At 42.5% G+C, this 103,456-nt stretch overlaps 2 protein-coding genes and 1 long non-coding RNA gene across 7 annotated transcripts; 1 reads left to right on the top strand and 2 right to left on the bottom strand.

Annotated features, from left to right (window-relative positions):
* Positions 1–2,878: 2,878 nt before the first annotated feature.
* Positions 2,879–5,218, bottom strand: LOC105355790. The gene is made up of 2 exons (XR_910129.2): positions 5,107–5,218; positions 2,879–3,732 (listed from the first exon to the last, which is right to left on the bottom strand). It is a non-coding gene; the product is annotated as an uncharacterized LOC105355790 (long non-coding RNA).
* Positions 5,219–5,453: 235 nt separating this feature from the next.
* ebf3 (early B cell factor 3) lies at positions 5,454–71,949 on the top strand. Of its 4 annotated transcripts, none has more exons than XM_023963734.1 (16): positions 5,454–6,024; positions 6,324–6,480; positions 6,794–6,857; positions 6,993–7,048; positions 8,790–8,863; positions 10,484–10,552; positions 45,230–45,311; positions 47,300–47,417; positions 51,929–52,059; positions 52,156–52,282; positions 62,305–62,393; positions 67,701–67,766; positions 67,895–68,066; positions 68,298–68,483; positions 68,899–68,988; positions 70,287–71,949. In XM_023963734.1, the coding sequence occupies exons 1-16, from the start codon at positions 5,894–5,896 to the stop codon at positions 70,316–70,318; spliced, it is 1,644 nt and encodes a 547-aa protein (XP_023819502.1). In that variant the 5' UTR covers positions 5,454–5,893; the 3' UTR covers positions 70,319–71,949. The 4 variants fall into 4 exon arrangements, with proteins under 4 accessions (XP_023819502.1, XP_023819500.1, XP_023819501.1 ...); XM_023963732.1 differs by having other exon boundaries at positions 68,899–69,066; XM_023963733.1 differs by having other exon boundaries at positions 51,926–52,059.
* A 7,721-nt stretch (positions 71,950–79,670) lies between these two features.
* mgmt (O-6-methylguanine-DNA methyltransferase) lies at positions 79,671–99,646 on the bottom strand. Of its 2 annotated transcripts, none has more exons than XM_004077080.4 (5): positions 99,543–99,646; positions 97,287–97,435; positions 87,473–87,633; positions 82,990–83,129; positions 79,671–80,446 (listed from the first exon to the last, which is right to left on the bottom strand). In XM_004077080.4, exons 2-5 carry the CDS (start codon positions 97,421–97,423, stop codon positions 80,318–80,320), a joined length of 567 nt encoding a protein of 188 aa, XP_004077128.1. In that variant the 5' UTR covers positions 97,424–97,435; positions 99,543–99,646; the 3' UTR covers positions 79,671–80,317. The 2 variants fall into 2 exon arrangements, with proteins under 2 accessions (XP_004077128.1, XP_011482692.1); XM_011484390.3 differs by having other exon boundaries at positions 97,287–97,431; positions 99,543–99,599.
* Positions 99,647–103,456: the final 3,810 nt, after the last annotated feature.

Raw genomic sequence — 103,456 nt, 5'->3', positions numbered from 1 at the left:
GTTTACATCCAGGGGCACTGAACAGTCATGTGTGGAAGCACATTAGTGATGTGCCAAGGTTGCCCTTTGCCTTTATGTCACATATCAAGTGAAAATTTGACTTGGCATGTTTACATAGGATTTCTTCATCTCCCTTTTTAAACCCCTATGGGCAAGCTGAAGGTGAGGGGAACTAAGATTATTATCCCCCGTTTCTCAGAGGAGCTTTTCTTTATGCACACCCTCACAGATGTCGACATTTGGTTAGGCGGTGTACATAGAAGCCCCAGATTATCAAGCGCTTCAGGAAGTCTGTTTAGCAAAAAGTTTGGACTGGTTACTTTCCTGCACCTTTTCTAATTAAGTCCGGTGTTTGGTTACATATAAACCCCCGAGTATGACCTTATGTGTTAAGGAAAAAAAAAAGCTTTCTCTCCATTTTAAATTAGGTTTATATTGGACTGATGCTCACATTATTAGGCTCCTCTTGAAGAGATGTAGACGTACATTCACAGGAATCATAACAGATGGCGTACTATATGTCATAATGCTATAAAATCCAACAGGAATTGACAATTGAAATCCCACCCTGGAGTTTGCCTCTTCTCGCTTCGGCATAATCTTCTCTGGATTTCAATTGCAAAGTCAAAGAGAATAGTCTAGCACATGGGGACTAGTTATCTGGGGCAAATGCGGTCTAAGGTTGACAATGCAAGGGCTATGTTTATGTGCATCACATTTGCTATACTCCGTGTTTCCCAGAGTGCAAGAACATCCTCCCCTGAATTCTATTCCTCTTCCCACGTCCCTCCGCTGCTGTGGAAAGTAGGCCAAGTGAGCACCAGGGCGTTGCTTTTTAAAGATGATCAGTTTGTCAGTGTGTTTTTGTGTGCACTCAGGACGGCTATTCATGTGGCTTGACTTGGTAGAACAAAGAGCAGCATTATACAATTTGCAGCTCTTCTAGGCTCAAGGAAAGAGGGAGAGGTTGGGGGAAAAAAAACAGGGACAGGACAAGTGTGGATGAAACAAAAACAAAATCTGGCTTGTACTCTAATTCATTTACTTCCTCTTTTCCACCTCTTTGTTGCAGCAAAAAGGTCCCTAGCCAGTAACACTCCTCTGCAGGATCATACTGTACTCTGGCTTGCAGGAATTATTTTTAGCAATTGCTGCACCGTTTTCACCTTGACTCCTTCCATCTTGTCATCACAATTAACATTTCTGTTAATAGTAACAGTTCAATATTAAAAAAGAAAAATGATCAGAGTGCTGATAAATCTACAGCAATCCTGTTAATTTATTATCCTTGTAGAAATGAAGGAGCGGCAACATGTTGGAAATATACTTTCTGATTGGAGTAACTTGAGAATTATTGGATTCCTGAAGGAGGGGCAGCGTCGCTGTTAGTTGGCAGGCGCTCCATCATCACAGGGGTCAGTAGGTGAGTTCAGGTTCTCTTGAGTGCGCAGGAAAATTCATTTTTATTATAAGGACGCAACATGTGTGCGTGTTTTTTTTAACATTATTTTCCCTTCAAATGAGACTTTCAAGGTGAAATGTTTCCACTTGAATGTCACTGTATTTGCATTAAACGAAATTTAAAGCAGAATAATCACATTTGCCTGACTTCCATCAACGCAGGAACGTGAGAAAGTGCGATAACTTTTTTTCCCCCCTATTTTAAATAAAGAATTTAAGACAGGCCCGCTAAACAGTTGATGGACACAATCGAGACGGCGGGCTGCATGAGAGCGAAGGTACCCTGGGTATTTGGCCATGTGTATTTTGGTCGAAATTTCCTGGGGATATTTTAGATGTTAATAGCCCTGAAGTGGTCTCGGTTTCTTATTTAATTTCTCTCGCCTTCTTTAAATGTAATTCGCCCACAGACTGCGCCGCAAGGCTCTAAACCGCGCAGAAACTCTCTCATCATTTCCACGGCAGAATGGAAATGCAAATTTTGCGCACGGGCAATGCCCTTGACAGAACTCACCACTGCACACAATTAACATGAGCGCTCTGACAGAAGTTAGTGACGAAATGTGAAGTCACAAAACCAGAGGCTGTGCGTAAATGGTAACAATAAAATGCATTTAATAATAATAACTATTATAACAATATTAATAACATTCAAAGGTACTTATTGCCAATTAACTTTAAAACGTCCAGTATGTTTAGTTTGACAAACCACGATAAAAACATGAAAGAAAAAAAGGAGTAAATTCATAATAAATGTGTTTATTTCTATCGTTTAATTCGAAATTGGTTTTCATTTTCTTTCTATAGACCGTCGGTTTCGCTCGGGGGGGGGGGGGGGGGTGCGGAAGAACAGCAGCCTCACATCGACAAAATGATCTCAAGTGTAACCAATGAGGGGCGCTGTCCGTCTATCAGCTGCAACAACTTGACACGGACAGCCGGCGTGATTGATCTCGCCCCTCCTGCCCATTTGCGCGTTCCCACTATAATTAAAAATAACGCGCAAACTGGGTTTTGATTTGATTTGATTTGATTTTTTTGCGCATGTCAAATCAAGCCCGTGCCTTCAGCAGGCCTGCAAAGTGGCTTTTCTGATTTTTTTTAAATTTCTCAATCCGTTAGTTGGTGAGAAATTGTATTAATAAAATCACTTTCAATAAATTTTATTATTTGTGAAAACGTTAAAAAAATAGTTGTTAAAAAACGAAATAAAAATAGTTAAAAGTCTCATTTTTCCTTTTTCTTTTAGAATTTCCGGCGCTTTGATTCACATGTAAACACAAAAAAATTGGGCATAAATCAACTTATCCACATAAAAATTGAGACTCTCAACGAGCTTTTTTTTTTGTAAACAATAAGTGGGCTGACTGCCTGTTTGTTCCATCTAAAATTCAGAATGATGCGAAGAAACTGTTGGCAGATTTGATTAATATTTAATCGAAAAGAAGATCACTTTAAAGCAACCTCTGTGATGAAGCCGTGAGAGAGATCTTTCTGTGGGCGCTAATAAGATTTTCTTCCCCCCACACAAACACACACTTTAAACATTTTTTGCCAATCAATCCATTAGGAAACAATGCAGGTGAGCATAATGAAAGTGTTGTCCCAGTGAAGTGCATCGATGGACAGCTGGGCAGCGGCCGGCTGATTGACTTTGCTTTGACATCTGGGAGGCCCGCTGGCCCCTGGCACGCGCGGAGGCTGATGTCGCCATTTACATGCAAATTTAAGGAGATCATGAGGGCCTCGCCCCGTAAATTCACACACTCACACACACAGACTCACACACAAAAGGAAGAAGACGTCACCCCCTTTTTCAATACGGAGGTCCAGGGAAGTCGCCCTGAACATTTTTATTGGAAAGCACGCCTCCTGAGGAGTTTGATTTGGTATCAGACCCAAATCTTTGGGGGCTTCAGTCACTGTGGTCACTGAACAGAAGAGTGAGATATATGCAGGGGGCCCCCACGCGTGTCATCAGCTTCCCCTAACATATAATATCTGAGTTTGCCCTCCACTTGCGCCAAACTGGATTTTTGTTTTTAAATTTTGAGTTTTTTTTTTTAGTTTTTTTCTGCACCAATCAAACAAACAGGGGATCAACATTTCTTTTATTTCTATTCTAACATTTCACCTAATGATGGAGAGCGCATTTGCCACGGTGTGAGCCCACCACGCAGATGATCCCACAGAATGAGCTGAGACGGATTCAGGCTCCGCGCCTCGGTGTGTGCAGCAGCTGACTCCCCTCTCTCCACGTCCAGATGGCTCCTGCACACAGATTTGCATTCATTTTCCTTTAATATCTTCTGAAATAGCGGGACAGCTGCATTTGTTGTCAAATACGGTTTAAAACTCCCTTTCAGGACAGCATCGTTACCTACGTGACGGGTGTGGAGATCCATTTTCCCTCTCCAGTCAACAGTATCAGATCTAAGAGGATTTGTCTCAAAGTCTCCTAATTTGATAATCAGATTTAAATCGCTTCGGTGCGTGTAATCAGGGGTTAAGTTCTAATAAGCGACTTGAAACTGTGCACAAAAATGGGGGGAAATGTGCAATCTGTTTGGAACAGACAGAACATGAAAATGGTTTCAAATAAAAAAAAATATAACACTTGAAAATCCTAAATTTTATTTGAAAACTTTGTTTTGGCTCCAATAATAACAATAAAAACTTTTATTTTATTTATTTTTGTCAATTTTGCGACTGAGCAATTTGGCAATAGATTTCGTAGAGGTGAAAGCAACAGCTTATAATTCACTTATCTTTGGCAGCAGCTATTAACCCTCAGCACCAGCTAGATAGATTGCTCGGGATATAGCACACATCTCTCTTCCTCGCACCCTCCCTTCTCGCCCTTCATCCTCTCCCCCTTTTCACCGCTAATGAACCGAATTGCGCGCCTGTCCCTCTCGGACAGAGTCGGACATGAAGCCAGTTGGCTTTTAAAAGAAACGAATAAGATGTTTTGGACTATTGTTAATTTTGCAGGACGTGCGTAAAATAAGAAGAGTTACTTCCAAGTTTGTGCGTCAGATTCTGGTTTAAAAGATGAGGAGCCTCTTCTTTTATGTCTTTTAATAAACCAACTTGCTTCTGTTTAAATACTTTTTTTATTCTTCTCTTTTTATGTTAAAGCCAATATTAGGTGCTAATAACTTAAATGAATTGTTGTAAATTTAAAAACACGATCAATGTTAAGGGAATTAATAAATTTGCGTGTGACACTGCGAAATCTTTTTATGTATTAATTACACATTGATTACAACAGCCTACCACGGACGCGCATGCTTCAAGCGCACCGAAATAATAAGAATAAATCAATTACATGAGGAAATGTGATGTTCCGTTATTGAAATGTGATTTATGGCCTGCATTATCGCAGCTTTGAACACGTCAGTGAACGCACCACCTCATTGACTGTAATAATACAAGCAAATTTACCCCAAAATAAATGAATTAGACTCTTTTCATTTCAATGAAACCAATTAGAGAAGCGAGAAGCAATCAAACCCAATAGACTGTTATTATTAATATTAATATTATGATGCATTTTATTAATATTAATATTTTTTTTCATACTTATGTGTGATAGTTACACCAGGTTGAATTTTCCATATGGTTAAAAAAATTCAAACTCACCACATATAGGGCCTAAGCAAGAGGAAAAGTGGAGCGAGTGAGTGTTGTCAGGCTGCTGCACTATGGGGCTGTACCAGCGCCGTGCAGCGCCGCTGCATGACAGGAAGCGTCAGAGCGCCATATTTGGTCAAAACCCCGCCCCCTGCGCGTCATATTCTGACAGCGCCTCTCCCGTGGGTTTAGAGTTTTGGCTCCCGGGAAAGATTTCAGTCCTCGGGGAAAGAGGGCTTAGTTTTGCATGTTCCCATCCATCCTGCACGACGCGAAAGGGCCCCTTATCCACCTCTCCTGTGTACGAGGAACACCTCCACTGGTGATCAGCCTTCGCCTGTGTTTGTCTTGTGGAGAAGCAGCAGCACCTTTTTGCAGGAGTGGGGTTTTTTATTCAACAAGAAGTCCTGAAGGTTTTGGATGCGGTGCTTTAGGGATGTGGGCACTTTGAGAGCCGCATCACCCTCAAACACCAACAACTGCCATCGATTTTTCTGTGAATAGCCAAAAAAAGAGAAAGGAGAGAAAAAAAAGAAACAATAGCAACAACAAAAAAAATCTTATTGAACAATTCACTTTTCCAGTCTGTGGATACCGCTCTAACTAAGTACAGCACTTTGAGAATTGTTCACATCGGACGGACTGAAGAGGGAGGCAAGACCTGTGGACCGGGTTTTCCCTCGCAAGTCTGAGTCGCTGCTTATCCCGTGAAAGAAGAAGACCCTGAAGGATAACACGCGTGGACGCTTATCTGCCTAATTTCACAGGAGGCTCTTTTTCACGCAAATTCTCCTAAATGTTTGGGATTCAGGAAACTATACCGCGGGGTGGGACGACGATGAAGGAGGAACCGCTGGGTGGACTGAACTCGGTCCGCTCCTGGATGCACACAGCTGGGGTGGTGGACGCAAACACAGCCGCCCAAAGGTACGCATGCCAAAAACGCATCTGATTTTTCTCACGCATTTTCCCTCCTCATCATATCGACCTCTCAATCCCCTGAATACTCTGTATCAATTACGGTCTCCCAATAAATGCCCCCCCTTCGGCTTTCCCTTCTTTCATTACATCAGATTACCCATTATTGTGACAAATCAAGAAATCTCCCCCCCGCGTACCCAAAGCGCGCGTCTGCATCTCCAATGTTTCCATCAGCTTCTCCATCATCTCTAGCATCCCCGGTGTCCGGTGCTTAACCGAGCTGGTCTCTTGTTCTCTCCCCGCAGCGGTGTCGGCTTGGCACGGGCACATTATGAAAAGCAGCCCCCTTCCAACCTCAGAAAATCCAATTTTTTCCATTTCGTCCTGGCGCTGTATGACAGGCAGGGTCAGCCCGTGGAGATCGAAAGGACAGCTTTTGTGGACTTTGTGGAGAAAGAAAAAGTAAGCGCTGCATATATATATTTTTTTACCATTTGAAAGAAATAAATGCAAACCCTGCACATAATCAGCACACCTATCGAAATAATGTTCTCTGAAATGGCAAAGGGTTGCTGAGGGGAAGTCACGTGCAATATTGATTGTTTTAAAAAACTCAATTCCGGGGATGACAGCGGGTTGTTGGAACGAGCAAGACCGCTTCATGCCTTTTTTTATTAAAAAATAATAAATAATACATAAAATAAGAAATCACATTTTTATGAACGCACGTGACACAATCTTTTTATTTATGTTGATTAAAAATGTTTTCTTACAGGAACCAACCAGTGAAAAAACTAACAATGGGATACATTACAAACTACAGTTATTGTACAGCAACGGTGAGTTATCATGCGTACATTTGCACCATAAAAACAAACCAACAACAAATATGATTATACTGATAATAATATAAATGTTTTGTTCTCAAAAAATTCCTCGAAATTCCTAAGTGATGCTCTTCTCTCCATCTCCAGGTGTCAGAACAGAACAGGATCTTTACATACGGTTAATCGATTCCATGACGAAGCAGGTAAGCTGCTGCATTTGGCTTTTATGCATTTCTTTTACGCACATCCACATTTGCCAGACCTGGACCACCGTGCGCCCTTGAGGTCCACGCATGACTCTAAATTACAAAAAAAAAAAAAAAAAAAAAAAACTAAGTTAAAAAAATTAAAAGTAAATGCGCCTGTGGCCCGAAATAAAATCAAATTATCGTTGTAATAGGAAGAGACGGCTTCCATTTGGTCTGTTTATGTTTGACCTCATAACACCGCCACACTCTAATCTAAAGTCTTTTTTTTTACTCCGCCAGAGTTTGGCTTTGTTTGTAGACTCAGTTTGCACAGCATTAAAATTTAAACATAACCTCAGTGCCACATGGTCTGATTTGACTTTTCCTGCGATGCGTCAGAGGTCACACGCTCAACATTAAAAACAGACGCTAGATGTTTTAAATTTATATTTTAATGATAATAAAATTAGATATTTATTTTAGGAAATTTTGTTCTCCAAAAAAAGGGGAAAAAAGATCCATCGCGCGTAAAAAGCGGGAGATACCTGCGTTAAAATATTCCAAAAATATTTAAAAATCAAGGATGTAAATGAAACCCCGATTTTGCTCACAATCTCCATCCATCATGTTTTGTTATGAAACGGGGGGCTTAGGGGCAGAAGGTCCTGGATAGAGCCATGTAGCCTGGACCGCTGGTCACACAACATTCCTGCGCGAATGATCCGAGTCAATGACGCAGAACAAGCAATTTATGGATTTCTGTTTCTACAGCTGAAAACACCGACATAAATCAGGCCAATACAGATAATCGCCTAGTTCCCCGAAAAAATAAAATAAAAAATGAGAGGACACAAAAAATATCAGGTCAAATGGGACATTAAAATAAAAAAGAGACAGTGATGCGACCTGATTCAGATGTGTCACTTTTAGTTTTTTTTTTTTTAATTAACCGGCCTGAAAGTTAAATTCAATTTTACAAACGTGTAAGATGTCAAATAGTGACTGCGCGCAAAATATCCTAATTTATTATATTTATTTTGAAACATTTTTCTCAAGCTCTTTGCTCACATTTTGGTTCAGAACGAGGGAGTAAAGTGTCTCTCCTCAGAAATGGGAGAAGGAGGGAGGGATCGAGGGAGGGAGAGAAGAGCGGCAGAACTGATAGCTCCACGCCATCTGTTTCAGCCAATGCTCAAAAATTACTCAACCGTACCGCCAGACACCGCTTTTTATCCACAGAAAGATCATTGTTAGCGGCTCAAAATAAACAACAGATTGCCCATTAACACTTTCCCCCAAATATCCCCAGATTATAAGCATATTGATGACACTTCTATTGGATCTCTCCTTCTCAAAAATCTCCCTCTGTCTGTGGCACCATGATATTGTGGAGATTATTTAAAAAAATACTGTTTAATATCACTATTATTTGAATATTTGGTAATAATATTGTTTTATAATTTGTGTCAGAGAAATGTTTTTAAGGTTGTTGCTAAATGCATTTGAATTGTTATATTGGGTAATTGATGTTTAAATGAAGCTTCAGAATATATAAACACATTAGATTTCCTCTGATGTTTATTATGTATTTTTTTAGCATTGTGTCTTGTTTGTAACATTTTGGCAATTTAAAAAATATTTTAGAAATTGTAAAAAATAAAAACAAAAAAGGAAATAAAATAAAATTATACAAATTATTACATATTTGAATTATGACTGTAATGTTACTTTATCTCCATCTTGTGTTGGACCAAAGGCCATAGTTTATGAGGGTCAAGACAAGAATCCAGAAATGTGCAGAGTTCTTCTTACTCATGAAATAATGTGCAGGTAAGCAGTCATTTTATGTGTTTTAAAAAAAAACATTATTTATATATGTTTATTACATTTAACGTAATTAATTTAGGAGCAAATACGATTTGACGTGTTTGGTGTTGCAAACTGTCCTGTGGTCTTTCAGTAACCACACACACACATATATACACACACACACACAGCTGCTGTCATTTCCCACTTTGGTGTGACGTGCTTCAACTTTGATATGAGTGGCAGTGAGTTCCATTTTTCATAGGTGGGAAAATGATTGTATAATAAACAGTTAGTGACAAAGCACAGAAGTTCTTAATGCTCATCCTTTATTTTTTTTTACATTTTCAAAACCGCATGCCAGTTTTAAGCCTGTCAAAGTCAATGTGTTCTCCCTCATGCATAAACGCTCCATGCTATGTGTGATTTTTTTTTTCTTTTTAGCACAGAGTCATTTCTCGGTTGATCCCACCTGTCAACACTGATCAGCGAGCCTTTTAGTGTCATTTAACTGCATAAATCTCAACTACTCATATTGCGCTGCTATTCACCGGTGTCATTGATACTAAAAGGAAAAAACGCCTTTTGTTGTTATTGTCGAGCTCAGCATGAGCTTTGTGAACATTGAATTTGGATACTGTCGGTTAACCTCTCCTTTGTTGCACCAGTGCATTGTTCAACTTGCTGGTTGAGAGTAGGAGCAGCATGAGAGCTGAGAATGATTTGTCTTTTTTCATGCATAAACTCATCACTCACGCTCAATTTATACATGCATCCATCACTTATTTGTGACACGCTGAATATGCTGGTGTTGTAGAGGTAATTTTTTCCCGTAAGAAGGAAATGCATTTTGCTGCTGAATAAAATAACTATTAGAATTGCAGCCTTTTATCACATATACACATATTACAATTTCAATCTTGTGAATTATATCATGTTTTAGATCTATAATACATTAATTTAAAATGACATTTTTTCTTAGATATTTAAAGTATATATTTACATTATTACTCTCAGAAAATCAGGAATATTCATATGTGCTTGACTGAGCTGTGCACAAACTCTTTGTTTGTCTTCCTGCACCATATGGCATAAATCAATCTTATTCACATATGTCTCTCTGTTTTCATTTCAAATGGAAGCAGAAATGATGTATTTGTTTATTTTTGCAGTTTTTGATTCAAGTCCCAATCAAAGAAGTGAGCGGCAGCTAGCTATAGGCTCAGAGAGGAGATGCTTGAAACATGTGCTGGAAGATAGATTAGTGCTTTTGAGGCCATAATTGATAAATGCCCTGCAGAAATATTGGTTGAGGGTGGCACCTTGCATCTCCCTCAGAAATAGCAGCTTGGCAATTAGAGGTAAACAAAAGCTGAAGCTGTGAAAAGTGACTCCCCTGCCTCCTGGCTCAATCCCCACTCCCCTCCCCTCCAACACTAAGCCAAACAACACAACATGTTGTTTTCAACATTTTTTATCCGCCATCAGCATCAATGGAATTGGGGATATTGAGTGAAGGGAATCTCATGGCAGCACCCCCCCCTCCCTAAAATCAAAACCACTCAAGAAGCATTTAGTGAATGTATTTTATGCATTTATTTATTTAATAACCCGCCTTTAAAAACAATTTCTATGTTTCTTCAGCCGATGCTGTGACAAGAAAAGCTGTGGGAACAGGAACGAGACTCCGTCAGACCCAGTGATCATCGACAGGTAGGCTTGTGATCATCCGTGTGTGTGTGTGTGTGCGTGAACAGGTGAAAAGTAAAGTGAATGACTGAGTGTCATGCTGTCTGAACGTGTTGAGCGACTAAGTGAAGGCACACGGATGAGCTAGTGAACAAATTAGTTCCCTCCCGGTGTACAGGCGGCCCTGTTGGGCTGACTCGTCTCTTAGAACCCGCAGAGCGGGAACTGTGGGTGATCCTGTGTGAGCGGCTGAGGGGCGGCTTTCCCAGGTACCTGTGCACTTAGGGGCGGTCACCACCTGGATGGGGTTTGTTCGATCACAGGTGGTTCAATCGCAGGAGGATCATGCTGGGAATGCCCCTAATTAGCTCAGGCACCTCCGCATTCACTCATCTGTCTTCCCTCTTTTGTTTATGACACGGATGCTTTCAAGTTAGCTACGTGTCATTAAAATCCGACTTTAAAAGGGATAAACATTTTATGTCAGCTGTTTTGCTCTTATGGGAAGTCACATCTGCCACTTTTATCTCACCCTCACCTCTTTGTAAAAAGGAAGAATTTAAGGTACTCCTGTCAGGCGCAGTCGAGCTGCCGGCCCGGTCCTTGTGAACATGCTTAGGCGGCGGGATGAGCATGCGTGTTTATGTGTTGGATATAGAGGTGAAGCAGGGGGTGTCGTTTGAGCGTCCATCTCAATGTAACTCTCACCACGTAGAAGCAGGGAGAGCAATGCTAATGTTTGACTAGCCGGAATCACTGTTTGCTTAGCCGAGAATGCCTGGTATCTGACAGAAGGGACAACTCTCTTATTAGTAATCAAATAGGGCTGAGCAGTTGTTGCTGCCACTCCACTCCAGCGGCTTCTCATGCATCAGGAAGTAGGAGCTGGCTGCCCTGGGAGCCTGGATGGATTACCAGAGCTACTGCTGTCTGAACTTAAACTCACATAGACACACATGGAGATAAACGCAGATGCACAGTCAGATCAGGGCGCAAATGCAGACAAACGGACAGGCCCGCTGCATGCAGTCGTGCATGCATGCATGCACATCTCCCATGTTTTGATTTTCTCAAAGTCAGTGTACGGTTTTCCTAAAAATATCAAGTGGGGCTCTTGAAAACATAAATAAACATATAACTTTAGATGACTCTTGCACCGGATTTCCGCCGCTTTCAAGTGCGCTCTTGTGTCGCTCAGGGTTTTCACACACTATTGTACCTCAATCTACGGGACAAAACATGTAACTTAAGTACAATAAGCAAAATGAATGCACGCAGAATTAAAGACACGACGAAGGGGAGGGAAAAAAAAGAAGAGGAGAAGAAAGAAGCAAAGGGATATTGAAAGCTCAACTGGCTCAGGGAGGGCTCGGATTTTCATTGTGACCAGTCTGAATAGGAAAAGAGTATCCCTTTCCTTGCACAATGAGCAGCTCTGTTGAAACACAAAAGCATATGTTCCTCATTAGACCCTCCCATTGTCTCCATGTAGTAACTATGAGCCCATCAGCTCACCCTAACAGACCCACACAGGTTCAGAGGGAGGCGGAGCGGGGTGCTTGTGAAAACTTGCAGGGTTTAGCAAGAGTTATGGACGGGGCCAGAGAACGCGGTTGGGGTACGATGTAACATTATTCAAGTGACTCTTCCTGGAGTGCATATGGTTAAGCTTTTAGTTAAGGCGCCCATGTTTTACAGCCATTTCGATTACATCTGTCATTTTCTCATGCACATCATTAGAGGCACCTGTGCTGCGGTCGCTGCTGGCAGAGACTGATTATTTCCAATTGAGTAGAACAGAGCTGAGTGACATAAACCTAGAGGAGAGGTTTCGATTGTTGAATCAGACGCGTCTCATCTGTCTACAATTACAGCATGAAGACCAGCGAGCCCTGCCACATTTTCTTGAGAAACAGTAGCATGGCCGAACCTTAAGAAACAGATTTGGAGTGAATCATTGATGGCGCTCGTACTCGGTAACATTTTCCCAGATGGCAAGAAAGGGGAGGAGGGGAGGGGGAAGAGCGAGCACAGCTAGCTGGCATCTAGCAAGACATTAACTGGCGTTCCCATGGATTTGGCATATCCAACGGAGTTTGGGAAACTTATCATTCCAAATGTGTCCTATTTTCCTGCGGTCAAGCCAGACATCTGTTTACCCTATTTTCTCTCTGAGTTTTGATACAGATTTTCACTCAGATTTTTGAAGAGGAAGGATTCTCTTTAAAAAAAAAAAAAAAGGGGGGAAAAAAGGAGCTGGTTAGATATAGGCCCAACAGCTGTCACAAAGTTTCAGCTCTCCTTGGTCTCTAAATATTTCAGTACTTACATTTGATGCTTTTGCATAATTCATCCTCATTTTTGGATGAAGAAAGGTCCTATTTTTGTTGCGTTTGAGTGGGTTTCCTTTGAAAAAGTAAGTGCACATTTCATAGTCAGTTGTGCACACAGAAGGAAAGAAGCAGTGGGTTGATCAAGACCCTAATTATTGCTCTGTTGCTATGACCGCAGCACTTTGGATGAACACAGCATGTATCATGTCTGTGAGTAAAGGAGGTGTAGATTTGATCAGTCTGTAATTTGAATTATTAGAGTTGTAGTGATGAGATACCTCAAATTTGATCAGATGGCTTTTCCATTAACAGTACACATAGTGTATCTCCAAACATAACTTAATTTACAGCGACTCCACTGGTCTGGTTTCTGTCTTCACTCTTCTACATATTGACTTTGTCCCTTCCTGTGTGAAAGATTAGATACATTTCTCAGGCTAACACATGGATTTTGTAATGGGACTGCACATGCTGTTGAAAGGCGAGAGAAAATGACTCATTCTGCCTGTCAGGGGTCAGAGGTCGCATTTTAGTCCAGGAAGATTGTGCAATTTATGTAAGTAGAGCAGAGACAGACAGGACGTGATATCGGTGCGTTCGGATTTTAATTTCTCAGAGTTAAACATCCTGCCTCAATTTACACTGCCACTCACAAATAGTTTGTGGAGCAGACCTAAACATGTCAGCTCCATTTATTCCAGTGGCCATGGCAGAGCCTTTCACTTCCTGTCACACAGGTCAAAGAGCGCTGACCTTTGGAGAGAAGCCCAGCCACTGAATAATTCATGACATTGACTTGTTTTTTCTCTTATTTTTCCCCTCTTTTTGGTCGGCACACACGGTTGTGCTGTGGGAGGCTTTTATTCATTTAGCTCATTTATTAAGGCCTCCCTGCACCTGTTCGTGTGTTAATGCAATTAAATTTTGGCCTAATGTAAATTTTGCTTAGCTTTCTGTTATGTCCCCTCATTAGCGAGTCTGTATTTTCTAAATGACTTTGCGTTATCGTTCATTTGCGGAACACCTACGAGGTCATTTCCCAGAGTGCACGCGACTTGTTGTCAAGTTGTTTACCAGAAACAAAAGACCGCCGCCTTAGAACGCCTCGCACGCCTCGCACGCCGTTCCCCCAGCCTGCTAAGAAACAAATCGGAAAATTTGCGTGCTCCCATCTGGTTTTTGCAGAACTGTGATTACCTCCAAAAGCTGAACAAATGCCAGTATTTATAAGGTCAGCCCTTTATGTGGAAATGTGATGTAAATGAGAATCAGCGAAAGGGGACATTAAACAAAATTAAATTCATTGTCTCCTTTAATGTCATTTACATTTTTGGCTAAGTCATGGACTGTCAAAGAGGATTTCTAAAACCATTTTAATTGCACATCAGCATTGTAAAAAAGGGGGTGTGTTTTCACTGAGTGGCTGTCTCGATAACCTGCACAGAGAAGTCTGTTTATGAAGTACCTAAATGACATGTTTTCACTGCATCTGCAAAGGAGCAATTAAGATGGTACTCAGTAGGTAGTGCTAATCTCGCTCTAAGCTCCCACCATCCTTAATGAAAGAGATGCAGCAGATATTGCTGCTGTGATTCTGTTGACTGAGGCAGGTGTTTCTTTCTCTTTTGTTTGTGTGTGTGTGTGATTTTTTTAGGTCTATAACAGGTTGTAGGACCTACATTGCAGAGTTCCTCAGTGATTTACATTGCGTCATTTAAAGCTGTTGACTTCTACAGGAAATGCCTTCCTAAACCTCTTATGATATTTGCGCGTGCACGCAAACACCTGCGAACACCTCATTACTTGCAGCTTAATAACATCTTGAAGTTGGATTTACAGATGTGTTTCCCGAGGCAGATGTGAGTTTTTGACATCAGCTGAGAAATGGGAGAATAAGCTGGCCACCCCTGTTTAAGCCGACGTGATGTTTGAGTGAGGCCTGTCTACCTCCAGAGCCAGAGGAGGAAGAGCAGGAAGTGTTGAGAGCGAAAGCTGTACTTGGCAGCTCTCCTTTGGCTTGCACTTGCTGAAAAAATGAAACCCAGACCCTCTCTGTAGCCCCGGAGCCAGAACCTTCTTCCCAGTGCTCCAACATCCAGGATTGGGTAATACTGTTCACTAAGCAAAACATTACCTCAAATTATTCTCGCCCTGTTTTCTATTCCCTCCTCCCTCATGTTGGTTTTTATCGCAGTTTGTAAATGTCAAGACACGTACAAAGACGCAGAGTATAAATGATATTTTCCAAATTATGCTCACATGTTTGGGTTCACATGAGTGGCGGCTGAACGTAACGCGGTGCCTGATGTTCCCCGGGGACACCCACCTCACTAGGGTAGGATTCCCCAGTGGCATCAGCTAATGGCAAGACTTGACAACAGCAGAGAAGCCGGGGGTGTTGTGTTTTACTAGCGCTGAGCAGGGGTGATGACTTTAACATGTGTGCAGAGGGAAAGACGGGGATGTTTGTGCGTGTGTCTGCGTGTGTGCGCTGTGAGGTGTGCAGCACGAAAGAGTGGCGCGGGCCAACAGAGCGACGGATTCGGCTCCAGCTTGACGGCAGTGAAAGACGAAACATGGTTCCACATGTGTTGAGAAAGAGCAGTCCATCTGTCCATGGAGACAACCCTTCCCCCCCTTCTCTTTTCCTCTTTCCTTCTCTTCCTCTCCTTCATTGCCCCCCTCCTCCTCTTTCTTCCTTTCCCAACTACTCTTTACTCCCCTGGTTCACTGCTGACAGAAACAAGGCCAAAGCTGGGGTGATGGGATGAATGCTGGGCCAAAAGCAACACTGGACTTTGTGTACACACACACATGCTGAGGAGCAGGAAGAAAATGCTAACACAAAAAAAAAAATAATAACAAAAAAAAATATATATATATTTATATATTTACATATGGATATTTTGTTTGGTGTATGTTATTTTTCCATGTACATTTTTAAAGATCACCATCTAAGATTTCATTCATTGACTTGGCCTACTACGGTGATTTAAATCCAGCTGTGGAGCAATGTAAGTAATCTATTTTGATATTATGAAAGAAAACAAGCGATTAAAATTTATTCTTCTTTCCCCGACACAGTGTTGCAACGAGCCACCGCGGTGAAAACCTTACATTATTGAAATTAAATCTGGAGTAAATAAAACATGCCACTCGTTCTCAAATATTTAGCAGCTCTCTTTTATAATTAAACTTTGGAGTCGTTTTGAAGACGTCTCGTTCCTCAGAGTGATAATAAAATGACGCAAGAGCTTTGTCCAACAACTCCTGGTTCTGTTTCCTGCAAAACACTTAAAACTTTTTTTTTTTTTTCTGAAAAAGGGTCGCCTTTCTTTTTCTTGGCATGCTCTCACCCCTATTCAATCCTTATTACGTTTCCCCTAATTGTCAAACAAACTGTTGGGTCAACCTCAGTCGTATCTGGCCGTAAAACAGCACATTAGGCCTCGGTGAGGGATATATGTGGTATTTCATCGCAGACGCAGTAATGCTGGGGTTTTATGGTTAAGTACCAGTTCACGCCCACGCCATTTGTTTCGCATTAGAGCGGAGGTTTTGTAAATCAGATCAATATGTTCGCTGAGATGTGATTCCATGTTGGGATCTCCCGAGTCGTTCGTTCCTCAAGTATTTTTCTTAAGGGACTGGTTGTCGATGCACACTCCCCCTCCTTTCCCCGTCTTTTCCTTCCTCCCCTTTTTCTCCTACCTCTGTCAGTCCCTCCCTCCACCTCAATCTATTTCCATTTTCTGAATGTAGCAATTTGTCGTGTGACACGGGCGAGATTAGGATGGGAAGCAGTCTGAAGATTTCATCGGACATGGTCCTGCTCCCGCTGGTGAGAGGTCACAGGACAAAGATGGGGGAATTCAGGGATAGGGTCATCAGTTACCTCGGGGAAACGAGCTGGCCTGCTGGCTGCTCTGTTGGCCCCAGGGGTGCCTGGGATGTATCGCAGGAGAAGCCCCGGAGAAAGAGCCCTGAACCAGTGTCATTTATTAAAAGTGACAAGTTATTTCTAACTATAGCTGCGCTTTTATTGTTTTACAATGCTGTCACTTGGAACAGTGCCCCTCTGTTCAAGCCTCACAAACAAGTGATGAATGAACCAGGTGACCAGCTTTTCGCTGCACTTCAGCGACACATGCGTGCCGCTTAGTTTTAGTGTTTCTGCCACATCAAATTAAAAACACGCAACAATAGAAAAAAAAAGAAAAGGTTTAATGAAAACTAGCTGTGAGCAAAGCGTCAAAAAATCTTTCAGCGTTCATCCTTCTTCAGGACATTTGTTCAGTAAATTAATAACAGCTCACAGCATGAATCTTAAGCTGACCTCTGCATAATCAGAAGCAAAAGTTGTCTCTAGAACATAATCACAATGTGTGTACTTAAGGTGGCTCCTTAAGTGATCACTTGTTGCTTTTTCTGTCTAATAAACGCATGCTTAGAGTTTATTTAATGTGTGACCACAGCTAAACCTCGAGGGTCACTGAGGTAGTCCCCCACTTTTTTTTTTGTTTTACTGCCTGCCCCAACTGTGTTAATGATATATGACAGAAATTTCCTTGTGCTGGTTCAGTGGCAAGAAAGGTCCTGGCTAGTCTATATCAATCCATCTGACTTATGTTCCCATGTCTTGAATTACCGCTTGATGGAAACCTGCTGCGGGCTTCTCTTGCCAATTGAAATCAGATCTCCTCCACAGCCTGGTGTGATATTGATCCATATTCAACACCCAGGCTGCAGATCGATCAGTATTGATTTACAATAAAAAACACTCCTCTGCTTGTTCAGCACTGCGATCGATACTTTAAAGCAAAGGGTGTGTTGTGGTGGGGGGATTCAAAAAAGAAGAAAAACAGAACTGTGCCTTTTACTGCGCAGTGACCAGCTGGAATAGATAAAAATGTAAGATGTTTCATTCCATTGGAGAAGCATGGATTTAAGCGACCAAGCCCTCCAACGCTGACAGCGATGAACAACGATCCTCTCCCACCATGTGAGACAAGCCAATAAAAATGGTTTAACAGGATGTCGCTTCTATGAGGACTCATTTATGGAAAGAGGTGTTTCTGTCTCTGAATTAGTGGCACATCTGCACTGCAATAAGAAGTGCTAAAACTGTCGTATCAAATCTGATGGCCACAGCTCGGTTCCACAGCGTTAACACCACGTCATGATTTCCTGTTGGTTTTTATTAATTCATTTCCTGTTTTCTTTCCCACCATTCCAAATACACAGGGCTCCTGCTTCCAACACTGTTATTGTTAGAACCCGGTAAATTGACAAACAGACTGAAGCGGACCAGGATGACCCGTTGAGCTCCACCCAGGTCCACTTTCCTCTCTGTCACATCTTAGTCGTAATCTTTCGGACTTCCTCTCCTCTGCCAAATAACTGTTCCCATCCAGCAGGTCCCAGAATTGGCCCGAGCTGCCGACATCTGAAAGTTATTATCCCCAATCTTTGACATCCAGGAGTTTACAGTTATATAATGATGGGGAAAACCACATGCCCCCAGGGGCAAAGAACATTTTTGAGATGCCTCCCCATCTGTTTTTGGGGAGCTACCCATTTTGGGCCAAACTCACAATGGCAAGCAAGCACAATTTTCTTTTGTATTCTTTTATTTTTGGCCACTGAAACCGGCCGGTCTGGGAGCCATTATATGAGCTGATAAAGCAAATCCAATCAGGTCAGGTTCCCCTCTGCACAGCGCTGGTGGCACCAGCTCAGGCTGCCTCTGTGCTTGTCCCCGACTTTGTTAGTGGTGGTTGTTTGTTTGTCCTGGAGAGGCAGGGCTGGGGGACTAATGCAAGCCCGGGGGCCAGCCAGGTCGGAGGCGACGTTAAACCCGAGCTGCCTGGTGTAGCTGTGCTTCCTTGCTGTTGGCTTGGCCTTGTTTGGACTGCAGCTCCGGTTTGCTTTCTTAGAGGGAAGCTGAGCCTCTGTAATCACTGGGCCTTTCGCTCGGGTGGGGAGTACAGCTGAGGCCAGAGGGAGTGATGACATCGGTCCGCAGAGGCCTGGCCTGATCCACCCCTGCTGCTCTTAGCATATTTATTTTCTCTACTCATTGCATGGTTTAAGTCACACCATATTATGTTCGGACCTTATGCATACGTGCTCGGAGGTGCCTGGCGTAAGCTCTGGGCTTTGTTTTTACTAATAATGCAGAGGATTAGTGACTTGCTGACCTCAGTGTAATCTTTATTAGTCCGTTAACCGCATAGTCTAGTTATGAACCAGCCCAACCTGAAACAGGATCATTTAAACAGAAAAGCAGCAGTTGAGTTGGTGGAAAACCAACTCAACTGAATAAGATGATTAAAGTCCCTCTCCGATCACCTTTTGATCTATTGTAAAGGCGTTCCCAGTGGCCTCTTAATAATGATTATGCTGCTTTCAGCCAAAAATAATAATAATAAAAAACCTGTGTTTTTATCTAAGACATAGTTTCTGCAGAGCGGCAGTAGTTCATCAGAAATTTGCCTCTGACTTGTGGGCGGAACTGTTGGCGTGGAGTAAAACCGTTCCCATTTCCCATCATCCATTTGTGTACACGTTCTCCCACTAGCTTACAGTCCCTTATAACCCCAAACCCTAACAGCAGCCGTGCAACAAAAACGGCAAGCTTTCTTTAAATATGTCCTCCATCATGAGAAAAATGGCACAAGAACATGTTAAAAATACCAACAACACGATTTTCCTTGGAGTGGGTCTTTGAAAAACTTTACAGCTTATTTTATATTTTTGCTAGAAAAGTTAAAGCTAAAAGGTTCTAATATTTACAAAATTGGATCATTCAAAATGAACACCTCCTCCCCCCTCAGGGCACTCTTCAAAAATGTTTTATTCAGCATCACATCTCCGTTCTGTTTTGTTACTTTATTGAAATGGGTTGTCGATTCGAATAGAGTCAACCTGGTGGGCCAATCTTATTGTAGCCAGTGGAGAGTGAAAGCCATCTTTGCAGCATAGGCTCACCAGAACACACACTGAGATTGGACAAGGGGGGCAGTGAGAGCGAGGGTGCCTTTTCCAGATGGAGATCCCAGATACGGGGGGAAAATGTCCGGGCCATTTTCCAGGGTTTCCATAATGGGAATCTACCCCTTGCTTGCTTATTAAGTTGTGCACACAAGGCAGAGGGACAAGAGAGATGGAGAGGAGAGGAGATAAGGGCAGGTGAGACGAGAGATGGACAACTCGCGTGCCGTCACCTCTCCATTGCGAGTGTCAAACAGGGCCTGTCCAAGAAATCACAGGTCGTGTGGAGAGATGATTGTCAAAGCTGCGCACTGATAGAGAGCTTTTCTTTTTTTTTTCGGTGGGAGATAGATGATAAGATTTGTTTTTGGTTCTCCGTCGGAACAGGAGAAAGTATGACACTCCGGTCAGGGAGGTTGTCTTCAGGGGTCACGGTGCCACAGGCTTCTCGGTACCTGAGTGACCTCACATGCCTGAGCCATTTCTCAGCCGCCCTGAAATGACGGTGGGGTGGAAAGAGGAGGAAGGGGGGCAGTTTGAAGGGGTGGGCAGGACAGCGATCCATCAGCAGTGGTAGCAGACATGCGGACAGCATGGCAGCTACTGCAGCTAAACAGAGTGAGACAGATAGGCAGAAGTCTCTCATATGTAACACCGGCAGCTTTAAGAAGACAGTGCTGAGTGTTATTGATGCTTGACATTGACCTCTGATGCACAGATGCTGTATTTATTAGGGCGACGACGGTGTGTTTGTTTGTAAATTATTTAGTTCACTGGGTGAAATGTTACTTTCCTCACATAAAACTCGCCACTTCTGTTAGATAGGAACAATCTGTTTGCGTTCTCCCTTTTGTGCCCCTTTTCTGCAGCTCTTAGAATTTAGGTGATCATATTTCCAACACTGTCAGTTCTGTGAAGTCAAACCTACTTTAAAAAAGCAGAGGAGAAAAGCTCTGAAGCCGACATTTTTCTCGAAGAAGAATATTTGTGTACAGATAGGCTGTCATTCTGTGAAACAACATTCATGATTCTTTTATTGGTGATCTGCCATCAACCCCCCCCCCCCTCCTCTTCCTCTGTGGAAAAAAGGGCTAGTCTACAAAGTGGCTTTTTGTCGTTTGAGAGAAGTAAACTTCATCAGGTCGACGGCGAAGTGTTCTTCACATGTCACTCAGTCGAGCTCTCTCCTAATGAAATGCTGCATACAGATTTCTGCCTGCGGGCTCGGGGGGATAAGACCGTGGTAACAGAATGAAACAAACCCCTTCCCATTCCCTTCACTCACACACATGCAAAAACATGCACACACAAACACACTGTCACGCGCGCACACACAACCTCTCTTTCTGGAGAGCATCCATGTAAGGAGATCCAAATCTGCAATTTATTCAAATATTGATATTTCTACTTGTCAGGAGAAAGGTGCCTTGAAATTTCCTCTGAGTACTCCTGTCAAAAAAATAGCAGGAAATATGTCAGATAATTCATAAATGGAGTTCAGCGTTGCAAAGTCAGTTGGGAACAGGAAAAGAATATATATGCTTGTCAATGAAGAATAGGAGCAATATTACAGAGCCTGATGCTCATTCTTCCATTATGTCAAGCAAACAGCTTTTGCAGGCCCATAAGTGCATGTTTCACAGTTTGTGTGTATATTTGTGCATACGCACGTGTATTTGTACATGTTGCTGTGTATGTACATGTGTATGTATATTTATGTGTGTGAATGTGTGTGTGCTTTAGCTATGTTGTGACTCATACTTAGATCTGTTTGTTATCTTTTTCCTTCAAGACACCCCATTTCCCGTCCCGAAGCAGCCAATGGGAATTTGTGTCCCTCACATTTTTTTTAAATTTCTTTTTTTTTTTTTTTTTGGTGAAAGGTCCGTAACCGGACGCTGGCCTCCATGTGGTTTGAATTAGGGCCCCTAAAAACTGTGAAGGACGCCTTGAATGACGTGAGGCACTTGCAGACCAAATTCCATTCTGCTGAACGGCGGAGAAGAGAACTCGTAGGAATCCTTCGAGATTTTTTGGCCCGGGCCTGCCAGCGATTAAAACAGGGCGGAAACCAATAACTCAGTGAATCATGTGGCAACGTCCCATGAAATCTTTCAGTGCTCTGTCACACCCGGGTCCAAAAGCAGATCAACTTCACTGCTGCTGGTCTTTTTTTCTCCCAAAGTGGAAATAAAAGTATTTTAAAAAATCACCTAAAACTTTCAACGCTTTGAGCAGAAAAATCCTCCTTTTTTCTTGTTTCCTCTACTCACCTCCATTTTGACAAATCTTCCCGATGATGCATCCCTTGACCGTGTAGTGCCAAGGTAAGACAGAATAGGACCCCACACATCTTCGGCGGTCATGTGATGCCATAGTTCATAGCAGTTGATGAGATGCAGTTTGGCACAGCTTGGGACCCATCTGGGAGATGCAGATACGCAGACACGAGAAGTATTTTACAGCAATGCATCTGCGTGCTTGAAGAGCTAATTAGCATATGCTGCTATACAAGAGAATTTGCCTTGCTGTTGCCAGCTGCAGATTAGTCTCCATTCCTTGAAAACGGGACAGACCAGCTGATGCATAGTCAAGACGTGTTAAAGCGTTATTTTGTTTAATACTGTTTAGCTGCATCTGCGTTACATAGAATAATCTTGTTTCAAAATAATTAAAAAATAGTAATAAAAAACCCCAAAGTCTTCTTTCTGGTTGCTCATGTGTCAACACTAACAATATGGAGCAGAGCTGCTGCCAGCACTGGTCATTTTGTTTCTGTTAGCTCAAGCAGAAGTCAAAGCCCATGCTGCTGCTCTAACTCAAGTAGCTGATATGTTAGGCCATCTAGGGCATGGCAGGCGGTTGACAGTCCATGCAGCCTGTCTACCCACAGGACATCTCCACATAGTGTGTCCACAGCGGGGCCAGTGCTGTCATCTAGGCCCACTATGGACCACTGCTCTGCTGACAGTGAGAGGGTAAACGTTTACCACCTCAATCCCCCATTAACTCGGTGAAGGCACTTCGATCCTCTGTGAAAATAATGATATTGATTGGAGCTTGGCTCTACAAACGAAACGGTTGCAACTAAAAGAGGGATGGGGCCCCTTGCATTAGAATACAGGATTTTCAAGGATAAAAGAGTGTTTGGATCTTGTTATATTTCTCCTCTCCTCCGTCTCCCTCCAGCTTTCCTCCACCTCCTTGCCTCCTCTCTTTCTGCATTTTTATGTGTGCGCATGTAGTGTGAGAGCCGGCGTGTCTCCTAAGATTACCCTCTGCAATCCCCGCAATCAAACAACAAATGACAACATCATTGCTCAGGCCTTTTCAAAATGCGACACCAAAAAGTGTGTTGTAGCTACATTAACTTGCAACAACCCCCTAATAGACCCTTGTGGGTTTTGTATCTTTCCCCCTTCTTGCTTCTCTCTTCTGTCTGCATAGCTGTCACATATGTACCACCCCCCCATCCTCCTCACAGCGCGAGCCTCCGAGCCTCGGTGGAGATCAGGAGCTCCCTGTCGGAGGTGCTTTGTCACGTAGCCCAGGGAGCGTGGAACTCACCCAGAGCTGTTGAACAAACACAAGCACAGGGGCTGTCAATAGCAGCTCCGCAAACTAATTGCCTGTCAAATGAACCACCCTCGTTAAGCTGGCCTCACACACACACGCACACACCCTCACACACAGTGACATTCATACGCTTACACACACAGAGCTGATTTGATTCAAAGAGTAGTGATACCTTGTTAGAAGAGAAGACACACGAGTGGCACTTCTCTGTTTGCCGTCTTGTTTCTGCAATCGTTACCAGCGAGTGAGTGTAGTGCAGTCACCATGAGATTGCCTTTTTGTTATTATTAAGAGGAACGTAGCATGGTATAGCATTACTGATGTAACCCCACACACAATATACATCAGCTGGAGGAAAATTCCTGTTTAAAAAAATCTCTCATTAGATGGTAGCAGAGCTCCATACGCCAACTGTTATTGTTTTCTTGTTTGTTTTGCTTTTTTTTTTTTGTAATCATTAGGCGGTAGCAGTGGAGTGCCCAGCGCCTTGTCTGGGTGCCTGTAACAGTGCTGTCGGATTGACACAGCTGGGGAGAGCAGCTTGAGGCTGCACGCTCAGGAATACACAGGGGTGTTCAAAGCCCCTCTCTGAATCCTGATCAGAGCGCTGCCCCGGCCAACTGATGGCCTATTAAATATACATGCGCAGAGGTCAGAGCTGGAGGTCCCGGCTTCCTCCCAGCCATGTGCACTTAAGCGGAAGGGTTGGGCAACAATAAAACCTCCCCTCTCTCCAGCGAGCTCTCCCTTGACACCCTCACCTCCAGTGTGTACGTCAAGTACAGTGCTCACCTAGCGCTATATTACAACTGCCTTTGTGAAAAGGCCAAATGATGCATTTTTTACACTGTTATTATATATTTATATTCAATAACACCAGTACCACTCTTGAGTATGTCTGTCTCCGTTTTCCCCCCCATTGTCATTGACAAATAGCCTCCCTTGGAACAAGCCCGCGCCGAGTTTGAAGCAAGTCTTTGTAGTTTATCAAAGACGGAGACAAGGTGGTTAAAAGAAGAACCCCATAATGGCGGTCATGATTAACATATTTAGACTGACAATCGCTCTGTGTTCGTTCGTTAAGCCCAGTCTGTCTGACTAATGAAGTGAAGAGGCAGTTTATCAATTAATCCAGCTCTGAGCCATTTGTGTTGGGGATAACTCTCGTCCCGAGTGTCACGGTGATCCAGTTTGGTGCCCTTTAACCTCCTGAGTGTCCGAGGAGCAGGTGACAACGACAGAAAGCCGCACAGGTCTTCCGGAGATCCGCTAAATAGGATTGGCTTCAAAAAAAAAAAAGAGAGAGGGCGCCAGATTGATCAGTTAATAGGATTAAAAAAAAAAGATGACAACTAACATTGGGAATTTCAACATTCACAGACTTCGCATAGATCATAGCAAACAACTTAGTGCTGTCTCTATTAAAACAATGCCTGGCCTGCCATTATCTTTCCCCCCACTGTTTCCTCCTCCATTTCACATTGTTTGTGTTCATTAAGACATGGGCGACCTGCCTTATCCACACATCAGACCTAGCTCTCAAGAGTAATTGCGATGGTCTCGCAGAGGATAATGTGGTTTAAACTCAGTATAGCTTGTCTATTAGGAGAGACATGATGGCAACCACAAATAATAAAGAACTATTTATTCCCCTCTCTCTGACGCTAACTAGGTAACATATCAAAACAGCACTGCTAAGGGTCTCTCTTACTGTCAGAAATGGCACCCTTCATCCATTCCCAATGGCCCTTTGCCTCGACATCTCCGCTCCTCTTTTCCTCCATGAGCTTGGTCATAAATGCACACACACCTCATATATATTTGATAGTTAATATTTATCCTCACTAGGGAAGTGCACTTTACATGTGGTAACATACGATTACCTGCAATTCTTATAGCAAAGAAACAAAATCGATATGGATTTATAATTCATGATAGAGGGGCTATCAGTTTTTATGGCTCTCTATCCAGCCTCATTAAAGTTTTATCATAATTGACTGCAAGCAAGAGTTTTTAAGGCATGTTTCTCCCTCACTTTCCACCTTAAATAATTAAGCAAAGTTTAATTGGTTGTATTTTGAAGCACCTAGTGGATGATAGGAGTCTCCTGAATTCAGAGGCATGAATTATAAAATGGTAGGTTATACATTAACCTGTCAGTTTGCTCATTTGTTAAGGCAGAGCAGTCTGAATCACAGTCAGAAATCGCATAAGTGGTCGGCCCTTCAAAAAACTCCTTTTTTATGTCTTTCATTGCTCTGTTAATGTAGTGACATGATGCTGTCACTCAGAGGCCTCCCATCAGCCGCCAGCCCCCAATCGACTCCCCTGATTGGTGGTCAACTTGTTCTCTGGAAGGGAGATTGACAGACGGAAAATTGCACTCTCAGATTTCACCCTTCATTCGTTGCAGTTGTTCTTCCACTCGTCAACTCTCCGCCATGCCTGAGACAGACAGAGGCTTTATCCATTAGCTGTTGGCGTGGCGGGTGGGTGGGCAGATTGAGGCGGGATGGAGGAGGAGATGGGGGTAGGAAGACAATCCTACATTTGAGCACTCTGAGGGAAAATCAATCATGTCATCATAAGTGAGAAGTATGGATGAATTTCATCAGCTGGTTCCTGTCCTGTTCACGCCGCTGGCTTTCTGACTGGCTTGTCCCTCTGATTGGCTTTCTCAATGACCCTTAAATCCAAGAAGGGAGAAGATTTTGTAAAACACTAGAATAAGAGACATTTGGACAGCAATTTAAGGGTTACAGTTTCCCACTTTCCCTGCTGCAACACTGTGGGAAACCTCAAGTGGTTTCTCTTGACAAAGTGGTAATAGATTTACCATATGATTCTGGGCCAAACCAGCATCAGGCCGTTTTGTAAGAAAATGTTTCTCAACTATTTTCCGTCTGCAGCAGATATGATGAAGTGTTATAAAGGGCAGCCTCAGTCTGCCACTGAAAATTTATTTTATAATTTCCCCCCTATCATGTCACAAGGTCGCTGATGAGCACTAAAAGCATCATAGGTATAGGGTGTGAAGCAATCAAAATGGATGAAAATGAAGACACGGGAATCACAGATGAAGAATTGACAGCCGTTTACAGCCTCGTTGTCGATGTGAGTGACAGACTAAGGGGCGAAGTGAGAGGGAAGGAGTGAGACGGAGAAGGGGAAAAGGAGAGTTAAAGTGGTGATAAATTTAATGGAAAAATCAAATACAAAACAAATTCATTCCCCTAAACTTGATGCTTCAGTCGTTCTTTTCTTGGCCTGTGCTAAGCCTTAGAATAAACTGTCACTCCTTATCGATCGCATCTGAATTGTTACAGAGATTTCTGAAAAGTAGTCTTGACACACATCCCACGAATAGTAATCTTGAGAGATAAGAACATCCAGGCTGAATAGCTAACACCCCTGACTTAAAATAAAACATGCCTTTCCTTTTCTCCCCTTTCTAAATCCAGGCTAATACACACAGCTGAATTACAAATTCAGTGATAAATATGTTTGGATGAAAGATATGCTGGTTGGATAATTTTTTTTTTTTGCTAGTGTGAGGCTTAACATTGTGTCCTGGGAAATATTTTAAAATACCGACCAAGCTTGAAATGTTTTCACTCAATTCGTTTGCAATTTGTGATGGAGAAGGCGGCATTTTAAAAAAAACAAAACAAAGTTCACTCCACATTTGATTTCCAACAAGCGGTTAAACGACTGCTGTCGACAGCACCCACCGATATTCATGTATCATGGTATGGTTCATTATATTCCGATGGTGTATTAATTATGGCAGTGCGTACAGAGCTGTGCTGTGAGTGGTAGCCTAGCTGTTGCGTGCCAGGAGGAGCTCGCCTGAGGAGGAAAGCTCAGCTTGTATCCACTCATCCCTCAGCTGACAGGCCTGCTCCAAGAGAAAAGGATTTCTCCGGATTGAGTGCCATTTTCTCTTCTTTAACAAGGAAATTAGTGTGTAAAGGAGATCTGTCAGGATAAAGTGCAGCTTGACTGCCGCTGCCCTCCCCTCCTTTCTGCCTTTCTTTCCCGCCCCTCTTTCTCTTTCTCCTCCTGTAACCCCACTCTCCACCTCTTTCCCTCTTCCCACTCTTTCCCCTTCCTTTCACTTTCTTTTTTTTCCTTTCTCCCCCACTCAACAGCTCCCTCAGGGGATCTTCCTTGAGCATTAGCAGAACACATCCAATGTCCCAGCTACATGATTTCATGATATGATTTGTACCGGGGATTTGCAATAATCCGCAAATAAAGTTGAAAGTGAAAGACTCTCAATAAGAGACGCAGACAAGCAAAACCAAACCTTTTAAGATTTTCTTTATCTTTAATGGCATGAAAAATGAATTTGTTTTGCATTAGATCACAGCTATTTAGGAATGGATTGAGGGTGGTTGTTTTGTCTTTGGCTTTTCTGATCACAATTAATTTCTGCACACGGGCCTCTGTGATATACATAATGCATCGTTCGCTTATTTAAATGTTCAGTTCCTCTGCAGATGCGGAGACTTTTGGTAGCTCATTACACGCTACACAAGAGCGGCGAGCGGTTGGAGTGTGCCAGCATCTCTTGTGCGGTCAAACATTTGGTGTATGCAGCTTAAGATGTGATTAAAGTCAGGTGTCATCTGCACCTCACCACCTCAAGTTAGCCCCTTTATTTGCCAACCATTTGCCTTAGCTAGATAGACAGGGATGAGGCCCACTGGCACATTTGAATAAATCTGCTTCAAGCGTGTAAGGTGAAAGGTAAAAAAAAATAAAAAATATCAAAACATCCTGGGTTAATTTGAAATGTTCTCTGCATCTGTGATGGGAAATGGCCTCACAGGTAAGTAAGGGAGACAATTAGGGAGTATTCGTAAGTGCGGGAGCTGCATACTAAAAAACGCAAATCGCTCTTTCCCCATCTGGCCCCTACTGTGCCGAGAACTGCAGCTGAGGTCCGATTTCACCCGTCAATCACCGCCTCGCTGTGGGGTGTGTGTCCTGGTGAGAGAGCCTACCCCCAAGTCATTAGCACACACAGTCAAACTGTACTGAGAACTGCCCTGCACCGCTCTGCTCAGCACCACGGTTTAAATATCCTCAGTCTGTGACAGGATCAGTTTAGTGATCTGTAGGATTGATCTCCTCTTTAAAGTTTTGCCTGAGGCGACTCTAATTGGGAACGAGGCTGCCTCCCACTCCCCTCACTCCCTTAACTGTCAGTCTTGGCTTTGTTTACTGAGGACATGCCCAAACCTATTTACTCAATAATGAGGAGACGTGGTGGGGATGCTGCTGATCACATTGAGGCCCCCAGCGGGACTTCTTCATGCTGGGAAGGGCGGGAAGATCAGTTTGGACTTTTTTAGCTCATAAAAGTTAGCCTTTGCTGTCAGTATAATCTAGTGTGGTGGATGTGTTTCCTCCTCGTTTTTTCAACAGGCTCTCATGGCTTGAAATGCAAAGCACTTGTCTGCTTCTGGGAAGTTATTGTTTTTCTCTGTCAAGCTAAAATAGAACAAATTTTAATAGAAAGGGTTCATTTTTCCACGTCTGCTGTGCCTTCCTATTGGGGGTGTGCCGATGAATCGACTCAATCGATGAATCGATCTATATTCCTACGATCCAACCAGATCGATCCGTCTGTAGCAAGTTGTTAATCGAATTGACCTATACCATTATAAAATCATTTTCAAATGAAATAAATCGATTATATTGATCTTGAAAAATATTTGGATTGAGGTACAGAAGGTTTATTTTACTTTAACATAAAAACGACCAAGTGTCATCACACGTGATGGCAGCAAAAAATTATCAAACCATCTTTACAGTCCAATTTGTGGAAATTGAATTAGGCAAAAACATATGACCATACAGGGTGGTAGAATAATCTAAAAATGTTTCTGTTTGTATGATTCAATGCGGAAAACAACAGTGATGTGAACTTTAGGAAACTAAAATGTGAATGAATTTGCCATTCATTTTTCTTTACCTGTTCGTTTGTACACATATTTCATTTACACTTGAATAACATTGAATCTGGAAAACTTCATTTGCACCGTTTAGTGAGTCACACTGGTTGAAGTTTTGGCTAAAGATGTCCTGGATGGATTTTAGGTCAATGAATCAGATCAAATTGGGTCATTCAAAATGAACCAATAGACTATGAATCGGATCAGTAACCAGATATTGTGATATGAATTGAATCATTGTTAAATGAATTGTTACACCCCTACCTCCTATGTTTAGTGTTAAGAATAAAAAAAAATGTCCACTTCAAGCCTGAGAGGTGTCACAAACGCTTTGCTGAAGAGTGGACAATTCACAGCTCAAGTGGTTTGCCCTATTGGCCCATTTTCTGGTCTGATTCAATGGATTGCTTAGATTTTCACTCTCGTTTAGCTTGTTTTCATCTGCACTGAATGACAAAGCCTTTGGTGTTGCAAGGCTACATAGTCCATTGATGCCCATTGGGATTGTGAAAGATGAAGTGGAGAAGCTGCTGCTATCAGAGGGACACAACGCTGCTCTTAATAGAAAAGCATTTAAAAAGCCAGCGGGGAGGAGGCGGCGGTGCTGGGGGCTCTCTGACACTCCGCTGATAAGAGGCAGCTCTACAGAGGTGGAAGTGTGTACAATGAAACGCGCTGATGGGGGATACAATGACACACATGTTGCATCTGACAGTTGCGTGATTTAGATGTGGGAGGGTGAAAAGGAAAGAAGAAAAAAAATTTAAAAAAGGAGAAAAAACCTGGACCGTACGGCGCAGAGCATCATGACGCGATGCCCTCGGCCAAGATTTTGTCACAAGTCTATGTGTGTGTGTTGCTAGTTATTGGTTTGATTTGAGAGGAAACGCGTTGTCATTACTCATATCCAGCTTTCACAGATTGAAGAGGCAGAGGGGAAAGGAGAGAGAGGAGTTAGCTGTGTAGTGGCACGGGAGTGAAAGAGAGATATGCAGAAAGGAAGAGCTGTCAGTTTGAGGAATGAGCCTGATAAGAGGAAGGGACTCGGCAGATGGGCAGAAGAAACCGGCAGCACACTTCTCAATTAAACATGTAAATACCAAAAGCAGGCAGCAATCGAGAAGAGCAAGTTAAACAAACACAGCCCCGTGCTGAGATTACAAGCTCTCAACACCGCCACCTTTGCCACTTGTGTTAGTTCTTGCAATTCCAAGAAACTCTTTTAACTAAAGTCCCACTCCAATCATCCCTTGATCTATTATCTATTGTTCTCAGTGGTCTTTTATGAATTATTATACCATTTTTTGGAGAAAAAAAAAGAAAACCAGTGTCGTTTTCTAGAACATAGTTTCTGCAGAGCAGCAGGAGTTCATCAGAAATTTACTTCTGAGTTGTGGGTGGGACTGTTTGGATGGCGTAAGCCTTGCCATCATTCCTTCTTACACTCTCTCCCGTTAGCTTACAGCCCCTAACAATCCCAAGTTAACATTACCAGTGCAACAAAAATGTGGAGCAACATCAGAGCTATCCAGCCGTACGGTTTTGAGCTAGATATCAACTCAGACGAGGAAAGCAAAGACGTACATGGATCCATTTGTCTGTGGGCGATATTAGAAAGGAGTGGAGCAGGGAGCTTTTGCCCCGCTGACTAGCACCTTCGTCACAGCTACAGGCTTTTTCCAACAGAATATTTTCTGCTGCTCCTGATTCACAAAAATTTGAAAAAAGAAATGCACTGAAAGACATTTTTAAGCTTAATTTTACTACAACTATAATGAGAAAGAAGCCAAAAGAACATGTTTAACACACAGTTTTCATCAGAGTCTTGTATTTCTTTCTTTAGAAATTCAATATCTCTTTTTGTTTTCATCACCTCCTATGGCTTAATTGACTTACACACATTCTTGGGAAGGTCTACGCCCACCAGGAATTCCCGATAAATATCTAATTAGACTGTTTATCTATTCACTTTGTCCTTTGTGGTGATTTTCTATTTTAATATTTTCTTCAACAATCTTTTGTCCCTCATTTCTGCATACAAGCACCCCCCCCCAACCCCCCAGTTGCACGTCCTGCTGTGAACTACAGGGAGCATCTTAAATACTTCTGTAGGCAGTGTCCCTGACATTAATAACAATGAGCTTGGCATAACCACAGTGCGTTCTCGGGGTAGATTCACAGTTTGACATTCAGCCCAGATGCTATCATGGAGCCTCAGTGTGCAAGACCGCAGAGAAGACAGACATCTGTCACTTGTTACCTTTGAAGTGAATAAGAGAGGGATGCAGGAAAACACAGTGGACAAAAGGCCATTCTGACCACAGACCCTCAGTGTTTACAAACGGAAAGAGAGAGTGACAGGAGAAACTCAAGATGAATGGATCGCTGTTGTTGATCTCGCCTCCTCATTCCATGTGCTAAGTTATTCCATGGCTGCTACCCCAGTGGGGGGTGAAGGGAAACAGGAAGTGGAGAGAGGCAGGCAGAGTCAGACAGAATGCCTCAAGGACTGTGGAGGAGCAGATCTCTGCAGCCTGCATGGGAAAAAAAAACACCCCCTCAACAACTCACTGTAGTGTCTTTAACCCCAGGTATCAAACATTACAAATGTGAACATAATCCACATTTTAATGAGAGGATGATGCGATGTTAAGGTAATATTTGCAATGCTGTTGATCTGCCCTCCTCTGTTACATTAGCTGCCAAGTCGGTGCAAATGAAGAACTGAAGTGTAAAGAAATGCAGTTTTGTACAATTACTAGAACAATGGCCGAATTCATTTATCTTCTGTCATGTCTCCTTAGACCTGTTCTATTTCAGGTTGCACGTCAAGTGAGAGTAGCTATATCTGGCTGGCAATTAAGCTGGTCCTGCCTCCCCTTGATGCTTGATTAGTCCGATTGATGGAGGAGGCCATATGTGGCGGTGTCAAAACTTGGCAGCCAGTCTCCATCCTCTCAAATGAGAGGCAGGCAATAAAGAGGCAGGCTGCCCAGAGAGGGTGCGTGTATGTGAGGCCTGCAGAGCCATGATTTTGGCCCCCCTGGTATGCAACATTTTCTCTGGGGGGGGTCTTTGGGGCACTGACCGCTCCAGCCAAGTTCTTGTCTGGGCAGAGGTGGCCACCGGCTAGGCGTGTCACTGCACCAAGTCCTTTGGGGTGTGAGCTTCAGGCTAGGCGTGGAGGGGGGGTGGAGGGGTGGTACAATTGAAGAGGGGGGAGGGGGGGTCTTAAAAAGCTGAAAGATATGGCCCCCTTCCCAATCTCACTCGGAGACAACAAAAAGGGAATGCTTGAGAAGGGAAAGCAGCGGGAGGAGAGCACAAAGACAAAGGCGCGGGCAAGGTCAGTCTAGCTAATGGGCCTGAGCCGTAGGCTGCCTGGGGCTAGGCACACTTCTGTTCTGCCTCACACACTGGGTTTTCAAAGACCCTTCAGTCCACCCCTCTCTTTCTCCATCTCTTCCACCCCTCTTTTCCTCGTTTCCCCATTTCTGTTGGTGACACTCTCTTGCTTCGATTGGGCTTAAAATTTTCCCCAAAAACAGTTCCATATCCACTGGAGCAACAGTTGTAATGTGATTTTCCTCTAATGGAAACCACACAACATATCCAAGATGTTTGAAATGCCAATTTAAGAGGATCCAGGTTCCTCCACCAGCATCGTTAGCTCCAAGGTTGGTCTTCGGAGGTGCTAAGAGGAGCTGTTGGGAATGAGGAGAAGATGCGGCGTTGTTGTCAGGTTGGCTGGCGTTGCTTGGCTCCACTCGAGGACTCCTTTAATGTGCAGCAGAGTAGAATAAGTGAGAGGCTGCGGGCACCAGCTGAGCTCACTCTCGTCTTCGCCTGGTAGCTGAGGGGTGAGCCGCTGCCACCTGACACTGGGCACACGGCTCTTGGCAACGTGGCGTAGCACACATGTCCCCTCATTTGGATGGAGATTCAGACACAACACACAAAAGCACCCCCCCCCCCCCCCCAGAACTCCTCCTTCTCACCCTCCCCTCATTCACGCACCCTCTCTCTTCCTGTTTTTCTTTCTACTCTTGCTTTAGTTTTTGACAGCATCATAATAATCTGAGTATCTTCTTGATCATGCCCCATGTTTTTTCTTTTCTTTTTTCTCCCTCATCTTCTTGGAGACGAGTTTGAAATTGCCTGCGTCAGGACTTTGCTAATTAAAGTCATACTTTCAAAAATGCCATAATAACTGTTAATTAGCTTGATGCTATTTTCAGCATAATTTGCTAATTAGTGGAAAACCTGTACAGCGTTTCTCTCTAATTACAGTATGGCTCCGCACGGCGCATCTGTGCCTTGACTCCAAATGATACCATTACAAAGTCCCGTATTACACATTCTCTCAAAACAGTTAATTGCCTCCACAGATAGTGAGATACTTCAGTCAGCTGATTTTTATGGTAATAAATGGACAGGCACAGACACGAACCAGCCTGGTTCATATTTATGAAATATGAAAAAGGAAAACAACCTCCTTATGAGATGCAAAGAGTTAGTTTGGAATATAATCTGGTCAGTTCTGATGATTTTATGTGCTGGTGCTTTGAGCATTGTAGACTTTTAATGAAGTTTGATGCATTTTTCTGCTACTACTTTGCTGGCGAAGGAACCATAACGTTGTAATTAAAGCCAAAGACGCTGGCATTAGCCCTACGTAAAGTAAAGCTCAGATAGATTGCGATGTCAGGGTGGGTTGCCGTGTAAATACAAGTAGGAACATGATGTGACGGTGCCACAGCTTATTACCAAGAATGTAGCAGGAGTTGTGTGTCCCACCAGTTATTATCATGTAGCCTAGCATGGGGAGAGAATTATGGACATGACCACAGGTTGACCCCAATATCTGTGTTTACTAGACGCAAATTATGAGTCATTAAGTGTGGTGAGCGGAATGATTGGCATGACCTCCGACCTCAGGACGTCAGCTGTGCCCATCCTCTGCTTCGCCCTGCTTTTGACAGCCACCAGTCTGACAGGGGGAGCATCGGTGCTGGCTAATTAATGCAACACTTCAGAGACCCTTTCATTTATGGCTTCTGAAAGGCATTATTAAATTAATTAAACCACCAAGAGTTAGTCATTATGAAATCAGGAGGTTTACATGGATGACAGCGTTTATGAATTAAACATCCCCAAAGTTCCTCGCAGGAGATACCTCGAGCTGCATGCGGATACCTAGCACGACAGATGTTTGCCCCCCTCCTTCCTCGAGCTAACCTGTATTGCAAGCTATTTAGGTCTCATTTGGGGGTTGAAAACTAAAGGCAGGAGAGAAAGAGGTTCAGGGTAGCTAATGAGCAGAGAAAGAGAGGGGAAAAGGAGGTCACTAGCTCTGTTCATCTGTAGACACTACAGATGGTTCTGTTTTATACAATACAACAATGCCGTGCATCAATTTGTTGATCGCTAATAGATAGCTACTCTCAGAAGGATTGCAGACTGGGATCAGTTGTCTGTGGGTTTTAGCTGAGAACTCTGCATTTGTAGCCTGGAAACATTTAGAAAAGCTGCGTGCTGTTTTTAACTCGTCATGTGATGCGAAAACTACAAATGGTTCACAAGATAAATCCCATAAACTTGGGCTTAGCTAGAGAGCAGAGGGCAGAGATGAGCAGCTCACTCAGGAGCCTTGACGATAGACTCCTTTTCATCTGTGGACTGAGATTCACAGATTATCTCAAGAGGCTCTCTAGCTCTGTCCTCGTCTCTATTTCTCTTTTTCTGTTACACCCTCCCTTCTTCACCCCTCGATTTAGGAAGTTTGCCAGCTACTGTCTTTGTTTACAATGCCAAGGGAAAATGTCAGAGGCGTTGAGAAAAATATCCTTAGAATATTTTTTTTTTCATCTTCTTAATCTAACAGTTTACTGAACTTGATAAGTGTCCTATCAACATGCTAATCAAATTACTTCGGAACCAAAATTGACAGTTTTCATTAATTATACAAGATTATTCTAATTGCAATTCAAATTTATTCATTCCGAACAGAAGGTATTCAGTAATATTTTACAAAATTTGCATATTAAATGGAGGGAGTTGTGCATTATGCATGGTAATGTATGCACAGTTTCTTATTTTTAACTTCACGGCCATATGTGGTGTCGTTGTAGGAGCAGGTGAAAAGTCTAAGTGTGTTTAATTTGCTTGACAAACATTCGGCTGGAGCTTGTCAAGGAGAGTATTGTGAATGCCAATCTTTATTCCCTCTTTATTGATTACCCCAAACTCTGAACATCTGGAGGTAAATGGCACTGAGAGAGATGAACTGAATCGTGGGATTAGTACCCTCAATGACTGAATCACTATCAATTACTTCAATAGCATAATTCAAGTGTACTGCATAAAAGCTGCAGTACCTTGGTTTTAGCCGGGATTAATATTGCAATTTACCGTAACAATGGAGGCATGGGGAATGATATGGATGGAGTCCAACTTTTTTACATTGAAGTCAGAAAGCTAATGCTGTTATCTAAATACGGATGTTTTTAATTCCTAATTTAGGCTTTGTTTGTAGAATGAAAAGGCTCAACGCATTAGGCACATGCTTTAAAAGGTAATGGATTCTGTGAGTAAAACAACCTTATTTATTCACTGAGACGCAAAACCCCCAATTTGCTCTTTGTTTTTATTTCCTAAAGCGGGCAGTGAAGTGCAAACAGCTTACTGTGAAGCTGTTTACTACTGTATATGACAAAGGGTGTGTGTGCATGTGCGTGTTTGCATGTTCCTGTGTGTTTTACGGGGAAGGGGGTGGCTCTTCCACCTCCACAGGCAAGGTCTTGTGTTGCAATGTAAGCGTAATAATTATCAAACAGCATCAGGGGCTCTGGGTACGGGCTTTAACAGGGGGAGTGCATGTTTGATATGTAGAATCAGCCCATAGTGCATCCATAGAGGGTGACTAAATCGCACGGTTCATGGATCACATTAGTATTGCTCTGCATCCACCCTCGCAGTATAGGTGATTTCCATTTAGACACACATTTCCACATGAAGATAAATATGACTTGAATCGTAATTTCCCTGAAGTAAATATAATACAAATACAACATAATACAGTGTCAGGCCAGGCAGGCTAATAGATTACTAGTGTGTTTTCCATTTGTATGGTAAGTGGTGAACCTGGGTGGTGGTCTGGCGAGTAACAAATTGAATGTTTAATCCATCCCAGTGCAGATTGAGGGTATCAGAAAAAATCGGTAGTCTTTCCAGCTCTCTTGTGAATGATACTACACTATATAAATACATATATTTTTACTCTTAAGGGGTCTGAGGCATGTTGCTGGATTAACAAAACGTGCAAAGTGGTAGAAAAATTCAAATTTTCCTCTTTTTTTTCCTTAAGACATCAGTTTTTTTTTTACACATAGGTATTTGGATTTGACAGACAGCATTTCCACTCACTCACAAGTGTATTCTCTGATGTCGGATTAAAAACCAGAGCAGCTCTGTTTGAGCTAGATAGTTAAAATATTTCATGACTTTTAATTACTGAATTTTATATTGTAGCGTTAAATTATTAACAGGAATTTTGCTCGCCACTTATGAGTGGGGAAGTCATTATGCCTTAGCATTATTCTAATCTTTCAGAGGCTTCTTCTTTATATGTAAGAGAAACGGTTATGGAGAAACCGTGACAAATGTGCAAAAGATGTGCTTTCTTAATCTCAGTGAACATTCTCTAAATACATATTTAATTCTATAATAAATGTTTGCTCTGATATTTAGAGAAGCTAGATGAGCCTAAACCGCACTAGATCTTATATAAGTGTGACAAATTGATATTTTTATATGGCGTAATTTGTTTACTATGATGTTTTTGCGAGGACTTATTACAAACTAATTAAAGAAATCACTTTGATATAATTAGTCAGATTTCAGGAAGCTCATTAGTAGTAATTTGCATGAAAAATAAGCCCTGTAGTGGTGCTTAGACCCAGCTATCCGATCTGTGTTTTATCTGGCTACACATCATCCCCCCATTGTTTGTTGTTTTGAGGCTGCCTGAAGTGGCCCACAATATTTTCAGTCATTGCCCTGAGAAGCGGTGGGGTGTCTTTCAACAAATTCCTCCCCTAAAGCAAGTCAACCTGTATGTGGAAGCAGACACACGCCGCTGTGTACATAAGGCAGGAGGAGTGAGCGGCAAAACACTCTCTATTTATCTGTCAGGTTCCTGACAAAGAACTGAGCTGACAAGCGAGGGTTTCCCCTCAGCAGAGCAGGGGGGCTTTATTCAGCATACTTACATGCCCAGTCTATGCCCAGAGACTCATGTTATTTGCAAATCACATTCTTTGAAAATTCACAAACGGGGCGAGACACGCCACGCCATGGGTTTGTCAGCCGCCTTCACAACAGCTAGCTGTATCGCTAACAGTGTGCGGTTCGGTTAGGAAGCAGCTTTCTCTGAGCATTTGCCTCGCTGTCACTTTTTCCAACACATGCGTTCTGTGTCTTCATGCTTGGGGTCTTTCCTCCCTCAGAGGGTTGCCATCTTCCCTTTGGATTGACAAAACGCCCACACTCCCACTGATATAAAAAAAGAAGAAGAAGAAAAAAAAGAGACATTCCTGGAATTACATCATTGGGCTGCTGAGCCAGTTCTGCCCAGACGCTTACATTCATATACAGTTTCTCAATTAAACAAGAAATAGAGAAAGTTTTACGTTTTATTTTTTTTATTTTTAATTGTTTTCCCTGACTACATGATACCCTTGTCACAGGATGTTGGATTCAGAATGCTGGTACAAAAGCAGGATCTGTTTATTCTTTATTCCTTTTCCCACCACGGACGAAATCCTTCCCTAAACATCCGGACAGAGAGGTACTTGTGTGGTGCTGATGTCACAGACCTACCTGGCCTCCCTCTCACAAAAGCTAAGGTATCATTAGCTAGGCCCGCACAATGGCCATTCAACCAAGCCGCTGCGCTCCTCAGGACTTGGGAACAATGTTATTTTTTGTCTCAGATTTATAAAGACAGAGTTTGCAGGAAACGTGACAGACAAAACCTTATAGAGGTCAATGCTTCAGGCGGCTTTCGGGTTTAATCTTTTCCCATTAGCATTTTAACCCCCCCCCAACACGACTTTTTTGCTAACACACAAAGACCATATTTACAGAGTCAAAAGTAGAAGGTCTAAATCCCTAGTGAGTTCTTTAGGGAAGTAGATCCTTTCGACCGTATCAGAACTTTTTACATATTTTAAAACTTTTATTTATTTAGTATTTCAACCTGTGCCTCATGTTGTTTACTAAGCATTAAACTAAAAGTGTGAGCAGGAAAACAGGAAAACGCAACCACAGCATGACACCCCCAAACCGAACTGGAGAAATCACCTGTGCTGTCACCAAAAATAAAAATTATGAACCCTTAAAGTCAAGGGCTACGACAATGCAAATATTGTTAACGATACAACACTTATAGGTTTATGATGCTACCTTTGTGAGTGTGTGTGTGTTTGGTTGGTCACATTCACTTACACTTGTGTGTGCATATGTGTGTGTGTGTGACTCCATGTGTGTGATTCATTCCAGGGCAGTTTTAGTCCTTATAAAATATTCATTTTGGTTGTGCAGGGCCCTGTAATTGCCATCTCTCACCCTGAATTATTTATACCTCGCACAGACTGACAAAGCTTTGCCATACGGCCCCAGATGAATCAGAAAGCAGCCATCTCTGCTGCCAACAGCACTGGGCTTTCACACAAATATGGCAGCCACGTCTCTCTGCCTGGCCTCTCTTAATTTGACATTTTCTTTTTCTCTCTGCCTTTGTCCTAGGAGCACAGAAAGGTTACCTGTTAGCTTTAAGCACCGACCCACTCTTTGTCTTTCTGCCTCTATCCCCCTCACCTGCACGACAGTGTTGTTTTTATTGGTTTGAAGCCTTCAGAGAATGCGTTAATATGGTGGCAATGTCAGAGTGACTGCCTCATGTATTATCATGACTGACCAGGCCTGACAGCCACTTTAGATGTATGTATTATACATTAGCTATGATGTAGACATACATTCATAGGTTCCAGCATGCATGGACAAACAGTAAAACCACTCACTCACTGACCTAAACACACATGAAATCACACGCAAATCAGCGCTGGCATGCTGAGTCCAGCAAGACTGTGCAGTGAAATAGTCACCGCCCCCCTCCCGCTGGCCTTCGCTGTCTCGCTGTGTGCCTCAGTGTCTGGCCTAGGTCTGATCACTCCAAGGTGCCACAGGAGAGTGTCTGTGCTGTATGGCTCTCATTGTAAACCCACTCTTTGGCCTTCCACTACCCCACGTCCAACATCCTAAATACCACTATTCACCCTGACTAGTTCCTCCAACATATGCTTATCTTCCATCTCACTAGTGCGGGGAGGTGCTGACTGGTATTTCCTCAAGGCCCCGAGCTCCAGCTCCGACCACTAATCAAAGCACCATATTTCTCCTCATGCACAAAAATAACCTGAAGATACCGCTATGGTGTCCAGCTGGTGAGCAAAGTAAATGGTCCTGAGGGCTGTTTTGTTGATGTGCGTGATTATTTTTGTAACGGCAGCAACCTCTCCTCTAAGAAAGTTAATCTTGCCAAAGTCATTATCAGTAATAATCCTCACATAGTCTTTTATGAGGCACATGATGCAGATGATGTTTGTTCTTTAGTGGCAATCAGTGTCTTGCTTGTTTTTACAACAAGACTATGTGAAACAAAACAACGCAGAATTATTTATGTTTTGTGTCTTATTATATTGCGTTCAAAGTCACGGTAGAGTAAAGCCTCATTCGGGGTAAAACAAAGAGCAGCGTGCAACCGCACACAGCCTCGGCCGAATCTGGATGTGAGGGGATGGGAAAGGAAGGGAGGAAAGCTCACGGCTAAAAAGGCAACGTGCGCCAGGCTGGAGCTAAAAGCTGCATAAAGCACACAGCCTTAGTCCACTGTTAGCAAGTGATGGATAGTTAGCAGGAGCTCCAGGTCTTCGTCTAATCTGTTACAGTAAACCAGTTCCAAAGCCTGTAGGGAATCAGCGGAGGCTGGCTGGGAGTAGGCTTGACATGAAACCATTTGTGAAGACGGGCGATTCTCTTAAGTAAGAAAGTAACAGTGTGGAGGGAGATAGCTGGAAAGTAGTCAAGGCAGGAGGTGAGGAGGATGAGTGAGAGTGCGAGGGAGAGTGAAGGAGGAAGAGATACCATAATGAGTCCTGTAGCCATGGACTAAATGAAGAGGGATTGACAGAGTGAGGGATCCTCAAGTGAAATAATGTCAATGCCACTCTGCCCATTAGAGAGAAAGAAGGGGAGGGGGGGGGAGTGGGAGTGGAGAGGGCAAAGAGGGATGAATGGAGAGACACAGCCACATCTTATGTTGCAGAATAAGCACATAAATTATTTGTGACATCCCTGGAACACACACACCACAGACAAAAATAATATGAAACAACAAACTGTACAGACAATTGGTAAAAAAAATAAAAAATCCATGTTAAAGAAATAAATATATGTCGATGCAGAGTGAGAAAAGGCCTTGGAAATACCCAATACATTCTCTGAGACGTGTAGTTGAGATATTTGACGTGGAACAATAATAATCATAGTGACATCTGCCTTGCTGCTCTCTGAGGAGGCGTGCAAAGCCTGTGAGTGGAAGGGGTTAATCTTCCAAACCCAATAAGGTTGGATAGTGAGGCACTTGTTCCCTGATAAAGAAGTGATAGGATCTGTGGGTCTGGTCCCTCGGCGCTTGTACAGGGGTAGAGCAAATATTGTTAATGTGCTGTGGTTTACTTCAGCTAAGGCGAGAAAAACAGCCCCTCTTGACGAGGGAAGACAGTGGCAAACTGGAAAATGGCAGAAAGGACCCCCTCAGCTCCTTTTGGCCTCCCAGAGACTCCACTGGCATCCACATCCAAATCCAGTCAGCTGCCCAAAGAAGTGTTCAGGAAGATTAAGATCTATAAGTGTCTCTATTTCTCGTTTTACCTGCACTGCCTTGTCACAACAGGGATCTGAATGCAGTTCAGTGAGGTGCCTAATAACTGGAGCGGTAGGTAGTGAAGGCAGGAGGCTTGACATTAAGACCCTGGCGTTTTGGAAATCCGATACGCTATTGACCCGTGTACTACTATCTCAGCGTAGAGATCTGGTGTCAGCAGATTGTAGTCTGGTGTTGGGAGCCGTTTCTTACAGGGCTCTTGTAACAGGGGCCCATTGAGTCTGGGAGGCAGCTGGGGCCTGATGGGCTGGAGCTAGGTGGTGATCGATACTCACCGCCTTGCAACGGATGACCTCACTGTCATGGCTGCGGGCTGTGGACACTGCATGCTAGTCATTAGTGCCGGGGCACCAATCAGAAGCTTAGAGTTGTCAATACCTGCCTCTTACAGATACTGTGACCATCTGTCAGTGTATTGTGTAACAGTCTAAATAAATATGGGCTAGCTCTTTTGAACAATAAGAACAAGGTGTAGCATCGATGAAAAGAAATATGCCTTGCGGAAAGCTATTTACAAAATCAGTGAGAAATTCGAAGATCTCAAACACTTTTTTTTCTTCAAATCATTAAAATGATTTTAAAATATGAAGTTATTCTTAAAGAATGACTAAAACTCACAGGGCAACGAGCATCTGATGTGGATAGAGTCTTCTTAATAATACAACATTATCCTTATTTACCCTCTTCAGTCAGATCAGAAGGATGGACATTTATGTGTGAGTGACATCAACCCTGCAATTAAGTCGGCCATTTAAATGAGAAAAGGCCTTCTTTACCTCCCATGTTTGTTTTCCCCCCTATTCCCTTCTCTCTATTTTTTTTCTTCTCTTCCCCCTCCGTTTGATGATGGCAGAGGGTGAGCTCGAATTAGGGCGATGGGTCTTCCTTTGAGTGTCAGCCTAAAATGATCAGAGTAAAGATAAGAGGGTCTAGCAGCCCTCAAATCAGTCAAAGTGCCAAAGTCGGCCTTTTTCTCCTCAATTACCGGGTATGTGAAGCCAGGGAGTGGAAGGCGCAGAGCCTGCTGCATTACTAAAGAGACAATCTATTTCCCCTTTGACCAGAGGGAGAAAAATCATTATGGCATGATTAGTAGCTTCGGCAGTGGGCGAGCATGGAGGTACTACAGGAGAAGCGTATTAATTGCCTTAGACCGAGGCCTGAGCAGGATTGTTTTAACGTTGATTTGTGGACCTCTATGACTAGCTGTCGGAGATAAAAGCTCATGTCAGGTCTTAGTTATACTGGCAGACTTCTGGCATGCAGACAGAGAGGTTTGATGTCAAAATGAGCTTCTGTAGCTGCCCTGGAAGTCTCTCTCTATATATGCCTGTCGATGTCTTCCTCTTTGTCTTTCTTCACACTTCATAGTTTTCCTTTTCACCTCCCACTATCCCTCCCTCTGTTACCCCCCCTTTCCTCTCAGATGGACTACTCCCCACCCCTTCCCGCACTCCTTTTCTCTCCTCCAACTGATAGCTGCCTTGGCCGATTATTTCATCCAGTGCGGTCCACTGAGAGCCTCCTCTACCGGCTTTGGAAGAGCTTTAATTAGCCATGTTAATATCCCCTTCATTGGCCTTAATATCACTCAACACCTTCCTCCATCTCAGCGGCCACCAGGGTCCCCCTGTCCTGTCAGAACAGCTGATTATTGAGAAGGATAGCTTTAATCAAACCTAATTGCAGTTCATTCTTTCCCTCTATCCCCCTTTGCCCTCCATTGCCAACGTCTAATGGCAGCGACGACTTGATATCCCATTAAAAAACAATTAAACAACCTCCTTTTGTCTCTGTGCGTGCCAAAACACAAGCACAAACTTCTGTAGATATTTAAGAAGTAAAGAAGAGGGAGAGGGGCCTTGTCTTAATTGCTCTGGTTTTCACTAAGGACCAATTTGCACTGCGCTCATGGAGAATCTTAACCAACTCAAATGTAATGGATGCTATAGCACCGCCACTGCTGTGGACTATGAAAACCAGGCTTATCTTTTTAGGGGAGAAATTGTGCTTAATTGCCTTCATAACAGTAAACATAAAGGGGGCTACTTTATGATTGCGTGGGCACTCAATTTCTTGTGTTTATTGTTTCTCAACTTTTGGTTTTGCTGTAGCGGGAAGAGCACATAAAAATCCCATCGCAGAGAGAGAAAAGGACTAAGTTTTGAAGTCGTCCGTTTATGAAGTGAACGCATTGCCTGTGAAACATGTTCTGCGCATTGCTCGGACATAAATCGTCTCTCGATAGGTGATGCAAGTGCATGCTCAAGCTCACACAAAGCAAGGAAACACACATATAAATACACGCCAGTGGTCTTACCCAATCTGTATGAGAGGCAACAGACAAATAAAAGTCGTATTTCAGGTCTGCTTTCCGCAGATGTCTACTGCTCTACATTATGACTCTTCAGGGAAATAAAAACAGGGTCAGGGAATTAGAGTACATAATGGTCATTTTGATGATCAGCCAACAGATGCAACCCGAAAACACAGTGAACACAATCAAGTGAAACGCACTAATGACAAGTTAGGTTTTTTATGGGCTCGCCACACACCGACAGGCAATCAGCATTCTGGCATGGGTTAAAGCGTCTTTTATTGATGTCCAAGCCAAAGCTTCTTGGATGTGGAGCGAAAATATTTTCTCACCTCTCCGTTTCCTCCTGGGCCGTGAGTGAAGCACAAGTTATAGGAGTCTATCGAAGAATGCTTCCAAATGACCAGTGCATGTGTTAATGTGGCCAGGGTTAGAAGGGTCATTTCAGACTCTGATTTATGAGCTGGCCCGCATCCCACTGGGTGAACGGGAAGCCTTAAGTGTTGTGAAAGCATCCTCACAGGCCACACAAGCCACTGAATTTAGCTGAATGAAACGGTCGTGGAATCTATAGTAATCCAATGAGCCGCTGTGATTCCACAAGGCAAGTTAGTTTTACGGGGAAAACTGTTTTTCTTCATATATTTTAATGCTAAAACCACGTGAGGAAAAACAAACTGTGTTTGCAATAAATCGTGGAAAACAACGACGGCATCCGTCGTGAATCTGTGGGGAGAATTTGCAGAGACAAGAAGTCAATTTTATTGCTGATTATCTTTATTTATGGGTTTTTTTACACAAAAGATTAAATCTAAGATCATTGGTGTCAGTCTCTCACTGTGTAACTTTGTCTCCAACTTTTTAAATCACATCAAAACCTTAACTGATTTCAAAAGTTGAGCGATGAATTCATTCAGACATGAGAAAAAAGGCAGCTAACAAACTAACCAAGCCCAGATCTCACTCAGACGTGACATTTGTTCAGAGACGATTAGCCAGGTTGTAATTTGTGGCATAATTGCCTCACCCACCCACAAGTACACCACTGTGTATGCATTATCTGTGTGTGTGTATGTGTGTGTGGCATAACGTGGTCCCAGGAGTGTCCGCCTAATTGCCTGACAGGACTATAAGTTTTGTGGCGCGCTCTCACCTTGTTAGGTCCTTTATCCCTGATGCTCTTCAAACAAGACCTGGTCACAGGTGGGCCTCATTTGCTTCCCTATTGAACAGGAGAACTTTAATTGCACAGGGGGTGTCCTGGGATTAAAGAGGTGGGTGGAATATCAAGTGACTTCCTGTATGTTAGTGGCAGATGGGTGTTGGGAAAGGCCCGTGAACTCAGGTGAGTGTATAGGATCACAAAAAGGGCAGAATCTCTTAAATGTACAACTTTTGACTTATCAGAATGAAAAGGTGGATTGAATGAATGGGTGAGAATGGTTTGCACTTTTTTTTTTTTTTTACTTTTGCAGAATAACTCAGTTCTAATGCATCTGCCCTCTCTTTCAGGTTCTTCTTAAAGTTCTTCCTCAAGTGCAATCAGAACTGTCTGAAGAATGCAGGCAACCCACGAGACATGCGCAGATTTCAGGTGACTACCGCCTGTTTCACACGCAAACTTTATTCCTGTCGGCTGCAGAAATGTACAGTTGCAACAGCAACCCTATCCTAACACACGCTGAAACAAATTCACATACGGACACATTTTTTTTATTATCGGCACTGAAGGGGGCAAAAACCAGAGAACAGAGAGAGAGAAAGGATTTCTGTGTCCTGTGTGCTCTGGATGGAATATTTATTAGGGAATACCATCTGACACAAATAAGAATACAGGATTTAAGAGTGCCATCAATTGTGTTCCTGACAGCTTTCTGAGCCTCAGCACAGAGGGGAGGACGATCCAACCACATGTAACAACAATGTTAAGTCAGGATTTGTCTGGCAGAGGAAATGCATACCTCCTTGCACACACATATGCACGAGCACGCATATCGATGACACACACATGAATGCATGCTCCTAAACGCCAAGAGCGCATATGTTCGCTTTTTCTATATCCCTCTCATTCTTTGCCACATATGCACACACTTAATGTGCCACATATGCAGTTCTTTGTATAAAAAGTTAAGAAGTCATCTGAAACCTGCTGAAATTGACACTAAGAGGAAATGGACGTCGAGTACTTTTGAGGCCCTTTTACTGTTTCTTTTCCCCTTTAACATCTGATGTGTCAAGAAGTCTTAAAATGATTGACCTCCTGCTGATCCATTTATCAAACCATCCATCTATCCCATCCAGACATGTTCACCAGAAACGACCTGCTAGGTCAAGGTGAGACAGCCAGAGTTTAGCACGATTTGTTCTATCAAGGTAACGACAAACTACAGGAGGAGGTCCGCCACTGAAAAGCACTGTTCTGTGATGGACACATAGGCAGGCATCCTCCAGGAGGAAGCCCAGACATGAAACAGACAAGACAGGGTGTCCCCTCCTGATGTCACCACCATCAGACCTCTCCTGCCTCCTCAAATCTTCCCTCAGGGTGAATGTGGACTGATGCATGACAGCTACCACGGGCTTTCACCTTCACTCCTCGGTGTGTCAGGAGAAATGCAGCAGCTGGGTTTTAGCATCCCTCTTTTTGTGTCTAAAACAACTGTGCTTTTTATCACTGGATGATGACCGTCCTTTATCTTCTGTCTCGCAGTTAGTGTGCTATTCCCCTCAAATAGATTTGCCAGATGCTCCGGCTTAGGTGTTTCTCTGGCCAAAGTTGTGTATTCGACATGCCTTCAACTCTACTTATTACCCCCCAAAACCAGCTGGAGGCCAGAAAGGGCCCAATCCATCATCCTCAGCTTGGCCCAGCTCTGAACCTGCTCACAAGAATGGAGCTCTTTCACTTCCCCTTCCTTACCCTCCTCCTCCTGTACCTAAACCCCCCCTTCACCCTTTCCAATCCAACCAAAAAAAAAGTACCCCACTGAATTCCAACACTACACCGAGGTTACTTACCGGCGAAGCAAACCTGAGAGGGGCTCCCTCTTTCCGGCTCAGAAACACTTTGGCCATTCACATGTGGGCCCACTATTTGGAATGTGGTAGCCAAAAAACAACAACAAAAATAAGCATTATGAAATATGGAGTGTGGCTTGGAATCTGATCCTAGTAAAATGTTTGTTGAGTGATGGGATGGAGTTTGGCTCAGCTGCTAACTGCCACGGTAATATTTTAAAAGGGAGGCCTTCAAGCCTTGGATAGGTGCACAAGTTGATCAATTCTCCTGAGCTTCACCAATGATGACAGCCTGTTGTGTGCGCCAACGGAAATCTCATTTTAGTGAGTTAAAAGTCAATTAGCCCTGCATATAAGCAGGACACTAAAAAGGAAAGACAAAATGGATAAGAAGGAACTGTAATGTGATATGTCTAAAGAACACATTCCCTTGATGAGGTTTGACAATAATAATCAATACCATCAAATTCCTAAAGCATTTAAATGTTATTCACGTCATTCATAGAACTGTAACTATTAATGCATTTTAAATTCTAAAAATCTTTCTTTCCCCCCCCTCTGCAGGTTGTCGTATCGACGACCGTCAATGTGGACGGCCATGTCTTGGCTGTCTCTGACAACATGTTCGTACACAACAATTCCAAGCATGGGCGAAGGGCTCGCAGACTCGACCCTTCAGAAGGTACGCCTCCTTATCTGGAGAATGGTAGGCACATTTTTACATCCTATAATTTGCTACACTCTTTTTTTTCCCTTCAACATTCCTTTTTAGACATTCTCCAATTTTTTTAAGATCACACACCTAGCTGCTTCTAGCTGCTTAGAACTTCTCCATTTCACTGTCTCTTCCATGATTTTATTTTGTTTAAAAAACATTTTTTTGTTGTTCAGCTGTTAGTACAAACTGGAAACAGTATACATAACACAGCTTAAAGTAATTTCAGGTTCAATACCGGTGATGATACATGATTTAAAAAAAAAGAAGAAAAAAGTTGAACGTCTTCCAGGTTTCTAATGCACCTACATTAATCCTGCAAACTTCAGTGAAACATGATCAAATTGCCAAAGAATGTACCTGTGGGGTCAATTCCCTGCCACTGAGTTTTGCAGATTTAACTGGGAGAGGGCTACACCATCGGGAGAAAGGAGAAAGACAGAAAAAGGGAAAAAGAAAAGGGGGGGGGGGGAGCAAAAGGGTGGGTTGATGGTGAGTGTGGTGGGGTGGGGTGGCCTATGAGAAAAACAGAACTTACTGTTTTTCTTCCAACTGATTCCATATGATAGACTGATTGCCTTCTCAGCTAAGAGAGAGAAAAGAAGGACCACCAAACCATGGGAAATCCAAAAAGTAAAATGTACTAAACATAACCTTTTGACCCACACTGCCTCCACTTGCAGATGGGAGCACACACAGCTGAAAGATTGTTTAAAAAAAAAAAGAAAAAGGAGGAAAAAAAGTGAACTGACTTGGGCCAATTGTGCAAATTGCTTATGTTCAGATTTCAAGAGCCAATTACAGCTGGGCAAACAGTTTATATACACCGCTGACTAAAACAAGCTTCTCTACACTTTAATGGGCATTAATGGTTCTATCACCAAAAGCAAATGCAATGTTTAATACAACAACGACTAATACAAAAAAAAAAAAAAAAGGAAGGCTACACAATTAATATATCTCGATGCTCTCCAGTCCTGGTGGGGGAAAAAGCTAATCTATTTGTTTTTGTCTTTATTAATGACTCCTCTACTGGAGAACAAAATCAAATAATTAAAGTCCTGCCCGGAGCACCAAAGTCATTATGTTCGCTGACGTTCTGTTTGTGTGTTTCACGTTTATGACACGATAGGTGTGGATCGCCTAGCAACCAGTTTCTTAATGAGGAGAGCAATTAAAGAGGTTGAGCCCTTGCCTCCATGTTCCCCCACTCCCACGGGACCCCTCTGTGTATTGCGTGTGTTTGTCTATGTGTGTATGTGTGTGTGAGTGCACGTCTGTGTTCTTTACAGGTTACTCCAACCCATCCTTTTATTCCTCTCCTCACCACACTCTTCAAAGCAGCAGAGTGACGCCCTGTAAACCAAGAAAAGAAGCTATTGTCAACCGCCCAGTTGCACATGTCTTTGTCTGATTACTTTAATGCACCGCTCGTCTGCTTAACCGCTCTCACAAGTTGAGATAAGAAACTATTTTTCTGCTTCCTTCCAAGATCCAAAACTAATTTATCCTGCATCAACAGCAACGGATCACTTAGTTTAAGTCACCTATAACAAACAGAGATGTGACACATGAGAAAAGCAGAGCCGCTTGTAAAATGTTATTCTATCCTCGTCCCCCATAATGCTCTGACAATGAGCCCAGACAGGCAGCGTGCTTTAAATTAGCAACACATTCTTCCTCTGGAGTTCACCCTAAGAGTCAGATCTGTGGCTGAGGCTGAGAGGAATCCTTGCTCCCTCCTCAGGTTTAATCAAGAAGTGCTGCCCCCTATTGGCACAGACAGGGGACGACAGACCCCGTCTCACTGTGTGACATTTTTGCTCACTCGTGTCACAACAAGCAATTCATGCATCCAGACATGAACGTGCTTTGAGGCGGCCCTGCCACTCAAACGTGTATGGATTCGAGCTCAAAGGTGCATAAACATGCTCACAAATAGCTGAGTCTTTTACCCCCCAAATACAGACACACGCTCCCTCATCCACACACACACATGCACTTTCCTCAGCTCAGTTCCACTATTATAGAGCCCCAGACAATATAGGAGACTCAGCATAGAGCCTGCAGCGCCTGCCTCATTTGCATGCCAAGTGGCTGTAATGCTGTTAGGGTTTATGCAATAAAGACAAGTGAATCCAGACTGCTAGGCCTGAGAGGAAGAAAGAGAAGGAAAGAGGGGGGGCAAGGATAGGAGGGAAGGAAAAAGAGAATGAAAGAGTACGAGTGAGATAGACTGAGAGTGAAAGAGAGAAATGGAGAGAGTCAAAGGGAACAGATGGCCCAGGGAGAGGTAAAAGGTATAATCCCATCAGCTGCACTATCAACCGACCATCTGGACATCCCACAGCACAATTACAACACATTTCAGCAGGCAGAACAAAGGACAGCTTCACGGGGCCACATCAGACCTGTTTGAGTGTCACAATAATAGAGAGAGGACCTCCTCCGCTCAGATCTCAGATCAGTTTTGACGTTTGTCGTGGCCAACTCGAAACGGAGAGGGAAAAGATTAAAACAGATCACAGGTCAGCTGGCGGTCATTTCACAGCAGAGGGGATCTTGGAGTAAATTCAAGCATCTAACTCTGCCGCCGAAAAAACAAAACAAGCCATGAAATATGTATTCAGATCATGCTGTTGTCCTACACCGCGGCCAAAACTTTGCAAACACTCAGTGATGCAACACTTAGAGCAGCTCTCTGCATCCTGGTTTGTCCACTCCTCATGATGCCTATCATCGGCTGGGGGGGGGCATTGTGCGTGTCTGCCTTCAGATCGCCTGTGCTGACTGTGTAATCCACTTCGCCACGGTCCCCATTCAGCACATGCTCCCCGCTCTGTCGGTGCATTGAGACGTATGCAAATTTTTAGGCAGAAGGGTGGACAGCTTAGGGCCTCAGTCGCTGCCTCTCCATGGGTCCTTCTGTGTGTGGGAGGGGGCACTGGGATTTCCGAGGTGGTGCGTCTGTGTTTGTGCGCATGATTGTCTGTGCCTGTCATAGGTTTCTGGCTGCAGCTGCCCCCCAACAGTCACCGTCACCATCAGGACTTCTTGCTTACTCCTCCTTCTTCCTGCCCCCGCCCACCCACCTCACCCCCCTCCGTTCCCTCTCATCCCCAAAGTCAATTTGTTTACAGTAATTTTGAAGGGTGAATTATTTGCTGTAATCGTCCGCACTGATGAAGGTCAGGCCCTTAGAGGGGGCCCAGCATGCCCATAGAGGGTTGGTCCTCTTTCAGACGCCTCGCTTCCCAATTAAGGAAAGCAAATGTCACTCCTCCAGGCCTCACAAATGAAAATCTGTACGAGGTGATTAGCATGAAGTCAACAGTGCCTGTTAAAGTCAGATTCCCTGTAGTACAGACGTGTGTGTGTGTGCACTTTATGGGAATGGAGAAAGAGCAAACATGACCTGAACAGACCCAACAGCAAGGCAAACAAAGGGAGATGTCTTGTCTGAGGTGATCCATACAACAATGGCTGACTGTGATTTACTTACTGGATAGAAAGGATAGAGGAGGTTTAAAAAACTGAGCTTTTAAAGGAGAAGGAGAAGGGAACTTGCCAGAGTAGTTGCACACAGTTTAAAAAAGAAAAAAAAAACCTCTTCAATTCATAGTGTATTAAAAGATATTGATGGAAATAGACTGAATTTGATATTGCTATTTTATGGCAAGCTGTCATGCTACTTGTGTTGTAAACACGGTGTTGTGCGGAACACCATATTAAGGTAATGCATCAAATGACAGTGAATGTGAGGCGCAAGATCACTCAAATTAGATTATAATAACAAGCCAGACTGTTGACAAATGGCACAGCATCACAGCAGAAGTCATGCCAGATGAAAAGCATTGTAATAAACAATATGAAATAGATCGAATCGATCACAAAAAGCAAAAAAAGAAAAAAGAAAAATTAATTCTGAATTATTCATGAACGCATTTGACATTATGAAACCTGAAAGTACACTCCATGTGCCTGCACTGTATTATAGAACAAAGGTAATGGAATAACATGAAGTAGCAAAGCTTTAGCTTGTCATTTCCACTTTAACAGCCTGTATTCTTGACTCATTTAAGATGTGTTCAACTTTGAAATTTTACTGTACACGTAGCCCCATTCATAATCAATTCTGATGGCTACATTTGCCCTGACACATAATTTGCTCCGTCAAATTTCTTTTCCTGGTGAGCCTGGCGTTTAGCCTTTGTGAAGTGGACCATTTGAAGGGTCTGCTTAACTACACCACTCTAGTGCGCTGATAAATGATTTTGAATCACATCCCTTAGAAGACAAATCCATCATTTTTTTCTTTTTTTTCCGGGGGCAATTTCCATTAAATGTCTTTGTTAGCAACACGGAGGACTCAGCGCAGAGGTGATGGCGTAATGTCTGAGAGGAAAGAGACATGTTCTCAGGTGTAACAGCCTTTTGTAGGTGCTGAATTTGCTCTTCTCTTTGTCTTGGATAAGCAGCCACCCCATGCATCAAGGCTATCAGCCCCAGCGAGGGATGGACCACTGGAGGAGCTACTGTCATCATCATTGGAGACAACTTCTTTGATGGCCTACAAGTCGTCTTTGGCACCATGCTTGTATGGAGCGAGGTATGATTTTACATTGTTTTTTAATCGGGTGAGTCGGCAAAGTATTCTAAACGTGCACCATCCTCAATATTTCTTTTTTTTTTTTGTCTGATGTAGCTGATAACTCCCCACGCCATCCGTGTCCAGACTCCACCTCGGCATATTCCTGGTGTTGTGGAAGTCACGCTGTCCTACAAGTCCAAGCAGTTCTGCAAAGGTGCCCCTGGGAGATTTGTCTATACTGGTACGTCGAAGAACGCCTCTTCCGATCATGTCCCTTTAACTTTTCTGCAGAATTCAAGCATAATCCTTCTCAGTCCTGAGTTTGGGACACCTTCGATAAATTGACCGTATTTGCTGAACCTAAAGTATGCAAGACTTTAAATATGAATAAAGGTTTTATGATAGCTTACCCAATTTTAATGGAACATCATTTCATCTTATTTTCTTGGGTTACAAACCAAAGTCTGGAGTCCGATTGTAATGTTTAGGATAGGAACAACCGTAGCTTATCTGCATGGGTGTTAAAATATTCTCACAAGTGTGCAAAAGACATGCAAGAAAGAAGGGGAGAAAAAGATCTGATTATCTTGGCTAACAGAAGGAAGTGGTGGTCTTATCTGTCATCAGTGGTGAGTCGACAGAGATCACGAAGGTCAAAGCCTGTCTGACCTGGAAGCCTCTGTCTGTTCCAACTCTGATGGGCAGAATGAAATGGGGCCGCGTCAAAGTGCGCCCCCCCCCATTTTCCCCGCATCCCCACCATACCCAGGCCTCCGGCACAGCCCTGGCCTTGAGCACAGCAAGGCCAAAATCCCCATCCAGACCCCTCCATCATGAGGCAGCTGTTTCTCATCAAGACCCCCACCCACCCACCCAACTCCCAAAACCTCCTGCTCTACCACCCCCAGTCATCCGTCCCCCCTTCTCCTCCAACCATGCAGTCTGGCCCAGCTCTCCTGCATTTAACCTCCCTAGCAGGAGCGGAGCAGAGGCCAACGAGGCATTGGGATAATGAAACAGGAGTGTGGTGTGGCTGTGTTACTGCATGTGTGTGTCGGTGAGGGAGAAAGTGCAAAAGAGTGCGTGTGTACATTTGTTACTGCACAGCTCCGAGAAGGTGTATAAGTTAAGACATTAATGGCTTCTATAGCACCCCAGTGAAAGTGCCAGGTCCCTTAAGAACAGACCCCATTAGTCACAGAGGCTAAGCGGATTGGGATGATTACCATCAGGTTTTACTGGGGAAACATGTCTTTCTCTCTATCTTTGTTGATTTTTCTCCCCCATTCTTCCTTTCCGTCTTCCCTGGTTACTTCTCACTTCCATTTAGTATAAAGATACAATTACCCCTGGAGGCAACGGTGGTACAATTGATTAGTGCGGTGAATTAAAAGAGAAAGTCACCAATAGACAGGTCCAGCTCCTCCACTCTGCTATTCCCTGCGTAGCTCACCCTGATTGTAGGAAGGGTGACGCTTGAGAAAATGAAACGGTTAAACGGCAGAATGCAAACGCCGGAATTAGCTCTCACTGGCTCCATATGGACAGTAATAGCCAGGTGAGAGGATGTTAGCTACTTCTAACAGACATTAAAATGTGAACTGGTTGATGCACTGAGTGCATGAGAGTGGATTTGAAAGTAAAACAGCTCATTCCACTCAATAGCTTTTCCTTTTTGTATTACAGTACTAGAACAAATGACCCTTAATGCAGAAAAAGGGTTGAAATAGCAAAACGCATGTGCAGCAAAAGCATGCAGCGATACACTGATATCAAAAAGGAGGTTTTGTAACTCTCCAGTATATTTTTGAAAGTTTGGTTATTAAAGCAAATCATTTCAGGCATGATTTGGTCTGAAAAGAGGGGAACTTTAGGAGCTTTTATTTTCATTAAATCTTCCTTAAAATTATCACAAATTCCAAAAGTCCAACACAAAGGAGACCACTTGAACAGCAGGGGGACGTGTATTTACTCAGGTGGCACCTTGGATTGAGTCCAAAACTCACAATCCATGTTTAAAAAAATACCCTGTAAAGAATGTCAAATAATCCTGACGTAAAAACACTAATGACTAAAACAGGGAAACTATAAAACTATAGTCAGCCACAGCTGAAATGTTCTGCATGTTGGCTGTTTTTACTATTCTGGTTTAAACCTTTTTACCTTCTTAAAGGGCATTGTGTCGGACTGTGCATGCTTGTCCTCTGCCTAATCCATGTATTGGTTTACTATTGGTCAGCCCTACAGCGGCAGAACCAGCTGTCAGCAAGGCTGTGGAGAATCAAAAGGAGAGAGTCGTGGATGCACCTGAGTCAATAATTTATAAAAACTGTGCGCTTTATTAAACATGGGAAATCAGCACAAGCTGCTTTAATCAAATATCTCTTTAAAAAAGTCCACATTTTCAGACTTATTTAACTCCTCCTAATCTTTTTACAGCACGCTTACAGCACTGTATGAAAGAGTGAATCATAAATAAAAACTTGACCGTACAATTTATCCAATTTAAGCTCCTAATTGCATCAGAGCTTTTGCTTTTCGATCATGGCCAAGTTTCCGTGAGAGCTCTCCTCCGGGGGCAACGATGCAGGCCCCTGGTAATATGGTTCTGCAAGCAGTCCTAACACACTCAGCCACTATTTATCCTAATCAGTGACATCCACATAACCACGATTGCTTAAAATGAACCCCTTCCGCGCCCCAGAAAACGCACATTTACCAGTACCCCATTTGTCATGGGTAAATTGAGGGTCAGTAAACTTCGCCTGTATCCTCCAGTGGGGATCCAGGACATGCATCATAACGTTAGGAGAGAATGATTGGCGAAGGCGAGCTGTCACACATTTGTCAGGGGGAAGGGAACATTATTTGCTAATTTCCCAAGCTGGGCACTGACAGGGTGCTTCGTCTTTAGACCTTTGGTGACCAGCATGGCTTTTCAGCTATTAGTACAAGTCAAGTGTTTTTTCATTCCTTTTTTTCAACCTAACTGTGAAGTGGCAGTAATAAGAGCCATTCGTTCGACCTCACAACTCTGAAGCACACCGGGTGAAGGATTTTGGATAAAGCAAATGCCCCCACACAGAGAGGTGCTTTCGCCAGGGCTTAGTTGCGGGCAGACAGCCTTGAGGGCTGATGGATCACAAAGTTTCCCCGTCAAGGTGACGCTATCGACTCCACTGCACCAAAATCTGACAAAATGGGTATGAGGCAGCCATTCATCAACATAAGGACAAAGGGGTCATGTGTGCTTCACTCAATACAAGTGGAGATCAAGAATGTCAACCCTGTTAAGGGATGAAAAAGGAAGACATTGGGGCAAAAGTGAGGTCTCTTTACGCAGACTCCATAAAGTTAAAAAAAAACATGCAAAATATGTATTTTCTTGAATCACTAAGGAAAATAATTTGAAAGTGTGTTAATTTCAACTCTTAAATTCAAAGAACTACTTTGGGCCTACTCTAAGAGGGAGTATATCAGAAATTGTAGCCTTGGACCCACCTCTTCCTCCAAAAATGAAATAAACAACTACAGACGTCTGTATCACAGCACATCAGATAGCGAGCTGCGCTGTCCAGCGAGTGAATTGGGCCTGTCCTTGCGTTTCCTCTCCGCCCTGTCGTCACTTTGAAGTCTCGGACTTACAAGCTGATCAGATGGGGAGCTTCCTTTTCATTTCCTGTCCGGCAGGGTTGGGTTTGGTACTTGGCCGGTTGCTGGTCTTTGCTGGGGTGTGGCCTGCGGCAAAGATATGGTATAATCAAAGGCCTTCAAGGAGGTATGTAAACAGATCGGTTTTTGAGGAGGGGTTAAAATCACACACCAGACACACGTTTGGACTTTAGACTTTCTCCATCCAAGGTTTTAGATTTTTTTGAAAAAGCAAAAGAGAAGAAAACTCTCCTCACAGTATGAAGAGCGGCCAATGGGAAGGATGACACATACATTTATAAATGTCATCACCACAGTCAAGTGGGTTGTAACCAGTTGGAACAACAGTTTTAGCATGTGTCAAAGCATGTTATCCACCAGCCATATCCCCATACCTGCCTGTCTCATTACTGCGCTGGTATTTAGCAGCAGCTCCGCAGGAGTGGAGCCGACATACGTTGCCAAGTTAGATGGGCCTGGCTGGAAGGCCTTGTGAGCTCGTGCTCATCGCGACAAGGTTCCCACGAAGGAAGGTCCTCGTGTCCAATTAAATGGCTGACGTGACACGTGCTCGAACTCCCCCACTGTCAGGCAGCTTGTCAGGTAGGCTTTGAGAAGCACGCTGTGGCATTATTCCACAGCGTGTTATCAGCAAGTGACCTGTGAAATCCAGCAGGAAATTGATTGAAATAAGTACTTGCAGTTGAGCATGTCTTTTCCCCATTACGTTTCACTAAAATGTATTGTGGTAATCTCATAAAAGAAAAATGAAACTACAGATGTGTTTTTTTCCCCTCTTCCACAAGGATGGTATTCATTGATTTAATTTTAATTGGACCCACTTTTGTTTCACTGTTTCGTTAAAGGATCTGTTTTAGAATGGCTGTTAAAATGGATTGTCCTCACTAAGTCACAGCATCAGTTCTCTGCCACAGAAAAGACAGACAGAGGAGGCAAAAAGGAGGAGGAGGAGGGGGGGACTCTTGATAGACAAAGATCTTTCTTCTTCTCCTCCTCCTAACTCTACCTCCTCGTCTTGCCCCATTTTAAGCGTGATCCACACCCGACGGGCTTTAAAAGAACTCCAGCCCCCAACCCCCCTCCACGTCTGCGTTTTGATTGAAATTCATCGGCAAGTTTATTGAGAAATGAATGAGGGAGGCAGCGCGGTATTGACTTTGAGAGGAAAACACAACTCATCTTGAATGAGGGGGAAAATGCGGCCGTAATTTAGCCGTCATCGATCTGCGCCCCGTCCATGTATTGATCTTCATTTTACAATATTAATTTGCGCTTGCAATCAGCTGTGAAGGGAAGCCATTTGATTTCTTTTGGCCAGTAATGTGTGAAAGTCCGCCAGCGTCCTTAGAGAAGTGGCACATGCACTTTGGATGACATCTAAGAGGATTGAACAGGTGTCTTTGGGGCTTTCTAATAGTCCAACTGATGAGAAGAAAGCCTGGAATTATGGATGTCCAATCTGTAACATTGCTCCACTTTAACAGTGTTAATTACATTTTATCTGTTGCAGGAGCAATATCTGCTGGAGACTGTAACTGTCGAGCTTTTTTCATCTGTATTGGCTCAAAGTTCATGAAATTTCAATGAACATTGATCTGTCTCCATTGATTTATCTTAACTGCAGATCTTTGAAATTTTAATTTCCTGTTCATCTCGAAGCTGCTGGAGATGGAATCACTGAGTGATAACTGGCTGCAGTGGATGGAGATGATATGGTCAGTGTTAAAACAGATGAGGTTTGCTTTGCGTGGGTTTGCTGTGGAAACTCCAATTTGGTTTGGTTTTGGTGGATTTCTTACATGTTTTCCAATCCAGCATGCTTATTTTTTACCTTTTCAAAAAAACACAGACCGTATCTGTTCGGAGGAACTGCAGCATGAATTCTGTCTTTTTTACCTTCAACGCCTGTAAAGGCATCTTAACCCTTCGAAGAAACACAGAAATAATTCAGTGTTTCTACACCTCCAGTAGCCTTACATGGACTGTTGGACAACAACGGAGAAGAAGTCCATTTTTTTTTCTTCTTCGTGTGTGCCAATATTGCTGTGAACTGCATCCAGCTAACAGACTGCAGTGCTTAGAAGGCTTCACTTAGACTGTTTGACAAGTCACAAATGCAATAACATTTGAATGAACTTCTGCCTGTACTGTTTATCTGTCTCCCCCTTTCTAACTCCCACTCCACCTCTAATTTGTGTTAAGGGGAAAGAAAAAAATAACTGCTCAATGGTGTAGGAGGAGTGGAGATAAGCTCGGAGCAGTTAAGTATAATTAGCGAAAGTAATAGCTGGCAAATGGCAACAAGGCTAGGTTTTTATCTCCTGGAAAGATAGAGTTATCGTAATAAGCTGTAATGGCTGGCAGGAATGCTAGTACTCTTGCGAGCCTCCATTCAGGCTCGCAGACTTAACAAGGAACAATTTCCCTTGAATTTACTGCTTTGCTCAAACATTTCCCTATGTTTATACCCTGATACTGTAAGTCAATACACGTGTTCAATCCACTCTCATATAGACTGAGGGCACACAGCTCTGTATTGCCATGTAAGCACTTCTGGCTGCCAGCGCCGGCCATGTTACACTGTTCCTGCAGAGCAGTTACTCATGTCCTATTTCTAGAGAACATGGAGAAGGAGCAGCAGACCACGTTCCGGTGCCATGTACATCCACTCTACATGCTTAAGTAAAGGGGCAAGAGCGAGGCGGGAAAATAAGTGTGTAAAAAAAAAGTGTGTAAGTGACATATAAAAGAGGAAAACAGATCAAAATCAGATTGGGAAGTGGTTACTTCTGGAATTTAACTGAAGGCATGCCATGGAGGGCTGTGCGCATGCGGGATATTATAAAAAAAATAGGAAACACTTTTGTCACAGCTGCACCCAGCCACACATTCCATTCTTTCATATTCTGAAACATGATCGGAGACTCTCAGGGGAGAATTACTGAAAAATTCATAAATATGTTCTTCTAAATTTTTATGAAGAAGAGGTGCGCTCTTTGTGGAGCTCAAGCTTTTGCCACTTATCATCTTAATTTTCCTCAGATGTGGCAATAATTCACTATTTCATCAATTCATTCATTTCAGATACCGGTTTCATTCCGTTAGTGAAAGCGTCGAGATTTGAATTAGACACTCTCTTCCTGTGTGGCGTTAGTTATCAGCTGTTTCATCTCAAACATATTTGCTGTCATATTGTGTTTAGAAAATTCACATCATCTCACAAATTAAACAGTGGAGCATCTCTGACGCGACACGGAAAATGATATAAGCGATATAATTGGACAAAACAGCTAACCTGTCTAAATCTGAGCGGAAAATGAAAATTCTATTAGTGTTTAATGCCCCCCCCCACTCCCCATGTGCTCTTCATCTCTTCTGCAAAGTATTCAAATGCAAGCCCTGCCTTACCTCCCCGTGTCTCTTTTTCTCTAATTATCCATGAGGTCAGTAAGCAAAATGGGGAAGAAGCCAGGAGATCAATACAAATTATCCCTGAGCAAACCAGTGCTGACAGTTTGAATTGCAGCATATGTTTACCCAAAATCAGGCAATTTATCTTAATATCAGGCGAGTAATGCAGCAGGGGTGAAGGGTCACACAATCTCTCCACCTCATAATTACCCGCCTCTAAAACAGGAAAGTGGTATTGATTGGCCGCGGGCCGGGAAGCGGGCGTGACTGGAACGTGCCGGTGACCCCCCTCCCTCCCCCCCATCATACCTCCCCTGGTTCTATCTGTCCTTCCTTCCCTCAGCTAGACTCCCCACCCCGTGCACGATTAATGGGATATATTTGGAGGATCTCTTGTTTCCTTCTGTAGAGGACAGGGAGCAATGGGGTGGGGGGTGGCACAGTTCTTTAAGCTGCCCTCCCACCACCGTACTGTACTAGGAGGGCAAAACTACACCGATCTGGCGTTCATAGAGCCGAGTGGGACCACGTTAAGGCCAGATTCTTTCCTCCATGAAAAAAAAGTTTTCAAATGAGAAGTTGTGACGAAACGATGTGGCGAGGATTAAAGCGGACAGAGGGGAGATGGGGATAAAAGGGGGTTTTGACTCGCTAGAAAAGTTTTAGTAATCCGAATGATTTTTGTAAAAGCTCAGCAGATGAAAGAAAACCTTTGCCCGCAAGAAAAAAAAAAAAGGGTACGGAGCAGTGTACCAACTGCACATTTATTGTCTAGATTGAGTATAAGTGCTCAGTATATATCATCAGAAGCTCTTACAGGATTATTGACATTGTCTGTGTCTGTCTGCACCAGTGTACATGCTATGACTACAAAACTGTCAACTCATCAACTGACAGCACCGTTTAGCACTAATGCAAGTCTCCATCAGCCGTCAAAAGCATTTGCATGAAATCAATAGCAGATGGCGGTCTGTGTCACCAATTTCATTACGTTCGGGTTGTTACAAAGATCATCTCCATGATAGATGAGATGGCGACATGTCGACATGTGGAGATCATGCCTGAAACTGCACAGCGTTGGTCCATGCCTTAAACTGCAAGCATTTAAGGTTAAATATAAATTCTGTTGTTATTGGCAGATTGTAGTTCCTAGTTATCAATGCTTGGAAAGCTGTGTCTAAACTTTTTTATAGAACTCAATTTAAGCATGCCTAGCTCTCAAAGTCACATTCATCATATTTCTTGGGTCTCCATCTGCAGCAGGGCATCACTATCATTGGAACGGGATGTCAAACAGCACACCTTTTCAAACTTATGTCTCGTCCTGTACAGTATGTCTGTCCGCCTGTGTTCCCAGCATGCCTGGCGGGTTGTGTAGGCCCCAGCTGAGGCAAAGGACAGGAGAGCGTGATGTATCACCCTGAGAGAGCCCACTGACAGCCTCTGATGATGGATGGCCTGATTATGGAGTGCTTTTTACACATACACAATTTACATCACACTGAGCAGTGGGGTCTGGCAGGGCTGCCGTACACATACATGCTTCCAGCTGGGCACGTGCGCTCTCAAATACACTGTCACACATACACACATGTGCGATTGGCCAAGTGAATAGACAAGAAGGGGAGTGGAAACACGAAAAGAAAAGGGGCAAATTTCCTCGCTACTGCCTTGTCATGTATGATCAATACAGCGGATCAATCCTTTATTAAGAAGAGGATGGCTTTCGCCCACATTCCGACACAGACCTTTGTTGTTCCAGGACATATGATGACATGTCAAATCAGATTTCCAGCAGTGTATCTTGCTGTGAGGTTTACACACTTGTCTGCTCTGTGAGGTTGAACATCGCTGCATTTGTGAGCTGGATCTTTGCTATCGATTAGCACCCTGCATTGTCCATGCTCGAACACATAATTGCTCCATTTGATCACGGTCGAGCTAGCAATTACTGGTTTTGCCACAAGTGGCGCGTGTGTTCAAATGTACAAGCATGTAGGTGTGAGAAGTTACTCTATCTGCCTGTGTAAAAGTTGTGCTTGATAAATGCATTTGGATTAAAATGAGCAGCAACAATGGAAAGAATGAAAAAAAACCCCACAAAAACTGTTTTTCTTTTGGGACTGCCTGACTATTGCCTCATTGGCCCTGTGTGTATGTGTGTGTTCATGTGTGTGTGCGTGGGGGGGTTGCGTACGTTTGCTTTCACATTTTCTGTTGTTCAGCAGGTTCAGCGAGCTGTGCGGTGTTAATGCCGAAATTACATGCTGAGTAATGAGTGATGGGCCAAATTACAGGCTGAACAATGAATAGAGGCAGGCAGCTCTTATTAGTCTCCATAGAAAGCCATTGATTTATGAAGCGCCTTGCTCGGCGGAGTTACTCTCCTGAAAATGATATCTACATTGAGAAGTGATGTTCTCTATTAAGTCGTTCCTTCCCCTTTTTACACTGCTCTCTTCCTCCCCTCGTTCTCTTCCCTGCCCGCCCTACGAGTGTGCACATGATTGTTTAGAATCAGGAGGAGCTGTAAGGAAACCTTCAATTACCCATTAGGACTATCAGACATAAAACGCCCTGCTCTCACCAAAGTCTGGGTTATGATTCATTTACTTTGTGCCTCTGATTCATCGCCCAATATGCCTCATGCCCCAGATTACTATTTGAGGGGTGGGAGAGATTAATAGCTCTATGGGATCTGCTGCCGTATTTCACAGGCCCAGTGTTGCAGTACAGTTGGTGCAGAAGGGTGAAATGACAGCAACTTACACTAGATCAATGTGTGGACAGCCTTTCACAGATTATTAAAGCTCTGTTAGATTAAAAGACCCCTGCTATGTAGTTTGCTGTAGTCAATATTCTCAAGCAGATAAAAAGGGGGAGGGTCCCTCTGAAGGATCCTTCGATGGATGTAGGTCATCATGGCTGTTAATGGAATAGCACTTGGTGACACTAGTGTCAGAGGAACCTGTGTCATTTTCTATCACTCTTTCCCTCCCTTCAAAGCCAATGACGTTTCATGAAACATGGTATCACCCCTGAGATTTCTTGGAAATTAGGGATTCTAAAATGACTTTTGTAAAGTAAACTCTAGCAGATTCCTCAATTAGTTCCTCCAATTACTATCTCCAGCTAAATTTGTCCTAAAAAGTTCTAATCTTTTTCTTTTCTCTCTTTCAGCCCTGAATGAGCCAACCATCGACTATGGTTTCCAGAGGCTGCAGAAGGTCATCCCTAGACACCCCGGCGACCCTGAGAGGTTACCAAAGGTCAGTAGAGTTTCTTGTGCAGACAAACGTAGAGCAGAAATGATTCACAGCTGCCTGGCTTTTAATGTCTTAATATTCTGTGACAAATAAACAAAACATTAGCATCAACGTGGAGCCTTGTGAGCCTAAGCACTAACAGCTTTGCTTCACATATGCGGCTTACCCACTAACCAGCATGGTAATGGTATTGGTTTTTGTATGTGGAGGGAGGCGTAAACGCTCTGTGTGGTAAAATAGCTCAATCAGGCGTTTTCCTCTCCAGTAGTCTGTGGAGATGGTAATCTGGTCAGAAAACGACGCCTGCACCCTCATTACCCCACTCATGTTTTCCTTTCATTTTCTGCGGCTCGATTCGGTTTAATCTTTTGTTTACAGAACCCTGTGCCGTAAACCCCCTAGTCTTACTGCAGCTAATAGACAAAGACCGCATGCTATTATACTTTGGCTTTCTTATTGTTTTCTTTTGAACTCTAGTGAAGGAGTAGGAAACTACATTCGTTTTTAGTCTCCCTTGCGTGGCTCATAAAAAGGCGGCCATATTGAAAGATCTAAGCACCAAAGGTGCAATCTCTTTGATTCTTTTGTTTTACTTTGATCCTTTCTCTGCATCCATTTCCTATTGATAAAAATCTATCTGTGTTTTCACTAATTGCCACCCTGCCAGTAACCATTTTGATGACTGACGCTCTAGATGTGTCAAGTGTAATAATATGACTGATTAGTCTGTGCAAACCCCCTCAGCAGGTAGTAAAGTGGAGACCACCTCAGAGTTTTAATAATACTGTAAACCCTTTAAAGACCTTATCTATTAAATCCCAGCATGCAACACAGCAATATCAATAATGTCCAACAGCCAGTTTAATAAAGAACAGACTGTGTGGTAGCTGTAGATGTTTGACCAAGGCAGTGTGAACAAATGGAACATCACAGTCTGTCCCTGGTTGAGTATATGAAGTGTTTCAATTAGACCCGGTCCCCGTGGAGACAAGAACCTACACCAAGACATGAAATGTTACTCTAATTTCAGGTGTTGCCCTATCTCTGCAGGCACCAGCAGTCAACAGAACTATGGTGTTTTGGTTTTTATAAAGTCCCCACAACATGAAAGACTCTGTCTTAACACTGTTTTATTACAGAATAACCTAATGTCTTTCCTTGAATAGAAGGTGATATTGGTTGTGAGACAGATTTTGACACTGAGCCCAAGATTAGTTTCCTGGGTGAGCGTATACTTAATATAGCACGGTCTCCCAGCCTTTGCATGAAACAATCACAGAGTGAGATGAAACCCTGCACTTCCAATAAACAACATAAATATTTGATTTGCTCTCTAATGGACCCAAATATGGGGTTCAGGGGGCATGTAAATGATCCCACCAAGTGATTCGTCATTGTTAAGCTTGCCATCTGAGGGTCAGCTCTCGGGGTCAAAAGCACATTCCCAATAAAACAGCCCGCGGCGAGCTGAGGCTGGAACGTACATTTGGAATGAGAACAGAAACGGCATACAAAGAACAGCCATTACAGGGTGCAGGTGAGCTGGGGAGACTCTATAAAAAGAAGATAAAGCTGGAGGACGCGCGGTGTGCATTAGCAGAAAGGCAAATCGACACCAAGCCCACTCACCGCCTCTACCCACCCTCCCTCCCATGACTTCACCCTCCAGTTGATAATATTACTGCGCTATTGATTTCCACCAGCCTTCTCCCTGGGACCAGTAAGACACGTGGTAATTGTAAGGAGACAGAAAGCCAATATGGGAGTGCTCATGGATAGCAAGGGATGCACGCTAATATTGTTGCTACACAGAGAAAAAAAAAAAGGGAGGGAAGCTGCCTCTGATTGAAGTTTACCTCGTAATTCTAAGACAACATCGCGGATGACAGTCTGACCCTGTGGGAGGAGTGGAGATATAAAAATTCAATGCAAAGTCCAGGGTGAATATGAAAGTAATAAGTGTGAGCAGTCAAGTGATGAGAAAGGAGATTGGTTTGCGGGCATTGCGTTAAGTGAAGAGAGACTTTGGAATTCACCCTCCTTTTTAAGATCTTGTTATAAAACAATTTTCTATTCATAATATAAAAAAGACAATTTATAATACCATTTTGTGCCCTCTGGCAGTAATGGACAAATAGACTGGATATCACATTATATCACACTCAATTTCTCTCTTCTGTAACAAATTAGATTCATTATGAAATTAAAAGTGGAAACTCAATATTGTTTTATTATTAAGCTGATTGCTTTGGATTCTTTTCTTTTCCCCTAAAATGAGCCTGAACCCATTCTTTTCCAATTCCTTGTGTAATCCACAAGGAGAAAATATTACAAATGTGTTCATGTCAAGCAATTACCCATGTATTTAAATGAATCTCTCTTCCTGTGCTCTTTGAAGTACCTTCATCTAATGGCCCTATGCTTCTAAATGCATTCATTACCTCAGGCTAGAGCTAACAGAGTAATTGCCTTACAGTTTTATAATGGCATTAGCACTCCAAGCTACATAACCTAGGCCCCCTTTTATTAACTGTGATAATATAAATACTACATCCGTGTTAATCTAGTGCTTGAAGAATCACATTTGGGCCACAAATCCTCATTCTTAGATTTCTTTTATAACACATCATTTGTTATGACTTCCCCTCATGTTTTCTTTTTTCTTTTCCGCTCAGCAATAACACAAAGCAGCTTCTAAATCTTGGGTCATCTGTCATCCCAGCAGCTTCGCTCAAACAGATGTGGAGCGGCAGATCTTGAAGCGTCGCGAACAATAGTGGGAATCAGTCACGCATTTGTCACAGAACAACAGAAATCATTCGAAGCCTTTAATTGTTTCAATTTAACATGGTGTGTTCTGATATGTCTCCATGACAAGAAAGCCAATTACACTTATGCTGGAGCAGTATTGAGATTTACATGGAAATGCCCTCAGAACACTATTCCGTGCTAATCGTATTCACAGCGTGAGCTGATGCGCATGAAAGCGTCTCGTCAGAAGAAAACAAACTTCTGCCTTGATTGGGTGCAGCACTTCTCATCATCCTCGGATATGACTAGGTTGCCACTTAAGCATAGCCCTGCGAGTCAGCTTGGTTAGTTAAGACACCACGCGGTAAACGACAGATTAAGGATGAGAGGCAATATCGCTTCCTCTCCTCCTTTTTTCCAAGCTGTCCTTATGTCACTGCTGCAAAGTACCATATGGACAAGGAGGGAGAGGATGTTTTACAGAGAATGAAACATGGCTTGCAAACGTGACAGTCTTAATTGCTTTAATTGTTGTTTAAAATTGAGAGCCATGTAGGAGATCTTGAAATATGATAGAATAGATTATTGGTAATTATTAACTGCAGACAAAAAGAAAGAAAACCACTTTATCTCACTCAGCAAGAGAGAGAGAAATCTGTTCTGCCTGATGAGAACACATCAAGACAGCTGGTCCTCTCATTTAGTCTACCTGCTTCACGACAACCATAATTCTTTATTTGTATGCAAACTAGATGCATGCAACGTTGAGCATACACACCAATTTCAGAGGTAAATGCCCATTCTAAGAGCCACCCATCCGGTAACTTGGGGTGGATTAAGCGATATGTTTCTATAAGAGAGCACGGCATTTGCTGCAAGTGGCTTCTACAGTGATTCATCTTGATAAATCAAGGACGGTGCAGGATATGCTCCTCAGGATGAAAGGGGTCCATACACACCCCCAATACACAGCACATAGCACATACGCTGCGCCTTGGAAAAGCAGGCCAAGTCTTGGAGGCCGCTGTTTGAAGGCGCGAAGGCTGTGTTTACATTCATTTACGGCAGCTGCCGTCTTAATCCCACTCTGCCATTGCCAAGTGATGGAACACTTCAGACAAATTACCGAGGCCTGCAAAAGAAAACACGGCGAATGTGGGAAGAAAACAAGCACCATCTGAGATGTTTCTGGTGACAGATTTGCATTGCTTTTAACCAGGGCTCTAACAGCACAGTCGACAAATCTCTGCTCTACAGCAGGTGACAACAAGAGAGCATTTTAAAAAACACAGGCAACAGCCATCTCTGCAACTTGCCTTTGTCAGATTAAATGCGCTATAAGAGAAGGAGAGGGTTTCCATAGAGGGGCCTTCTGTATTATAGAAAACAAAGAGAGCAGTCTGGTTTCTTGAGGGGGATTTAATTGTAAGTGCTGCATTCAAAGAGCAGATAAAGACACACAAACGGGCCAAACCCCACCTAGCTGAAAGCCTAAAACAGAGTGGGGGAAACAGGATCCGGGGCCAACTCATTTTCAGCGTTAAGAGCCAAAGCAACACAGTTAATCCGCATTGTCAAGCGGGGGCAAGCATGCAGACATGGATAAGACCACATCCCGAGCATCCGTGTCCCCAAGGCACAAGCACCCAGCTCCTGCTGGATGGGAAGTCATTTGTGTAGTCCTTTGCAACAGCCAGTCAAAGAGGTTAATTGAAAAATTCCTTAATGTCATTACAACAGAACTAGATTAACCCAGAGCTAATTCACTTTATTGTTCTGAAGAGAGGGGACTCTGCATTGAACTTCAGAGCAAACGTGAAGCTCAGAATCATGGGTGAGGTGTTGTTTTTAAAGGGCTATGCCAGTTTAATTAAGATAGGGAACATTATTCACTGCTCTGCATGGTTGGAAGGAGCAAAATGGTGGCGCACAAATGTAGCTCCGATGCCACTTAAATCAAGGTGGCTTTTATTTATGTCAACTTTTCCAAAGTGCTCTGCCACCCTGCTGGAAAATGACGCACAGGATTTTGCTTGTTAAAATTATTAAACTGTGTCTGGATGAGATTCTTAAAGACCCACTCTGATGAAAATCATGTTTTTGGTGTTTTTAACACGTTCTTGTAGCATTTTTCTCATGATGGAGGACAGGTATAAAGATAAGCCAACAACTGTGCATCTGAGTATTTCTTTATTCCAATCCTTGTGAATCAGGAGCAGACGGAAAAAAATGCTGTTGGAAAAAGCTTGTGAGAGTGATGTACGAGTTACTACGGCAAGCCACAAGCTCCATGCTCCGCTCTATTCTGATGCTTCTGCTTGTACAGAAATACATCCATGTACATCTTTGTTTGCCTCGTCAGAGCTGGTTCAAAACTGAAAAATTTAATATTGCTCGCCATTGTTGTTGCCCCGGTAATGTTTGGTTGCGGTTGTGTGGGCTGTAAGATAGCTAAAAATGTTCAATCATAACTAAAAGACCACTGGGATCACTTTTATAATTCATCAAAAATGGTCGGAGTGGGACTTAAAACCTTTTCTCCCTGCATTTCCTCTGTAGGAGGTGTTACTGAAAAGGGCGGCTGATCTTGTTGAAGCCCTGTATGGAATGCCTCACAACAATCAGGTGCGTATGCCCACAACTGTCTTCAGCATACTTTTACCACTGATAGATGAGAAAAAACGAGAATGTAATCACAGTTTCATGACACTGCATGGAAGCATTGGTGAAACTTCTGCCGTCGTGTGTTTCAGGAGATCATTCTGAAGAGGGCAGCCGACATTGCTGAGGCCCTGTACAGCGTTCCACGCAACCACAACCAGATCCCTTCTCTCGCTAACACAGCCTCCCATGGCATGATGGGAGTCAACTCTTTCAGCAGCCAACTAGCAGTCAATGTGTCTGAGTCACAAGGGAATGACCAAGGTGTGATTTCAGGATGGCTCCACAATCTAGGACCTCTCAAAGCAGACGACAATAGCATTGCAAAATTAACAACAACACATTTTTTTAATGCTATGATAAAAAAATGTTGATCTTTTAAAACATTTTAAATAAAAACTTTCTTTTTTTTTACTTTGAGCCCTAACCATGTGTTTGACAAATACCACAGAAGGACATAAATGAGTGTGAACCATCTTCCATCTTCTTATTCAGTGGGCTACAGCCGGAACACCAGCAGCGTGTCCCCTCGGGGCTACATCTCCAGCAGTACCCCACAGCAGTCAAGCTACAACACCGTCAGCAACAGCATGAATGGCTACGGCAACGCCGGTATGAACCTGGGAGTGCCAAGCTCCCCCGGGTTCCTCAACGGATCCTCTGCCAACTCCCCATATGGAAGTGAGTAGCGTGCCCCACTAGTAGCACAAAGCTGCTGCTGGTTTAATTCAAGCTCCCACTTTCGTTTTCACTTCAGCGAATCTTTTCTGGAGGGGTTATAGAATTATTGATGGTGATAATGTGCAGGCGTTTATTCACCAGGGCTTGTTTGGCTGCGAAGTCAGGCGAACAGTTGCGCGGCTCGGAGTTGTAAGAGAAATTAGGTGCATTTCTGCAGATTCCACCTGTGTTTGCGCGGAGAAGATGTTGATGGCAGGGGCCTGTGAGTGCTGATCGTGTGCTCCCCTGGCAGTAATACTATCCCCACCTTGCCTTAACTGCCCTCTCCCTCTTGAGCACTACTCACTGCACGTTCTCACTCTTGCCCTCCCTTCTTTTCCAAACCCTCCCCATCCCTGCCCTATCGTCTCTGCAGTTAAACAAAAGAGCGCCTTCGCCCCTGTGGTCCGACCCCAGGCCTCCCCACCCCCTTCCTGCACCAGCGCCAACGGCAACGGACTGCAAGGTGAGCCCCCCTCACCCCCTCATCCCTTCCCTACGGACTACTGGTCAGATACCGCTGCTCAGGCCTCTGTCCGGTTTGGTGAGGGATTAATCATTACCAATATATGCATTTTGACAGGCCAATTTACACCTTTCAGTTTACATTCAAATGCACACAAAGCATGCCCTCACACACGCCCGCACACACGCAGGTGTAAGGCCGCCAGCGCCTGTGCAGACGCGCGCTCTCGTTGCCCTTTCAGACAGATGATCTGCTCCGATGTCGGTGGTACAGACCCTCCCAGAATTGTTTTAGTAATGATGTTTATTAGGTTTTGTGCATGTGTCATGACCAACATGATTGCTTTGAAAACAAGCTTAGCCGTAGTGTGTGCCCCAAGATTAATAACATTGGGCTTAATGAAGTGGGAAATTAAAGTTCATCTTGCTACACGTTCATACTTATTAATACATGTTGTGCAGAAATTAATGAGCAATGCCTTGCCATCATCTGTGCTGGCAAACTTAAAAGCATTTCAACCATGACTCTACAAATATACTCAGAGCAATATAATAATATATCATCCTAGCACTTCACTAGTCGCCTAATTGTTAAAACGTGTGAAAAGACTGAATATATAAACTCTGAGGGTGAGGTACAGTTGCTAATGATATCCTTAGCAGATGGTTGTGGTGAAATAACGGAAGCTACCTTTGATCTTGCCTAATCTGTCTTGGATAATGACGCAAAGGCACAAGTTGGGGAATGTAGAAATGCGCGACTAATGTGCCGCTCAGAGTTGGAGAGCTGAGGATGAAGAGATGAGAGGAGAAAAGGAAGTGACAGGAGCGAATCTGAGGGTAGTCTGAGGAACGTGTAGTTCTGCAGCATTGTGGCATTGTGGGAAGTGACCGTGTTGTTGCTTTGCTGTCACCACGGCCGCCTCTCTTGGGAGTCTGGGCCTCTGTTTGCCATTACTCCAACGCCAGGAGAAATATCACACATAGCAGGACTGGCGTGCTGGGGCTGAAATGTCAGAGCAGGAGGGACGATTTCAAACCGCTCTCCCGTTAGGAGGACGTACTGCAGCAGGCTGGCCGACGCGGCAAACTCTCACAGGCTCACACGCAAACAACCACAATTAGGCTTTCACTCACGCACCTGTGCACTGTCAGATGGCTGGACACAAGCATGCACTGGCACAAACATACACACATGCATGCACTAAATTGTAATTTCAATAAATTTTCATGTTTATTTCCAAGTCTGTTGTCGACTCAGAACTAACGTCCGTTTTCTGTCTCCTCTTTCCCCCTTAGCCATGTCCGGCCTGGTTGTCCCACCAATGTAAATGCACTTTTGTCATCAAAAGCACCATTCGACACACTACCACTTGACAGGACACCCCCCCCCCTCTCAGCACACAGCAAATTGCTGGTGCAATGTACAGTCAATCACTTGTTTTGTTTTTAAAGGACAGACGAAGAAAAGGAAAATAAGGCTCTTTTTGTTTTTGTTTTTTAATTTTCAATGACTTTAAACACCTTCAAAAAAAGGGATTTTGTGAAGAACGTTTTTTTTTTCTTGGTGAAATTTTTGTTTTAATCCCCCTTGGAAGAGGACACGGGAGGACGAAGGATTTATTTTGTATACCTGTCGGGTTCGCCCTCGGACATATCTAATTAACCACACACTCAGTACTGGAAGAGACTCTGTGAACTCATCATCTGGTTGTAAAGTTAAAAAAGAAAAACAGCAAAAAAAAAAAAAAGACAAACACTGTTGTACAGTACATTTGCCAACAAACTTGTTTGCCTCAGAAATAGTTTTCTTTTTTTCTGTTTCAACACTTTTAATAGATTCACAAAAGTTGTGTGTCTTTATAATGTGACTTTTTGTATTTTTATGTGTGACAAAATTACACAGGGGCCAAGACAGTTTCAACTGGAAAATATATGAAATATATAATGTAGAAAATTGATCATAAAACCGCAGCAAATACGACGGGGTGGGACTGGGTGGGCAATGTTGTATCATGTTTCATTCCTGCATTTTAACTTAAATTTTGTAATTTATTGTAGCTAGAAATCAACTTCAAAAGTTTAAAAAAAAAAAAGAAAAAAAAATTCCTCCTTAATTCAACAAGCACACAGACGTGTACAAAACACTGCTCTCTTGATGAATATGATGTACTTCCACGTCTAGAGCTTCCTTTTAAGCAAGTGTGTTTTGCCATGTTTTTCAACTTTTTTGCTAGCACTGTATATTAATGCATTCTAGGCTACTGTGAAGTCTGTTTCTTGTTAATGAGGAGCAGTCTCCCCCTTCTAGCTCCAACTCCCTTATGTGTTTTATATGTGGTTAAAAATTGTAGACTATTGTGATATTGCCAAACTTGTGCTAAATATTTATACATCTGTCTTTTTCATGTTCTTTTAGACCAACATTTAAAAAAAAGCAAATTTAAAACCCATTGAGAATGTAGAGGTATGGTAGTTCATTGTCATATTTCTGTTTAAACACACACTTGCGCTCACTGAGGAAAATTTTGTAACATATCAACTATAAATAATGTATTTATCTCTGAAATTTTGTATATTGCTTTTCATTATCTATGTATTAATCGTCATGCCCTTAATATAGTGATGCAGCACAGATAATTCAGCCAAGAACTGTTGCCTTCATTTGTTTTCTTTTTTGTATTTGATGAAATGCAATGTGCATATATTTCATGTGTATCCTCAAACTTTGTGTTATGCCGTCAAGACTCTCTGTCCATTTTTTAAAGGGGAAGTCAAACTTCATTGTTTATTTTTATATTGATTTTAAATTATCTATACAGACCATTTTGGAGAAAAATTTGTTGGTTGTATTGTCAAATAAATTGTTTGTGACCCATATGATAGTTGTTAAGATCCAATAGAGACTAATGTGCATGAGGGACAGCCTTGGAGATACAAAAAGCAAAAAAAAAAAAAAAAACCCACAATAACAAAGAATGAAAAAAACTACAAAAAAAAAACAAATCAAACAAAAACACTCCATCTGTGGTTGTATTTTTTTCTGTTTTGTAGAATGTATAGAAGTAATTTCTACTCACAAAGATGACTCTGCCACATAGCTTACATGTGTTTACAGGGAAGAAAATTTAAAAATGTCAACATTTGGAATGGAAAAAGAAATGAATAAGTGATGCTTTATTAAAATTTTCAGTAAAAACACAATAGCTCCTCAACTGTGGACTTTTTCAGTTTGAAATGCAGTTTGACCGGCAGACAAACTGAGGTTTAGGGACACAATAAAAAAAAAAAAGAATAAAAAAAATTACACATTCATCTGTACGCTCTAGACACTGAATTGAAGTGAAACCTGTAAAAAATGTAAAATTGATAAAAGATGAAAACATCTCCTTCACTGGCATTATTTCAACAAAGCACCTGGAACATTCCTACAAGTCTTTGTACAAGCGCAGCCTGCATCTGTGAGGCTTCAAGGGTTCATTGTAGTCATACCTAAACAGTGCAGGCTTTTTATTCAAAGCACCCCAAATGGGGCTCATTCAAATCCCTCATTTCATTGCATTAAGCCACCTAGTTAATAAAGAATCAATACATTGAAAGAGCAAGGTTATCCTTTGTCTATAAGGGCTGGTATCGTTTTGAACCTCTTATAGTTTGAGAGCTGAAAGGGGGGCCACTGTGAAATCTATACTCATCAAGTGGGTCAAACAGAAGGATAGAAGTGTTTGAGCGAAGAACAGTGGTCCTCCTTAAAAACAACTGAGCATCTTATCTGGCATCCTGAGTGGTGGCAGAGCGCAGGTCACAAAATGTCAATTTCTCATCAAGGCAACATTGTCCGAGGCCACGGCTGCCTTTTAATGCACAATTAAATGACAGCAACCTGAGCGGGCAATCAGCATATCACAGCTTATTATGCGGGCCGGTATGCACAGATCGCACAGTGCAGGAGATAGGCCAGAAGGCTGCTGATAGCGCAGAAGACCGCTACACTGAAAAGAGCGATTTTCATTTTCAGAGGCCTCCCTCGATAATCCAGTGTGTGTGATAACAATGGACGCCCATCTGCTCCCTAACGTGGCTTTATCTGTTTGGGATGCACTAGTTTTGATCCGCCTGCTGCCGTTTCCATTCGCAAGAGAAAAATAAAATGCTCAATCAATTACAAGAAGAAGAAAAAAAACCCCACAACAGCAGGAGAAAATATTTTTAAGGCGGAAAAGCAAAAAATAACGACAAGCTTTTTCATTTGTGAGTGAGGTACAGTATAAAGTCTCAGCAGGTTTCTCTGTACCTAACAAACAGCCACTAGCCCCTGCCACACCATTCAATCATCGTGAGAGCCTCTTTTATTGGAGAACTCTAATGGCCACCCTCCGCCATGATCTTAATGTGTGCATTAAATATTTATAAATCCTGGGTCAATAATGCCCCATAACCAGAGCCTGACAGACCCCCACCGTACCATGTGGCTGCCTCTCTCTCAAACAAGGGTCAGAGGGTCACACAATCAAAAGAGAGCAAGGCTCACCACATCCATATGTTGCCACTCTTATCAAGACTTTCCTCAGTACTGGTTATCTGTCAAAGGAAAGAAATATTGAAAGCAATATCGATCTTAACTAGCCTTGTGCTGCCGAGGGCCACTCTTCAACCATCTGCTCGTGTATTGTTATATTTAAAAAAAAAGAAAAAGAAAAACTCCTCTCAATAAAAAAGCTTTAATATTGTACATCTCCATGTGAAGCATGCAGCCAGGGCACGACTAATTACTGTGTTATAAAGGAGCATCAGTGCAGATTCCTAAGGATGTAAATGTTTCTTCATCAGCGTCAGCTTAATGGTTTGGCATCTACGTGGGCGACTCACTTCTTTTCTATTTTTTTTTTACATACATACATATCCAAGCTGCGCTCCTGTGTTGTTCAGGTGAAAGATTGTGCTCCGGTGATAGCACGCACAAAAGAGCGGCCGGACAATGAGCCAGTCAATGGAGAGCTCCAGTTGAAAGAGCCACAATGGCTGTGCATGCTGGGAATTGGGCTGGATGATATAAAGGAATGAAACCTTCATTGAGGCCATGGAGGACAAGCTTTCAGAAAAGAGGTTTTGTTTGCTCTTTATCAATCTGCCGTTTCCCATGAGAAAAAACAATTCGGACTGACCTCAAAATGAGAATATTACCTTACCCTTCTTCTCTTGTAAGTCTTATTAAAAGGGGCTCGCGAATTCACTTTTACCGGCGTCGTGCGCGTTGTACAGTAGAGACAGGCTGTGAAAATAAAAGGTGGACGGCGGTTTATCCTCTCTGAGAAAGGTGCAGTGCTGACAATCAGTACTTTTAAAAGATTTGCACTCGGACAGAGGAACTGAGTGACCTCCAAGTGCAGGAAAGTTTATACATGTAAAGATACGGCTTTTGTGACTCATAAAAAGCTGCACATGTCAAGATTATAACTTTGAGATGAAGGAAAACCAAATTTATTTCCTTTTTTTGAAGAATTTTACATTTCAATCAAAGCAGAGAGCTGCACTTTTTTTATTTTGACTGTTCGGTATTAGATCAACCTCCTGTCTGTGAATTGTACATCAGATGAAAAACACGAGTCCCCTGCTACTGTACACCGAGAGTGAGCTTTGCAAGGAAAACTCCTGATCCTCACAAAGATTTCCACTTCACTCACTACAGTCAAGCAGGATGAAGTAAGTATCCCAGTGCTTCAGCATCCATTAAACTTGTATTTGGGTGTCATTTGATACTTCATCAATGTTTCAGTGCATTTCAAACCCACAAATGCAAAATCTCCTCTTGCAGGAAACACATTTTTTCTACTATATGAACTTCACTTAGCCAAAAAAAAAAAAAAAAGACAGTTTGAGGATTCTCAGTTCAGAGAGTTCTGGGCTGCAGCAATAAAATAATATCACTTGGACTGTGTTTTCTGCCACAGTCTTCACCATATAGAGCTCCTTTCATAGTACTCCTCTGTAGTGCTTTGTCCAGTAGTTCTGGATGTGATATCATCTATTAATAATGTATTGGCAATGGATTACATAAAAAGGGAGCAGAAATAACATCCAATATTCATGCCCCCTGAGCTTGACTGTGTCCAATCCGTTTGGCCCATAAAACCTTAGCCCCATTTCCATATCCGCTGTGGGTCACAACAGGTCTGCCGCACAAAGGCTCACAGAACAGCTCCACTCAGGAAAGGGCAGTAAAAATCAGGCGGATTTCTGAACCCCTTATGAAACAGCCTCTCTTTGGAAAAAAAAAAAAGAAGTGAAAAAGTCCTTTTCCGATTTGAGCGCCTGTGAAAAACCTGGTACTGTATTTCCCTCTTTAATTGTGCCACTTGAGAAATTGACGTGCCTCTGAAACATGGCATGAATCTCGCAGTTATTGCAGTCCCCTTGGCAGGGAATGTTGATACAACATCTGCATGCTATAGAAAGTAATGGAAGTAGCAGAGATGGCAGCTGCAACTCTACAGGAAGTGTGCCATTTTCAGGCAGTGCTGCTGTGAGAACCACTAACTGACAGTCTGGTCTTGCAGGCGGCTCTGATTGCCAGGACACTATGACAAACAAGCAGGGGCTGGGAGTGTTGCATCCTGGGGGATGACAGCTTCTGTTTGATTGTCAATAAGGCTCATTAGCAGAAAAAATGGAGAATACCAGAAGAGATTAAATGGCTTGCGACTGGGTCCCCCTCATGTTTCATTAGAATGGATAACAGAGCTTTTCTTTTGTCAGTTCTGTAAAAAATGAGAAAAAAAACAGGGAGTTTTTTTTTGGGAGAAAAAGCAAAGACGTAACTAAATCTACATTTATAGAATTCTTTACATCCCAGGTGTTGCGTGAGCCTCTTCAGCAGTTACGCTAATCCAACCTTTAGAAAGAAAAAGAAAAACTTATCCACACCTTGCACAAACCCCTCCTGCTCTGAGCGACTCTCATCTTAGGAACGGTGACTGATGTTTCCCTCCATCTTAAGGAGGAACGGCCAACAAAGCAGCGTGTAAGGGCCTTTCCCTGAAGAGTCCTTGTCACACAGCGCCAAACCTCTGTGATTATCGTTGTTTTTGCAGAGTGTCCATGCCTGCCAATACCGCTGTTCCATAAATGAATTTGGCCCCTCGTCAACGAATTACCTAACACGCAGAACTGTGTACGTGTCACATCCAATTCCAACTCACCGGCTTTGGTGGTGTGTCAGCTGGAGGACTTAATCATCAATCGTCAATCATAATAAGCGAAGCACAATGATAGGTGTTGTGTTTTTTTCATCGTCTCCTCCACAGTTAACTAAAGTGTAAAGGGAGAAGTTAGAACTGACCTTGTTAAGCTGGGACTGGAATTTATATTCCTAATTTAGTGTATGGATTAATTAGTGCTGGCGAGTGTATGGATCAGTTTTCATGTGGCGGAGCTTTGGAGCTACGTCTACTTGATCAAATCTTTTTTCACTTTCATAGAGAAACTGGAATGATTTCTATCAATCTCATCTTTTTGCTCTGAAGCAGCTTTGCATGATTTTCCAACAGCACACTTTTGATTAATTCTTAATTAAAGAACTTAAAAAAAAAAAAGTTTAAAATGAATAAACTCCAACCATATGAAATTACTTTGACGCACTAACAATGCTGCAACACGAACATGCTAACTGGCAAAGCATGAGTTTTGCACAAGGCTGAGGAATCTGGCTCATATTTTCCCTTGCCCTGATCCAATGCACTCCTCTCTCCCGTCATATAGATCGGAGTCTGCAGGGGCCAGAGGCGCTGACAGAGCCCAGATGCTCCCAGTCTGTCTGGGGGACTGGGGAGACTGGTGCCATGGGGTCCTGGAGCCTCTGAAGTGCCGCCCTTCCATCAACGCGACCAAGGCTAGACCTGCACTTTCTCCAGGCTGAGTGAGACACTGTCCTTACCACGCTGACAGCCGCACTATAGTCACAGATTGATACGTGCAGGGATACGCTTCCACATGCAGCCAACTCTCACGTAATTCTTGTTCATCAGCCGTTCTTAATTAGAGTTCCACAGACCAATGCTTGAGTTCACAGGGTTAGAATGACATGCTGATACAAGGTTACTAACAGACACACACGCTTGCATACTGATACCTCTAAAGGCATGTTTCCCCCTTATATTAATCTAGCTGTATCTCCTCAACATCCTCCTGTCCAAGTTTTTGTTACAAAGAAATGCGTCGAAAAAAAAAAAATCTGCTTTCTCTATCAAGCCTCAAAGACCTCTCTACATAAGCATCAGAGTCTGGTTCTGATGGTCTTTGTAGTTGTGGCAAAGCATGGAGTGTGTTGGTATTGGATCCTGCTGTGGCAGCTGTGCTGGCTGGCTGGCAGTGTGGTGCCTTGGTGTCAGGGCCTCCAAGGCCAGGCTGTCCCAGCAGGCAGACAGAGGGGGCGGAAACCTGATACGGTAGCCAAGCTCCAGTGTAATGTCAGAATATCCAGCTATCTACCGCTCCGTCTATCTGTCTAACTGCCTTTTGGACATTCACTATCTATTTGCTGGATACTGGATACTCCCAGCAACTGCTTGCAGTAAAATAAAATAAAAATGTTCTGTATTTTTAAACAGTTTGGGAAAAAAAGCAGCTATTTATGAAACCAGGATAAAGCAGCCAGAGTAACTTCTAAGTTTGCTACATATATTAAGGGGTGGTGGATAAGATCACAGCAGAACTATGAAGCACAGTGATCGCAGAGAACGAGAAGGAAGTGTGGAGTGTGTTTGTGTTTGATGTGGGGGCAGAAAATTGCTCCATAATGAGGAGGGGTGCCAGGATATGAGATGGGAAGTAGGGAGTTGGAGACAGGATATAAGTTATGAGAAGAGAACTAGAGTACAGTTCGGAAATGCAGAGGCTGTTGTTGTGGCTGCATAAGCTAAAATGCATCTCACCACTATAGGCCATGATTAATACAGCCCGGCCAGGTCAAAGCCCCTCTCCAACGCTGCGGATGCCACCAACTGTATCTGCGCTCTTTGCGTGTGTGTGAGAGAGCGTGTGTGTGTGAGGGGGTTAATAAATGTTGAATCAAACGCCGCACGAGACACTCACACTCCTTAAGGGTTGCCCATTAGCGGTGTGTGGGTGCATGGGGAGTTTATCAGTGTCTGGGTGATTTATGAAGTCAGACTCAATATCATCCACTTCACCCACACACATATGGACGTACACATGTGCGCACACCAGCATGCATGGCCACGCACTCACGCGCACAAATGTGGCTTCCTGCACGCGCGCAACCAAGTATTCTGCCGGTGAAACGGAGGCAGATATTAGGCCAAAATTAAAGGTTTCAAAGAGATTAACAGTGCGGATGATGAGATCTTCTCAGCTTCTTTTAATCTAATTCCTTTTTATCTCTGAGCCAGCATGATATAAAGACTGTCCACATGGTGAAAAACAACAACAAAATAATGCATACATCATGGTAATTCTTCCAGTGATCACAATGAAAGTGAAGATTTTTGTTTTGTTTTTTTAAAGAAAAGAAAAAAGAAGCTTAATTAAAGGTAAAACTTTTTTCGGAAGAGATTTTTTTTTGGGTACCTACATAAATTACGCAGCCAATTACTGGCAGCATGTCAGATGCTTTGATGATAGACTTGTTTTTTAACATCAACCACAAAACTCTAAAGACATCAGTATCTCTGCTTGCTAAATTCATGGCATTCCATAGAATTTACTTGGCCACAAGCAAAAAAAAAAAAACAAAACCAAAAAAAAGAGGGTGCTTACAGTGCACTTCAGAGTGCGCCTGGCTTAAATGGGACCCCTTGTGGCTGTGTCACAGCTCCCTTCGTTAGGGGGCTGACTGTAGCCTGTAGTCACCACAGGCATCATTAGCCCTCTGTGAAACCACAGACTGAGTCTCATTCTTCATCTGCCTGTCTGCTGCCTCAACATTTACACCGCGACGCTGCTCCAATGGCAGAGTAAGTGAGTCCAGCAACACGGTGAGACAGCCATTCGGAGCGGGTCAGATAAGAAATTCTAAAAAGCTGCAAAGTTCAAATGTATTCAGCAAGCAGGCCACTTGAGGTGGCTTGGCAAAGGTTAGAGCTGAGGTTATTTTTGGAGGGTGGATTATTAGGCTACCTGGGCTGAGAAGAGGAGGAATAACTCTGGGCTAAATCAGGGCTGAGTGGAGCTGCGGCAAAAAAAAAAAAAAAAAAACTGCTAAGAGTCACAAATTTAAAGACCAAAAAAGACAAACACTAAAACTGTAACTATAAATCACTGTTAAAAAAACAAGGAGAAAATAAAAAGTTCATGACATTTTCATGTAAAAGCAGCTGATTTCTCAAACCCTGCTATCATTTCTGCATGCTCTTTTGAAGAAATTGTAATTCACCCCAAAGGGATTAAACAAGGATGTGATGAAAATAAAATAACATCTAAACATTTAAATTACAGATTAAACGCACAGGATGACTTCAAGGAGGAAATGTTGATTTCTGTTTTCCCGTTCTGTACTGCCCTCTAATGGAAAACTCCACTCAGAAGGAAAAGAAAAGGAGCAGTGACAAACGCAGCCGCAGCAGGAAGAGCAGCATCATTATTTCAGAAGTGATCTGTTTTGGGGTTTTTTTGTAATCAGTGTCTAAATTAAACAGTCCTAAATAAAAAAAATAAAAAAGCAAAATAAGTCATTTTGTGATGCATTTATTTAAAATTGCGACAAAGCATACATTATAAGAAACATAAGACTTCTCCGCTCTAGGTGGATTATAAGGCGAGAGCAAACAATGAGATCTAAACGAAGACAAAACAAATGCTTCACTACAAAGCTTTGTAGCTGTAAAAATCGGAGCCTTTATCACTGGATGTTGAACAAAGCATTTACTTGGCAGGAAATTACAAAAACCAACAAGAGGTACAAAGACTAATTCTTCTTAGGAAAAACAACAACAACAACAACAATGCAATAGACGTATTTTTAAGGGGAATAATAATTCTTTAGAAAAACCATTCCAGCATTATTTTGGCAAATGCAACAGAGACCCACGGGAGCATATGTTTGTAATTCCTACTGTTCTCTGTTTAAGTTATTTTTGTACATTCTAATTCTGCTACAACTCTGTATCCCATTAGTTATGCAGCATCTCTATTCTTAGATTTTAAGAAAGCATAAACTGAATATTTACAACTCCAGTTGTTTCCACAGTGTGTGCTTAGGGCTCCTAACTTTATGGCCTTGTTTTTTTGTTCTTTTAAGACTAATAAAAATAAAAAAAGGAAAATTCCAGCCTTGTGTGGGCACTGCACAGAGGACAGTTGGGCTCTGAAATGCTTCAGCCTTTCCCTCTCTGCCTCTCATGGGTGAGCAGCCATTGTTTGAGATGGTTGCCCTTGCCGCTCATGTATGGCCCACTCTGTCCAGAGCTGGAAATGACTCTGTGACAAGGAATCAGGAGGGGGACCTGGACAGAGAGAAAACAGACACAATCAGGGGGCTGAAAGAAAAAAAAAACCATGTGTTTATTCCTGCAAAAATGATGCAACACGTCTCAATCCAAATCCAAAAAGTTTAGCAAGTCTGTTTTTTCCCTTGAATTTTAATGAAAAGCTGCTTTAATAATTCACAGGGGCCTGCAGGTGGTATATTTAGTTCAAACTAATTATTAATATAAAAATATGAATCTATGCAAAAACATTACTTTAAGATTAGCAGCACATTATAAAAATACAACAGCGGAAAAGTGCTGATAGTAGGCATGCATTATGTATGAAAGGATCTGCGATTTACCTCAGAAACGGAGTGACTTAAAAGTAACCAGCCAGCAGAAAAAAAATGTTTTTGTCTTGTTTTTTTTAATTCATTTTGCACTTTTTATGTGTGCAAAAACAAAGTGCCACGCTACAAGTGTCTGGTTTGATCCTGCACAAATCCACATTCAGGGTGATGGCTCAGTCTACGGGTATAAATATTTTTTTACTCTTAAATAGTGAAAAGCAAAGACGCAATCAAAAATTAATGGGCAAAAACACCAGCAGGATGAATATTCAATCGAGAGGGTGTCAACATTAAGATCTGATAAGCCTGTGATCATTAAAAAGAGGAAGTCGGTGGAGCGTTTACTCTCGTTGCAGTCGACTGCCAGGGGGGTCCTGAGTTCTTTGTAAACTAAATGGCTGGAGAAAGATTAAACAAGCAAAGCCTAAAACATGCCGATCATTGTGAATTCAGAACAAGGAGAGGCTGGAATGAAAACCTGCAATTATTTCTTTTTAAAAAAAATCCTAATGTTCTCTTTTCTTTCCTGTTGTAGATTGGAAACGAACAAAAAAAAAAAAAAAGAAGATGCCAACCTCTGCTGTGCTGTGACTGCGCTCCTGTGCTGTGAGGGAGTTGTACTCTGAATTGATGGCCGCACCTCCACCTTTCATATGAAAGTTGAACGTGCAGCTTGTTTCGGTTCAAATCCATCATTAAACCCGCTCCCATATCAGCAGCAATAAAACTTTCCGAGCCCCAGATTAACCTTGCAGACAGAGAAATACTGCTCGCGTATTCGGATCAATACTGTTCCCCGGGTTTGGAGGTGGAGCGGGGGTACCCTCAAGGCCTGTGGATCTGCCTCTTCACTTGGGGGGGAAAAGAGCACAACACCAGGCTTATCAATACTCAAATCCTGGGGAAGAAGAAGTGCCACAGAGAGGCGAAGATCGATTGAGCACACTGAGCTTTTCACAGCTGAAGCCCAAGTGGAGCAGTGCTACTGACAAGTAATTGACACTGACAATCTGACTCTGGATCCGAATCAGGAGCTGAGGGCTCAGGCTCCCAGCCTCCCCGACGCAAGGAAAGAAACGCCTGTAAAACACGAGAATGAGTGCATTATACGCTCATCTAGTAGCACTGCCACTGGCTAACCCTATATATACATTATACTAGGAATTCAGGGCAATGCATTCAATTAAAATAAAAGAGGGAACATTTTTGGCTCAAAGTCTTTTAATGTGACGTCCTTCCTAATTATCTTAAACTACAGGAAAAGTGGAGCTCCAAAAGGTGGATGCTGACATCTGAAGGAACTCATACTGGCTGCAGTACCGTACAAGAAGTGCTCGCTGCCTTCACGGAGCACACCGGTGGTGCCCACAGCACTACATGGGCAGAGTTAAACAGCCTTTGATCAAAGAGTTTGATCAAAAGAAGACGCGCCGCTTGCCCTCTAGCCCTCCATTTTGTACGCGGTAGATTCACGGGCGAAACGGTGCAGGCCAGGTTTCCTACAAGAATCGGAGATTTGCACAGAACATCTGCGGAGTGAAGGCAGAACAAGAACAAAAAGCAAGGACTTAAAATTGTGCTGTAGGTAGAGCTTTTCCCCTCAGCTGCTCTCAGAGGGAGGCGCTGATTTCAGCATCTGACAAATCAAAACAGATCCACAGCTCGGATTACTGTTTCTGCGTTTGGAAAAAACTGTTTTGGAAATGTTTGAAACTGTTAGTTTTGTGTGAGGACTGTTTCTTTAAGAAACTAAAACAAGAGGCGAGAAGAAAACCAGAGAATATGCAATGACACTTTACAGTACAACTGAAAAAAAATAATAATAATAATTTATGCATATGTTTGTTCTTAGATCAGCTTTACACTTTTTATTTTCTTTTACTGCTATCCTGTTTTTTCCAAACAATATTTATTATGAAATATTTTATTTTTATTTTTTTAGAAACTCCCTTAAAAATATTTAATTTTCTTTACTAATTATTACAAATGTCTTCCACCCTTTTCCAGAGTTTAAAAATGTTTTTTACCTTCAATTTTTACCAAAAAAAAAAAGTTAATGAGTTTTCTTTTTTATAACAATTAAATAATTATTTTATCACCACTTATATATTATAAAACAATTATGTTGGCTTTAAACTAAAAACTTGCTAAAAAAACTATACTCCCTATGTCTGATAAAGCAAAGTTAGTAAGGACAGAAGCCTGTCAATCACTGTCAGCCACACTCACCGGGTTCCTCCTCATAGCCCCTCCCACTGCCCGCACCGCTCTGGGGTTTCCCGCCATTTCAGCGAGGCGTTTGTAAGAGACCGTCTCTCCCAGCTTCACATCCCTCAGAAGAACGTGCAGCACGCGGCTGGTGAACGCGCCTTCGCCACACGGCAGAGGACGGAGAGGAAGAGCGACAGACAGAGAACAGAGGAAGAGCCATTTCATCAATCAAGCTCAGACAGCCGACTGTGAGCACCGTGACATGATGGCACTTTAAACAAGCTTTTTTGGAAAACCCTCTAGTGTGTGGGAACTGAAACCCAAAGTTTAAGACAACATTTGCTGTTACTCTAAGTAGCTCATGTCTATTCTTTCTCCTTCTTCCCCAGTCCTCATCAAACAGCCTAATACATGAAAATCCCTCTATTTGACCTTACAACCAGTATTAACACTACACACAAGCAAGATGTGAGAAAATTATTCCTATGGCAGAAAAATCTAGGTTATGCTTTCGAAAGGTCACAGCTAAAATTAAAAAAGTTCGCTCCTTCATTTAAAAGGATTAAGAGAGGCCAAAAAGACTGCAAATCTGCTCCACATTTTTAATAATAATAATTTGAATGTTGCACACCATTTGTGGTGGTGGGATGACTTTGAGGTTAATCAGACCAATTTGTCCTTTTAATTGCTTTCTATTCAGAGTAGATTCATTATATCATTTTCGCTTAAATGGCGGAATTCTTCAAATCATCCACAGCTTAACCGACCACATTAAAGGCTTTGATTTCATTAGCGCTTTAGGAGTTGCATTATCTTTGTTTTTTTCTGGATTACCAGGCAGTGACTGAGAGGTATGTTTGTCTGGTTGCAGCGGACCAGACAGTACCTGAAGCTCCGGGAAACCTTGAGACACTGATGAACTGAGCTTGTGTGCGGCGACAAGAAGAAAAAGGAGAAAACACGTTTTTTGGGTGAACAGAGGACAGGGTGAGGAACAATAGTCTCGTTATCAAGACTGGGTAAAAATTCTTCTAGTGTATACACTACATGTATTCAGTCATGAAAATTCAATTAGTGATCTCCCATTCCCTCTCATTTATATGGTCTAAGAGAGCACATGACAAGCGATCTATGTGAAATCCCTCTAAATTGGCATTGTGTGAAAACATGTCACACCCCTGTCTCTCTTCTACAGAGTGAACATCCTTTGCTCCCCAGGCTCCCTCGCTACCTTATAGTCACTCTCTGCTACACAAAGCCACGCGAACAAGGCAATTTGCCTAAACTGGGGGGAATAAGTGTAAAACCTAAAGGGGATACGTTTGATTGATGCACACCCATGTGAGTTCTTTGTCTTGAACAAGGCCCGTAGGTACTGTTTAATAATTTTTCAGGTAATAATCACGCTGTCAACGAGATGACGGGCTCTTACGCAGACAGCCTTAATATCACGAAAAGATAAGATAACCCTTGAATATTTTTTTTCCCCTTTTCCGATGCTCTGCCTCCAAAAAAAAAAAAAAAAGGCTGGGGTTTGGCCTCGTGATGATGTGAGCGCTACATTTTGATATCGCTTTGTCACTGATGGGTAGATGAAAACCTGCCCGGGCTGAGGTGATGACAAATCCCTGTTGATCCGGACGTTTTGACAAACAACCAAACTCTGCACCACACCGGGGGGAAAAAAAAAAAAAGCCGGCAACAAGCTGTGGGGCTGCTGACACCCTCCTAACAAAAAAAAAACAGAGCTGCTGTTTCTCCTGGATGCTTTCACATCTCAGAAAGGAGGAAAAACAAGTGTCTGCTCTCATCTGCCGCTACAGAGGTGAGAGAACTTTAACCTCATCAGCGATTGTGACAGAGACTCTGCGCGGGTCGCTCAAGGTGACCAGCAATAATTTGGAGCGCGGTCCCCCAGCCCCATACTTCATAAAGTGCCTAATACGATGTGTCTGAGGTCAGGACCCTCTTTAGATCGGGGCGCGCTGAAGTCAATTGTTTAAATAAAAGTTGAGGGGAACCACTTACATGTTTACAGACATCCCATAATTATGTTACAGGTCATTACCTGCTGTGAGGCCAGGTGATGGGGTCGCTGCCGAGGGAGGGATGGATTTACCCGCAGTAAAATCGAACAGATCTAGCGATTATGAGGGTATTGACATATATGATCGATTTGCTCATAATTTTGTATATGAGAGCAATTTCAAACACACACACACAAGATAAAGAAAAAGCAGTAAACTGATTTCTATCAGCCCTGTTAATGACAGATTTGGAGAGACAACCTCCAGCTGACAGTCACCTCTTACATAGGTTGTGAGAATACAAAGACAATAGTGGAAATGCAGCCACCTCATTATCCTTTGTGTCTAATGGGAGGGAAGACTTTGACTCCCAGTCAAAGTGTCTCTCGAGTCTTGAGGGATCCATACTTTTGAAGGCTGACGGGGTGCTGATGATTCTGTGATTATTCGATACTCTGAAAACGTTCATTTCCCTAATTCCTCTCCACATCACAGGGGCGCGTCCTGGCGAGTGTCTCATCTCGCCCTGCGCTGTGCACAGGGGGAGGTTCGGGCTCCTGCAGGAGCACAGTCATTTGGGCTTTGAAGAGCGCCCTCCCTCCCCCCGACCCGCACCCCCCTCTTCGCCAGGCCCCCTCCCTGCACGCTCCCTGTGCCGCTTACCGAGACTAAGATCCTCTCGTCTGTTACATATGGATGTATAATTAATGAGATAAGAATATGCATCATTTTTAAGAACCCACGTTGGCGTCTGTGTTTTTCGGCGGGATCTACACACGAGTGAACTGAGCATAAAATACACGCGCTCTCACCATTCCTTTACCCTTGTTGACCAAACTGGCGTGTGATGCTCCGCATGACAGTCAGACAGTCTATAAAAACTGTGCCTTGCATCTCCTTTCATGTCACCCTCTGCTTCTCAGGTAGGCCGTGACAGCTAATATGAAAAGTGGCTTGTTTTGTCAGAAATGTGTAAATAAACATGGCAACACTTCAAGTGAAGGTCACAACTCAATATTACATGACAAGTGCTGCGAGAGCGCTGCTGCATTCAGGTTCTCCCTGAAGATAACTGAGCAAACAAAAGTTGGTTGTCACATATTGTAATGACCTGATTAAACTTGTTTTTTTTTTCTTTTCTGTTTCTTTTTCCCAGAGTAGCTGCGGCTGCAGGACTTGATTGTGGAGAACGCTGTGCACCACTAAGACAAAATAAATCTCGTTATATTTGCGAATTTCAAAAAAATATAAAAAAAATAGGGAGAAAAAATATGGAAAGAAAACAGAAAAACCCTCCAGTTTTCCTCCTCTGAAGACAAATACACTTGATGCTCACATTTAACATTTTCATTGCGGCTTGGCCTATGGTTCGACCAACTGAGAGCAATTCCAGCCTGAAACCTGTATTTACTAGGCCCCAAAACAACAGATGAGGGAAAGACGTGGTACACAGCACAATCACCTATTCAGATCAGGTACTAATGAAGAATTCCATCTATCCTGAAATTTAATTAAAACCCCAAAGACTTCAGATGAGATGCGATTTGAAAGAGCCTGGGGCTGGTACACAAGCACTTGGTGGCGAAGGGAATCGCACTGAAAGTTGATATCGTAATTGGTCCTGATGTATTTCTGCATTGCCTTTGCGGGAGCGTGGGACTCATAGCTGTATACAGGGTCTCGATGGAGTAACTGCTCATTGAAAATGCCATCACTCAAGCACTGCAGATCTGCATGAAATTAGAGAGCAGCCAAGGCCTGATTGCAGGGGAAGGGAGGTGCAATTGTTAAATGCATATATTAGTTACTTTTTTTCCCCACTGTGTGCTGGTGGGTTTGAACAAAGTGAAAATGTTAAAGTTAAAATGCATCTTAGAGTGATTAAGAAATGGTTTTTGATTCTTCATTTCCAAACTTAGTTGGGAGAGGATGCGTTTCCACAAAAAACGACACTAAAATAAAATAAATTAAAAAGCCACCTGCATGGCACAACCAGTTGAAAAGACAATGCTTTTTTTTTTTGGGGGGGGGGGGGGGTGTCTCTTGTTTTACTGGCCCTAAGTGATTGGTCAAGCCAACAATAAGCTCATTCAAACTTTACCACCATTCACACGATCTCATTAAAAAAAAAGGACGAAAAAAAAAGAAGAAGAAAAAAAAAGAAAGCTTCCTGTCTGAAAATGTCAAGAGTGGAATTCGATCAGTTTCAAAGAATGTGCCAAGAATCATGGAAAACTTGCCAAGACTAACACGCGTGGTAAGAGCTGCCACAGATTACTGAACCAAGTTACAGCCCTGTGTTCTGTTCTCCCTCCGCCGCTCACACACCACCCACTTTTCCTCCACTCTCCCTCTCAGCCATAAAATACTTCATTATAACACAGTGAGCCAGTGAGTGTAAGTGATGTAACTGACAATTAAGAGTGAAAGCCTGATCCCAGTCATGGCTCTGCAAATATTTATCCATGACAGACCTCCTTGCAGGGCGGGGTGGTGAAAGGCAGGGAACGGGAGACTCCCAGTGGTCTGCGGCTCACTGAAGTACGCCTGGAGCCATTCAACGCAGCGCTGCAACTCGGGGCTCGTTTCTGCTGGGCTATCGTTGACCACACAGCTCAGGGGGGCCTCGCTGCTCCTGTGAGGGATGTAAGGCGGGATAGAGAGGTAAGAGGGGGATCAGAGGAGCAATCATAAAGCCCAGTTCTTGGCTGAACAGTGCTAAAATATGTCACAGGAGTCCAATAACATGTGACACAGATGCAAGATGGGGTAATTTGCTGAGTGAAAAGCTAAGTTGTTAATCGAGACGTGTTTAAAATCAAAAGTTATGCAATTGCAGGCTGCTGCTGTCAAGTCGCTGCAACAACAGAATGAAAATATACAATCCACATTCATCTCAATATATACATACAGAACATGTTTATAAAGAGCAGTGCAAAAAATGCTTAGTAGAAGGAAACTGCTACCTCAATGACATCTTTGCTTGGGTTTAAAGTTCATGACAAGAATAAATTGATTTTTTTTTTTTTTTTGGCAAAAGTGAAGCTGGCCGGCAAAGCGCTGCACTTGGACGTGCATCTTAGCATGAGGAGAAGCTTGGAGGAATTTGCCGATGGTTGACTTGGCATCACTTAACAGCTGAGTTTCTCTCTGCTGATGACCACCCCCCGGGTCAACGCAAGCAGCCTGACCCATATTTGACACTTAAAGACCCAACTGGGAAGGTCCTCTCTTAGTATGTGCATTTCTCCAAAGTGGACCTCAAGCTGTGTTGCGGATCCTAAAGCAGGCCGCCAATTCCATTAACTGGTGTACAGGACTTATAAATAAATGATACCAGCGTTTAAGTACTCCTTTTACAAAATTGACTTATCCTGTATGGTATTAATAATAGACATTTACTTTGTTTAACACAGAGGCTGTCTCTCTCTGTCTCACAGAGGCTGCCGTAACAACACGGCCCTAAAGTGTTTTTACACTTCTGCAGGTCGCAGTTTGAGCATCGTTTTATATTAGACATGTGAAGCTGAGCTGGAGCGGAGTGTTATGACTGCAAAGGCCAGTTTTGGAGAGAACCACTCTGCCTGCTAGTTTGTGGCTGTGCGATGAAAGTCTCCGGGGTGCCGTTTAACAGTGGGTGTAAATACAGTAAAAGGTGTAAATACTCTCATTTCTAAATAAACCACACAGCAGTTTATAGTTGAGTGGTGAAAACTCGGAAAGCCACCGGCGGGCTCTGCGCTGAGACCCGCTCAAACAATGGCCATGGCTCATGGCAATCTCTGTCGGCATGGGTGAGTGCCCAGCCAGCCCCTACTTGTCATTGTCTCTCCTTTCCATCCCTCCCTCCCTCCCCCCTCACTCATTTCTCCCCCTCTCCATTTCTCTGTCCTCTCACTCCAGCTCTTTTGGCTCCCCACTACCTACAACCCAACACACACCCACCATCAACCTCCCCCCTCCCGCCCATCCCTCTCTCAGCAAGGATCTTCAGGCCACTGTTCCTTTCTAACCTCCCCCTCGCATCCTCCACCCCTTCTTTCTCTCTGAGAGGATGTTCCAGCCGCTGCACACTGACAGCTCGGGGATATTGTGAGTGGAAATGTTCCTGTTGGACCCGCAGGCCCTTACAATCTACTGGACAAAGGCTAGTGTACCTTTGCTTAAGGCTCACCACCTTTGACCTCCAGCTCGCTCTTCACACTTGTCACCGTGGCTAATTTCCCTTCCCCGCTTTGCTGTCGGATGCAACCGCTTTGGAAGACGTGTCGGGAGCGATCCGACACTGACAGCGGTAAAAGTTAATGCGATGCAGTACATGTTATGGCTGGGAAATGGCAGTGCAACCGGCAACATGGGAAAATAAAAATAAAAATAAAAAAGGAGAACAACATCGGCAGAGCTGAAGTCTGTCGCTTCTTGGTTCTAGAGGGGATTCCTCTGAAAGAGCAGTGGACTTGTAGCTCCACCAACACTTCAGAGTCAACAGACAAACGCCGCCCTTTAAACGAGAGGAAACTATCAGAGGAGGAGCCATCTGCATGTTGTCCTGATGTTTCTGCCTTCTCAGGTGTGAAAAGCTAGAAACAAAAGTAAGAGCCACTTTTAAGAGTGCTTCAACTCGCAAATTTAAGCTTAAATAAACACTTCAAACAAAGTGTGAGCAGTATTGTTGTTTCATTACCTTCTTGACTGCATAAATCACTCTTTTTTTCTATGTACTTGAGCCATTTGCTATTTCATCACAGGTGAGGAAATATAAAACTAATTCCAAACTAGCCGAGGACCTGCCGCACTAAAAAGAATATTTCCCCTGATGCAAGATAGTGATTTGAGAAAATTTCTAATACTGTGCTCCTGTCACAATCAATTTCCAATTACCATAAATCATTGTTGCGTAAAGTGGGAGTCATTTGGAGTTCTAACCATTTTCCAAGTCTAATATAAAGAATGAAATGAGCACTTATATAATGTTGGAGGTTATTTCATTCATCCTGGAAGAAACAATCAAAGAAGACAAAGGCAGAAAAAAAGGATGACACTGAACTTGTCAATTTCTGTTCAAATATGTTTGGTGTTACTCCTGTATCACAGGACTTCAGCAGGACTTTTTTTTCTATCTGCTGCAGACATAAGAATGAAACAGTTTAACCACAGGATCTAATTGAAAGGAATCTGGCGAAGGGTGTAATGGCATATTGCACAAAAAAGGGGAAAAACTCAGGACTCAAGCCTCCATTCTATGAAGCGTGATGGCGCTCATCCTGACTCGATCGGCTGTCACTTTTGACACAGCCTGCCAGAGTTCTCCTTCACCGATCATGGGTAACATGGCGGGTCAGAGGATGAAATAGAAAAGGCCAAGAGCAGTCCAATATTTTTCTCAGCTTTATAGCTGCAGATACTTAACTCAGACACGTCAAAGACTCAAGAGAGCATGAAAAAAGCCTAAAATGACTGTCTAAAAAGGGAGAAAAAAATACAGCATGTCTCTATGAATGTCAAGATCCTGATGCTCTCTGAGCAAAAGGCTGTGATACAACTGTAAGCCTCTTGCTCAATGCAGCGCGTTCAACCATTCCAACATCATTCAGATGCCTATCTAGCTTTTGCAGGGGTAAAGTTGAGAGCTTTTGGAGTAGTGTACTTCTTATTCGGCTGTGAGGCGGACTCGTTTCTTTCAAAGTGGAAACAAAAAAAAGAAAACACCTATGATACCATGAAGGTCCTGTAACTGGATGTTATGGTGGCCTTGAAGTGCAAATCACTTAACGCAAAAAAGAAAAATTAAAGATCACGTACAAGGGGTGTGACAATAAATCGACTTAATTGATGAATCGATTTATATTTCTACAATCCTATCAGATCAATCTGTCTGAGGCAAGCTGTTAATCAAATTGACCGATTCCGATATAAAATCGTTTCAAAATTAAATAAATCGATTACATAAATAATGGCAAACACCATTCGAATTGAAGCATGGTAGGTTTATTCTACTTTAAAACGACCAAGTGCATCACAACGGACAACACACATGTGACGGCAGCAAAAACGGATCAGTCCATTATTCCAGTCCAATGTGTGGAAACACTTTAAATTTTACAGAGACATGTGACCATACAGTGTAGAAAAATGTTCCGTCTAGATTATTTTTATGTGGAAAAAGAGAAGTGGGCTGAACTTTGTGAAACTAAAATGTGAATGGATTTGCCATAAGTTCTTCTTTACTTGTTTGTCTGTTCACAAATTTCATTTACTCTTGATTGTCTTTTAAGACATATGAGGAATCTGAAAAATTTCACCTGTACTGTTCAGTACCAGGTATTTATCTCTAGGTCACACTGGTTAAAGTTTTAGATAAAGATGTCCTGGATCGACTTTAGGTCAGTGAATCGGATCGATCAAAATGAATCAATATCGACTATGAATCGTATCAGCAACCAGAAAATATGATATGAATCGAATTGTTTTCTAAGTAAATTGTTACATCCCAAATCAGGCCAATTGAAAAAGTAAAACAAATAATAAAAAGCAACACAAACTTTTAAAAATCAAAACAAAATTCCAGCAACCAAAATGTAATTGAAAAAAACATCACTGATTGGATGATGGCGTTCACATTTTCAACCAAAGTTTTTGGAGATGGAAATATCTTTCTTTGGGCTTCTGGCCACACCCACCACAAAATTCAGTGATTGCTCAATCAACTATTTTGCACAGTTTGGGCTAAAGAGTTGGAAAAAAATAATTCTGCTCCTCCTCTTCTTTATTTTAAATTCTTGAAATTACTTTAGTTTTCCAAAATGTTTTTTTCGTTTTGTTTACATTTTGCTTCATGGAATTTTAATTTGATTTCCAAAATGTAATGTTTTTTTTCTTCTTATTCTTTGCTTTGCTTTTTAATAGTTTTGATCTTTAATATGTTTTTGCTTTGATTTGCTTATGCGATTTGGATTTCAAGGCCACCATTGGATTTCCACCAAAAAGGGAGCGACATTAATCCCGCTTTTAAAGTTTGTAAGGTAGCGGAGTTGGCAACAGAGCGAACAACAATTAGGTTTCCTCCCAACTGGCTCGCCACAAGAGTCAGTGAAAGCATGTATTACCAGAGCCTTAACTCTTACTCCATTATGTAGTGTATCCACACCCGAGTCAATGCTGCAATGTTTATCTACAACAGACTACTGAGCAGTTTCAAATAGCATTTTTAGCCTCTATTCTCAAGTGCCACAGTAAGAGATTCCAATTACCTGAATGGTAAGGAGCCAGTGAGGAGGCATAAAGTACATTAGGGAGCCCCGCTAACTGTGGGGACCTTTTAGGGGATTCAACTGAGGAGGGCCAAGAGACTGAGAGGGACAGTGACCCCGCATGGATAGCCTCTGTCAAAATTTGACCACGCCAAGCACAAAGGCATTATGGGAATCCAGTGTCACCAAGTCCTAATTACTGTCTGTGTTCAGAGCAAATTACTGCCTTGTTTCTCTGATTAGCGAGAAGGCTAATCTTCACCTGTGTACGCCGGCACTGCTGAGGGCCCTTGAGTGTTAGCGCTTCGTCTTCTGTAATTTATTTTTAAATCAGTGCCCAATCCCAAGAGTTTTGAGTGTTTTGTTGTGAACCGCTTACCATGATCCCCACCGCCGCCCCCTCACCCCTAAATCCTTGACTAAATCCTTGTTTGGTGCTGCAGGAAGATAAGCAAGAACAACACTTGGGCATAATTGACTCATACTCCTCTCCAAGATGTCAGAGCGGAATCATCTCTCTGCATATTGCCTTACTTTGTCGCACACTGTACACTTCTGCGTGATGCAGATATAGAATGCAATCAAATTTAAAAAAAAAAAGAAAACAAGCACAACCCTTTGAATGGGTGGGGGGGGAAACTTCCCGGTCAACAACAGCAGAGAATGCAGAAACAAAAGTGCGGGGGCTGCTTTTTTAACTTCCCCCACAACAAGAAGCAAAGTCCTGTTCAGCTCCCAGCCCTGACCCTGGAGGCTCCACTTCAGAAGCCACAACATTTTCAGATTTTCAACTGAGCGCATGTCTCGTCTGCGTGGGGCAGTTTACAGGTAGTGTGTTGCACAGGTGTTAGTTTACACAGGAAATGGCACATGCAGCCTGATTGGGGCGGTCTCGGGAGACGGAGGCATAAACATAGAGCACAGATGGGTCCAAGGGCCACGGGGAGCAGCACCTTAATGAATACGCAGCTGAGTACTACACTTCACAACATGCAAAACAATATTCCAAGGCTGTGGTAGAAAATAGAACAAAAATCATCTGAATATCATTACACAATGAATTATTCATGCCATTTTCTGAAGGGACTATGTCAAAAAGTCTCCTCCTGCTTTGCTGGTGATTTCATTCAATATCTCAGCAGATTACTGCTTGTGTGACGAAGCATTTTGGCTACAAGCATAAGCACTTTTCCGCACGCCTTAAGACATTTCTGACTTTTGCTAAATCTTTTTTTTTTTTTAAATAGGACCGCCTTAAAGAGATCTAGAGAGGGAATATAAAGCAAGAGAGTGAGACTAATGGGAATGAAGTAGTTGCTATGATTCCCCGCATATCAAGTAAACAGGGCCCAGCCAGGGAATACATTCGCCATAGCCCTATTCAGTGTGAAACCAGGACATTGATTCACAACACTACAGGAGTGTGAGAAAAACGATAAATGCATCACCTCAGATATTTCACACCAGTATTGGTACTGTGTAAAAGCTGTTGTGACAGCTTGGGTATTAGGGCTAGATAGATGGAAAATGTCTGGCTGCTTATGAATGCCAATGCGGCCGAGGTGACGGGTTTGACACGAAAACACTCCACCTCGGAACAATTAGGCTGCTCTCAGGCCTCATCCAGTGTTGTCGGTGATAATGGAAAGCTGTGAGGATAACTGGTGATAAATAGACTTTAACACCCTCCTCCTTAAGAGCAGCACAGTCCTGCAGTCCTCTCATATGCTTAACTAATCATGACCATGGCCACAATTTCATACAAAAGACTAATTACTGTTGTACTTCACTTTGGTCTCAAAGGCCTCTTATATAAGGACTTGGGGGTTCTCTTGCCTCTTTTCTCCTCTTGATGGGTATTTTTTTTTTTTTTTTACAAGTAGGCCTCATGCAAGACAAAAGCATTTAAAATTTGGTGATTGCTTTCATCCTCTTTAATTACATTCAGAAATGGCATTTCTGCCACATAATACACCCCTATTGTTTCAGATTTATCTGGCTTGGGGAGCAAAATCTACAATATTTGACGATGCTCCCGAGCTAAATCGCCTCTTGAAATTGAAATATGCTGGAGAAATGCAAAATAAAAAGCGAGCCTTTTTTGCAGCTGATATCCTGAAAGCTGCTTGGCTTTCTGCAGAATGCTATTATTATGCATATCCAGGTAGAAAGTTAATTAACCCAAAGCTTAAGCTAATTATGGTAGCAGAATGCTATCAACCAAACGCTTTCAGTCAGACAGCTGTCCAGAATTCCATTTGCTAATCATTTGTCTTTTGCCGGAGCATATGGTACACTTCCCCGCTATCACAGCAACAACAAACAGATGAAAATCATTAACTAAAAACAATGCGCAATGTGAAAAATCAGACACAGATTTATAAGGCTTTGTGTCGCAGAGGAAATGAAAAAAAAGGGAATTTATGGCCTGGAAAGTCTAATGATAATTTTTGGTGTGAGCCACTTAGGATTTTAGGCGGATCATGTGACCAACGTGTGCTGGGAATTCAGATACACAAATATATTGTTTAGATCTATATGCAAATGAGACTTGAGTGCTTATCCGTGTAAAATTAATTGCAATTTTCTATAGGAGCTTGTTCGTAACAATTTTTAGCTTCCAACACATTTTGTGCCCGTTTTTCCAACGCAATATTTTTATCTCGTTAAAGAGGAGTAACTCCCTCAGCTGAGAATTAAATCAATTATTTTCCAAGAAATGCTCCTTGCCCCCTTTTTTCTTTCTTCTTCTTCTTTTCTTTCCATGAAAACACATCATGCCGGCCGTTAAAGAGTGATTGATATCAGCATTGCCTTGCAACATTATCAGGCAATAAAGTCTACTCAGGTTCTAATGCAACATGTCATACACGGGCTCCTGCTGTACATTTCTATTGAGGACCTCACAAGCTAAATTGCCTTATTCCCGCGCCCCCACATCTCAGCCAGCTTGACAGACAAATTGATCAAAGCATTGTAAAATAATATGCTCACAAAAATGTCTCGGGGCAGGAGTCCAGCCCTTTTTTTTCCTCATTTTTCACACTAATAAAAAAGTGCTCAGTGATTGTGTCTGTGCTGCGTTTGAAGGAAGCCTCATATTTCAGATAACAGTAATCTCATGTAAACAAAATGCATATCCTTTTTTTTTGTGTGTGCGTGTGAACGCCAGGGCCATACTAAAAACTAAACAGGGGAGGGAAAAAAAAACTGGTTAACAGGGAGGCTGGTGCGAAAGGCCCCAACAGGGGCTGTTGAGATGTAATGAATTTGTTCATCTGATGGTGCCTTCAGGGCTGTCGTTAGACTGGCAGAGGAGGTTGATTTCAGGAAATGTTTCTAAGATCAGTTAGGAAGCAAAAGGGGCTTGAGACGTTTCTATTAGAAAGAGCTGACGGTCATGGTGGGTAAGCAATACTTCAAGGGCGTTTATGTAGCTATAATGGCATTCATCAATAACTATCTATCAATGCCATGAATGCTTTTGCTTTTGTTCCAGCTGTTAAACCAGCTGTGAGTTTACAAAGGCGTTGAAGGCAAACACGTAAACCTTCACACAGCGCCTCGCTCACAGACATCTCTGTACTTGTCTGTGTTTTATGCATCCATTTCCCTCATCCAAAATATTTTCTAGAGATCATTTATCACTCTGACTTCCTAAGCTGGTGCAATACCACATCCGAAGCTGGAAGGAGCTGTGTTTAATATGTCATAAATAAATCAATGGAAATGCCTGATCTGAACTATTACCGCTACACGCTGGCTTTTGTGAGATCTACATGTAAAGCCGGTTTGCAAAGATAAGCCTGTATTCTGTCACTTTATCTCGCTTCCCTTAATGCCTGTTTACATTGAGTTACTCCACGAATCGAAGGTGGGCCCACTGCCCCCCTCCTGCAACAATAACAGCATATTGAAGCAGTCACGATAAAATCGAAACATTTTCCTAATGATTTCTCGCTCCCACCTTAGAGAAGGTTTGAGATAGTGGCGTGAACGGAGCCCCACTTATGACCGACATAGCAAATGATATTAAACTGAGAAATGATCTAGTGATGCGAATCATTAAATGCATTTGCATATTACTACTGAACCTGAACGCGCAAATTAAACCCCATTCGCGGGGAGACGGAGAAAAGGTGCTGGCACATGGTTATAGGACATCTTCCATAATCAAAACTCCATATTATTAATTTTCTCCCTTCAACTCATTAACAACAAGTGGCATGTTTTTACTGCTTGATGAATTTTAGGAAATATCAGACAGTCGAGAAGGAAACACGTGTTGATGTGAAATATACACGGTCATTAATGGGATTCCATAAATTAGAATTTAAACGTACATTTGGAAAAGGATAACTTCCGATCCGGGCGCATTCGAAATGGTTTAATTTCCCAAGTCATTCAAGTTTATCAAATGTGAATCTGCACTACATGGATATTTAATTTCAATCTAGTCAAAACTAATCTTAGGCATCGGGTGTGGACCTGTAAAACTATGGAATAAGTACTTATTAATACTGACTTTAATCAGTTTCAGTCGCTTCAGTAGGACTGTCTACATACTGACAATTTTGAAGGATGGGCAGCCCTTGAATTGCAACCAAATATAACATTCTGATGTCAGTTGACACTCTAAACTACTGAATACAACCTGAAGAAAAACATACAGAAACAGGAGAGAACAGTCTATTCTCCCTGTGGCCTTAGCTGACCTTCCAGACATCGCTTCTAATCAACTCCCCTGTGGGTAATAAGCGAGTTATTTTTTCTGAAATTTCAAATATACTGCAGACAGAATCACTACCAGATGCCATCAGAAATCTAATTTCAAACCCAACTGTATTCTAGTGCCCCTCATATTTCTAGTGCCTGCTCATATTTGCCCAACTTTCTCCAGGATATTTCTTGTGGGATCTACAAAAATGCCCTGCTTCCAATGAGGAATGGTGGCACTCCATCACAGGAGTGGATTCTGTCTGCCTGTAAATTTCACACCTTTGTTTATCGCGTCACCAGCCCGGCTGTTGTACAGTACCTTTCAGCAGGTGCGACATCCATTAGGATCTGGATGGTGTGCACACCATTCTCACATCCGCTGACTTGGATCGTCCCCAGGGGGCTCAGCAATGAGATGGTCTTCTGAGTGCACTGGCTCTCCTTTTGCTTCTTCATCTTGCAGCCTTGCTGGGGGAAGTACAAATTACAGCGTGTTCATTGACATGTTCATGTGCAAACTTTCACAAATTCACACACATATTTGCATTGAGTGATCTATTGAAAACCAAACGGAAGCCAGCGGAGGATGACTTATACATTTGATCACCTAGCATCCAAACAATGTCATGATGCGACTTGATCCCTGCATTACTCTCAAATATTTCTTTTGTGCATGGGAAAGAATACGCCTATCTAACCAATAAATCGCCCATTTTTTCCCCTCTTTCTGTTCTATATATCACATAAATGAGAAAAACAATGCAGTCTGTTCCCTTGTCTGGTGGGGGATTCCCAAGATAGCTCGACATTATTTTCAATCCGTCATTTTTGGTTGATGGCCGGGATGTTTTTCTAGCATTAAATTTGTTCCTTAGGGTGCAACTCCAATGGGATTCTGGTTTCCAGCCCTTAACAACAGCAAAAACGTGCAGCTTTTCTGACGACTGAGATGGATACTGGCAATAACCAGACAGCAGTTCCTTTTTTATTTTTACTTTGAGGGGAAGGAGAAATGATTGACTATGTTATATGTGAGTTTTTGAGGGATGGGGTTATAATAAATAAAGGTCACATTGATTGTGAGAGTTTTAAGCAAAAAAACACTTCAGTTTCTAGATTTCAGAGAAATATGCCAAAGTGTTTTGAATTTGCTTTTAAATTTAAAAACATGACATTTATTTTTTTCTAATTCTATAAAATCTATTTATTTTATTGGTGACTGTATGACTTATTATTATTATTATTATAATTAATATTATTTTGTAACTTCAGCAATCCAATCCAAAAAACTTTTTCAATGTCACAAAATACTTTTTTCTTAAAAAAAAATTCAAGGTTCTTCAAGGTACTTCAAAATAATTTATATTTTTAAAGAATACTTTTACATGTCAGAAAACACCTATTAATAATAATGTTAGCAAAAATGTATCCAGTAAAGTATTTAAAAAAAACTAAAGAAATATAAAATATATTGTACAAATACAGATCTTTGGGGGGGTTGGAGAGGTAAAAGTGGAATTTTTGCTTCCAATTAACTGTTTTTGTACTTTTCTTTGTCTTCTGGGATGTAAACAGAATTTGGGGTGGGGGGTGGGGGGTATGCCCTGTTAGACAACAACAAAAACAACTGAAAGGTGTCACTTTGAGCTTGACCTAATTGTGATGGATATTTTGAAGTACCCTGACAAAACAAACAAAAAAAAAAACAACTATATATATCTACCACAAAATTCTAGCAAAATACTTCAATCTGCAACTTAGAAAATATGTATAAAAACTAGTAAGCATTTCTCACTGCGTATTCAAACTGCTACTAATTTTAAGCTATCTATACTTTAGTTTTGGATTACCCATCAGCCCCTCTCGCTTCACAAACGCACACCAGCATATCTGTCATGGTATGTGATCACAAATGCGTCTGCTTCAACTTTCTTGTTTCTACTCTTGCAGCTCTCGCTGTATTCATCAGGGGTTTGCCTGAACTGACAATAAAGGCGAGAACATTTCTGAGCCAAACAATGGTACAGTCAGTGCACTTTGTGGTTGAGCGTTGAACACACTGTCTTGCCATTTAGCAGCCTGGTAATAGACTCGTGGATAGAATAATGGACTTTGGCAATAATGGCCTTCACTAATAGTCTTTGCTGATTAAAAATAATGCCATCTTGATGGTTGCAAGCCGCGTTTTCGGCGCTGTTCTGCGTAACGGGGGCTCTCTCTGTGTTTGATGTTTACCCAGCTCTTCACGGTGAGGAACAACAAACAGCTTGTGTTGTTAAAACTTTGCTGGCAGCATCCTCGTGCTCGTCAATCATCCCACTCGTTTCTCATTAGACTAGGTTTTGGTCAAACCCGCCTGATTAATTGAGTAGAAAGCTAACATGTGTGTTTGCGCATGTGTGAAAACGCAACACGCGCACCTTTAGTTTTTCGCTTACTAAAAAAATGTCGAAAATAAATAAGCAGAGGTTAAAACGCTTATTTTAAATAGCTCCAGCCAGGTTCTGACACTAACTATTTCACAGTTGGTTGATCAAAAACAAGTTTAGCAATAATAGTTAGTGTTGTTGCTTACAAATAAAGTACTTTGTAGATTCCAGTGTTGCTCCTGCTGCAAAACAAGTCTTTTCCTGTTTCTTCGGACAGCATGCGCGAGCCGTCCAATCGGAGGATGGAGCTGTTCGCTGCCGCATTCTAATTGGCTGTCCTGTTCCGCCCCTCCCCTTATTGAAAGCAGGTTTCTTTTAAATTGGGAGTTTAGGTCCCCATTTCCCAAAAACACTTTAGTTTTGGATTAAACTATATGTTTTTTTAATGTCTTTACAGCATATAAAGTAAAAAAAAATGCATGGTTGAACCAATAATTTAAAACATTGCTGTTTTCTTACATAAAGCCAAGGCGTGTATACAGTTCTCTGTCTCCAGTGACAGTTTTTGCAGAGGTCTTTGGGGTCTCATGCATAATGTTTGTGGATAAAAGACACCTATGTGGCTGCAACAACCAATAACATCCTATGTATTACCATCTAATAAAGTCAGCATGTTATTATGAACAACACATGGGGCACTACTCAATCCTTTTATTAGAGTAGGTTATTATGGCGTCTAAAGGAGAGGGAGTTACCTTATGTTGCCTGGAGCAGTCTTAGATTAAGCTGAGGCATATATTTCAGTCATTATGACAAAAAGTATGTGGCATCCTCTACAGTGTTTTTTTTTTCCATTATTATTATTTTGTATTTATTTCCTTTCTGTGGAGTCTTCAGTTCTCTGCATGCCTCTGTTTGGAATGCGTAGGCCACTATGGGCCTATGGCCCACACCCCATCTCAGCAGTGAGGGTGGAAGTGGGGGGGAGAAAACGCCACCCCTGCAGAGACCATTTTGAAATCTGTGAGGATTTCTGTGCCATCTGGACCCGCTGCCAGTCTGCCCCAGATAGTAAGGGTTGGCAACGGTACCCGACGGTGCAATATGGCTCTCTCTTTAATGAACTACTAACTGTCCCCCGTTTTAATTGATGTGACATTTGAGCCATTTATCTCTGACATTTCAATGAAGGATGATTCTCAGCCTTGCCATTTACTTTTTTGTGCTATTTTCTAAGAGTAATTTGCATTTTTCTGCTCTAAACCTGCTTTTTGTCTCTCATTAGCTAATTAGAGAGCAACATGCACAATTAATAAAAATGAACATAACCTAGTTTGATACGGGCTTGATGAGGGATAATCTGAAAATCAATGTTTTCTTAGCATTTATCACAAATGATGTGAAGAGCTACCTGTGGTAGAAAGGTGACTTCGACAAAGCCTTGTAACCTTTACCCACATACCAACATGTAGCCTACAGTGTGGGACAACTTATGTTCGCAGCATGGGGAGAATCAAGCTCAATTAATCAGCATATGATTGCAGTAAGCAGCCCCCTCTGCTGGATCTTCTGGGTCACACCTCAAGTTCTTTAGGTGCTGCTTTACAAGGACGGACCACAGTCTTACCTGGATGCGCTGCACAGATATCGGTGTTTACTTTTCACTTTATATAATTTAACTCAAATGAATTTTCTTTTTTCATCCTAAAGCATTGCTGTTTGTGAAATCTTTTTGCACAATGCTAAATTAAAATTACGTTTTACACCATCAAGGTTTTGCATTGTTTTTTTTAGTCACCTATATAAATGAATTCTTTGGAGGGCAAACAATGCGTTTAAAAACAGGAAATATTTTAGCTGTTATGTGTTGAAACGAGCTGCTTGAAGTGATTGTGAGTGACAGAAAAACACGATATACTAAAAAGATCCAAGCACGATTGTTTTCCATAATGACACATATTTTCAATCTTTTTAAGATATCCTTTAAAAACACGGCCCCACTGATGACGACTGTTCCTTTGATTGTGAGCGGTATCATTGCCAAGGTGTGGTGCCCTGTCTGCACTGGCAAGCAGAGCTGAAATCTTTTGTTTAGGACTCAAAGAGCTCTTTTTCCTGTTCAGTTTCCTTCACTATTTTTGTTTGTTTAAGGTGATGATAGACTTACATGTTGCACCGCTTCCTTTTAGTGTACAGCACCAGATGTTTGCTAGAATAACAACTCCTTCCTTTTTTTTATGCTGCAATGACAGGGATTGTTTATAGCACATTTGTCCATCCGGTGGTGTATGATTGTCATAGCTCAGTCATACACCACCTGCTTGTGTCTTGCTCCCTTTTCCTGTGTTTGCAGTCTCATTCTCATGTTGGTGTGGGAGGAGTTGAAGTCATTTACGATATCAGATATTCTCTTGGAGAGCAAGAAAGTCCTGACAGACTGAACAACCACGATCCTCTCACACAGCAGGGTGTGTGAGTGTGCATTTTAATCAGAAGAAATGGCTCAGAAGGCACATCCAGGAGATCTGGTGGTGGTGGGGTACTCATTGTGTATATCTAGACTACATTGGATTTCGTTTTATATCTTTTTTCTGTAAATCAAACCTTGAACCAAACTTGAAAACAGAAGCCTCCTTTTTTGTTCTTTTTTTTCAACTTTGACTCTTTGTAAATCCACTCCTCTCTCAAGAAATATTCTGATCATCATGTAAGCATCTCCACGACCACAAAAGTGAGACAAAATTTCTCTTTACCCTCAAGTGGCCACTTTTTTAGTGCGCCTGTGTGCTTCTGTTCTGCCATCGCTGATATGATGTGGCTTCTCTATTTTACTGTTGACACAGTGTTATGAATGTCTGAGCATTTTGCAAATGAAGAGACTTGAACTCCTGACAGGGAGTGTCGCAGGCACCATGACACACTGGCCCGCACATGCTGTGCGGCATAATGATGACATTAGGATCCAGTGATAATATCAGGACGCACTTCAGATAAATGACTGATAAACCAGGGGTTGTGCCTCTCGTATTACACGCTTGACAGAGCAGCTAATCAGTGTCCAAGTGACTGCTATTACATAAATCATGAGCTCGACTTTGATGCATATTCCATCGGTGTTCCCTATTCATCACGTCATTTGGGGGAGACTCTCTGGATGACTGGCTGCCCGGCCAATACACATTTTAAGAGCACATTATGTTTTCATTAGAATTTGATATGATCCATTCCAGTGTTGATTTGATTTTATGTGCTCGGGTCATTTGATAGGAGGAGACCAAGAAGAGGGAGTGTATTGTTAAATTGTGTGAGCCGTTCCCTCTATCTTGCCTACGTTTCTTGCCAAGTTATTATTATTATTTTTTTTTTTACTTTTTATAAAACAACACATTTTTCTTCATCTTAAAAAAAACTCATTCATCTTCAATTTTCTTTGTATGTTTAAGTGTTCTCTGTCAATTTTCAGAGCTCTCTTAAAATTAAGATTGCAGCAATAAGAGTAATATGAGTATTACTGTTTCATTGAGTGATAAAAATCAAAGTGCACTCAGAGATGAAGTTAGGAGGGAGATGTTGGGTGTGGAAGTGAGTCACCGTGCATGTTTTATTCTCTAGTATTGGGGTCAGAGGATGTGAAGGTGGGGGTGTTAATTTAATCCCCATTCTTACCCAGAGCATGGCCACACTCTCTAAGGAGCTTTATCTCTGACAACTGTGTCAAATTAGAGAGACCACGAGCCCCTCATAAAGAATATGTCTGTCAGACTACATTGTTCCTGGCCTCTGAAATATATGGCTGAGAGAGACAAAAATAGACGATAACATCGAAGTCCCACTGTTGGACTTGAACATGATGAAATAATTTTCAGGCCATGTGATCCTGTCAGCGAGACAAACCAATAATAAAACTGATGTGCGCATATTTTTTTTGTACATCTTTTGTGCCTTGTGTACTTACACACCACAATCTAAGTTGTGCTTTAGTTCAATGCTTTTTTTTTTGTGCTAGTAAAATCTTTAAATAGAATAAAAATAAATAAAAAGAAGGAGTGGACATTCATCCATCGTAATTAAGCTCAGGTCTATAATTGATGGGAATGCTACATTCCATTAAACACGGTAC

This window comes from Oryzias latipes, chromosome 15 (assembly GCF_002234675.1).
Source record: "Oryzias latipes chromosome 15, ASM223467v1".
Lineage (NCBI taxonomy): Eukaryota > Metazoa > Chordata > Actinopteri > Beloniformes > Adrianichthyidae > Oryzias > Oryzias latipes.
This window is presented reverse-complemented; position numbering and strand designations above follow the sequence as displayed.

What these genes read in the sequence shown, in the direction of transcription:
- mgmt (XM_004077080.4), bottom strand. Translation starts at nt 97,423, where the DNA reads ATGAAGAAGCAAAAGGAGAGCCAGTGCACTCAGAAGACCATCTCATTG. An exon ending in CCACCCCGCCCTGCAAGGAG is followed by an intron (nt 83,130 to 87,472) that starts GTCTGTCATGGA and finishes CGTGTGGCGAAG; the next exon opens with GCGCGTTCACCAGCCGCGTG. An exon ending in GGGCTATGAGGAGGAACCCG is followed by an intron (nt 80,447 to 82,989) that starts GTGAGTGTGGCT and finishes CTCTCTGTCCAG; the next exon opens with GTCCCCCTCCTGATTCCTTG.
- ebf3 (XM_023963731.1), top strand. Translation starts at nt 5,894, where the DNA reads ATGTTTGGGATTCAGGAAACTATACCGCGGGGTGGGACGACGATGAAG. An exon ending in GACCCAGTGATCATCGACAG is followed by an intron (nt 10,553 to 45,229) that starts GTAGGCTTGTGA and finishes CCTCTCTTTCAG; the next exon opens with GTTCTTCTTAAAGTTCTTCC. An exon ending in GAGACATGCGCAGATTTCAG is followed by an intron (nt 45,312 to 47,299) that starts GTGACTACCGCC and finishes CCCCCTCTGCAG; the next exon opens with GTTGTCGTATCGACGACCGT.